This window comes from Conger conger, chromosome 5 (genome assembly GCF_963514075.1).
Source record: "Conger conger chromosome 5, fConCon1.1, whole genome shotgun sequence".
In the NCBI taxonomy this organism is placed as follows: Eukaryota; Metazoa; Chordata; class Actinopteri; order Anguilliformes; family Congridae; genus Conger; species Conger conger.
The window spans coordinates 45,497,250-45,602,096 of NC_083764.1; the positions used below are offsets into that span (position 1 = coordinate 45,497,250).

The 104,847-nt window shown below is 44.3% G+C and overlaps 3 protein-coding genes across 3 annotated transcripts in view; 2 read left to right on the top strand and 1 right to left on the bottom strand.

Annotated features, from left to right (window-relative positions):
• Positions 1–4,275: 4,275 nt before the first annotated feature.
• lamc1 (laminin, gamma 1) lies at positions 4,276–72,061 on the top strand. Its single transcript, XM_061242050.1, has 28 exons — positions 4,276–4,840; positions 37,989–38,293; positions 43,604–43,734; positions 45,372–45,538; positions 46,959–47,144; positions 47,546–47,663; positions 48,060–48,158; positions 56,421–56,557; positions 57,083–57,205; positions 57,760–57,949; positions 58,528–58,640; positions 59,592–59,813; positions 61,581–61,769; positions 62,258–62,503; positions 62,860–63,013; positions 63,246–63,388; positions 63,530–63,708; positions 63,897–64,053; positions 64,407–64,612; positions 65,215–65,294; positions 65,578–65,715; positions 65,874–66,018; positions 66,222–66,371; positions 66,643–66,757; positions 67,886–68,085; positions 68,426–68,584; positions 69,108–69,207; positions 69,470–72,061. Exons 1-28 carry the CDS (start codon positions 4,468–4,470, stop codon positions 69,724–69,726), a joined length of 4,782 nt encoding a protein of 1,593 aa, XP_061098034.1. The 5' UTR covers positions 4,276–4,467; the 3' UTR covers positions 69,727–72,061.
• A 6,374-nt stretch (positions 72,062–78,435) lies between these two features.
• Positions 78,436–93,650, top strand: lamc2 (laminin, gamma 2). Its single transcript, XM_061243747.1, has 22 exons — positions 78,436–78,701; positions 81,552–81,722; positions 82,288–82,408; positions 82,978–83,075; positions 83,336–83,467; positions 83,850–84,039; positions 84,472–84,584; positions 85,194–85,412; positions 85,843–86,019; positions 86,173–86,406; positions 86,764–86,900; positions 87,485–87,641; positions 88,078–88,283; positions 88,548–88,627; positions 89,261–89,398; positions 90,101–90,245; positions 90,450–90,596; positions 91,123–91,237; positions 91,355–91,551; positions 91,732–91,890; positions 92,257–92,356; positions 92,637–93,650. Exons 1-22 carry the CDS (start codon positions 78,617–78,619, stop codon positions 92,888–92,890), a joined length of 3,375 nt encoding a protein of 1,124 aa, XP_061099731.1. The 5' UTR covers positions 78,436–78,616; the 3' UTR covers positions 92,891–93,650.
• A 1,758-nt stretch (positions 93,651–95,408) lies between these two features.
• Positions 95,409–104,847, bottom strand: part of nmnat2 (nicotinamide nucleotide adenylyltransferase 2) — a 22,701-nt gene continuing 13,262 nt past the window's right edge. Inside the window, exons 2-11 of the mRNA XM_061243696.1 lie at positions 103,810–103,898; positions 103,056–103,123; positions 100,529–100,607; positions 100,221–100,344; positions 99,753–99,833; positions 98,307–98,351; positions 97,504–97,580; positions 96,546–96,647; positions 96,146–96,213; positions 95,409–95,726 (exon numbers count right to left, since the gene is read on the bottom strand). Coding sequence (XP_061099680.1) covers positions 95,624–95,726; positions 96,146–96,213; positions 96,546–96,647; positions 97,504–97,580; positions 98,307–98,351; positions 99,753–99,833; positions 100,221–100,344; positions 100,529–100,607; positions 103,056–103,123; positions 103,810–103,898 — 836 coding nt within the window. The 3' untranslated portion in view covers positions 95,409–95,623. The remainder of the gene's footprint in view (positions 95,727–96,145; positions 96,214–96,545; positions 96,648–97,503; positions 97,581–98,306; positions 98,352–99,752; positions 99,834–100,220; positions 100,345–100,528; positions 100,608–103,055; positions 103,124–103,809; positions 103,899–104,847) is intronic.

Sequence of the window (104,847 nt, forward strand, 5' to 3'; positions counted from 1 at the left end):
CTTTTATCCAAAGGAACTAACAGTTGATTAGACTAACAGGGGACAATCCCCCCTGGAGCAATGTGGGGTTAAGGGCCTTGCTCAGGGTCCAACTGCTGCACGGATCTTATTGTGGCTACACCCGGGCTTGAACCACCAACCTGGTCCCAGTCAAGTGCATTAGCCACGACACTACATACTTTGTGTCAGCCTCCCTGCTTTCGCCATCAGGCCCCTCCAGCTCAACCAGAATGCCGCGGTTTGCCTGATCAACAACCTCCCAAAGAATTATTGCGATACCCCATTCCCCCCTTATAATTTCCCTCCTTTGGCTACCTGTTGCAGCTTGCCTCAAATGCTAAATCTTGGGCTAGCCAACCAGGCTGCTAAGAGGACTGCTCTGGTCTACCTTCAGGAGACCATCAAAGCTTACACACCCCTTTGTTCTGCTACCTCAACAGGGCTGGCTCCTCCCCCTCCTCCCCCTACACTTCCAGGTCATGCCTGCGGTGTCATAGCCCCCTGGTGGTGAAATAAGTCAAAACAACAGAAACACTTACCACCTTCTGCTGCAGACATAATTTAAAGACATTGTTAAATTATGATATTGTGCACGTCTTGTTGGAAGTGCAGGTAGCAGCCAAGTAAACTACATATATAAAAATATAACCAGACGTGATCTATAACCAGCTACAACTTGGTAGAACCAATCACATTGTAGCAAAATAATCTCCAGCCTTTTGAGGTGAAGGTAAGATTTTCACTGGGTAATGTAAAGTGCAAACAGTAAATTTAATTGAGCAAACTACCTATGGGTATGAATTGTGCTTAGCCTGTTTACAAGTGACTGTAATGGTAGCATTTAGTCATTCTAATATTGATGCTGCACAGCTCACAACCTGTTCCAATTCCCAAAACAAAATGAAGTTGTAGATATACCTGTCCTCTTGGGCATTTAACCCTCAAGCGACCAACATATTTTGCACACACTAATGACCAACTGGGGTCAGATATGACCCAAATTTCAAACTAATGAAAAAGAAGCCCCAATAAATTAAAATATTTTTTGGAAAATTAAAATGTCATTAGGCTAACACATGTAAAAGACATTTCATTCAGAATCAGAATCAGAATCAGAATCAGAATCACTTTATTCGCCATGTAGTTTTTACGTACAAGGAATTTGCTGTGGTATGTGGGTGCATGCAGACAACATCAATAATACCAAAAAAATAGAAACATAGATATAAAAGAAGGTGGAATGTGATGTAGGATGTAAATAAAAAATAAAAATAAAAATAAATATTTACAATACAACATGATGCTGAAGCGAGGTATGTGAAGTACCTCGCAAAGTGCAAGATATAAAATATAAAGTTTATGGGGGCGGGATAAAAGTCTGTGACAATGGGGGGTCCCGGGCCTTGTTGATGAGTGCGTTGATGTAACGTGTCTGTAACGGTTGTAACGGTTCTGTGACAGTGAGGGGTCCCCCGGGCCTTGTTGATGAGGCCAGCTGCAGATGGGAAGAAGCTGTTTCTGTGGCGAGAGGTTTTGGTCCTGATGGACCGCAGCCTCCTGCTAGAGGGGAGTGTTTCTAATCGTCTGTGTCCGGGGTGAGAAGGGTCGGCCACAATCCTTCCTGCACGCCTCAGGGTTCTGGAGGCGTACAGGTCCTGAAGAGATGGCAGATTGCAGCCAATCACCTTCTCTGCAGAGCGGATGATACGCTGCAGTCTGCCCTTGTCCTTGGCAGTGGCAGCAGCATACCAGATGGTGATGGAGGAGGTGAGGATGGACTCAATCATGGCAGTGTAGAAGTGCACCATCATAGTCTTTGGCAGGTTGAACTTCTTCAACTGCCGCAGGAAGAACATCCTCTGCTGGGCTTTTTTGGTGAGGGAGCTGATGTTCAGCTCCCACTTGAGGTTCTGGGAGATGATGGTTCCCAGAAAGCGGCAGGACTCCACAATGTTGACAGGGGAGTCTCTCAAGGTGATGGGGGCGGGTGGGGCTGGGTTCTTTCTAAAGTCTACAACTATCTCTACTGTCTTTACAGCGTTGAGGTCCAAGTTGTTCTGACCGCACCAGGTCACCAGATGGTCAATCTCCCACCTGTAGGCGGACTCATCCCCACCAGAGATGAGTCCAATAAGGGTGCTGTCATCCGCAAACTTCAGGAGCTTGACAGACTGGTGACTGGAAGTGCAGCTGTTGGTGTACAGGGAGAAGAGCAGAGGGGAAAGAACGCAGCCTTGGGGGGAACCGGTGCCATTCTCATAAAAAGCTAAATATTATTGTATATATTTATATTATTACAACTACAGTGCATCGAGAAATCATTCATGTCACCCACATTTGGCTTTATATAGGGGAATAATACACTATAACACAAGTAACCCTTGTGAAGTCAATATATAATGTTAAATGTATCCTTGTTTTGAATGTGGTATGACACTAATTCAGGGGAGCCAGTGATGGTATTCACAAGCTCTGTATTTGCTGCTGTATAAACTGTTCTCATCTTTTTTCCCACTCTATTGTGCCATATGCAGAAATACCAAATTTGTAACTTTACAGTAAATGTTTATAACTTGACTGTAAAGTATAAAATATGATTTCAAATATACCCTCTGACATATTCATTAAGCACATGTATGCATAATGGAATGTGTTCTTTTTGACTGGGGTCATATATGACCCCCAAAGGATATATCATCATCTAATCATCACATCACTCCAAATTAAGACAGAAACCAGAAAAAATGGTATGTATTTATTGAGGACATCTTGTCTTGGAAGGATCAAATCTATTACTATTAAGATATCAATAAACGTATTTGTCTGGGGTCAGATATGGTCGCTTGAGGGTTAAATCACATCCCTTTCCTCTTTTATATGACTGGGTTCTGTAGTCATAAGTGGATTGAATATTCTGAACATGCTAAATATATCTGAGAGATTCCACATTGGTATAAATAAAAATTGAGAGCTCTGGTGCGCTTCGCTACACGACAAGATGAGAGGAAGAGCAAATGGAAACAGCGATAGGATTAAAAATTCCAACAACACTTGGAGTTGAATGGCGTGGTTTTATTTCACTGCGCTTCATCAATATATTGACTACTTTTTGTGAAAAAATCAAGCTGTTGATTCTGCGGGGGAAGGTCACAGCACAGCTCCACGAAGATTTGGTGAAATGGAAATTGGGGGTTACCTGTTCATTCTTCAGTCCCACCTTCTTCAGGGCAAATCTCCCTCCTTTGTTCGCACCTGATGACCTCCCGCTAAGAGTGGAATTTAGTTAAATGTGATGAAAACTTGGCAGCCAATCTCCAATCGCTGTGATTATGTTCGCTAATTTAACTTCTATTTAGATGTAAGCTTCTAGTTCCGTACTTAAAAGCTTTTCTTTCCGTGCCTTGTAATTTAACAGCAGTTTAAAATATTATCCAATGGATTACCGAATCTACTTTCACATAAATTAATGAACTGCATGTTTTAAATATGTTTGTAAATAAATATAACACACATTATATTTATACTTTATATATTTTTATAATGCACATTTTTACTATAAGAATGAAACGATGTCCACTGAATTTTCTTAAGATTCAAGCTTTACTTCAGGCTAGTTATGGAGGCTACTCAAACAATCAGCAGTACACAAACATGTTACCCCCAAAACATAGGTCTATGGTTGAAAAAAATAATTCATGAATTCACGCTCAAGCTGTACGGGGAAATATTATCTGAACACACGGAACAGGCTGAGTTGTAACATTATACAATATCCATGGATAAGTTGCCATTGGGACAAATACATTAAGAAAATTATGTTTAAAACATTATTAGGCTACACACAGTCTACATTGCCTACACGCAACACGCAATGTAGCGTAATCATTTTTTAGATTTGGCTCAGGCATTTGCAATTTCAGACGCATATCATTCACGTTAATAAATAGGTATTTTACTTTTTTTATCCAATTATCCCCATAACTTACCCCGATAAGCTATGGTCATGTTTAACCTTTGCGTTCAAAGCTATTTCAGGCTACGCAATCTTTAAAAATTATGGAAATGATGACCGCCGTCGCAGAATGAAAATGTATTGATCGCTGAAGTGCAGACCTATAGTACCGTCTATTTGCCTGTGCAATGCAGGCAGGCATCAAAGCCCTCTCGGCCGGAAGCAGACGCACTGGATTTTTTTAACATTCCTTTGACTTGCGCACTGGGGAGCCAAGAGGGTGTAGTCGGACTCCCAGATTTTTTCTTGCAAACTTTTTCATGGCGCTGGACGCATAGCACTGATTCGGCGTTGGAAGGCTGGAAAGAACGAAAGAGGGAGGGAGAAAGAGGAAGGTTTTTTTGTTTTTCTCCATGATTTTATTTATTTTTTATTGAACTGAGTTAGGTAGCTGCAATAAAAAAAGTTTGGAAGTGCGACAGTCTACGGAAAACGTTCCTAAGATTTTACTCACAATGCATCGGTTTATTCGTGTTTTAACTACATTGACTTGTTTGGTTGCGTGCAGCAATGGTGCAATGGATGAATGTACAGACGATTCGAACCGTCCTCAGCGCTGTATGCCTGAGTTTGTCAACGCTGCCTTCAACGTTACCGTCGTGGCGACCAACACTTGTGGCTCTCCACCAGAAGAGTACTGCGTACAAACCGGGGTAACGGGAGTCACCAAGTCCTGCCACATCTGCGATGCAAGGGACCCCAGGCAACACCACAGCGCGGTCTACCTCACTGATTACAACAACCAAGCGGATACCACTTGGTGGCAAAGCCAAACAATGTTAGCGGGCATCCAGTATCCCAACTCGATCAACTTGACCCTTCATCTTGGTAAGAACCACTGTTGTCTTCCAGTAGTTAGCGAGTTGGCTACTTTCATTTCAGGATTAAGTTATACGCACTACTTTATGTTGCTCAACGAGATTGCAGTTTAGGGGGAAATTACTAGGCTAATTTAAAGTTATGCGATTTTTCTGGTGCCCCTGTATTCGTTTGCCTATCAGCTCAAGTGCTCAATCGCAAATAAGGTAGCCTACGGCTGCGAGCCCTCGAGCCAGCTTTTCCTCAGGAATTTTCATTCACTGTAACATGCGTGTTGTAGCTAGTTAGTTACAACTAGTTGGGATGCTTGTGTTGTGGAGCATAGCCTACGTGTGTAGCTGGTGGTATATAGATACCGTTTTTTAATATATCGTTCGTTCATCTTTATTTCAACAATACGATTTGCTCAATCTAGGTGCCAAAGTTGACAAACTAGGCTACCTCGTTAAAATCAGTGGCTTTCCGAGGCCTGTGCAAATGGCGGATCATTGACCAGGCAACTACTGCAAGGTAGTTCTGTTTAAGTAAGTTAGTGTCAAAGAAAAAACTCGGACTATTCCGCATTATCACTCAAATGTAACTCAGTTTTACACCAAAGGACATTGTACTAGCCAAATGTCATTGTGAGTGCATTAATTGCTACGTTGATCAGAACCTCCTACTAAAGCTTGTACAGGCTACACCATAGTTTTCAATTAATTGTCTGATGTTAAGACCGTTAACACCTAGCATTTTTTAAGGCTATACTGAAAACTGCAACTTTTGTAATTGTTCAAACCACCGCTAACTAACTCGCATGAAGGATGTAGAGTAGGAATATTAGCATTAACGTCTAAGCATAGATCACTGATTATTCACCCCTGAGGTACCGTGAAGTTTTGCGCTCATACATGGTGAATTTTAATGGTGTTACGCGAGTGCAAAATTGGACACTTTACACACTGCTGCTGGGGCCACATTCTATATTGGGGAGACCGATCGATCACTGGCGAGACTAATTTTAATAACAGTTTAATGTGCACCCAGCGCTCACGCATTAGCAGCTAACCTAGCCTACTCTTAACAAACATTCCCCTCAGATTGCGGTCACATTCGCTTCTGTCCGAGCAGATTTCTTTAGACCACCTCGGTGTTTTGGAAGAAATCTTGTCTGCGCTCTAGTCACAATGTTGAATAGGCTAACCTAAGTCCACTATTAACAATCATGAATTGGATTTCTTTGGTATTTATTTAGTTGTGCCCTCTGGACGAACATTGACGATAACTTTATTTTACATCTTCAAGTCGTAAAACCACAGATTTACGCGGACCTATGTTTTCTGCAAAACAGCTTCAGCGTATTTTAACATTATAATAGATGGGCAAATGTGTGTCCATAACGCACAATTTTAAGTTTTCACCTTTCATTCTTATGAAACTCAAGATGGCGTCCTAAGTCTCCGCTGCTGAAGGTTATCTTTAAAGCACCAAATAACGCTCACTTATTCATCTCACTTCCCAAAGCTAAGGAATACGCGCTAGCTAATCTGAATGTTGAGATTTCCTGATGCTGCTCATCTAAATGTTTCCAGCTGCTTGACTAGAGTTTCCAATGACGGTAAAATGGAAGCCAAGTTTGCAACATGACAATGATGACTCTTGTTATAAAGAACACTAATTATTGTTGTCATATTGGAAAGTTCACACAGTAGCTAGCGGCATGATGCACTCTATGGCCTGTCTAAAGCCCTTGTTTTTAGACTGGAGCGGTATGTTGTTTTCTGGCACTGTTTTTTGGTTTCATATGGGGTTAACTTGTACATGGATTCACATTTTTTTTTGTAGTTTTTTTATTTCAGAATATTTTTCCACATCCAACAAAAATAACATTGTAACAAACAAAACTGTTTCACTGACCCAGTTGACTTATTAACTGGTAGCAAAGGTGGGAAATTGTCAACAAAGATAAAATAAAAAGCATAAAAAAATATTTTTTGTTTCTGCCTGATTGGTAGCAGAACTGACTGTTATAACATGATTTTTAAAAGTTAAAAGTTGAAAGTGACTGATATGTCATGGGGCCCAAGTGGAACACTTACTCTTTCCTCACAAGGGGCTTGCAACCATGTTGTGTATCCACCATCTTGTTTGCAGGGCCCTGCATTGAGCACAGGATCTTGGTTCTATTTACAGAATGTTTACTTGAACTGGAAGCACACACCAGCCATTTGGGTGGTTAGGAAGGCACAGAGACTTGCGGTTTAGAGGCACATCTAGAATGTCATTTCTCTGGTGAAAGTTTGGGGTCAAGTAGAAAACATTGTTTATGAGATTGCATTTTCACATCATTATTGTAATGCACTTAAGCTGGGCTGGTATGGGCATTCAAGTGAAGCTTGTTAACTTAAAGATTCTGTGCAATCAAAATAATCTTTTTATAGTGAAGAGAACAAAAGAATACTTAGCATTTAGAAAATGCTCTTATCCAGAGCAACTAAGAATGTAAGCACAAGTGCAAAGATCAGGGATCAAAGGGCAATAATTCCCTGGAGGGGGATGTATAGTCCCAAGAGAGCTGGTGTACGCAATAGTGCAGCCTTGATTGACAACTTGTCAACTAACCTATTGAACATCTAACTAAGTGATACAAACGGAAACGGTACCAAAGAACCATAGTCTCTGAATGCTTAAATGCTAACAAATACTGAGATATTTTTAGTTCAGATTTTAAATATTTTTCTACCATATAAGTAAGAAAATGGAGGCAATGGATATTATCTAATTCGCTTTGTTTTATGTTGAATTAATGAGTGGGGAATTATGTAGTGTGGTATTGTCTTAAGGCATGCTCCTTCATGGTGGGACTTTTTGTGACTTTGCCCATCCTTGGCTCAGGTGTTACTGAAGTCATGTTTGAGTGAGTTCTGAGAAACATTCTTGAGGACTAATGTCATAACAAATATTGTTTTGCCATGTAGTACATATATATCACAGTATATAAAAAAAAAAGTTCATTTTGTTTGTGAGGCTATATTTTTGCCAACTTTTATCACCTGATCTGGCATTTGGTTTCTTCATGTTGCATAGCTAGTTGGAACATGCTTTAAATCAAATTGTATTTAAATGAGAATTTGAATCAATGTGTACTGTTGTTCTCAGCAGATACAGGTCTCGATGGAATGCAGTCTAGCTGAACAACTTCTTCAGTCAAACAGTCCAAAAGGAAAGCAGATGCTGAAGTCTGTAAATGCCATCTTTTATTTCCACTTGGGCCACACTCTTTATGTGAGGACCTTTCTCCATGGATAATGTCTTTGAGAACCCGGAGAGGGATGCAGTCACTGTAGCAACAGCTTGGAGATGCTGTGGCAATTAATTGGGCAAGTGTACCAGGCAATGTTGGAATTAAATTCTGACTCCAGTCTGATTGACTATCTGCATTATGACAATGATGTACGCGTCGTCTTTTGGAGGACTGGAGAAGGGTTGGGTAAAGAGGGTTTCGACTGAGTACCAGCACACCTGCAGGGTTTTTCTCAAGTTTTCAGTACTGCATGTTTCTCAGCACCCGGTGATTTTCAGTCTGATGGAAGGTGCCTGAAAACACTGTTCCAAAACAATTTGAAGTGTGTTAGGGCTTCATAGTTTCCTGTGAAAAGTTGTCATTGGCTATACTGACTCTTATAACTGAGGTTTCTCTAACTCCCGAGGGAACAACACAGCCTTGAATTACACCCCTTCAGGGCAAATGTAGCTTGCTACTAAGACGGGGCTAGGGGATTTCAGACAGCCTATGGGTGGGGTTCAAAAATAGATTTTAAAAAAAGACAAGGCGACAAGAATAGAATATTATTAAAGCACAGTTTTCCCACTTGTTTCCTCCAGATTGTAAATGTAGAATTGCAACACGCGTTAAAATCTTCTTACTGGACGTGCTTGTGAATGGTGCCGCATTTCTACTTTAAATCTGGCACAGGCTGATACAGTATCTAGAAAAGTAGTTCAAATATTTCCACACACATATATATCATTGGTTGGGGGAGGGGTGCATGTTGTATAAATAAAGAGAATATTTGCATTAACTTTTGGACCCTTAATTTTTTAGGACCTGTCCATGTGATCGTTTTCCATTTGCTTCACAGAAGTCTGCGATTACTTCCAACTGTTGACTCAACCAGAAGTAGTTCTATCATGGGGCTGGTTTTCACTTAGCCATCTGTGTTGTTCATTAATCTGCGATCTTGTCCTCTATCCTTTCTACTCCTTAATTGTCATACAATGCATGACTGTTTTATTCTCGATTTAGTAGTTGCACAAAGAAGGCATTGGTTGTTTGGAAAAACCGGAGCGGTTTCCTTAAATTTACATTGGCCAACTTGACCCTGAAGCAATGCATTTTTATGAGCCTCACTAACTGCTCATTGTTGTGTGACTGCACCAGCACTGTAGAAATGGTGTGCTTCTGCTTCAAAGCAGCTTCTTGAGTGGAGCCACTTGAATGCCTGGCTATTGTAGAGATTTTGAAGCGTTGACTCAAACTCCACAGTTGCATGCAAATTGCACACTTGGCAATTCATGCCGTACAGTTTCTACCCATGGCTAGTCTACGTAGCTACTTTGCTACTTGGCTACTTTCACAAAAACATGTCTTCTTGGTCGTAATTTCTGTTGTGGCTAAACCTCGCTGGCTACGTTCAAATCAAATCAAATCAAATCAAATCAAATCAAATCAAATCAAACCAAACCAAGTCATGTAATTTCATGCCACAGCAGGTTAGCACTCATATGCCATAGACTGAAGACTCTCCTAGACTGCAAACATTGACCTTGAGTATTTAAATGCAGTTAGAGGGCTTGCATTTCAATTTAATGTGTGGGAATGATTAATTATGAAAAAAATTTTGCAGCTTGAATTGTAGGATTTTTCCACTTTATACTGAACCAATGTGTGGAAATGTCAAAAATATACATGATCCTCGCAATGCTGTGCTGAAATTCCTCCAGCAAACGGGCTCTTCTCATACAGTTGGGAAGCGGAGCCCAGCGCAGTTGCTTTGGGCTTTGGAGTGTTTGTTTATCCCTGGGAAGTAATGAAACTGCAGGCCTCTCAAAGCTTCCGTTTCTGCACTGGCGATACCACAGTGTGGGAATGAAAACCTCCGCAAAGCAAACACGCCTTCCCCTCAAGCATCCAATCTGAGCCTGCAGGGACCCATCTCAGTCAGGGCCAAGGTACAAACTCTGGCTATTCTGAGGTCTCTCTGAGCCAAGCCTAAGGTAAACGCAGCTGAGGCAGACTTATCTATGTCAATGGAATGGCCAGCCTCGTAGATAAGTAACCAAATGACTACTTCAGCCCAACCCAGTGTCAGCACCTAAAATGGATTGTAGTCTGGCTGGGCATCATCGTTTATGTTTAGGGAGATGGTTATATTATTACAACACTGGTACTGTGTACTGTGGTATTACTAGTAGTGGTATTAGTAAGGTTTTAGAGTGGCACTTTGAGTTTGTGAACTCATGAGATATCATAAGCAGGATGATTCTGTGTAGGAAACTGCATCTGAGCCCATAACCAGTCTGGATCGTCTGAAGCGCAATGGCCGCATGTAATCCGCACCCAATCAGCAGTCATTGTGCCAGAATGGTTGCTTGATCATGCAGGCTTTGTGTTTCCATGTAATCTCAGAGGAAATTGCCAATTTGTCCACGTAGTTTGAGACGATTTTGTGCTTTCCTGTAGTGGAGTTGAATTGCAATCCCAAGTCTCAACTGCCAGTACCAATAGGCTAATGGAATAACCATTGATAAATCTGCCCTATTGTGTGTTTCTTACTGACTTCAGAAAAGTACTTTTGCTACTTCAGTTTGATGTGAATCTGAGGAATGAGGGATAGGCTTTGTGCCAGTTGTGAAGTATCATATTCTGTACCTTTTTCGGAATGTAGGGCAGCTGGCCGTGCCCCGTTTTCGGAATGGTATATTCCTGTGTGAAACTGACAGTTATTTAAACCTGTCCAGCTGTGCTGAACCCAAACCACACTCCCACACATTCCCACATTCCCCTGCTTTTCTGCTGGCTGCTGGAACTTGTGCATGTCAAGTTGTACCTTTGGGTCATCCAGCTGTTATCCCGTCTCTCCACGATTTCATCTGTTGAAATACGAGGAGAACAGTTTTTCACTCGTCGTAAGCCAACAACACATTTGACGACATTGTGCATGAATGACTATAATAATATTTTTATGTTTTTATTATTATCTTTACTAACATTGCAGTGCTTTTTTGCTAAATATGTGCCAAGAAGGGTTTGAAATTAGATTTGTATGTAAGTTTATTTGATCCATGTAAGGTTCTTCCCAGGCCATTGCTGTTTGTGAATGAAGTTAAGGATCAACTTAACGCAAATGCTTATTCAAAATAACCGGTGATGAACAGGGAGCTGTTTTCTCAGACACGGTAGGTTGAGTGGGACTTGAAGCTTGGAGGGGGTTGTTGGATGATAGAGGACGCGGGAGGGGGGGGGTGTGTAACAGCAGGCAGGGTGGGAAGGAGGGGGAGCCTCACGGTGAAGGTGGCCTGTAGCTTGCAGCTGGTTTGATTTGCAGTGGAGGGGGGGGGGGGGGGGGGGTCTCCTGTAGTCCCCAGCTAGCTTTAGCTCTAAGCTTTTGTTTTGATGTTTTTGGCTGGGTTTTCAGGGCTTTTATCTGCAAAGCAGCACACTTCCTAGATGGGCTGGTTTGGAGAGGAAGCGGACATGTTCGGACCTGCCTCCGCAGACATCATTTATTCCAGCGCGGTTCGAAATGTACGGGTCTAGGAGGGAGGACAGATTTACGGCTCTTTATTTTTAAGTATACAGGGGAACAGATGTGGGCTTCAATTGTCCAATCCTTTAATACTGCTCAGTGTCTGGGAACACTGATGCATACTGAACCACTTTGACTCAGTCGAGACCTTACCTTTCTGGCTTGATGCTTCAGTTCTCCAGATTAGTGCTGGTAAAGTATTGCCTGTTAATGCTCTAGGGCTGTCCCGATCATTAACTCTATAGGAATGATTAACAAAACTGAGAAAGTAAAATTTTGCTGTTTTGCTGTTTGATGCACTGAAATCTGCATGACTGTGAAAATGTGCTCTGATCTGTGACTGTCAAGAGGTCTCTCCTCACCACACAGTTTTGCACTGCATCCACTTTGTGTTAGCCAATGTTTACTCTTGATTTAGTAATATTTGTAGAGCAGTTCCACACTGTTATTCACCTTTGATGTTGATTGGAGTTGGTAGCAGAAGGTATAAAGGGTAATGTTGTTTTTGATTGCTTGAATTTGGGCAGTGCCGTAGTTAAATTGGACCTTTGATTCGGGACGACTGCAGCACATAACTGCTTAAATCAAATTCATGCCAATGCCTTTATAAGGTATTATTTCAACGCCTTGGTCATGATCATGACCAACACATGCTACACCTGACTTTCAAAAAGGACTTTCTGACCGAGACCTTAGCAAATTTAGTGTTAAATAATGAGATTTTATCTGAAAGTGTCCGCTGTGCGCCTTGGGCCCCATGCTCTTTCTGTAAGGTGAATGAAAAGGGAAAAGTCTTGAGCCTCACCCCTTAAGAGTATATCTCTCCGTGAAGAATGTGAACAATGGAGCAATCCTGTCCCCCTGGGCATGTTTGGGCTCTGGAATTCGGTGGAATCCCTGCATAAGACTGAGCTCTGAAATGATACGCATGTAGACACGCACAAATCTAGACGCATGCGTATCTACACGCACACTTACACGTATGCTTGTATAGCTGCATAAACCGATAAATGAAAGGTACGCAATGACATGTGAAGTGGATGAATTTCTGAATATGAAAAGCGGTGAATAGAAATCAGGCAAGTCTAAAAGTAATAGATTTAATGGATAAGGTACATGTCTGTTACATGAATTAACTGACAGTTGTATTTGATGTATTTAAAGAAGAGGCAGGCGTTATTTACGAACTCTTATTCACTTGTTGCTTTACTACTTATGTGCTGAAAAACATTGTATGGTTCTTTAGACAATGACAAAAGGTGGCCATGGTGGCATCTAGGTTGTCAAAGACACTTGGCATAAATTTTCATTCGGATGTAGGTTACAATCATTACATTCAGGATTTTTTCTCTCCGGTCTGTTTGTTAGCATGGGGATTTTTACTGGAATACTGATTTAAGATATTGTGTGATATTTTGTGATTATTTACTTGAGATGTAAAAATTTGTGATTGCTTGAATTTGGGCAGAGGTGGTTAAATTGGACCTTTGGATAGTGATGACTGCAGGATATACATTTTCCAATGAAATTTAATTCAAAGCATTATAAGGTATTTATTTCAGCGCATTGGTCGCCATTACATTATTGGCATTGTTCAATATGGGATACACCTGCCCTTCGAATGAAGTGCAGGAAGTGCTAGAGGGGAGTCTGCAGCATTTTAATATATAAAGATATAAATGATAAATATTATCCAAATATTATATATTATGATAAATGTTTGCTGCAGTTTTCTTCCTGCCTGAATTGTATTTGGAAGTGTGTTTTATAACATGAAGGTCTAGAAAGTGCAGCAGGATGTGATATTGAGACTAGGTTCTGACTAAAAATGTGAACCTGGAAAGATATCAAGGCTGTGGTTCTGACCTACATGCACAGACTAACCCTTGAGTTTAGTGGTGTCCTGCTGTGGAGCAGACCTCTGCTTTTCGCTAAACTGTGTGAAGGAGGGGATTATGGGTAATCTTTGTCTGGTGTTTGTGTCGAGGCTAAGGCTCCAAGGTTAAATTTATGAATCTCGATCTGTTTTTGATTTAGTCCATGTGTCTTCCACATTCGGGTAAGATATGGGTGCCATTGCTTATTTTACACGTCAGGAGGAAGGTTCCTCTCCTAGAACACACGTTGTCAGTTAATTGGACACGGCTTGTTTGAAAAGCCAAATGGCGTTAAATTAATAGCGTATGCAAAGCGTCTGTAAGGAATTGACTGCCAACTCCAAACAGAAAAGCCTGCCTTTTATTTAAGGAATTCAGAGAGCCCCTGTGGACGGTTTTGATGACATTGCAGACTAAATAGTGGAATAACCTGTTGAATGTGAGGTGAAGGTTTCAGAGTGTGGGAGAGGCTAGTGGAACCCAGATTAGTTCCCAAGGCCTTTGGCCCTGATGGCAGAAGGACCTTGTCATTTCTCAATAGGGGCCAGCTGCTACAAATTACGCCGGCAGCAAAGGAAGAACGGCAGCCTGTTAACACCCAGTGTTAAAGAGCTGAAAGGGATGATCTCAGCGTGGGAAGCATGCATTTGCACAGGATGCAGTCACTAGTGTTACTCATCTACAATACAATACAACCAAGCGGCTGTTTCTCTGCCTTACTTTCTGGTGCGCACAGCGCACCAGTTGTGAGGTGTAAAATGTAGGAAGCCCCAAAGAATCAGCTGAGTGTTGCGAGTGGGGCCCCTCTCACCCAGAAAGCTTGTTTGTCTGTTTGTCGAACGTGAAGGATTGGGGACCGGAGAACGTAAGAATACCCGTGAACGAATCTTGGCCCACCATTTGCCACGGGACTACCCAGAAGCACTCGCTCAGATTTGTCCCTATTGTAACCAAACCACCCCACCTCCTAAACACTGTGTTTACCTTTCTGGGCTAATTGCTGGCAGTAAAGCAGATGAAAGGCAAAAGAAGCAGAGCCTGTTGTGCTAACCTGGGAAAGAAGAGGAAGAAGGCACTGACAGGTGAGGTAGCTGTTTTGTTCTGGTGGGTTGCACCCGTAAACTCCCACAAGCAAACATCAGTCTCGTATCTTTGGTTGCAGGGGTAAATGTGTTTGTCGGGGTCATGCGGTTAAAGAAATTGCTTTGTTTCATGCTTCAACATCTGAGTTTCCTTTTCCTTTCAACCATTTTGTGTGAGTTTTAAAAATACAAAAAAAAGCTTACAGTTCAACTGAAACACAGAATTGTAGAATCCTGTGTGTATCATTGCTGCTGTGGTATAAACCCGGCCTGTACCATTGCAGCGCTGGTATAAACCAGACTGGTATTGCTGCTGTTGTGTTGATATAAACCAGGCTGGGATTGGACAGTACTGTTGTGGTGTAGGCCAGACCTGTATCTGTGCTGTTGTGCTATAAGCCATAAGCTGTGTTGGTATGGTTGTGGTGTAAACCAGGCTGGTATTGGTATGTGGGTGGTTTAGATTAGGCCTGTATTATTTCTGTTGTTGTAAACTAGGCTCTCGGTGGAAGAAATGGCCAGTACCGTGGTGGTGTTGCTCTAATCAGGCTGCTTCACCCTCCGTTGTGAATCTGGTTCTCTTTATCCAGTTAGATTACTGGTCCTGATCCTGGATCGAGCTTTTAAACACCTGCTTTCCCACAGCCTCAGCCAAATCTCCTCACAGGGAGTAACAAAGCTCGTTACGCTGTAAAGCTCGAAGTATATGTTGCAGATTGTAGTACAGGCAATGTATTTACCCAAGTAACATTGCCCATAAGAGCTGAATAAAATTGATTCACTGCACAGTTTCACTGATCTGCGGCAACAGCTCTTACCATCGCTCAGATCTGCAAACGCACAGCAGAAACTTGTTAAGGCCCAGCAACATTCAGCAGTTCATATCTGTTGATTTATGATTGCCAGCCAGGGATTGGCCCCTTTTTTTAAAAATCTTTATACTCTTCTCTGAGTGTAGAGATCTGAACACCTCACTGTTCAGCATAGTGAAATGTATACAGCTACAACTAGTAATGTCTGCAGCAGCTTTAATACATTCTAAAGTTTCTAAAGTTTATTTTATTTAATTTTTTTAATATATATAAATATTTTTAATTCCCAAGATTCATTTTCGTACTTAAGTTCTTTTGTATTTTAAAATGGTTTATTTGCATGTAGTCTTCAAACATATTCCTCGTAAGAACTACCCGAGCTGTTTCCCATTTGCATGGCTGTTCAGGTCACATTACACCAGGGCAGACTGCATGGCTACTGTAGTTCAGCTCAAATCTCCATTAAATTTTACTGTGTAAACTCTGTCCTTGAATCATGCTTTTGCGGTGGTGTGTAAATGCAGGTGTTTTTACACTAAGGGGCAAAGCTTAATCGCATCACGTTTTGGAGCCGATTTTGAAATTCTTATGTTTACTCATGACTTCCCTCCGCTGAAAAGCAAACCCCCCCCCCCCCCCGAACATTCTCTTCCTTAGAAGAAAAGTCTTCTGTGGAAAATGTATTTAAAAAAGCTTGCAGTGCAGTGAAGACGCACTCATGAAATACCTGCCCCAAGGCACAGGCAGTGTGGACTCCGGAGGTTTCTCCGAGCCTGCGATGGAGGGTTATTTCCCAACCCACTGAGTGAAATGCAATCTGTGGAGCAGCTTTCCGCAAGACTTTCCAGCTTCAAAAGCGCTGCAGAATCGTTTAACTGCTGTGATTTAAATGGGTTACCCTGCCAACCGTGGACTGGAAACCTTTTACCTCCGTTTAAACACAACTCTGCACCTTTTTCCTAAAACCGCCAAAAGGACCGTCATTGGACAGCATGTAGGACTGTAGCACAGTGGCTGCCTTGTGGTGACATCTCACCAGACTCTGTAGTATTTGCCTTGCTGTTCGTTGAAGAGAGGTGGAGGGTCTGTATTCTGTAGGTGTGTGTGTATGTACGGCTCTGGATTGGAACAGTTCTGCAGTTTTCCTGTAGGCCTATCCGTTTAATGATATAATTGGATCTGGATGAGTCTGTAGCCTCACTGCGTGACGGACAACCTAACCTGCCTCAGTAATGCATGACATGCTGCTGAGCTAAGGGAACAGAAAAAGCTCAGTGTGGCGCCTGGCTTTGGGAAGATGGGGCCACATTAATGTTATTTCTGTTTGCATGAATGGGTGCCGGGGTTTAGGTGGCCCATGCGTTTGAGCGGGGTCTCGGAGCTGCTAAGAATAGGCCGCTTTAATAAGGGCCGGGTCTCTTAGCCGCGGAAAGGGTCCGGCGCGAGATCACATGGCCGCTGACAGCCTTCGCGGCCACAGTTATATTCTCTCCGGCCATAAAAAAGACTTAAAAATAGGCTGCGATGGATTACTATAGCATTACTGCAGGAGCTCTCTGCAGTACTTTTACAGTCAAAGTGCCGTTAACCTGGAGGCTCTGCGTGACTGGGTACTGAGTAACGAGCATTAAACCGCACCATTCAGGACGGCCTTCAAAGCTGCGAGAAGCCCAGGGCCTGTCGTGTGCGGGGAAGATCTCGTGTTTATGGCTTTAGAAGGCCTCTATCTCGCTGTAACTTAACAGAATCGTCAGAGGCTATCTGACCTGGGACAGTTTGACAGTCGTTTACATTCCATTTGGTGAAAAATGTAACGATTTAAAGATGGGTGCTGTTGTGAATCTCCTCCAGGTCTCTTAATGTATCCCAAGTGTTGTGTGTGATGTGTCCGAACTCTTAACGGTTTGTATTGGTTTTAAAGGAAACTGTAATGCTGTGTAGTAGTTTGATGTGTCGTGGGCTCATGGTTTGCAGTGGTCTTTACTGACATATCATGGTATGTAATAGTGATAGTCATTGTTGTGTTGCAGTGGTGTGTAATGAGCACTGTCTCCATCAGACCTTGTGCTCAGTGGCACTTCCACTTCTGCGTCTCTGGCTTCACTATCAGTCACTTAAGCTTCCGGCAAATAAAAGCCAAGCTGTCGTGTAATGAGACTCCCAGCTGCGGCTTCTTTTGTCTGTCTGGCCAAACATTCTCTTCCTCTGGAAGCACCAGGGAAATGCATCGCTGTGTCGTGACATTCCTGTACTTCCACACTCACACTGTAGAGTACACCCAAAATACTCCTGTAGTTCTGTGCACACACTGTAGAATATAGCCAACATACTCCCCTTCCACGCATGCAAGCACACACCCCCAAATGCACACAGTCAGCCTTGGGTTAGGTTTCCTGTGTTGTTCCCTAGGACTACTGCTGCTTTTCTAATCACCCTGACTTGATGGTTTATTCTGGCTTTAGTCTGGTTTAGTCTATCCTTGAATCATGCTTTTGCGGTGGTGTGTAAATGCTGGTGTTTTCACTTTACGCTCAGGGGCAAAGCTTAATCGCATCACGTTTTGGAGCCGATTTTGAAATTCTCATGTTTACTCATCACTTCCCTCTGCTGAAAAGCGATTCCCATTGGTGGGTGATCCTGGCTTAAGATCGGTTACACTGTTCCCATTGGTGAGTTATCCTGGCTTTTGGCTGGTTACACTGTTCCCATTGGTGGGTTATCTTGGCTTCAGGCCTTTTTCTCCCAGGGTGTGTTATTGTGGTGTGAGATGCCAGTCAGCTCCTTACAATCTTGCATTTCCCTGCTATGGGAGTAATACTGCAGATAAAATATGTGGGCAATATTCACCTCAAGCTTTCACAAAAACAAGAATTCTGAAATGATTTCCCTTCAGTGCTGGGTTAAGTGTTGGTCTCTGGTTTGTTGTGGTCAGTCTTGAAATTGTTGTCCTTCCCTCTCTCCACAGTTTGCTTTTGACCGTTTTTTAATGCGTTTTATAAACTGCAGATTTTAATTTGAATTGTGTTGGCACTTGGACTGTTTGTCACTGCTGAGCTGTGGGGTTCTGTGGGACATTGTCTTGTCGGGCAGAAGTTTGCTCTGTTGTCACCAGCTGTACTGTACTCAGAGATGTGGGGACATTGTGCTGTGGTCCTGGGTTAAGGAGAGGCCTGTTCCTCGGACCTGTTCTTGCTGCTTTAATCACACGGTACGCCATCATCGCAAAGGCTCTCATTGTTCTACGGATGAAAGGCCAGCTAAGGAAGACATTCAAATGAAGACCTTATTAAAGCAAAAATGCAGTCGGAGAGGAATTTGTGTAGTGGCGGTGCTTTAAAGTGGTAACCCTTTGAGTAAAGGCACACAGTGCGTCTGACGGCCCTGTGATTAGATCTGGGTCCCGCCCCGCCCCCTCCCACCTCACTAAAGTCTTTGTTCTCTCTCCCCCCTCACTCTACCTCTCTCTCTCTTCTCTACCTCTTTCTACTGATCTCTCTCTCTCCCTCTCTCACATACTCTATCTCTTCCACACACTCTCAATATCTCCCTCCCTCTAGGTCTCCCTCTCCCTTTACCGTCCCTGCTCCAAAGCCCTGCTTAAAGATTTGCTCCATAACGGCAAATCACCAGACTATTCCCATGGTGTTACAGATTCACACCGGTCATTGGAAGGGCTAACTATGACCTGTTGGGTCTCCATTCATCAGCGTTCACTTTGAAGTTGGATCTTCACATTTTCTGCCCTCTGAGCTAATTGGAAGGCTGATGGAAGGTTGGGCAGGAGCTCTGCAATCCTAAATCTGTGCCCTCCAGCAGTACCTTCAAGCCTTCAGGCCCTGCTCTGCATGTTATTACACATGAAATGCTGGCATCTGGCCATTAGTACAAGTGAGAAGGGCTAGTCTGTGCCCGCTGTTAGATACAGGAAGTGCTACACTCCCACGGTAGGCAGCCCGACCCAGGCCTGACCCATTACCCAGAACCCCCCTCTCTCCCTGTAATAGGCCTTTGGGTGCCCCTGTCCCTATAATCCTGCTTATTAACTCTTATCAGCACAGCCTAATGCTTCGTGGTGGACTTAGGTTTCATGTTTTTTTTGCTTTTGGGTTCGCATATGCTTCAATGATGTCATAACATTTTATTTAGTCTTATCAGTTATGTAGTAAATCTGAGCTCTAGATTTTCTGTGGTTCTGTGGTTTTGGCATGACCCATCGTGGTCATATGTTGAAAACATGATTCTGTTGAAAAATGAATGCTGAAACATTCCAGGTAGGACTTTAAAGCCTTATTTGTCATCAAATCTCTGCTATGGAATGCAATAAGCTACTTTTACGTGAAACCCGGAGTTGCGTACCAGCAAAGACCAGAATGTGGTTCTAGCAGCATAAGAGTGACTATTACGCAATCAGTAGGTACTTTAATGGTGCCCGTTACAAATGGGTCATCACACTTATCTTCATGGTGAACATTTTTTGGGGAAACCGAAATAATTCCCCATTGAGCCAAAGTGAGGAATGCTGTTAAATGATTCCCTGACTCCTCTTCACAGATGATGGTTGAGCTTATGTAAAATGGTGGGGTTCAGAGACATTTTGTTTGGGCTTTGCAGGGTGTAGATCCTTGGCCCAGCCCTACAGACCCTACAGAAACCCAGCTGTTTAAATGAAAGGGGTTTGGGGGAAGGGGGGGAGGGGGGGCGTTGTTTGTTCCACAAATAAGACAGGAGAGGATTATCTGCCCAGACACAAGCAGCAGCAGGAACAGTGAGCGCAGGAAAGTGCTAATTTTAAAGTGCAGATGGATTTAGGGCAGTGTTGGAGTGCTTCTGGAAACAACCCTGAACTGCCATCCCGCAGGGGGAGTGGCATCTCACTGATAGATGGGTCAGTCCTCCACCCCCAAAATCTATTCTGGGTGTACGTGATTTTGGGAACAAGATGATGTCTTCTGTGTACAATGCTGTCATTGAATGTAAAAGTGTCTTGAGAGAAGGGCTGGCTTTTATTAGGGAGGTAAAGGTTACCCCTACAAGCACAGGTGTAGGACTTGTTGCTTTAACATGGGCCACAGCAACTTGTAATTATTCCTTGGAACACGTGAATGCAGAAAATATAAAGTGGCGACAGTTTATTATACCTTACAGGAGCTGAACACCTGGAGTAAGGCCAGCTATCCTGTATGCACTGCTGCTGGCAACAGGAACTGCCTGGATCAGACACTCAGGCAATCTAGCAGAGTGTTGTCTTTCAGGTGTCTGGTGCCCCCCCCCCCCCCCCACATCACCCACACAACTCTCTCTCTCACACACACATTCACATACCATGCGTGAATGGGTCGAAAGCCTGGGTCCTGTCAGGGTTCACTTGGTTACACAGGGAAGCTGTGATGCTTCATTCATGTTTTACAGCGACTTGTGTAGTGGATCCATGAACTGCCCAGTAAAGTGTGATGCACTGGCTGCAGCTAGATGGAAAGGAAGAGAAACTGAACAAATTGTTTTCATGCAAATTGCTCTCACATTTACACTTGCACACAGAATACACACACTCGAACACACTCATGCACACATTCTTCTCATGCAGATCAAACATGCAGACCATGGTCTATTTATGGGAAAAACGTCGACCCACAATGGTGACCCCCTTGGTTACGATTCGCTTTGAACAGTTTGTACATGGAAGCATGTTGCCTTGCTCCTTCTAGGAAACAAAGTAGGAACGTTTTGACGGACTTACCATGTGCTGCACTTTGAGGAACAGTGCCCAGTCAAGTTCTCTCAGTAACCGGTATATGCATGTTTGAACATACATTCACCATGCACGACAAGGTAAGTACAGTTGCTCAATAGTGCAGATAGACCATTTCCTTTACACTTCATGGCTCCAACTTTGAATGTAGCAGATGAAAAATCTAGTTAACAAAATACTTTTGGTTTAATTTCTACATTTGTACAATTATGGTTGTTGATTGTTATTACGAACCATGTTTTATTTTTTGTTTGGCTGTTACCTGGCGGACTTTGTGAAACATGAAACCAGCGTCTCCTCTTCCTACCATCAATAGATTTAGACTAAACAAACCCTCGTATAAAAGCCAGAGAGATAAAACTCCATGCATACAAGGTGCAAATTCTGCTGACATGAAAGGGACGAAGCCTTGGGTGAGACCCGTTTGTGATGTTTGTTTTCTATTAGCAGGGGAGAGATGTCTCTGCATTTTTCGGTTTGATGGGGAGCTTGAAATGAGCCCCTGTCCCATCTGTTTATCCCCAGGATCTGAGCCTCAGCAGTTATCTCATTCATTCTGTGTGCTGGATGATATCTTGTCTTCTCCAGGACTCCTGGGACGTTGTCTAGGTTTCTTTCCCTTAGTATTTCCTTTACAGAGATCAGCAGCTTGTCTATAGGAGCTGCGCACATCTACGGACCCAAACCATATATAGACATTATCGGGTCTCTAAATGTGACGTCCCTGTGTGTTCCATATAGAAAGTTCTCATAAGGGGCAGGTGTAGGCCTGTAAGGGGCAGGTATAGGCCATTATGGACTGGTTTGGATCTGTAGAGGGTGGCTAAGGGCCTGTAGGGGCTAGTATAGGCTCATAAAGGGCCTCTAAGGGGCAGAGGCAGGCCTCTTAGTGCCCATAGTGCTCAGTTCCTTCAGCCAGTCAGTTATGAAAATGCTAAAATATGTGGCATCTTTGGAATGTGTTAAGGCTGCAGCATAGATTTCTGTCACTAAATACGCCCATGTTTATGTCCTAGACTCGACTTTGTGTCGCTGTTGAGGCAAAACATTTTAAAAGTTAAAAGCGCTTGATCTGCGTCCCAGCCTGAGGAAGTTCTGACCTTCAGAGGGACTGCAGAGGACGTGATTGGCCCTGGGGAGTGGTAGCCTGCTTTTAGTCTGTATTCATGTCTATTTATTCCCTGAAGGAGCTGAGCTGTTACACCACTGACTTGCACATTGGTCCTCTGGAAAGCGGGGAGCAAGGCCGGTCATGGTGGAAGTCCTGTTTTGGACAGGATTTCCTGTGCTGCCTACAGCCAGGGACATGCAGACACTTGTCTCCCGAGTGTGGAAAGATCCTCTTGTGGTCTGTGAAAAATAGGGTAAAAAGAGCCCCTTTCAAAGGGGCCTTGCATGCATGTATGACTGCAGCAGTAAACGGCTAATTATGGGGAAGGCAGCATATGAGGACAGGTTTATAGATTGTGGGTGAAATAGGATGCACACAGACTCTTTGGCATAGTCTCTGATCTTCATGTACCACATGCAGCTGCAAAGGTGTTGAGCACAACAGCTAAGAACAAAGATGGCTAGATACAGTATGTTTTTCAACTGAATTATAATGTATATATATTGGACATACAATGGAATGTGTATAAAGTCACTGTTAAAGTCTGGGAACTGATATGTCCTGACCACCCACAATGGCTACTGTCATGGTTGGAGACATTGAGATGTAAGATGGAGGCCTGTTCTGTGAATGGAGAGTATAGGCATCTTCAGGGCTGGCCCCCTCCCCCTCCCCACCCCCTGACAGGGACTGTTTGTGCAGCTGCTGTAGGCAGGGACTCTACTTTAAACTGCCTGCGTGACTCTATCGTCATTGAAGTACCCCTCTGGGAAGTGGGTTTTCTTCCCTGTGAATCACATGGCCGTCTTAACCCAGCAAAATGTTCCCAAAGTCTGGCCTCAGCTGGAGCTTCCGGAACCCAGATCACTGTGAACTGGAAGAGACCCACAGGCCAGGAGTCTTGGATGAATCAAGTCTAAGTTCAACATGCTGGCATGAGGTGTTTCCTCTGGAGTTTCAGCTCACCCCTGTTTCAGCATTCATTTTAGTGCAGGTGCACGCACAGGACACAGGAGACCAGACAAGTAATGTCTTTCAGTTGGATACCTACCATCTCTTCAGTGATTTTAAGCTGCTCTTCTTCCTACTCTTTCTGGTAAAAAGAAAAGTGTTAGTAGTGGTGTCCTCATCCCACGCACTGCTGTAGCCAGGCACTGACAATGCATGCATCTTTATCTCCTGCTTTCACAGCAGAATTCACTCCGGATTCTCCAGGGCCTGGAGGAGCACGTAGGTTTTTTTTCTATGAGCAGGGGCCTGGATTCAATCAACATTTGTCCTTCAGTTTGACTTACGAGCAGGCTTGACACTCTACAAGCACCAAATGCGGGTGAAAATTGTGTTTGGCAGTTCAATAAGTTGTTCTAAGCTGGTCAGTAACCGTTTATAAAACCGTAACTTAATGTTTGTTTTAAATGTTTTCACGGCTGAGACGATGTAGGAATGATGATATGACCCTCACTGTCCACCATACCCACTCACAGATCTAACAGGCCTGTGATATGCCGTTTGGCATTGTGGTTTCTGTCTGAATTTTTCAACAGTTGAACTTTTGTGAGAGATGGCATAATAATGGCATATCAGAAATATGATTGAGTTGTAGCACACTGACATCATCAGATGTTGGAGGCCTACTTTTATGGATGCAGTGTTTCCCCCTAGGTTTGGAAGTCATCTGTGGCAGTACAATGACTCGTAGGTAGCTGTAGTAACGACAGTCATTTTACACATTTTTTTCGGTGAATTTGCCATCGCAAACTAGGTGGTGGGAGAAACATTTTCCTTACCCATTATAAAGCAATAAAGGATAAGTAACATTTTGTTCCTTTGGCGATACTGGCGATTTCTGTGATCATGCATGTGTCATGCCTGTGTCTCCAAACATGCCTCTCTTCTGCTGCGGCTGTGCTGATATTGTGGTGGTACGCCGTAGATGTGTTGTGGCAACCCTAGGCTGGTAGAGATTGGGGTGTTATGATACATCAGTCCAGATTGATGCATCTGTTCAAAGGAAATTATCTGATACAATGTGCAAAAATCGATCGATTACATTAATGGCATTTTTGTATGACAATGGCAATCTTATCCAGAGCGATGTACAGTTGATTAGACTAAGCAGGAGACAATCCTCCCCTGGAGCACTGCAGGGTGAAGGGCCTTGCTCAAGGCCCCAACGGCTGTGCGGATCTTATTGTGGCTACACCGGGGATCGAACCACCGACCTTGCGGGTCCCAGTCATGTACCTAATCATGAATCATAGCAAAATGTTTATTTAAATCTCCAGTCTTAAAGCAGTTTCTTCTTTGGCACAGCTGCCAACATTTTTTGTTTCTGGCTCACTCATGCTAGTGCATTTTTACCTTGTGTGTTAAGCATGATATCAAGAGGTTTTTGCGCTCTCAACCCCATTCTGCTCGTACTTGCAGGTTGTAGTAGGATTTGGTAGTTGGATCATATGCACTCACTGACAATTTATTAGGACAACTATACTAATATTGCTTAGGGCCTCCTTTTGCTCTCAAAACGGCCTCAATTCTTTGTGGCATGGATTCCACATGATGTTGAAAACATTCCTTTGAGATTTTGTTCCATCTTGACATTTTTGCATCTCGCAATTTCTGCAGATTTCTCAGCTGCACCATCATGTTAAGAATCTCCTGTTCTACCACATCCCAAAGGTGTTATTTTGGATTCAGATTCAATAACTGGGGAGGCCACTGAAGAAAATTAAACTCATTCTCCTGTTCATGAAACCAGTTTGAGACAACATTTGCTTTGTGACATGGTGCATTATCATGCTGGAAGTAGCCATTAGTAGATGGTACATTGTGGCCATGAAGGGATGCACATGGTCAGCAACAATACTGAAATATGCTGTGGCATTCAAGCAATGATTGATTGGTAATAACAGGCCCAAACTGTTCCAAGAAAACATTCCCCACACCTTTACACCACTGCCACCACCCTGGACTGTTGACACAAGGCAGGATTCCATGAGTCCATGGATTCATGCTGTTGGCGCATTTTCGTCTGCAGAACTGCTGATCCCTGGTTGTTTTTGGTTTTTTCCACCATTCTGAGTGAACTCATGTGAAAATCCCAGGAGATCCTCAGTTACAGAAATACTCAAACCAGCCCATCTGGCTCCAACAATTATGCCACTGAGATCACATTTTCCCCCCCATTCTGATGGTTGTGAACATTAGCTGAAGCTCCTGATCTGTATCTGCATAATTTTATGCATTGCACTGCTGCCACACAATTGGCTGATTAGATTATCACATGAATTATTTGGTGGACAGGTGTTCCTAATAAAGTGTTCTGTCTGTCTGTCTCTGTCAATGTCTGTGTTTGCATGTCAGTGTTTCTGTTTGTGTAAATGGTCCAAATGCCAGGGAAAATTCTTTTACACCAAGAAATTAAGTGTGAATTGCTCGAAAGGCAAGAAAGTATGTTTCTAGAGAACCTTAGCTGACTGAAAGAATTTGTGTTCTGTGCCACCATTCATTTAACCATTGAAAACATGATGAGAATTTCAAATACTTCGAAGACATGTATTGCTTATTGCAGATAGCTGAAATGCTGGTTATGTAGTAAAGAGGTTTGGAATGCTTCTTAACTGTGGAATTTGTTGAGCCTGCTCTAATCTCTTCTTCCATTGGAGTCCCGCCTGTTTATATTAACATGAGGGATTGCACTGTATTTTGGCTGCTCTTGGATTATTTTCAATGACCAGAATTACTTTTCAGAATTCCGCTTTTTTATTTATGCAGAAAAAGAACCAAAATGCAGGGAAAAATAAATGGCACTTTATAAATGTGTGTATTCTGCAGATATGCTGATTTATTTATTTTTGAAAAAAAGATGCAATGGGTGGTGACCCAGACTTGAACCACAACAAAATAATTGTTCCTCTCTTTGCTTCAGTCCTGTTTTGGTGTCTGACATTTGTTGTTTATTTGTCATAATATTTATACAGCCGTTGGCAGCATGGTGAGATCGGAAGAGAAAGCACTTGATTTGAATGAAGTCAAATTATGTCACGCTTCAGCTAGCTTGCTGAACATGAGTAAAGGAAAACCAAAATCTTTCCTAGGGCCTTTTAATAATATTAGCCTGTGTGGCAAAATGCGTTTTGATCAGAATGGCAAGACACTATTTGTATCTTAATTCATACTCCTAATCCCTCTTTTCATCCTGCTTCTGTTACAAGTATCATAAGAAAATTATGAATGACATGTATTGTGTTTTTGTGATTTGGCATATTATGGCAAAAAATTTAAATATCAGAAGGAAATTGTATTTCTGTAAAACTCAGATTTTTGAATGTCTTTCATTCCAAAGATGCAGCAAGCCATTGGCCAGTGCAACCACTGATTTGAATGATTTAGGCTCGAAAATAGCTTGGATTACTTCAGTGTGGGACTGACAGTAGATGGATAATAGTATTTAAGATAGTAGCATTTTGTATTCATTTCAAAGCCAAACAATTCAGAACTTAATCATGTTTCAGAGGATACGTCTATATTTAGCCTTCAACCAGCATATTTCCCTGCATTCGAGAAAAACCTTGTGTTATGACTAGTTGTTTTTAACTGCACATTTAATCTCAGGAATGTATGTTTGATGTGGCTAGATTCTATGCATAAATGTGAAAGGGGACAGTATAAGTAAGTTCAGTGTTTCAAGTTTGCTAAATAGCTGAAAATGAACAATCCTAATCCCACTGTAAGAATGTAGTTGACCGAACTGTGACAGAATCACTTCCAAATCACAAGTGGGCTGGGAATTTAGAGGGAAATTAATCATGTATTTCTGTGTGAACAGTGCAGGTTCAGTATCAGATAACTTGAATGAAATGGGAACGGGTTTCAGCCAACGGAAGAAACGGCAGTCTAACTAGAGGTGCTGAAGCCGAATGTCCTCCTTAAGTGTGTCCTAATTCACTGTTATCATATTCTCCATTGTGACGCAAATTAGAAGGCAGTGTTGGCATGTATGTTTCTTACACTCAGTGACATTAGTGAAGAGTGCAGGTGTCATGGCGTCCCTGTGCAGTGGTGCGATTGGCAGAATGTGTGTCCGCTTTTTTTGGGGCATTTTTGGCGGGATTCGTGTGGAGTTTGGCGGGATTTGTGCGTGGTTAGTGAGTTTGCATCCTGAGTAAAGTGTACTTTTTATGTGCTGTGGTATCACAAGCCAGAAGACCACTAAACTGCATAATAGGCTAAGATGGTCTTTAGCTTCAAGGTGATATTGATCCGTGCGGTCTATTTGGCGATTCTCTTGGGGAAAACACCAACTCATCTGCATGACTTACCCTGCATGTCAGATGTGCTCCTTTGAAATTTGATCAGTGTACTTAAAGCATGGCCCGTGAACGAGAGCATCCCATATATGCACGCAACTCTGAGCTTTAAAGAGGGCTGTTTTAGTACGAGTGATGCTCAAAAATAACCTAAAGACCTAAAGCCGTTAAAGAGATCCATCTGGTCTTTTCAGAAATGTATCGATTTATTGCGTTGTCAGATTTTCGTGTGCGTGTGCGTGTGCGTGTGCGTGTGCGTGTGCGTGTGCGTGTGCGTGTGCGTGTGCGTGTGCGTGATGTCTTTTGAAAGGTCTCTGTCAATCACAATTGTGAGCAGCAGTGTTTATGTGGAGTAATTGGCTGACGTTTGTCACTCAGTCTGTATTGGGCCGGAAACACTTCATTCCAGATTAACGGTTGGGGCAGTTTGCCCAGAGATTAGCCCTGCAGTCAAAAGGACTCCATTCAGTGCTGGCAGGCTGAACTGCCCCATACACGATAGACTCCAGAAAATTCCTGGCATTCCCCAGCTCAAAACAATTGTAAGAAAAAAAATGAGTGAATTTGCTTTGCTTTGCTCTGGGAAAGCTGCATGGAACGGAATGATGGATAAGCTTGTTTCTGAATACGCATTTGACACTAAACTTTCAGAGTGCATTCCATGCCTTTTCCATTGCCTGCCTGACATATCTGGTATACACTCATTTAAGCCCCCTTTTACTGTTCTGTGTTTGCAGGAAGAATTCACTTAAAAAACGAAGATAATACAACCAGCTTTCACATTTCAAATGGTTTAAAATTTCCAACTGCAAATATCTTCTGATGTCTCATGTACAACTTTGCTTCTGAGTTTGACTATCAATTAAAAATAGATAAATAAAATAAAGTGAAATGGCTTTGAGTATGACACTTCTTTTACACCATCAACGGCACATCAAATACACTGCCTCTTTGGCAGGTGTATGCTGCATCATCTTATTGGCCATATAACCCTTGTTTACCAGCCAACACCGCAAATTAAATTAAGCTATTTTTGGTCAATACTGACATGGCCCTGATATTGTTTTGCTGTATGTGCTAGTCAAGCTCATTGGTGTCTCACAAAGTATGCATTTAACAAAATGGGAGGAATTTGACCTTTAACTTAAGTGTCTATTGTTCAAAAGCTATTGTTGTATTCAGCTAATCTTGCAATTCCTGAAACTCTTCTTTCAAGAAGTTTTGTTTATATGCCAGACAGTATTGAACTGAGTAATGACACAATAGCATGGTATCAAAACCTAAGTGCTGGCTGAGACTCACTACACTCCCAGTACAAGGTGAGACTCCAGATTCAGAATGTTCTGGTGGAGTCAGTGCCGTCTCCTCTGGGTGTTGGCATTCCAGATCCATGTTGTGCGGGTGCCATGTTATGTTGCCGGCTGGTATGAAATGCTGGCAGCCTGTTTGCTTTGGCTTCAAGGTCCATAAATAGATCTGGCAATACTTCAGTCTTTTGTTTGATTACAAATAAATAGTGCTTAAGAGATGTCGTGCCGATCCAGTCAGCTGTGACGTAACAGCAAGCCAGAAACTGCGCTCAGAGACATGAGTGGGCTATATATTACTGTAGAACACAAGCACCTTTAGCCAATAGTCTGAATGACCAAGCGTGGAATGTGGTTTCTGTGCTTACTGTCCATTAATTTTGAGGACTTAATCAAATTTCATGTTACGATACAGGGTACAATCTCTGTATAAAAATGGAGCAAATAAAAAGGTTGCTTCACTCGGTAGGCTTTTTTTTTTTTTGGCTTTTACTTCAAGGGAGTGACGATGGGGTTGAATATTTCTAGGGTCAAATATTGGGGTTGGCATGTGTGAGTCTAGAGTTGAATGTTGATGATGATGGTGTTGATGATGATGTATCTTGTCTGGGAGTGCTTAGTTCTGCTCATTTTCAGCGGTTGGAGTGTAGCACACGTTGGTACTGCCGGTTGTGGGAGGAAGGGCCCAGCAGATGTTTGGCATTTCTCTCAAGCAGATGGACATAACTATGTACAGAGAAGTGGTCATGCCCACACATCAAAAGTCAAAGCCGTCATTGTTCATCCGTCATGTGAAGAATGCGGTGATGTCATCAGAGAAAATTTAATTGGACAGTGACTATGACTGGGGCCTCCCTCCAGGGTCAGCCACTAGCACCCCACACACTCACACGCAAACAGCCCACTCACACTACATACTAAGGCCCCATAACCGATGCTAATGCACACGATAAGGCACACATGCAGATGCCACAGGCAGGCTAATGATCACATAAACACACACTAATGCCCTATAACCTATGCTGACAAACAGGCTAATGCATACATACCACAGACAAGCTACTGCTCATCTTGCCTACACAAATCGGTCCCTTGCGTGGGTTGACATCATGCATATAAATATGCATTCACTTACGCACCTTAACGCATGTACTAGTGCGCAAACTGCTCTAACTGACCTTATGCGTGAACCCTGCGCATGGACGCTCTAAGAAGCACAAACCCTCCACACGCACTTGCACAAAACGGACACACTAACACACAGACAAACACACTAACCCCCTGGGCGGTGTCGAGTGGGCGTGACGAGGAATGTAGCTCCAGGCGCTGACCAAAACAAAGTCTCTTGTGTTTCGGAGTTCAGAGAGGCAGGGGGAAGTGTGACCGGTTCACCGCGCGGAGACACAAGGACTTGGGTGATGGTCTTGCTCGACACCACTGCTTTCGGGTATTGTGCTGGTGTCACAGCAGTGTTCTGGGGCAGCGGGATGGTTTCACAGCTGTCGAGGCAATGCGTTTTATGTAGTTTCACTAGCGGGAGAGACCGTGCCATGGTAAACGATGCCTTGTGAAAAGGGCATTTTTTTCCTTTGAGTGACGCAAGTGAAACTGGCAGAGACTTTTGAACTGCTGAGCCACTGTTGTTTTCCCATTGATTGGACTGACGTATGGCTCTGTGTTGGCGTACATCTTTATGTACAGCGTATAATGCATAACTGACTTGAATAACAGAAGCTATGCTGGGCCAGGTCCAGCGTTACACACTACATGTGGGGCTGTGAGACCAGGCAAATGAATGAAGAGCTTGTGCAAGGAGCTCCGTCACAAACACGCACAGGAGCAATGCGAGCACTAGTGTAGTAGCATATCTCTGTCCCATTCGTTTTGTCTCAGGGGCTGTGTAAGCCCTGGCCAGTGTAATAGTAGTTTTGGGCGGTGTGGCTAATGGTATCGTAGTCAGGCATGCTGATGAAGTTTTGGCAGTGTGGAGGTCTCCCTGGCCCCTGCAAGTTAAGCCTGATTTATGATCAGCTCTACTGGGAGCTTTAACACAGCTGTCTCCTCTCCTCTCCTTCATTACAGAGAAAAGCATAAAGCTGCATTATCATGAGTGTGTTACTGCTGGCAGCCCTCTAAATCAGTCTTAGTACTGCACTTGTCCCTCTAAATCACTCTTAGTTCTGCACTCGTTCCTCAAAATCACTTAGCACTGCACTCCTTCCTCTAAATCACTTAGCACTGCACTCCTCCCTCTAAATCACTGAGTACTGTACTTGTCCATATAAATCTCTTGGTACTGCACTTATCCTTCTAAATCACTCTTAGTACTGCTCTCATCCCTCTAAATCACTTAGTACTGAACTCATCCCTCTAAATCACTTAATACTGAACTCTTCCCTCTAAATCACTCTACACCAATCCTACTAAATCACTCTTAACTGTGCTCATTCTTTGAAATCACTCTACACTCATTGCAATAAATTACTAACTGCCCTCATCCTTCTAAATCATTCTTAGTAGTGCACTCCCTCAGAATCACTGTTTGTACTACACTCATCCATCTAAAATCACTCATAATAAAGTACTACACAAATCATTCTTTCTGAATTTATCCCTCTGCAGTAACAGTGCAGCTATGGTCCTACTGTACTCTTTACAAATTGGATCAAGAGTTGCTGGTACAACTGGCAGTTTGTGGTTTAGTTCTAAAACCCGAGATTGCTCTTGGAAGCCACGTTACATGACATAGCGGGCAGTCGGTCTGTAAGAAACCACTATGTGGTGCACTGACATTTTGTGGGTTACAGTTGGGGGACTCTGGGGCTGTCGTTTAAGAAAATGTTGGTTTCCATTCTCTGTAAAGCAAAAGCACAATTTTGTGTTCAATGTCCTAATCAGCTTGTTTTGGAAAGCTTGGCCAGCTTCTCATGCTGGGGGAAAATGTGCAAGGGCTCACAGGTGTAAATATTACTCTGACAGCTGGCCCTTTGGGTCTTTGCATGGAAATGTGTGGAGGCTTCAAGCCTGATGTGAAGAGGCTGAGCTGTTCTGCTGCACAGATGTAGCAAAATTCCTCCACCCTCTTATCCAGTGGAGTATGCACTTGGCTACGTTTACACAGCAGTTGGCGGATCCAGTTTTTTTGGCCAAATGTCCACACAAAAAAAAAAAAAAAGATATATATATATATATATTTTTTAATTTTAATTTATTTTTTAGAGTTAACCAATTGTGGTATGATCATCTGAAATTATCTGGTAGTGCCCTGGGGAAATTACCAATATAAAAAAAACAATGATAGCCATCTTGCCTTTCTGCTGCATTTTGAGATAACCAAATAATGGTTAGATGTTTCCTATAAGAATGTAAATTTTTATTTTTATCAGAAGTTAGTTTTGAATTTATTTCCCATATTGTAGCATTTTAGATATACCTAAGTATTTATGTTCGGTAAAAAAGAAAATTCAAAAATAATTTGTGCTGTTTCCGCCTTAAAAAAATATGATTGCTATTGAACATGGGAAAAGAGCAGATTAAAGTTGCAGTGAATGTACCGGTATAAGAGTAGGCTTTGTGTTTTCACTGTCCTAACTGCAGCCACTCATACAGACAGCTTGGTGAAGTAGACTCTGCTACCCCTGGCTGAATGTTCTGTGTCTTCTCTCTCACACATGTTGGGAACCAATGACTCACTGTCTGTCTGGCTTGGTTGAATGGTCTCATTTCACCACACAGACATGGGTGTAAACCAAGTCTGATTAATCTTGTTTCGAATCGATCATGCCGATTCACAACACAATGTGTGGAGGCACCATTTAAGTGCCTGACGAGCTTGCTGGTCTAATTTGTGTCCTCCTCTCTAACATTAGCATGGAGAGAGATTTGGTCATTTACTGGGCCCAGGGCTTTACTGACTCCGAGTCTGTGCCTCCCTCCGGCTATGGCTGCTCTGCGGCAGGGTTTGCGCTGTTCTTCCAGGGTAACCTCAGCGCCTCCCTCTCCACCACGCCGCCCGAGGCCCCTCCACTGGGTCAGCGGTGCTGGAAACATTCTCAAAACCGACGAGCCGAGGCCTGTTCCGGCCTGCACGTGCTTCTATTTACACACCCGCTCCGACCGTCTCCGGTCCTGCTGCTTAAACCTGAGAGGTGCCGGCGGAGGAAACCTCCTTTGGACTCGACCAACTACCCCCGGGGGCGAAAGAAACTGTGAAAGCAATTCGAGTACTTCCTGGAATAAAACATTCATTCGAGTTGAAACCATAGCAGGCTGTCGAAAGCATTACAGACATTTGCCAGACATTCTTGTCCAGTGTGACTCTTTTCGACATTTGTAGATCACATGCAGATGTTTGTTGTTTCTAAGTAGTGAAGCCCCGTAGAATAGGGACACTTATTGAAACCAGATGGGGAGGGATTTTGCCTGTCTTCAGATGGTTTTCTTTTCTCACTCCCACATAAGAGATGTTAGATTACTTCCTATATTCACATTAGCATTTCACTGGAAGGAAGTGTTGGAGAAAGCCAGCCCACCCAAACTGGCCTGGCCCTCTTAGGAAAACTTGCAAGTGTGTGGATAACTCTAGAGCTGCCCATTCCCACTGCCTCTGCTGTTCATCAATGTTCAGTTACCCTCTTGTAGACCTGCTTTCTCTGACGGCCTTACTGTTTACTGCAGTAGAGCTGCTCCGTGTGGCCTTTCTTAGAGTAGAGGTGAAGGGTGGTTGTTCTGGTTATTTCTCCTGAGAAACACAAATTCAGTAGCAGCACTCCCAGAATCCTCTATGGTGACTCTCTCGCTGCTATTTCAGGGCATTGTGGGAAATCCCCCAGGCTTTCATTTTCCCGTCACGTGTGCCATTCCTCCGTGTAACATCTGTTTCGAAGCGGTTTACTCTGAGAACGGACTGAAAATCGCACATAGTAAACGCCAACCCGTGAAAAGTCATGTACAAGCATTTAGAGAAGCGAGTGTAGTATCTTCTCTGTTATTTTTCTGTGCTATCTTGGTTGATTCGTCTCAGGGTCCTCTTGCGTGACTGAACAATAACACGCTACTCAATCTGTTCAAGCCCCTACATCCAGGTCAGCAGGGTAGCGTGATAATGAAGGTCACATGCTTAAACTCCTGTCCTTTTAAAGTCATTTTTCAAAAATTGTAGAATATTACAAATATTTATCAAAGGGTCTCCCACTTAATGAAGAAATGCAATTGTATTATTAATGTAACTATTTTGCCTAAAAGATGAGAATATATATCTCTGGTGTAAGTTCAGGGGCAGTGCAGTGAAACTTGAAACTATGGATTTGAGGTGCCGCCTGTCAGCAGTTTTGCTATCAGTCTCAGTCTTGAGACGGATGCAGTTTCCACACACTTTTGTTTGAGCTGTAAAAATATTTCTCCTGTAAATAAAGCAGTTGTTCTTGTAGGAGTGACAGGAATTCCTGAGCCTCTCAAAAATGCACTCGCGCACAGTCTCGCTGTCTCACACGCGCACACACACGCGCACACACTCTCTTCTGTTTCACAGATTATAGAAGTGCTTTACCTTCGGCACGGCCCTCATGGTAAATATCCCACGTATGCCCTTGCTCTTAAACGCGGGTTTATGATTAACTGGGCCGGTTGGGTAAAGTTAGCACACAATGCAGCGGTAATCGCAGGTATGTGTTCCGTGCCCCAGTGACCCACACCCCACCCTTCCCCTCTGACTCCTCTTAGCCCCCTAGCTATGCTCAGTTGGGAAATGCCTAAGAATAATAAGAATAAGGACCGGTGAGACCGCCATGCTGCAAGGTGTATGTGCGTTTTATATATATATATATATATACATACACACACAGTGATCACTTTATTAGGTAAACCTGTACACCAGCTTGTTAATGCAAATATTTAATCAGCCAATCATATGGCAGCAACTAAATGCATGAAAGCATGCAGATGTGGTCAAGAGGTTCAGCAGTTTTTCAAACCAAATGTCAGACCACATTTCTTCCCAATTCTATGTGACTGACCTGGAATGATTGTTGGTTCTGGTTTGAGTAACTCAGAAACTGCTGATTGTCACTTACAACAGTCTCTAGAGTTTGATGCGTAAAACAAAAAACATCCAGTGAGCAGCAGTTCTGTGGGCAGTTGTCAATGAGAGAGGTCCAAGGAGAAGGGCGAGAATGGTCAGTCACATCACAACAATGGTATGCAGAAGGGTATCTCTGAACACACAAGGCATCAAACCTCTAAGTGAATACGCTAAAGTCTAAATAAGCCTAATAAATGCCTAATAAAGTTCTCCCTGAGTGTGTGTATACAGGGAAGTCTAAGTATTTGGACAGTGGCGCAATTTTAAATTGCTGTAATTCCCACACAGTTCAATCCATTTGAATGTAAGTACCTTCAAATTAAAGCAGACGGTCCACACGCGTAGGCTCTTTAAAATGGTGTCACTGTCCAAATACTTGCGGACCTCACTGAATGTGCGCGCATACATGGCCTAACCTTTCTGCTGGGTGTTACTCTGGTTTCCTCTGGTCATTGGCTGTGCAGTAGGAAGCAGAGGGATTTAATTGGCTGTGCAGTAGGAGGCAGAGGGATTTAATTGGCTGTGCAGTAGGAAGCGGAGGGGTTTCATTGCTAAACCGCACAGGGCAGTGTGGCGGTAAGCATGCTGTGAGCAGCGAGGTTTGATGGGAGTCTCTACCTGTCGCCATCCTCTCCGCTGTGCGTGTTTACACAGCTGTGCCCACAGGCCCCAGGAAGCCCTTTGTGCCTTTGTTGACGGTCTGCTTTATGACCTGCGTGTCGTCTGTGTCTCTCTCGGTCACTCCTTTACGTTTCTGCACCGAAGCCGCTCTACCACCTGCTGTCCCGTTCAATGAGCTGGTGTTGACGCTCAGCTGGGGGTGGGGGGGCGGTGGGGGGTTGATGGTGCTGGAAGGGTGACTATAGTGGTTGAGCTTGATGTGTGCGTTTGTGTGTTTTTTTTCTCTGTGCATCGTGTGAGAATGTTAATTGTAAATGGAAATTGGGGCTCAGGTGGGTGGCCCTTTCTGTTTACAGAGGCTTTTGGTTTAATCAGGCCCGGTGGCCATAAAATGAGTGTTATCTTGAGAAGATCTAGTCCACAATCAATTTACTATCTCCTCGTTCTACAGAAAGGGGTATGCCGGTGTTCTCATTTGTAAGAATGTTGAATACATTCGAAAAGTGCTGGTGGTCTTTGTAAGGGTGGAGGGGGCATTTCAGCAGTGCTGGTCTCATTTGTCAGGGTGCAGGATGAGGGGCGTTTACTGGTGGTATGACTCATTTCTGCCATTTGGCTATGGAAGGGGCTATTCTGGGACAAGTGGAAACTCCTCCATTTCTGAGTGGAGAAGTTATTGAGAAATTATAGAAATGAAACGTGGAAGGAGGCAAAAACTAGCACTGGTCTTTCAGCGAGAACAGCGGTGTTCGCACACCTGTTAATTTCTGAGAGGCAGAGGCAAATGGAAAACAAAATTATGGGCTGTGAATCACAACGCTCTCTAAATTACATCCGTTTCTTATTCTGGCATATTCAAACATCCATCAATCCTAACTAGGGTTGCTTTCGGAAGCAATAAAAATTTATGTTCATTTGCAAGCCTCCCTGTATTTAGATGTTCATGACAATGTGGGTTTTTTTTTTTTGTGGTTTTCCCCCTCCTTGTCCCTCTTGTGTCTATTGATTTGGAAAAAGGACACCACTCACTTTTTCTGAATGTTCTGAATTTGTTATTCCAGGGCGTCCTACATTAACTTTGTACTTTACCAAGCCTTTTATGTGTGCTCTACTAAATATAACTTATCGATTCTCTGGCCAAACTGAACCTTGGTCCTTAGAGCTCAGCATTTGTTTGTTTGAGACCATGACTATGTTGACTGCATATGCTGCATGCTGGGAAATAAGGTGAATAATTCCTTTTATGACATCCCTACACTTCCTGTGTCCTGTGCTGCAGTCATTACGCAAGGTCACGGCCCCTTTGTGCGCACACACACACACACACACACACTTTCACACACACACACACACACACTCACACACACACACACACACGGCTTCTATATTTGCGCATGGCCTCGATGCACACAAATTACCAGCCTCTGTGCAAGTATGCACAAACACACGCACATAGACACACATTTAGTCACATACAAACACACACACGCTGGCATGCCCGCATGCGCACATACCTGCAGACATGCGCACGCACTACACACACACACACACACACGCACACGCACGGCTTCTATATATGCGCATGGCCTCGATGCACACAAATTACCAGCCTCTATGTGCAAGTATGCACAAACACACGCACATAGACACACATTTAGTCACATACAAACACACACACGCTGGCATGCCCGCATGCGCACATACCTGCAGACATGCGCACGCACTACACACACACACACACACACACACACACACACACACACACACAGCCTCTTCTCACATTTCATGGGCTCAGACATGACTCTTTTTCCAGAGCCCTCCCTGCCCCCATCTCGGCGTTGAAAGACGGTGACATTGTTTCTGCATTTGGAGCGCGCAAATGTTTCCCCCGGTGCTCCCTCTGCCTGTTGCGGCGTGTTGGGTGTGTTTGCACAAGCCTGCTCTCATTAGAGCCCCTCAGTTCCCCTCAGTTTCCTGACAGACCGGGGGGGGGGGGGGGGGGGGGGGGGTTGACGACTGCTGAAATCCCTCCAGATTACAGCCTTAGCATAATGTGTTGTTATATTATGTTGTTAAAACCTTCTCAAAGCATTGTGGCTCCAAACAGGAAATTAAATGAGAATAAAAGAGCAAGGAGTAGAACTGACAGCTGTCCTTTCAGCATGTTTATATGAGAGAGCCACAGGACAGCAGGCTCCTTGCCGTGTGTGTGTGTGTGTGTGTGTGTGTGTGTGTGTGTGTGTGTGTGTGTGTGTGTGTGTGTGTGTGTGTGTGTGTGTGTGTGTGTGTGTGTGTGTGTGTGTGTGTGTGTGTGTGTGTGTGTGTGTGTGTGTGTGGCTGCGGCTGCGGCTGCGGCTGCGTGGCTCCGTGTGTAGCTGCGTGTCCACAGAGAACTGACCTGCGCCTCTTCGCCCATTTCCAGGAAAGTCCTTTGACATCACCTACGTGCGCCTGAAGTTCCACACCAGCCGGCCAGAAAGCTTTGCCATCTACAAGCGCACGCGCGAGGACGGGCCCTGGCAGCCCTACCAGTACTACAGCGGCTCCTGCGACAAGACCTACCAGAAGCAGAACCGCGGGTTCATCCGCACCGGAGAGGACGAGCAGCAGGCGCTCTGCACCGACGAGTTCAGCGACATCTCCCCCCTCACTGGAGGCAACGTGGCCTTCTCCACCCTGGAGGGCCGGCCCAGCGCCTACAACTTCGACAGCAGCCCTGTACTGCAGGCAAGGACTCTCTCTCTCTCTCTCTCTCTCTCTCTCTCTCTCTCTCTCTCTCTCTCTCTCTCTCTCTCTCTCTCTCTCTCTCTCTTCCTCCTCCTCCTCCTCCTCCGCCTCTCTCTCTCTCCTCCTCCGCCTCTCTCTCTCTCTCTCTCTCCTCCTCCGCCTCTCTCTCTCTCTCTCCTCCTCTGCCTCTCTCTCTCTCTACTCCTCTGCCTCTCTCTACTCCCCTCTCTCTCTCTCACTCTCTACTCCTCTGCCTCTCTCTACTCCTCTGCCTCTTTCTCACTCTCTACTCATCTGCCTCTCTCACTCTCTCGACACCTCTCTCTTTCTCGCTCTCTATTCCTCTGCCTCTCCCATTCTCTCTCTGCTTTCTCTCTCGCTCACTCACTCTCTGGCTCTTTCACTCTTCCTTCTGTAAAAGTTTTCTGTTAGCTTCAATCTGAATGAAGCCATTGTCAGAATTTTGATTGTAGTCCTGCCGGCTAATTCTTCAAACCGAGAACCATATGGTTGCATAGTGCAATGGTTTCAAACCACATTAGAGAATCGCTCCGTGCGTCGCCACCTCAGGACTTCATGAGCCATATGTTCCCCTACTGTGGGCTGCTTATGTTTTGATATGGTTATTTTCTGTTTGCTGGCTGACCTCTGCACTGAACAGGAAGTGGGAAAGCTTTTAAAACCCACTTGTTCTGCTCAAACAGCCCACAGGGTGCTCCTGAGGTTCAGTATCAGGGCCCAAGTTTTACACTCCGATTATTGAAATCAAAAGTTGACCTCCACTTTATTGAAATTTAATTAAATTGAAATTAAGTAAAACATAGAGCTAAAAGTGGTAGTTCTCATTTCGGAGTTTTTCATGTTACAGTTTTAGTGTGTTTTTACGAGCAATGTGTTTAAGTATGATATACTTTTCCTTGCTTTAGACCACAAACCACTTAATGGCCCTATACTAGCCATTCAAACCCCAACTGGCTATAAGACACTTCTGTAAGTACAGGTTTCAGCTGCACAGCACAGTAAAATATCCTTCATCACAGAAACACTCCCTGGGCCGATTTGAAAATGCACTAAAACTGGTAATAATATCATAAAGCTCCTAGAAAGTGAACTATCCCTTTGACATGTCCCAGGGATACTTGGCATACTCTTTTGTACAATGCTATCAGTCGACACTGGGGAATGGAATTGTCTAGTGGAATGTGTATGAGCCTACAGTGAAATGTGGTGTTATGTTTTCACTGGATTTGTACAGTGAAATGTGGTATGTGTGTTCACTTGATTTGTACTGTAGAATGGGGTGTGATTGTTAACTGGATTTGTGTAGTGGAATGAGGTGTGAATGTATACTGGATTTGTACTTGGAATATGGTGTGTGTTCACTGGATTTGTACAGTGGAATATGGTGTGAGTGTTCACTGGATTTGTACTGTAGAATTGGGTGTGAGTTTTCACTCGAGTTGTGCAGTGGAATGAGGTGTGAATGTATACTGGATTTGTACTTGGAATATGGTGTGTGTTCACTGGATTTGTACAGTGGAATGGTGTGTGTTCACTGGAATTGTACTGTAGAATGGAATGTGAGTGTTCACTGGATTTGTCGAGCAGAATGCGGTGTGAATGTATCCTGGATTTGTACATTGGAATAGGGTGTGTGTTCACTGGATTTGTGCAGTTAAATGAGGTGTGAATGTGCAGTTGAATGGGGTGCGAGTGTTCACTGGATTTGTGCAGTTGAATGAGGTGTGAGTGTTCACTGGATTTGTACAGTGGAATAGTATGCTGTCGACATGCAGCATTTGAGGTAAATGAGGCTGCCTCCCCTATATCGATATCATGTGTGCCATGACTAAGTCACCAGCTGCTCGAGGTTTAGATCCAGACATGTTTTCTCACAAATAATCCAGGGGGAAAAAATCCAAGGGATCGTATGAAAATTTGGCAAACAACTCGACAGACCTAAGTAAACATGCCAGATTTCATCCCATTGAAACACTTTTTCCATAATTCCTGTAACCCTCCATCTGCGGTTTCCTTCACATTTTGAAGCACGTGCAGCAGCGTCTGTGTACACCAGGAAGGCTCACCGTCTCCGGTTTAAGTGTTTGGATTTACTGCGGTCGCTTGGGGTTGAGTTCATTTTTTTCTTTTTCTGAACAGCATTGTAACACGAGGACATATTTGTGTACCGCACGGCCAGGGCTGCATTCAGTCTCCAGCTCTGCCCGGTACACTGTAATTACACCCTTATCCAAAATAGAAAATATTCACCTGCTCACCCACACAGTCTACACAAAAGAGTTCCCTTTTGGGTTCTGCCTTACAGCCTAATCTACAGGAGAGAGCTTGTGCGAGGCTTAGAAGATGTTACGCCGTGATAGCCTTTAGCCTAGCGCTCAGAAGCGAACGGATATCGCCGTGCGAGTCCGGCTCGGAATGCGGTCCGGGAGCCGGACCTCGGCTGACCCGCGACAGTTGCGCGACATGGTAACAGCGCCCCTCCGGAGGGCTCGTTATAGGGGCCGCATTTTTTACCCGGAATAAACCGCGGCTCAGTTGCTTCCACATTTCGGCTGCCGGCGTCGCCGCGGAAGCTGCTGAAGCTCTCCCGTTTCCGCAAGCGATACGGGCCGAGGATCGCGGCGGAAATGGGGCGGCCGTTTCCCTCAGACCCTCCGCTGTAAGAAGTTTTAGGCGCTTTAGCGCCTCTCTGATACTGCCGGTGACCTGTGCTGCAGTGAAGTTACCTTACGGAGTCAGGCTGGTGTGACACCAGAACTGCCGTGTCTTTTTCTCTCAGAAGGGGCAGTTTGTGAGCAGAGTTTGTGTTGCCTGAAGTTGCTGTGAAGCCCTTTCCTAACAGGCTGCGGTTAAGCGTGTCGCACTCTACAGATTTAGCCCTGTGTCCAGGAATTTCCATTGCTGTTCTCATGTGGCATTTGGCTATTTATACCAAAGCGCACATCTCTGTCCGGAATGTGTCCCGTTTAACAGCATCAGGCAGACCTGTCCCACTGCACAAGTCTCTTAGTCAAGAGCTGCACACCTTACTCGCAGATTCACAGATTACTCCTGTGAATGAGACACACACACACACACACACCTGCAGGATTCTGCTTGCACCCTGTTTGCCTATACAGGGTTCTACCCCCATCTTTCTCCTGAAAATCTGTCACGCATACACACACACACAATGGGTAGTATTCACACCCTGCTCCTCTGCCATACCATTTAAGCTAGCTACTTACCCACAATCACTGCAGCAGGTATTTGACTGCAGATTACTGATGTAGGCAGTGGAACTCGATGTTCTCTGGATAAGAGATTCTGTTAATTGCCAATGAAATAAACGTATGACTGTAAATGCACATTTGCAAGAGGAATCTTGAGGCACATTCCCCTCTCCATTAAAGATAAAGTGTCCCACACTGCTTCAGCGCATTGGCCTGCATTCCTCTGAAACCTGCACTGCAGATGCACTTCAGGAGCGATGATGACTTGCCCAGGGGTCACAGGTCACATAATTCTGCGAGGGGCCATTTCACACTGCTGCAGGAGGTCAGATACGACCAGGATCCAGCTGCACAGTTGGGGTTCGGTTCTCCTGCGGGCGGTCAAGTCGACCGCAGCCCTCTGACCCTGGAGCCAGGTGGACGCTCGGTCGGGGGGGGGGAGAATCACATGAGTCACCGAGCGTGATGGTTGGCCCTGATGATGTCACTGCCCAAAGCGCTGCTCAGAAGGTTGGCCCTCTTCCTTTTGTCTCAGGGCTTTTAATAGCTACCTCCCCCCCCCCCCCCCATCCCGGGCGTGTACGGGCTGGCCCCCAGCAGCAGGGGGAGGCCTCCGGCAGGAGAAGGGTGCCTGTGTGCGTGTGCCTGCCTGCATGTGTGCTGGCACTTTGAAGAAGACAAAGAAGAAGAACAAACCCTACCTGGGTTTCTCAGTACCTGCAAAGACAGTGTTCAGGACAGGGTGCCCTCGGGGGGGAGGCCAGAAGAACAATAAACTGGGACTGCTTGGCTCCAGTAATATCTGTTGCATGCTGTAATGTCTATGGTACATGCTGGAATGTCTGGTGTTCCGTAACATCTGTGGTACATGCAGTAATTTATATTTGGTGCGTCCAGATGAAGAACTGGAGGTGGTTTCTGTTTGCCAGAATCCATGGATTCCTGCTGAATGGTGTGTGAAACCAATTAATCGAGGCTGCCATGTTTGACTATGGGGCTTTTTGGCACCAAAGCATGTGCACTGATTACCTAAACAGAAAGGAATGAAAAAAATCTTATCTTCTATGCCATTCAGAAAAAAAAAAAAAAAAAAACAATTTTAGAATTTTTAGAAAGTATTGTGTATTCGCCAAGGTAATGTCATAGTTTTGCGTCTACTTAAATGAGGAAATTAGTTTTTGGCACCAGAGGCTTTAGTAAGCTACAATACCTCTGTTAACCACTGAAGTTTGCCAGCTTCTGGCAGAATGTCAATCCCTGGTTTCCTGGTCCAGATCCAGTCGGCCACACGTCATAAGTATGTAGACGGAGCCTTGCGAGGGGGAAAGCCGTTGTTCTGAATAGTGAGCCATTGTAGTTCAAATAAACCAAACGGGACTCAAATGTGGTTACAGAGAGGACTAACAATCCAATTGGCCAATCGCCTGAGGGTATCCTTCCCAGTTATCTTTTATAATTATGAAATTCTAGAAAGGTAGTCTAGTTAACTAAACTAGACCCAAGTAGTTTATTATGATCATTCGCTTTCACTTTCAACGTCTCATTGCAGAAGGAGTGTTAAGCAACTATCATTTTATGGGCTGGTGGCATTAGGAGTTAGCCACGGGTTTCTTGGCAGTTAAATAAAAGTGCTAAACAAGGACTTAACGGACCGCTTCATTGTTTTTCTATGGAAACTACCAAACATTACTCCTCTGGGGTTGAGCCTGGAGTGACCTTTTTGTGAGCGTGTCTATATATGGTAGTTATTTCCCATGTGCGTACCTATCTGTGGTGCTTACAGTAATATCTTTAACTTACAGAAGTATCGTAATATATATGATGCAAACGGTAATATCTGTGGTGCGAACATTGTGTTGTCAGCCAGCGACTCCCCTGTGATGACTGTTAATGAGCACATATGTAATTTCTCACAGAATATTGTGTGACGCGTAACATTGAAAGTGTTTTCAGACTGAACATGTTCAAAATGTGTAACCTGACCGCTTTCATGTTTTATGTGAATCTAATGTGTAACATTGTGGTTGTTTTCAGTGTGCATGTGTAACATTTTAACTGCTTTTGCTCTGTCACTTAGGAATGGGTGACGGCCACAGACATTAGGGTGACTCTGAACAGGCTCAACACTTTCGGAGATGAGGTTTTCAATGACCCCAAGGTCCTAAAATCCTACTACTACGCCATCTCGGACTTTGCTGTGGGGGGAAGGTAGGTTACCTATGAGTCTCTGAAACACATCAGTCTTAATCTCTAATGCCACCCTGCTACTCTGAAACTCGATTTCGTCTAACACAACACAATTTGAACTAATTCATGTTCATATTCTGTTTGTTATATATATACAGTACATAAAAGTGATTGTGTTTAAGTGTGCTTTACCAGAAAGGTATTTCCCTCTGTCTTTCCCTTTACTCTTCTCATCTCATTCCTTGCTAAAATTTGAATTAATTTTCTTAAGCCATTTCCCCATTTTTGGAGTAAAAATGTCCTTGGATTTTGACACTTGTGTGAATGCTTTGGTGGAAGCCCTGAGTGCTTTTGAGCTGAGACGTGTTGTAAAGTTCTCCGTGCCGTTCACAATTGCCTCACACGTCTTTGTCTTAACATTCCCGTGAATGACAGCCGTCCGGCCCAGCGGACAGAGTGTTTGTTTAGTGCCCGTTCTGTCTGTGGAGACCGCCGTTCCATCACTCGGAAAGACCCGCTGTACATGGTGGAACATGCCGGAATTCCTGTACCCTTTAAATCTTCCTGTGTGCTGGATCCACCAAGTGGAGATGAGTTGCTCAAGTTAACAGGGCTGTGAAGTTAACAGAGTTTAGAGGAGCAAATGCAAGGAGTTTGAGTAAAAGCAGAGGAGTTGAGGAGTGGGGAGGGAGTAGAGTAAAAGCAGAGGGGTTGGGAGGGAGTGGAGTAAAAGCAGTGAGGGATATTGAGTCGGCACAGAGCAGTGGAGCAGTAGGGAGGGGGTCTGATAAAAGCAGAGTTGAGGAGCAGGGAGTTTGAGGAGGCTTGCGCCTCCCCGTTGGCCCGCTCACCTTGCAGTGCGTGTGGAAAGAGCAGCGCGTCTCCGCCACACAGCCGCATTCCTGCCATTCCTGCCCCGAGGGGGCGGGGCCAGGGAGGGCGGGCCGTCCGCTTCGACGGCGCGGTGCTGAGCCTCGCGCTCCGTCTCCACGGCGACCGGCTGGAATCCTGCTGGCGGGGTGGGGGGCGGGGTTGGATAGGTGAAGGACCTCGGTTTCCTCACTTTTTCCACACGGCGGTGCCAAGCCGGGCGTCTCTCGCTGTGCCGCGGCCTTCGGCTCATCCGCGGAGAACGAGCTCCCGCCTTCCCGCGAACGCTCGGAGGCTTTCAAAGCAACATGCTGAGCCAGTGTCTCCCACACAATGAGAGAGAGAGAGGGCGACTTTCACAATGAGCCAGTCTCTCCCACACGGACACAGAAAGGCCCTGTGTTCCAGCTGTGAGTGGGTAGGGGGGGGGGGGGGGGGGTTAGTCACATCAAAGCACCTAGACAGGAAATGTTGCGTCTTTCAAGGGGGGGGGGCTATCGTTTTAAACATCCTGCTCCTGAAGGACAAAGCGGACCTGTTTAAATCTAACAAAAAGGCCACGATTCAACAAATGAGGCGATTATATTCCATTATTTAAAGACGCCAGCGTATGTACTTTCCTCCTGTCCTCGAGAGCTTGTATACGCATGCTTAATGATGCGCAAACGGTGTTTGACCGAATCTAAACCTTTCCAGGCCCCGCGTCCCATTTCGAAGGAGGCCTGTGTTTAGCTTAGCGCGGTTTGGCGTCCGCTAACGGCGTCGGCCCCGTGGCGCTTCTCTTCCAGGTGCAAGTGCAACGGCCACGCCAGCGACTGCGTGAAGAACAGCCAGAGCCGGCTGGTCTGCCGCTGCAAGCACAACACGGAGGGGGACGACTGCGGCGTGTGCAAGCCCTTCTACAACGACCGCCCGTGGAGGAGGGCCACCGCCTTGAACGCCAACGAGTGCCTGCGTGAGTCAGCGCCGCTAATGCTAACGTGCTACGCCGCCGCCGCGGTGCTTTGCACTTCGACAGGGATGGATTGGGCTTTTGCTTTAATGCTGAGCCGTGCATTTGCACTACTGTGATAAAGCATTACTCATCAGGTCTCAAGGAATGCCTTACACGACTAATGTAATGAGATCATTTTACATGGCTGCCTGCAAGCTCTTCCTGCTGAATTAAACTTTAGCAAAAGCAGTTTACCCAGTCATTAACCCCAGTCTAAATAAAATATTTTCTGTACCGGTGTGGATTCTGGCTGGTCGGCCCATAGCACCGCACAACTAGCCTTAGTATCTCCGAGATGGAGTGGTTTGCCCTGTATATATCTGCATGGTCCCGGGTAGGGAGTTTTGCACTGTAATATCTGTGTATGGGTATCATGTTTTACTCACCAGGATGCCACTGTGTTTCACACGTGTTATCACAATTATTGAGAAGGACTGTGAGACTCCTATTATTACTCCAACAGACCTATTCTGAAGCAAATGTAATATATTACTCCGATTCCTTCAGTGAAAGCTACACAGCAGATTTGTCTTAAGCCTTTGTTTCAAGCCAAGGCCCATGTGCTCTTCTGCTGGCTTTCACAGGCTATGGAAGAAAACTGGTCAAGGCTGGCCTACCATTTGAAATGTGCCTGTGCTTTTGAGTACAGGATGAGGCTGTGCTTAAATTACATTTTATTTGTGAGATATGTCATGCAAACCTTTTCAAGCCTTTTATTTGTTGGGAATTAAAAAAAGAGGTACAAACACTGACTAAGTCAGTGGCCATGAGATTGGAAAAGATTTAGATTTTGTGGACCGAAAAGTTTAATTTCATAGTTGAGATGCTGCTTATCCTCCAAGACCCGCCTTAAGGTAGCCCTGCAATTCATTAATCTGGCTGTCGGCTGTTACATGGATCATTTGTTACCCTCCCTAAATATGGCCATCCTCTTGAGAGGGATACTTCTCTAGTAAGCTGGGAGAGAAATGCTAGATGTTTTAATTGGAGGCTTGTGAGAGTCAAATTCTTTTTTGTGTGGAGACGGACTGGTTTTTAAGCAAAAGGACTGGCAGTTGTGACTGGTTTTGTCTCCATGGTGCTGCGGTTCTTTGCCGCATTCTCCGGCAGATCGCGTGTCCTCTCCGCATCTGCTCTGGGAGCCTCTCGCCTTACGTCACCTTGGGGAAATTTGTGACTAATTGACCCAGTGCCACAAAGTCCACACTGAAGATTTCACACACCCCCACAGCAATGTCTGCCTTTCAGCTGTTCTGTCCCAACTGCCCTCAACTATTTGGGGTCGGGGGAGGGGGGGAGGAAGAGGGTTTTACTGAACCGTGTGAGCTCAGCTGGGCTGTGCAGAGTGAGGAAGTTGAAGAGTGTACCTCCGTTCCTCCAGCCTGTAGCTGCAATGGCAAGACCTCGGAGTGCTACTTCGACTCGGAGCTCTACCGGGCCACCGGCCACGGGGGCCACTGCCGCAACTGCGCCGACAACACCGACGGGCCCAACTGTGAGCGCTGCCTGGACAACTACTACCGCGACAACACCAACCGCTGCCAGCCCTGCAGCTGCAGCCCTGTGGGTGAGTCCCAGGGCCCGGTCCCAGGGCCACGCCCGCAGCACTGTGTGCCTTTCACCGCTCCATTAACTTTCATTATCCACTGAAAGTAATTGCATCTTAGAGCTGTGTGAGTGCTTGTGCGAGTGCTTGTGCGAGTGCTTGTGCGAGTGCTTGTGCGAGTGCTTGTGCGAGTGCTTGTGCGAGTGCTTGTGCGAGTGCTTGTGCGAGTGCCTGTGCGAGTGCCTGCGCGAGTGCCTGTGCGAGTGCCTGTGCGAGTGCTTGTGCGAGTGCCTGTGCGAGTGCCTGTGCGAGTGCCTGTGCGAGTGCCTGTGCGAGTGCCTGTGCGAGTGCCTGTGCGAGTGCCTGTGCGAGTGCCTGTGCGAGTGCCTGTGCGAGTGCTTACGCTGATGCTCTCTCTGCAGGCTCTGTCAGTACTCAGTGTGATAGCAGCGGCCGGTGCAGCTGCAAGCCGGGGGTGGTGGGAGACAAGTGCGATCGCTGCCAGCCCGGATACCACAGCCTCTCTGAAGCCGGCTGCAGGTAAGCCACGCTCGTCCTGCTTTTAGCCACCAATCACACGCTTCTATCCCACCAGTGAGAGCTGCAGAACTTTTGTCCTACCAATCACAGAGCAGTACATGAATGTTTTACCAATCAGAACGCATGCTGCTGTAATGTCAAGTCAATACTTAACCTCAGCAGATAATATTTCCACAAGGTGATTTTACCAAGAGGTTTTGGTCTTCAAGTTCAGTAGTCTACTGGGTAGTGTGTGCCACGTGTATTGACGCTGTGTCATGTAAAGGTGTGTGAGCGTGGGCATATGGTGCCAGTGTCTCATGTAAAAGTGTGTGTGGGTGTTGCTAGTGTATGAGGTAAAGGTGTGTGTGGGTATTGTCAGTGCCTCAAGTGTATATTATCTTGGTTCCTGTGCAGGCCGTGTTCTTGCAGTCCCTCTGGCAGCACGCAGGAGTGTGATGTGCAGTCAGGGCGCTGCCAGTGCAAGGACCACGTGGAGGGCTTCAGCTGCGACAGGTACTGTGCCCCTGTATCACCTGCCCAAACCACACATCCTCCTGTCCTGTGTTCATCACACCTGCCCAAACCACACACACCCCTACTGTCCTGTGTTCATCTCACCTGCCCAAACCACACATCCTACTGTCCTGTGTTCATCACACCTGCCCAAACCACACACACCCCTACTCGCCTATATTTATCGCACCTGTCTGAAGCCACACCCCCTCTTCACCTGTGTTTATCACACCTGCCCAAAACCACACCCCCTCCTCGCCTGTATTCATTTTACCTGCCCAAAACCACACCCCCTCCTCACATGTATTCATTTTACCTGCCCAAAACCACACCCCCTCCTCACATGTATTCATTTTACCTGCCCAAAACAGGTGCAAACTGATCCAGTAGTAAGCCAGAAGAACTTGAGATTCTTGGTAGATAATGAGTTTTAATCAAATTAAACGAGACTACAAAATTGAAGAATCACTTTATGATCAAAATGGTTATTTCATAGAGTATAATACGTGCTACATCTACAGTTTCATAAAAGTTTTAATAGATCTCATAAAGGTTGCATATCATATAACCGTATCCTGTGTATGAAGTGCAGTGCCTTTAGGTTCTGTAAGTTGTCTGTGGCACAAAGGGCCACACACTCTCCTTTCTTTGCAGTAAACGACACATTATCTCATACAGGTTGGTATGAAGGGAGGGCAGAGACGGCTCAAGGTCTCAAATCACTGGGTTATCTCCACAGCCGACCAGAGGCCTTCAGCCATGTGGCACCGACCTGAGGCCTTCAGCTCTGCATCTCAAACACAGGATTGCATAAATACTTTAAAAACTAAACCTTGTGTCATAACAACAGATCAAAATATGCATAATATGTATTCATGAATTGGTTAATTATTACTTCCATTAATAATTGGATTAGTTTACTAAACCTCAATCAGCACTAATTAATTATATAACTTTCCATGTCTTATATAATTGGCAATACAATTTTCCGCTTCACCTGTCCCCCTGTTGTGCTGTCGTAAGGCACGCACTTGTATACAGCTTACGACTCGAGAACTGAAGCATCCACGCTGGCCTGCACTTTAAACTGGAGCTGTTTTCAAAACATAACCTTCTAAACGCCGGGCAGATGGACTGAGCATTTTGCGATGATTTCTAGGCACATATGACACATTCTGCCCAGGATCGTTTGCGTCAAACTGGGCTAGAACCACAGTTATGCGTGTGATTTAGGCCAGTCACCACAAGATGCGCCGATGTCCTTAAAGGACATGCGTTTAAGGGTAGATCGTGCAAGTAAAGGGCTGAGATATAAGTGTGGCTGATTATCTATTCCGTTGAATTCCGCAATGAATTGTGCGTGAAATTTCTCCGTCTCTAAAGAGCAGGCGTAAAATAAGGCGCCAGACAGAAACACAGATCTAGAATTTGAAGATGCACTGGAATAGTCTTTGCAACAAGAATCACACTATTTCAACCCCCAGAGCAAGAAATCTTCAAACAGATTATTAATAGTAAATATTAATTAATGATTGCAGTCGAGCAATTAAGGCTGGGTGTTTGTCACAGATTCTATTATAAACACCCAGTCATACGAATAATTACACTTCGTAAATAAGCCTTCTTAAATAAGACGTTAATTTCACACATACTGCGACTGCACCAACACGCCCTCGTCAGGCTGCATTTTGCGCTGCGAGCTTTGTGTATGTAAACCTTGCCCTAAGTTTATGGTTAGTGGTAGCCAGTTACAACCGATTTCTTAAAAGACAGTATAACACAATTAAGTAGAATAAATGTGACCAGTAGTATGAAAACTATCATCAATATCGGAACAATTGGTTTAAGTACATTTCAAAAAGGTCCTAACGAGTCTTAAAACCAAACCAGAGCTGAATACGGCATGTTCTTCATATAATTTCTCAATTTGGTTGTAAATCGAATCAGCCAATTCCTGGGTCGCTTGCTCAGCATTATCAGGTATGAAAGTACAGCATTCGGCTCCAAGCACTTTGCATGTCGCTCCCTCAGCTGCCTGTTGGTAATCTAGAGCCATTCTATTTTGAATCACTACTTTGCTCATTGCAACCTTTTCACTAGTTATGCCTTGGACTAATTTGAGTATTTAATTAGCCACTGCTTCCAGAGATAAAGTCTCAATTTCGTCGAGAGCTTAAATGAATGCCATAAGGTGGTATTAAACATAAAAAAACGTGTCTGTTCCTTTGAGTCATCTTTTTTTGTCTCATGTTATGTTTAAAGGTACAACAGATAATTTTGGACTTCTAAGGGTCAAGAGAGGAATAGCAGCAACAAACACCTTCAAACCACAACACTCTTTATCCCTCCCCCTTCTCTGTAGCTGAAACGCCATTGGCTGTGGCTATTAGAAGCAATTTTCAACCAATGAACTTGAATTATTGTACAGTTCTACAATGTTTTGGTAGTGTCGGGCCATCAACTGTATATTTTGAAACCCGAATTTAAGGACTATAAACACAGGCAGAGGGTGAATCAACATGTCAGTGAGCCTTTTTCAATGATAGGAAGGGATTTACAATGGTCTTGTAACAATGTTTTATTACAAAAATCTTACCTATTGTACCTTTAACTCAAGTTACTAGTCCCGCTTTAGAGGCAAATTCCATGTTAGTCATCATTCTTATTGGTGGAATTATGTAAGCCAAAAAACATGTTCCTGTCCAACCTAAAGGAAGGAGAGGGTGCACTCCCTCCACAAAGTAAGTACAATTAGGGGCTGTTAATGCAGCATAATTCCAGTCAGTCTCGTCTGGAGTTACACATAAGTGGTGTTTATTGGACACTCAGAGGATCCTACATCACAAATCACATTATTGTTGGTACTTGTTCTCCTGGGAAAGTGTGTTCGGCACTGCGGATACACAGATACGCTGATAGTGTCAGGATTGAATTGAGTAATATTCAGAAAAAACATTTTCCTTCTGCTAATGCGGGAGTGCAGTTCTTTTGAGAACAGTTTAGTTGGACCGAGTTCAAAGTATTCTGCTGCGGAACATATTGTATCACAGCTTTGCAGATAACTGGATTTAAGAGAGGATCATTTTTTAGTATATCGAATGTGTGCAATTTGTTCCACCGAACTGAATATACATACTGTACATGAAACCTCCATTGACAACTGTCTGTTTCACTTAAACTGTGCCAAACGGTTCAGCACGATTTGTAGGCAAATGACGATCATTATATTGGCTATTCACAATAAGATTTTTGGTCGGCTGAGTTAGGGGAGCAATATTTACCGTTATGAATGCGGTCTCTAGTCACAGTATCATTTGTCCCTTTTCTAAGATCTGTGTTTACAGCTATTTCCACCTGTCCCGAGAACGGAAGGGGGTAAACATACAAAGGAGCCTCAAGTGTAGAAACTAGAGAATGGTAGCAAACCCAGACATAGTGCTGTGACATAGTAGGCAGTCCTGGCATGTATGACATTCAACAGCAAAGACACAGAGTTCTCAGAAGTGCCGGAAGGAAAATAAATATGCAGAAACAAGAGGAACATCATAATTAATGTTAACTTGTTATTTACTAAATAATCTTTTTCATCAATTGACAATCTATATTTTAAATCTAAGAGTAAGTCACAATGAATTATACGTGCGATAATATACAAGTTATACTTATTTCTTGATTGTAGTGTCTACATGTAATTTACTCGGGTTTGTGTCTTCAGCATTGTCACACACTTCTGTCTAGTTGAACTCTTTGCGAGTCGTAGACCGGCTCTTGTATTCTGAGGAGAGGTTACTAGCACAGCACTCGGATATACTTGCTGTTAATGATTCTCTTTCGGATCACCACGTGGTCTGACAGCAGTCTCCCAACAACACCCACAGGCGCAGGTCAAGGATATAGAGGTCATTGGACTTGTCAGGTCGTCCTTGAACCTGGAAAAAAAACTGTCAGGGCTGAAGACTTGGACACAGAAATATTTGCATCGACGTCATCGATGGTTTTGGCACATTTGGGGATATGTTTTGCTTGACATAGATGATGCCACCTCGTTTGACCTGGGGAAAACTCATCAAAGCAGAGGTTGGGGTTGTTAGGAGAACTGTAAAAGGTCCATCATATTTTGTATGTGGAAAGGATACATTTCCTTCCTTCTTAATCGTTACCTGTTCACCAATGTTTATTTTTGGAAGAAGATTCAAATTCTATGCCTTATTTGTCAAATCTTCAATATTTCGATTTACAAATCGCTATAAAGTGCTTGTCCTCTAAGTTTTCGCTAAGTAGTAAAGTAACCTTGTATGGTCTTATAACGCTCCCGTATGGCCGACTGGGGTCAAAGGAGCATCAAAAGGTCACCTCACAGGTCTACCAAAGTTTAATTCATCAGGATTCCCTCCTGTTCTTCTACTAGGCATGCTTCTCATCACCATTAAGACTGTAGGTAGTTGTGCTGCCCATCCTCCACCATACTGCTCTAGCATTGTTCTTCAAGAGGTTTTCAAACTCTTATTCTGTGATTTGATAGCACCACTACTCTATATGGAATGTGACATTTTTGTTTAACACCTAATTGCTTCTTTCATTACTTTACCCGTAGAATGTGAATTTGTTTGCTGTCGATTTGTATAACGAATGCCCCCTCCAAGGAAAAACATCCTTCACTAGCAACCTTTTCTGCAGTAGCTTTTTTGCTTCTACCCATTTAGTAAGTAGATCTACCAAAACCATGACATAAGTACACTCACTGAGCACTTTATTAGGAACATTTGTAACACCTACTTACTCATGCGATTATCTAATTAGCCAATTGCGTGGCAGCAGTGCAATGCATAAAATCACGCAGATCCGGGTCAGGAGCTTCAGTTAATGTTCACATCAACCATCAGAATGGGGAAAAACTGATCTGTCATTTCAACCGACGGGCTGGTTTGAGTATTTCAGGAGTTGCTGATTTTCACGCAGAACAGTCTCTATAGTTCTCAGGGAATGATGCAAAACAAAAAACATCCACTGAGCGGCAGGCCAAACTGCTTTGTTTATTAGAGGTCTGAGGAGATGGCCAGACTGGTCAAAGCTGACAGTAACGCAAATAACCACACATTATAACGGTGGTATGCAGAAGAGCATCTCAGAACACACAATGTATGGATAGGCTCGAAGTGGATTGACTACTGTAGCAGAATATAAATACCGAATGAAGTGCCCACTGAGTGTATATCCTGCACTATTTGATAGGGGTCCAATAAAATCTTATCTGCAAATTTTGCCATGGGCCTTTCCGCATGTCCGATTGGAATTTCACTCCGACTGTTTGGTTTAATTTTTAAACAACTAAGACATCTCATGACCGTTTCTTTGCAATCTTTTTCCATATTAGGTCAAACCAAGTTTGTTCCAACAAAGCCAGGGTCTTTCCATTAGTTCTCAACACAACTCATGTTAGTTGTTAACAGCAAGCAAGCAACTCAGAGGTACAACTAATATGACTAGCGTTTTCAAATGCGATTTAAATTGAGGATTATTTATGCATTTGCTCGGATTTACTCACACTTTATATTATCTATTATCTTTATATTAAAGACAGACAAATACATCGATTTGCCAGCAATACATATTGCATTTACTTCCTTGAATGATCAGTTCAAGTGCCCATCACTCAGATCGCCGCTGAGTGTAATTAAGTAAAAATGACGTACCACCGGATTTTCTAAAAACAAGGCATCAGGCCACCGAACCTTCGAAAGCAGCGCTACTCAACTCCACGTCCTGTGGGCTGCAGTGTCTGCAGGCATTTGCTTCAACCGTGTGCTACCCCACCTGATTCCACAAATTAGCTTACCTGAACCTAGCAGGTAAAATAATTACTGCACACTGTGGCCCGCAGGATGTGGAGTTTAGTCGTGCTGCTCTTCAGACTAGGTCAGACTTTAAAACAAATAATTTCGCTATTGGAGTGCTATCTCGGTAGAATTTCTGGTGCAGACTGATCCAGTAATAAGCCAGAAGCACTCTGGGGGAGGGAGGGGGGAAGACTCCTGCTAGAGAAAAGTCACTTCATGAACAAAGTTATTTCATAGAGTGCCTTGTCTGTGGCACAAAGGGCCACACACTCTCCTTTCTTTGCAGTAAACGACACATTATCTCATACAGGTTGGTATGAAGGGAGGGCAGAGACGGCTCATGGTCTCAAATCACTGGGTTATCTCCACAGCTGACCAGAGGCCTTCAGCCATGTGGCAACGACCTGAGGCCTTCAGCTCTGCATCTCAGAAATCACAGGAGTACATAAATACTTTAAAACTAAACCTTGTGTCATAACAACAGATCAAGATATGCATAATATGTATTTAAACTTCATCATGAATTTGTTAATTAGTTTATTAATAATTGGGTTAGTCTCATACATCGGTTTACGAAACATCAATCAACACTATCAGATTAATTATATAACTTTCCATGTCTTATATAATTGGCTGTACAATTTTCCTCTTCACCAAAACCACACCCCCTCCTCAGCTGTATTCATTATACCTGCCCAAAACCTCACCCCTCCTTCCTTGTATTCATCAGACCCACCGAAAACTACACCCCTCCTCCCCTGTATTGATCAGGCCCATCCAAAGTCACACCCGCTCTGCGTACCTGCGCGAACGACAGCACTCTGGTCTAGTGTTTGCCCATACCGTGGAGTGAAAATAAACAGCGGCAGAGGGACTACGGTTACTTTGGGAGCAATTAATATTCACAGCGAGCTGTTAAACTAAGGCTGCTTTGGGAAGATATATTATTCACAGCCAGCAGTTAAACCTAGGCTGCTTTAGCGGGATTTATTATACGCAACCAACCGTTTAAATAGGGTTGCTTTGAGGAAGATTTATTCTACGCAACCAGCAGTTAGTTAAGCTAAGCTTAGCCCGTGGGGCTTTTGGAAAGAGCAGCTGATCAGTGGTGTGTGGGATCTTAGTGCTCCGTGGCCAGGCCACGGCGGAGGTGTTTCTGCAGAGGAATGCCGTGTGTGTCGGCGCGTGTGTGAAACAGGATTAGGCGCTTGGTCGTCTGCGCCCGAAGAGAAAATAGCTCTGACAGAGCAACGCGGCGTGGCCATCTATGGCGTTCCCACGGACACCACTCATACCGACCGCTTTAGCCCACTGACCCATTAACCCCTTCTCTTCTCATCAGACACGCCCAGCGACCCATTAGCCCCCCCCCCCCCCCCCGCCACACATTTCTCACTCGCCTATTAACTGCCGGACACGCCCACCGATCGATAAACCCATCTCCCCTCTCTGATTGGCCAAGGCCAGCATACAGGGGGCGGCCTGTAGCGTAGCGGTTAAGGTACATGACTGGGACCAACAAGGCCAGTGGTTCGATCCCCCTTGTAGCCACAATGAGATTCGCACAGCTGTTGGGCCCTTGAGCAAGGCCCTTAACCCCACAGTGCTCCAGGGTGGATTGTCCCCTGCTTAGTCTAATCAACTGTCGCTTTGAATAAAAAGCGTCAGATAAATAACATAACATGCATGTCATGTAATGTAAATGACTGAAGGTGATGTCATAGACATTGGAACATCAGTCTTTCCCGTTTCATTAAGCAGTGATTTGCGCTGAGCTTCCCGTTCTCCAGTTTTCCTTATTTCAGGATAGTTCCCGTGAAGTTGTCCGGATACTGGAGTTGTCCTTATTACTGTATTGTCCTAGCTGTTGAGCTCCTTATCGTGCTAGTCCTAGTAGGTAACCGCCTTGAAACGTGTTGGGGCTCTTCCCTTTCTGTGCTGAGATTAGCCCTTTTAGTCCAATATGAAGTGGCTCCACCCAAATACCAAGGAGTTTTGGCTCCTGTGGAAATTTTTAAAGTCGAAAATGTTGTTTGGTTTTAATTGGGGCTCAAAACAATAGTATAGCAGTGATTTTGATTGGTTGTAAAGGTATATACTCTTGGGATTTGAAGGTAGTTACGCTTGACTGCGATATGGCACTCTTGGGATTGAAATAAAATGTAGAAATGTTTGTGTTTCTCAACTTGTTCTGTTGAAGACCATGATGCCTTGACACGTCTATATTAACAGGAATATGGCTCTATAAGGTGAACTGGTATTCACAAAGGTCTTTGTTCTGGTTAAATATGTGTTCTTCAGATTGCGTGTATTTTGAAGGATTTATGACGTCTGACTCACAGTTAAGTCTGAACAACTTCAGACAACATTTTTTTTTTGTGACGGTGCTTAACTGATGTGGGTGTGTGTGTGTCTGTGTTTTCAGGTGTAAGCTGGGCTACTTCAACTTGGACCCCCTGAATCCTCAGGGCTGCACCCCCTGCTTCTGTTTCCAGCACTCGTCCGTGTGCGACGTCGCCGACGGCTACAGCATCCACACTGTCACCTCTGCCTTCAGCCGGGGTGAGTCGGCGCTTCTCACGTCTCTGGTCTATTTACAACGGCTGCACTTAGAATGTTTTTCCTCAGCCCGGCTTCTAACCTGAACGCAGTAATGTTGAGTCTTCTAACCTGAACACAGTAATGTTGAGTCTTCTAACCTGAACACTGTGATGTTGAGACTTCTAACCTGAACACAGTGATTTTGAGACTTCTAACCTGAACACAGTGATGTTGAGGCTTCTAACCCGAACACCGTAATATTGAGGCATTTAACATGAACACAGCAATGGTGAGGCACATAGCCTAACCTGAACACAGTAATATTGATGCATTTAATATGAACACAGTAATGTTGAGGCACATAACCTAACCTGAAAACGATAATAAGGTAATAATGAGGCTTATAACCTGTATGGTCACAGTTAGCATGTTGTCTAGCTAGGGCTTGTACCGCTCCTGATTTAATTGTAAAAGTATCGCTTTGTCCGGTGAGTGGAGTCTGTGTTTAGGAAGCAGGGTTGTGACCTTTGACCTTTGACCCTGCAGATGAGGAGGAGTGGAAGGGTCAGCAGAGGGACGGCTCCAGCGTTCCGGTGCAGTGGTCCTCCGCCAGGAAGGAGATTTCCCTGATCTCAGACGACTACTTCCCCATGTACTTCCTGGCTCCAGGTACACATCCACAAGAGCCCCTCTCAGAGTTCAGGGGGCAAAAAACGAAATTTCTATGGTTTCATTTTGACTTTATTTAATTATTATATTAGCTTGCAGTTATTTAGCTGCTTTTCATTCAAAGCGACTTAGTTGATTCGACTAAGCAGGGGCCTATCCCCCTCAATCAATGTGAGGTTAAGGATCTTGCTCAGGGGCCCAACAGCTGAACTGATCTTATTGTGGCTTCACTGTGGCTTGAATCACCAACCTTCCAGGTCCCAGTCAAGCACCTTAGCCACTAGGCTATACTGCACTGCCTCTGTCTGGTCGTCTATAAATAACTATAACTAAAAATAAACTCAAATTTTGAAATCGGTTTGTAATAATGTGTAATGTGCATCATTGTCTTTGGATTTCCTGGCTAGTGGGAATGTTGTGCTTTGTGGTGTATGCTCTGTGTGTGTGTAATGGTGTGTAATGTGCATCATTGTCTTTGGATTTCCTGGACATGTTGTGCTTTGTGTTGTATGCTCTGTGTGTGTAACGGTGTGTAATTCGCTTCGCCATCGCAGATAAGTTTCTGGGGAACCAGCTCCTGAGTTACGGGCAGAACCTGACGCTGAATTTCCGCGTGGACCGTCGCGACACGCGGCTCTCGGCGGAGGACGTGATCCTGGAGGGCTCTGGCCTTCGCGTGGCAGTGCCGCTCATCGCCCAGGGCAACGCCTACCCCAGTGAGAACATGCAGACATACGTGTTCAGGTACTTCTTGTGACCTCGCGCTCGACACTGCATTTTGCAAGGCCCTCAACCCTGCATTGCTCCAGGGGAGGATTGTCTCCTGCTTAGTCTAATCAACTGTATGTCGCTCTGGATAAGAGCGTCTGCCAAATGCCTGTAATGTAATGTAATGTAAATACAGTTAATCTCTGCACTACTGTAAACATTACCAATAATGAACATGACTAGGACCGGCAACGAGTCATCGGCATGTCGGCGGAGACTTCTGAGAGGGATAGCGAACCTGCTTCTGCCATTGTCCTGAGTAGGGAGCCATTGTAGATGATTGCAGGTTTAGCATTTTAATAAATAATAATGTCAGCAAATTGCATTCAGTTGTTATAAAGACCAGCAGAGGCATTGCTGTACCCTCTCTTGCCGACCAGATCTATGGACACTTTGCACATGTTAGGTGGAATGAAAATGAAACCAAGCGATATGCATGCACATGGTAGAGCAGAGTTGTGATTGGTGCGCACCGTTTAGATTGCTTTGCTACGATTGGGCCTTGAACGCGCACAGTGTAGAACAGCGTTGTGATTGGTCTTGCTGTTCCTCAGGCTGCATGATACTACAGACTACCCCTGGAGGCCCAGTCTGTCCCACTCTGAGTTCCAGAAGCTTCTCCACAACCTGACCTCAATCAAGATCCGTGGCACCTACAGCGAAAGGAGTAAGCCCAAAACTATCAACAGTCTGCCTAAAGCACCCACTGTTCTGGGTCTGTGGTGTGTTAGTGGGAGATATTAATAGACACAGCTCTAAGATGTATCACTAGGGTGCATTAATATTGAGACAGCTGTAACAGTGTGGGGTATTGCATATGAGAGGTCCTGGTCAGGAATAAATACGGTGTTTAGTGACCCGTCTCACGGTCTGGAGGGCTGTGGTGGCTGCTTCTGTTTTTGGGCCTTGACTAAGCTCAGAGATCACAAAGTGTAGTCATAATAATGCTTTGGGTTATGGCTAAACGGGTACATGGCGACACAACAGCAGGTCTCTCTCTTTGTGCTACTTGTCTGTGATCTCTAGCAGTAGCACTCTAGCTGTCTCTGTGAGAGCAGACTGACAGCAATATTAATCTTTGAGATTGAGAGTAGTGCAGTGACACCAGTATTAATCTTTCTGTGAGAACACGACTCTTGAGAGCAGTACTCTCTGTGAGAGCTAAATTGATATTTCTCTGTAAGAGTAGTACTGTGAGCGCAGAATTGGTCTTTCTCTATGCGAGCAGTACTCTGAGAGCAGTTTCAATTGTTCTCTGATGAACTCTCTATGAATACTGCTCTCACAGACTACAGCTCTCTGACAAGAGTATTAACCTTTCTCTGTGAGAGTGCTTTGTCCGAGCAGTATTGATCTTTCTCTGAGTGCTATACTCTGAGGACAGTATTGATCTTTCTCTGAGTGCTATACTCTGAGGACAGTATTGATCTTTCTCTATGAGAGGGCTGTACTCTGTGTGAGCAGTATTGATCTTTCTCTATGAGAGTGCTGTACACTGTGAGGAAAGTATTGATCTTTCTCTATGAGAGTGCTATACACTGTGAGGAAAGTATTGATCTTTCTCTATGAGAGTGGTAGAGAAGCAGTGGTTCCTGATCTAGCACTTCCTGTCACACAGGCGCTGGTTACCTGGACAACGTATCCCTCATGAGCGCTCGTCGTGGTCCTGGCACGCCCGCACGCTGGGTGGAGAGGTGCACCTGCCCTCAAGGTTACGTGGGGCAGTTCTGCGAGCAGTGTGCTCTGGGATACAGGAGGAACCGGCCTGACCTCGGCCCCTTCAGCGCCTGCGAATCCTGCAACTGCAACGGGCACAGTGACACCTGCGACCCCGAGTCAGGTGAGTCGTTGCCACGCAACACTTGCAACCGTCAAACTTTTAAAATCCAGACATGCGCTCGAGACGGCGAACGCCAGCTAACATTCAGCAGCATATTCAGACTGTTTTTCTGTTCGCCAGGAATGTTAGCTAACGTAAGCTAACCGTTTGAAAATGTGCACGGCAAGCATAAATGGCTGGCAACCGGGATGACGCTGAGAGAACGAAAGTTGACGCTCATTTGGCTGTTAATAATACACATTAATCAAAGTAATATTTGTTCTTGCCTTAAAAATATCCCTGGTAAGCAGCTAATCAGCTAGCTAGCATTGTTAGACCTAAGTCGCTTCCATTTCGATTAAAAAGATGTAGTGGCCAACTAAATGGAATGTTTATTTAAAATCGTATCCGTTTGGCCGCAACATTCGCTGTCTTGAGTACACGACAGTACTACACCTCCGTGTGAAATGTCGTCACCTCTCCCCCTGTATCTTTGAATAGATACTGCACAGAAATGTACCCGCTGCTGAATAGGGAAACGACGGAGGAAAGTGGGAAACCGTATTCATGGATGGAAAAGGAGCGCAGTGCTGTTATTCACCTCAGAAATTTCCGCGAAAAAAACCTTTTAAAGTTTCTCCATTGCTCTGAGCAAAGTACGCTTTTCAGAGAGCGAGTATTGCGCAGAAATCAGAGATTTCATGAACTTATTAAAATAAATATTTCAAAGCCTAACATAATTCTGAAGGCATTATACTTGGTTCCTGCATGCGCATATTTTGGTTAATTCTGCAGTTAAATAGGATTTTGATTAATCACATATAAATTGCCTCCTGAGAAAATAATAACATGAAGATTATGGATGTAGTGGCAGATGTTTCTAAGTAAACAAAATGAATGATTCAAGTGTTTTGTTTGGAATGACTCATGAATAACATCTGGATTGTGTTCCTGTTTATACACTGGTCTACTTGGCTCTTGAGGTCCCCTTGATAGTGTTTCGCAAACACAAATATTTCTGCGCTTTTTCAGTCTTATTTCCTCTAAATCACAATGCAGTGCTGTCACTCATCTGCTCTGACAACTCGAGCTGTAATTAGGCGTTTTAATTAGTCGGAAAATGTCCCAAAAATGATGTTTTCAATTGCACAAGCTTAATGCAAAATTCATTTTGGCATTAACTGTCAATTTACCATATGAATAGTAATGTTGTGAAATGGATATGTATATAGTAAAAAAAAAAAAAGAAATTCTAGTGCAGTTTCATGCTCTGGCTGAGCTATCATTTTCTCTTTATGCGTCATTCCCTGAAATGGTATCAAACCTCACAGCCAAGCTCTGTGGTACAGAGGAACGGAAAGCAATAGTCAGGCAGAGCCAAAGGCCAATTATTTGTTATGACTGTATTCATTTTAAATGTCGCATTTTGGTAATGCTTGTGAAGGCCTGTAGAAAGTCTAAAGTACAAATTATGTCAGATAGTCAGGTTTATTTCTCATCGGTTATATCCTTGTATTTATTTTGATTGGAAATCAAATGTATATATCCATCATTTCCCTCTGTAATGCACGTTGCAACTATGTATGAAAGGTGCTAAACAAATAATATTTTCATATAGCAGACAATGTTGGCTAGGAAAGTGCGTTTCTGCCATATAATACCCCTGCAGAATGTACATTTAAAATGTGGCACATTAACCTTGGCCAGATCTTGTTGTGGCTTGTCTGTCGCTGCCCTCTGGTGGCTGAAAGCGGTATAACACATGCGGCTGTTGCTTGCGACCTGCAGGGATGTGCGACTGTAAGCACAATACCGCCGGGATCAGCTGTGAGAAGTGCAAGGATGGCTACTATGGTGACGCCACGGCAGGAACCTCCTCGGACTGCAAACCCTGCCCCTGTCCCGACGGCTCCACCTGCGCTGTGGTTCCCAAGACCAGAGAGGTGGTCTGCACCAACTGCCCCACGGGCACCACAGGTAAAACTGCCCCTCTGCCTCCTGTAATATTACCACCAACTGCCCCACTGCCTCCTGTATTACTGTTACCAACTCCCCCACAGGTATTAGAGTATTTTAGAAGTGTGGAGTAGGAATTCTGTCTCAGTGATTATCAGATGTGTTGGGTAGCCTTTAAATCATTTTCTGTGTATGTTGGCTATGCCTGTCTTCAAATGTGAATGTGAGTGTGTATGCATTTGTTAGCAAATTAAAATTATTCATAGTCTACTTCATAGTCACTGTGCTTAGTTGTCTTAAACTCAATGTATTTTTGGGGCTGACTTTGCCAACAATATTCCTGCAAGCAAGACTTTTAATGTGACCTGCAGGGTTTGTCCAAATTTCTTCCTGCAAATGTTTTTGTGGCAAAATTAAAGCGAAAAAAGTCCCTTTAACATCTTAAAATTCTTTGAGAAGTGGGAATATCTCTACGCGAGTTGGAATACTGAACGCGTCCCGTGTCGCAGGGAAGCGCTGTGAGCTGTGTGATGACGGCTTTTTCGGGGACCCCCTGGGCGAGAGCGGCCCCGTCAGGACCTGCCGCGCCTGCAAGTGCAGCGACAACATCGACCACAACGCCGTGGGCAACTGCGACAGAGAGACGGGCGAGTGCCTGAAGTGCATCCACAACACCGTGGGCTTCTTCTGCGACCGCTGCAAGGAGGGCTTCTACGGCAACGCACTGGCCGCCAACGTCAGCGACAAGTGCAAACGTGAGACGCGTTTAAGCGCTCCCATTCGCCGCTGCTAACGTGCTTCGTCCTCTTTGAGTCGGGATGAAACTCGCCCTCTGTGTCTCTCTCAATTTCACTCTGTTTCTCTCTCGATGTCACTTTCTATGTCTCTGACTCAATGTAATTATCTATGTGTCTCTGTCCATGTCACTCTCTGTCTCCCTCTCATGGTCACTTTCTCTCTCTCTCTCTCTCTCTCTCAATGTCACTATCTCTCCCTCAATGTCACGTTCTATGTTTCTGTCTCAATGTAATTATTTATATTATCTATGACTCTCTCTCTCAATGTCACTCTGTCTCACTCCTCCTCTAACTCTCTCCCCCTCTCTCTGCAGCGTGCTCCTGCTCTCCGTTCGGCACAGTGAACAGGCAGACCAGCTGCCTGCAGGTGACCGGGCAGTGCCAGTGTCTGCCCCACGTCACCAACCGCGACTGCAGCGCCTGCCTGCCCGGCTTCTACAACCTGCAGAGCGGGCGCGGCTGTGAGCGGTGAGGCCTCTTCTCGAGCGGGGACCCGGGGGTGGAGGGGGGGGGGGGGGTTCTGTGAGCACGGGGGGAAACGCTCATCTTCAGCTATCCGCTTATTTTCCGTCTATCACTGAGGCCGCACCGGGTCTGTGCACTCTGGATGAGAGCGTCTGCCCGTTATGTAATGTACCGTAACGGTTTTGTGTGGATGTGGTGCAGCACCATTTAAACCCCCTCGCTCTCCTGCCTGTAGATGCAACTGCAACGCCATTGGCTCCGCCAACGGACAGTGCGACATCCGAAGCGGCCAGTGCGAATGCCAGCCGGGAGTCACGGGCCAGCACTGCGAACGCTGCGAGGTCAACTTCTTTGGCTTCGGATCCTCCGGCTGCAAACGTGAGATTGGCGCTGTACCAACGTCCTGTCTGACTCCACCGCTCCATACCCCCAACACCACTCCTCCTGACCTAGTGCACTCGATAAATGATCTCTGTACTGTATGGCGCGATGTCTGACTGCCACTTCCTGTTTCCGCAGCATGTGACTGCGACCCTGAGGGCTCCCAGACGGCCCAGTGTAAGGAGGACGGGCATTGTGAGTGTCGGCCCGGCTTCATTGGGTCCCGCTGCGACATGTGTGAGGAGAACTACTTCTACAACCGCTCCCGCCCTGGCTGCCAGCAGTGCCCCTCCTGTTACTCTCTCGTTAGGGATAAGGTAATGCTCACTCTCCTGTTACTCTCCCGTGAGGGATAAGTTGAGGCTCACTCTCCTGTTACTCTCATGAGGGATAAATGGGGGGTCCCAATTGATAGAAGTGACTTTTTACACAGGCTTAGTTGAGTAGTTGCAGTCAATGCGCCATGTTCGAGTTGCTGTGGTGACTCCACATCGTATCCGTTCAGGTGAACCAGCAGAGGCAGAAGCTGCATGACCTCCAGAACTTGATTGACAATCTGGGCTCCAGCCAGGAGACAGTGAGTGACAAGGCCTTTGAGGCCCGACTGAAGGAGGCGGAGAAAGCCATCATGGACCTGTTGCGGGAGGCCCAAACAAGCAAAGGTTAGAGCAGCACACTCGTACACTGGATACTTCTACCATCCTACCAAACGCATCATATCAGATCACTGCAACACTCATACAGCATATCGACATACCCACCACACACCATGTCAATGTACCTACTGAACCTTTATTTTATTGAATATTAAGCCATTGGTATTGACATATTTTGTATGTATTTTTTCTGTTCAGACATGCTCTGAGCCGTGGTCATGTTTTCCATGCATTTGTCATGAGCATTCCTGTTTTTGACGTGTGTATCGTGTCTCGTTGATGACTGCATTCGTCCGTGATGGTCTGGTCCCGTTTTTTGCATTTGTTTTTGACTCTGTCAATAATCTTGTGACCTCTAGAGATGGACAAAGGTCTGCTGGACCGATTGAATGGCATCAACAACACCCTCACCACTCAGTGGAACCGCCTGCAGAACATCCGCAACACGGTGGATAAAACCAACGAGCTGGCCGACAAGTCCCGCAACCGCGTGCGCGATGCCGAGGACCTCATCGACCGCGCTCGGGACGAGCTGCAGAAGGCCAAGGACGCCATCGGCAAAGTGGTGAGCTGTGCTACGATAATGCCGCTCTTAATGCTACAATGATGTTATGAAATTGGAAAGCGGCTAATCGTAACTCCATAAAATGGGCCTACCAGCATAACTTGCCCGTAACTTGCCTAATATTGCGCTGATTATTAACCTGAATGTGTTGTCATGGTATTGCGAAACCATGACTTTTGCACGGCTGTTTGTTGACATTTGTAAGTAGACTAGCAGCTATTTAGAGTATTGAAATTCAACGAATAAGCAGACCAGCTACCCCAGCCAACCATTTCAGGCACAGGCTATAATAATGATAATGTTAATGCTACAATTATGCTACGATAATGCTGTAGAAGAGTTTTTGTAATTATAATCATTATAATGCTGGAATAATATTGTTGAAATAAAACTGCAACGTTTCTGTAGTAATGCTACCGTTCGGAAGTACAAAGTGTAAGACGTTAAACGGGCATTTTTAAGGTTCTTTCTCCCCTGTTTTGACGCCGTTCTGTCGCACCAGTGAGTGTTCAGGGCCCTAAGTTTTCTGAATAATTAAGTGCAGATGTGTGGTGGTTTTTACATGCTTAGTGTGTGATTTTCTCTGTAATCTGTCTATGCAGGACATTAAACCACCCACAAGCACCGGGGATCCCAACAACATGACACTTTTGGCAGAAGAGGCGAGAAAATTAGCCGACAAGTAAGAGCAAGGCTTTAGTTTTTCTAAACTGCTTAAATGTTTCGTGTTGATGAATGACCATAGGGCCAGGGTTTCACTAGAGGTGAAGTGGAAAGACTTGAGGTCAAGCATGTTTGTCTGCACTCTGCTAAAATTGACAGATGATGTCCCAGTAGTGCAATGAGCCTAAAGATCCAATTGGGGATTGCAAATGAGGAGATGGGATGGAAGTTGTTTTCTAAAAGTGTTAGAATTTGTTGTTGCTGCGTGGATTAATCTCTGAGCGTGTCACTCACACACTCAGGCATAAGATGGATGCAGATCAAATTGAGAAGATTGCTAAGGATGCCAACGACACCTCTACCAAGGCTCTCAACCTCCTGAAGACCACTCTGGATGGAGAGACCAAGACCAACAGTGACATCGATGATCTCACCAAGAAGTTAGTCACTTCAGTCACTTAGTCAAATCTTTACTGTGTCAGTACTGATGTAGTAGAACAACAATGGCCCCTGTAGCCTGTATCATACCCGTAAACCATGTCATTCCCCTAAAGCTTACACAATGTGGGTATTTTACCTCCTGGTTTTACCTTGTCAGGTTCAATGACGCGAAGGACCTGGCAACGAACCTGGGGAAGCAAGCCAACAAGGTCCACACAGAAGCAGAGGAGGCAGGGAATAAGGCCCTGCAGATCTACGCCAACCTCACCGGCCTGCCTCCCGTCGACACTAAAACCCTGGAGGTGAGGACAACTCTACCTGCCGCACAACATCTACCACATCGCTCACTATATAGAGTATGGGGTTCCCCAGTGTTGCAACTGACACTGTTAAATTACTTTGTGCGATGTCAGCTTGTGCAGCCCACGTAAGGTGCTGTGTGAACGGATCCATGATACTGCCCATCTGAACTGTGATCTGATTGGTGCCCCTCTGTCGCTTTCAGGATGAGGCCAATAAGATAAAGAAGGAGGCGTCGGAGCTGGATAACCTGATCGATAAGACGGAGAAGGAGTACATGGACCTGCGTGATGATCTGAAGGGCAAGGAGGCTGAGGTCCGGAAACTTCTGGAGAAGGGGAAGACTGAACAGCAGGTGGGTTTCTGAACTCTAACTACTGTATAGGGTTCTCTTTACAGTGTTGGGTTCTCTCTGCTGTGCTGGGTTCTCTTTATTCTGTTATGTTTTTTCTTTACTGTATCAAGTTCTCTCTACCTGCTCTCACTCGATATACTATGCAGGCCAGAATACCAACTTATGTTGCACTAGTGAAAGCTATCGGGTTGATGCCAACTAACCTTTTCTCTCTTTTCCCACTCCTCCACTCTTTCTCCTGCTCTCTCCTTCCATCTCTATCCCCCCCCAGACTGCGGATCAGTTGCTCGCCCGAGCGGACGCTGCAAAAGCCATTGCTGATGAGGCCGCTGAGAAAGGGAGGTCCACCTATCAGAACGCGCAGGACATTCTGGGGAAGCTGAGAGGTGAGAGTCCTGTTCGGGGTCATGGTTTGAAAGGTAGCAGCACTGAGACTCATACAGGTCTGAGAAATGGTAAATGGTTGGCATTTATATAGCGCCTTTATCCAAAGCGCTGTACAATTGATGCTTCTCATTCACCCATTCATACACACACTCACACACCAACGGCGATTGGCTGCCATGCAAGGTGCTGACCAGCTCGTCAGGAGCATTTTGGGGGTTAGGTGTCTTGCTCAGGGACACTTCGACACAGCCCGGGCGGAGGATCGAACCGGCAACCCTCTGACTGCCAGACAACTGCTCTTACAGCCTGAGCCATATCGCCCCATTAATGAGATGGGAGCGCTGATGTGGCTTGTACGGTTTGAAAGGTAAAGCAGCACTGAGGCTCATACAGGTCTGAGAGATGAGCACTGCTGTACCTCGTACGGTTTGAAAGGTAGCAGCACTGAGGCTCATACAGGTCTGAGAGATGAGCACTGCTGTACCTCGTACGGATTGAAAGGTAAAGCAGCACTGAGGCTCATACAGGTCTGAGAGATGAGCACTGCTGTACCTCGTACGGTTTGAAAGGTAGCAGTACTGAGGCTCATACAGGTCTGAGAGATGAGCACTGCTGTACCTCGTACGGATTGAAAGGTAAAGCAGCACTGAGGCTCATACAGGTCTGAGAGATGAGCACTGCTGTACCTCGTACGGTTTGAAAGGTAGCAGTACTGAGGCTCATACAGGTCTGAGAGATGAGCACTGCTGTACCTCGTACGGATTGAAAGGTAAAGCAGCACTGAGGCTCATACAGGTCTGAGAGATGAGCACTGCTGTACCTCGTACGGTTTGAAAGGTAGCAGTACTGAGGCTCATACAGGTCTGAGAGATGAGCACTGCTGTACCTCGTACGGATTGAAAGGTAAAGCAGCACTGAGGCTCATACAGGTCTGAGAGATGAGCACTGCTGTACCTCGTACGGTTTGAAAGGTGAAGTCCGCACTGAGGCTTATCTGGGTGAGAATCAGTCTTCCAGTTTATTGTATATTATGTATATTATGCCCATTAGAGATGGTAGACTACACTAAAATAAGGGAAATGGTTGACATATTACATAATACCTCTGCATTTGTTGCTCCTGCTCAGATTTCCACAACCGAGTGGACGACAACAAAACCGCGGCCGAGGAAGCCATGAAGAAGATCCCAGAGATCAACGCCACCATCATAGCTGCCAACGACAAGACGAAGCTGGCCGAGGCGGCACTGGGCAACGCCGCGTCCGACGCGCGGGAGGCCAAGAAGAAGGCCGAGGACGCCGAGAAGATCGCCGGCGACGTGCAGACGGTATCCCATGATTCACTTCACAGCAAGTCATTCATGCAGAATATCCTCTGCATCTTGTATGAACATACGCAGACACTATGTACATGGTGTGCGAAGTACCATTTCAGTTATTTAGTTTTCTGTCGAGTCATGGTTCTTGTAGTCTTTAGGGGTAAAGTCTAATCCGTCCAATCGGCCATAAAAGTGTTTTCATGAAGTAATGCGGTGAAGCTGTTGGTTTAGTTTTGTGTACTGCACTTGTAAACAAGTAAGCTGAAGTTTGTATACCGTGCTGGAAACCTTTTGCAAATATGGTTTTGTGTACTGTACTGAAAGTACTAAATTGATGTTTGTGTGCTAGAGTGCCGCCAACACAAAGAAGGACGCAGAGAAGGCATTTGAGGACACGATGAAACTGGATGGGGAGGTTAACGGGATGATGGATCAGTTGACTGCAGCGGAGAAAGAACTGGCCAAGAAGAAGCAGGAGGCTGATAATGATATGATGATGGCAAACATGGTGAGTGCGACCACCAACACAGGAAGTGCTTCTCAACGAACCCGATTTAACCCAGGAAGTACTCTGCTCTGACCTAGGCTTTACGCAGCGTATACTCTGCTGTGACCATGCGAAATGCAGGAAGTACACTGCTATGAACCGCCTGTACTCTGGTCTGAAACCAGATGTTAGACTGGATGTTTTTCAAAACAAGTACTTAAGAAACGTAGGTTTCCACTGGACATAGTCGGCTAAAATGAACTATATCCTATACAGGAAATTATAGCCAAATTAGCAGTTTATATATCGTGTGGGGAATGGCATGATCCCAGCATAGTGCAAGCTTGTGGTTGATGGAGGGCAGAGTGTTCTCGTGATGGTTTCTGTCACACACTGATGATTCACACTGTGGTCGTGGATTTGCTGTTCCCCCATGATGTTACTAATAGTGTTGTGTTGATGCCATCATGCTGGTATTTGCATGCTAATGTCACATGATGTTGAATGCAGATGCTATCACTGATGGTGTCTATGTGTTCTGTAGGCATCAGACGCAGCTAAAGAAGCGGAGGGAAATGCCCGCAAAGCCAAGCATGCTGTCAAGGATGTTTTGAAGGCCATCAATGACCTGCTCAACCAACTTGGTACGTGCGCCTTGCGTGACCGCTTGAGTGGAATTGCATGTACCTGTATATGTTGGCTTGGCATTGTAGCTTAAATATCATATACCCAGTGAATTTATATGTATTGAAAGCCGTTCTCCATAAGCTGTAGCTAAATTAATGTAAAATAATGTGTATATTTTACCAACCTGCACTCTTTCTGGCTTGACATTTAAGTAGTCCCTGGCTGACTGTGGTTTTATGCGTTTAAATTCTGTGATTCACGGTTGGTCTGTGACTTCAGGTAACATTGACAAAGTCGACCTGAGTAAGTTGGACCAGATCGACGGGTCGCTGAATCGGGCCAAAGAACAGATGAGGAACAGCGATCTGGACAGCAAGCTGAACAAGCTCAACCAGGTGGCAGACAGTCAGGCGGACATGATCAAACTCTACGAAGAGCAGATCCACCAGATCAAGGCCGACATTGGCAACCTGAACGACATCAAGAAGACGCTACCGCCCGGCTGCTACAACACCGCCTCTCTGGAGCGGCCTTAACCCCCTCCCTCATCTCCTCGTCCCTCCCCTAAACCTCTCCTCCTTCTCTCCCTCCATCTCTACACTCCTCCTTACCCTACATCTAACACTCTGGCAGAATGCCACTTTTTACCAAAACGGTCGTTTTTTGTTTTTTGTTTTTTTTTGTTTTTTGTTTTTATCGTTTTCGTTTTGTAAGAGAAAAAGCCACCAACGTTAGGGTGAATGGGACAGCGGGGACACAAAAGGAAAGGACTGCAGGATGAAGGGAAAGTAGCAAGGTATTTACCCCACAGGACTGCACCACAACCTGCACCTGCACCTTTACCAATCCACACAGGCCCCTTCCCCACCCCTCCTGTCCGGAGGAAAATAAGCTACACCAGCACGTTGGCCAGACACACAAGTCACCCTTGGGCTTTGCTTCATCATATCGGTATTATCCCATTATGGTTGGTACACCAACAATTCAGAAACCAAGCAGTGAAGGACTCCTGTTTTTTTTATTTTTTATTATTATTATTATTAATAATATTAATATCTAATCACTCCGTAGGGTCGTGCCCTGCATCACTTCGGCTATGCCCACCCCAGCACAGTATTCAATGCAATGAGTTCTATACCGTATGTACACACACAGGAACTTGTCAGTGATTATCCTGTATATATATATATATACACACACACACGCACGAACGTGTCTGTGTCTGTACCGTACGTATAGACGAATGAGCCTGTCAGTCTACGGACCGTGTCTGTCTACACACACCTCGAAAGCGTTTGAGAGCCAAGGTAAAGTCTTATCGGAGAGAAGGGGCAGGCGTTACGACGGGGTGACATTAGCCATGAAACATCTTAAAACTGGGTTTTTTTTAATCCTACAGAATCTTTTTTTTTTCTTTCGTTTGTTTGTTTTTCCTGACGCTGCTGTTTTAATCCAGGTGTATTGCAAGTCACACATTAACATTTTATTTTTTGAAAGCGCAGAACTCGACACACATACACACACTATGCAACTTTGTACATTTTGCGTAGACTATACCTGATACACTGGTGCTAATTATTATTTCAAATGTTATATTTTTGTGTGAATGTTTTTTTATGATATAGAGTGAGGTAATGTTATTGTCATGTAAATGTAAATATGCTTAAATGATTCAGGACTGACTGAAATCATAAAGAAATATGATTAGGAAAATAAAAAATCCCACCAGCCTCCTCTAATAGGTCCTGTCACAAAAAAAGCAACAGAAACCTCCACATAATATATAAATATATAGAATATTTCTGTGGTATTACCTGCTTGCTTGTATACATGGCTCTGTGTTGCTACATAGCTCTGCCGTATGTTTTATTTTTCCGTGAGGGGTTACAAATTAACTGCAAATGTACTTTTCCGATAAGATCCTCTCCCCTGCCATTTCAGAGGAGACCGGAGTGAAAGTACTTCCACGTTTGAAGCCACTTGTGATAAGCCAGGCATTTCATTTTACCGCGTATAAAATGAACATCCGTACAAGCAGCCATTTAACAATTTAACAGTATTCTGTGCCTTTATACTTGGACATAATCTCTCCACATAATTCGTATAATATTAATATACTGTTCCTGTCAAGGACACCTAATCTATATTTCACCTGCAGTGCCTTCATCGTTAGTAATTTAACAAATGCACACACACACACACGCACACGCACACATACACACACGCGCACAAGCACTCGTGTGTACACACACACACACGCACACACACACAATAAATAAGCATTGTTGGGCCTCTATACTGTACCCTTATACAAATGTTACATTTGGAAGGAACACCATACTATACGACTACGTGCATGTGTAGGTCTCTACCCACAATGCTCTTGGGCAGTTAAAGGGCATAGCGTCCATAGGATTCGTCCATGGCCTTTGTCGCGTTTCTCGTGTTTCGCTGATCCCACTCCTGCTGAAAACACTAGGTCCCTGTGCGATTGGGAGAACATGCCATGTAGCAGAAGTGGTGCAGGGGGAACCTGGATGAGCAGGGGGGCCAGCTCAGACAACCCCCTCCTCCCCTTAATACCGGCTGTGCAACACATACACTCCTATGTATAAAACAGTATTTCTTATTTATAAAGTCTCAAGTATGTGTAATCCTCCTAGATACATGTGTGTTGCACAGACTTGTGAACATATGGCTATAGAGGGCACTGCTACATTGTTTTTTTTGTTTGTTTTTTTTGTTTTTGTTTTTGTTTTAATCCCAACACGCGTTTTACCAGATCACAGTGTCATTATAAAGGCCTGATAAACTCTTGTTTATTACATATTGCCTGTAAATCAAATTGTACCATTAAAATATTAAATGTTATTGGGGCTCTGTGTTAATCATTTTCACGTTATGCGTGCTGAGTATCTCGACTTTCTCTGTATCGATCGCTCACTTGCTGTCTTGCTCGTGATTGATGCCTCATGTTGGATAGGCTACATTCATTAATTTTGTTTTCACATTTTGATCTCATTCACATACACAAACGTGTAACACTGGCAATGGTTCACTCATACACTAACTGTTAATGCTAAAATTGCTGAATTGCTCAGATTTGGGTTCCTTGCCCATTGTTTGGTTCGCATTACTGCTTGCTAATGTCGGTTTCAATATTACAGTAATGTTCAATTATACAGAGGAATACATCTTTATTAAAAGCTTGCCCTTTGAGTATTTTAGTTTTGAGGTTACATTTGTCAGGAAAGGAGATGAGTTGTCACTTGTCACATGTCTTAAGGTTAACACTCTGTCTAAGTCACACAAGTGGTCACATGTTGTGTGCAAGGAGCGTCAAAGAACAGCCATTGAGAGACATCATGAAGCTCTTCCTCCGCAGAGATGAGATGGCACTGGGCTTGTGGTGACAGTGATTTATTCCTGTGTCAGGGAATACTGGGCCTTTCTTTGGGTTGCTGCTGCCTTTTGGCCTTCAGGGAAGATGCAGAATGATCCTCTTGTTCTCATTCCGATCTTTCTGTCATGCTTTGTGACATGGTTAACTTCTTTGCATTCTGGGAAGACTGGCGCTTTCTGAAATTTGGGTTGCAGTCATTTTTCTATTTATGGTACAGACTTTTGTTGTTTGCCTCACAACTTCTGACAGTGAAATCCAGACATGAATAAGACGGCCTTTTCAATGGTCGCAAAGCCATTACTTAAAATAGAATTTAAAATGTGAGATTATGCATTTTTTCCATTTATTCAGATGGGGTAAAAGTAGAGGGTTACAGATAGAGATATGACTAGGGGGGAGGGTGGTTGTATATGAATGTAGTAATGGCTATCCTATAGCCTGCACTACTCATGTTCTAAAAGATGCACAATGAAATATATTATCCTTTTCATGGATATTAAAGGTACTGAGATTCCCAGTCTGGTGAGTTTGTTTCAAATAATGGATATCATAAAGACGGAGATCATTTCGCCCTTGGCCAGGTCTCTCTTGTAAAATGCCTGGTTAAATAAAAGCCTAATAAAAAAACTAAGAAAAACTGCTTTATTCTACACTGTCTGAATCCCCCAGATGCCACGGTATGTGGCGTTTAATGAGGGCTGTATTGTTTAAGGTTACAGATGTAAACTCGGACCTGGAAGGCTCAAGCCCTGGTGTAGCCACAGCTGTTGGGCCCGCGAGCAAGGCACTTAATCCTGCATAGCTCCCCTGTCACTGGCTGCCCACTGCTCCTAAGTAACTAGGATGGGTCAAATGCACCGGACAAATTGCCCCACCCGGTTAAATAAAGTAGGTCTTATCTTATGCCCGGTTAATGTGTAAGCCTCAGCACTGCGGGCGTCTCTAAGCTGAGCGCAGAACAGGGCCTTCACACAACTGTGAGCCCAGAGCACTGCTGCTTCATGCTGCCGGGGAACTCCAAACTATTCTGCAGGGTCTGGGCTCCCTTACCCTGGGGGAAAGGGGGCAGTCTGTCAGTTCACTGGAAGAGTTGGGCAGCGAGAGAGACTGTGTGTGTGCGTGTGTCTGTGAAAAAGGAATGTCGGCCCTGAAGCAGAGGCAAGGTGAGACATGCCCAGGGAGGGGCACTTTGGGCGTGTGTGTGTACGTATATGCATGTGTGTTTGTGTTCCCCGCGGTACCCCCCCCCCCCCCCCTCTCTCCGCCCTGCCCCGCCCCGCAGTCTCATCACAGTGTGGTGCTCTGGCCTGTTTGCACACTGTGGGTGCGGCAGTGATTGCCGGTTGGCTGGGAAACACCGCACTGATCTCACTGCCCTCTGGCACTGTCGTTCTCTGTTACTCACCGCCCTGGGACACATTTTTCTCTGCGGTTAGTCTGGATCGACTGGAACACTTGTACACACAGGTATGTGTCTGACCCCTGGGTGTGGTTTTACGTAGACACAGTAGAACAACCAATAAAACTGCCAAATCTACCAAAACACAAACCGATTAAACCAGATGTCTTGGAAAATGGGAAACCGAAATTCCACACTATTTCTGAAGCACTGAAGCAATAAAGCTTATTCACATTTGCTTGACCAGAATGTTGTCAGAATAGTAAAATGAGCGCGTAGAAACGCAGGTTTAAATTGCTGTGATTTTACCTGAGAAGATGGCTAGGTGGCTTGTAATGTCAATGCAGGATTAAGGCAGATGATTAAAGTTATATAATATAATTGGTGGCGCAATTCTGTTGTTAAAAGGAGGCAGAAGTTTTCCACTTTTCTCTGGCCAGGAAGTGAGTAAGAGTGAATAGCGATTATTGGGAGTGCCCCACCCAGATTTCTACGTGGACACTTCATCTAAAATTTTACTTCCGAAAATGTTTTTTTCTTATAGAGCTTACCTAATTCTATCATTTCAAAATCTGGAAAATAACCACGTCTACCATAACTATGTATCACCAGCTTTTTGTATTATAAACAGTTGTCTTTCACAACAATAAGTAAGTGTATTTAAACATTTTAATACATCCCAATAATCCCATTACAAATCAGACCCCCCCCCCCCCCCCCCTTGAAAAATGTGAATAATACATCATATTGTTATAGTGCTTCATTTTTCATTTCATATCAGACTTTCCCCTTTATTAAATTAAGCTGTCAAATCATAACAATACAAATTTAGAAAATAAGGAAATCTGCAACATTCATGTAGCCATCCGGACTATGATACGTATCGGACTGCATTTACACCCTTAATGAGCAGTATAAAATAAACAATACAGGCAACAAGCTACATATATTATGTCCTCAAGAAATGGGAAAACTATTCTTTTACAAATGCAGCTGGTTTGAGAAAAGTATTTTTCCCAAAAACATGATCACACCCCTATTTTCAGTATTTTCTTCTGTATACTCCTTTTCTATGCTTGTATACATATTCAGGGAATGTTTAAAGGTCCTTCAGATCCTTCAGTCTGCACTTGTCGACTGCCTTCTTTAATTCACACCACAAACATTCAACTGGTTGCAAGTTTTGTAGTCATTTAGCTGTCTCTTGGTTGATTTTAACAAGAGCCACAGGACCGGTTGATGCAACATAACCCATACCATCAAAGAAGTGCTCAATCCCTGGTCTACACAATACTTTATTTTGCACATTCAGGAAATAGTTTTGAAATTTCTTCAGGAATCTACCTCGCCAGATTGGATAACTTCATTTATTTCTTTATCATTTTATTTCTTTATTCTGTTGCATTTTCTGGGACAGGGGTCGTTAGCTATCTCTCAGAACACTGTTTCATGTAATGCTTACATTTAGCTTGAGTATTCTTATACTTAGACCCATTCGGTCTCAGGGCATATCCATGGCACAGTATATCCCACAACCTGACCACAGTTTGTGGACACTGTTCTCCATTAGCATCCGTTACAAAGTGGTTGTCATGTGAAGTCCCTCTTACATTGTTGCGGTTCAGGGATGAGGCAGAGACCCTGGGTAAGGCAGATGCGGAGCAGAGGTCTCAACAGAAATGGGAATCACCAATAATCATTATTAAAGTACAGATTACAGATAATGAGCAGGTTACAGAACTTGTAATTTACCTGATAAAAGGTTTGGAGAACCTGCATGTTTCTGCTACACATTATATACTATTCAAGTCACTTCAATATAATTTGCTAGGTATATGGTATTGGGATGTGAGACTATGTGCCTTAATAATTCACTGTTTATATTACCAGCCTGTGCTGGTATAGGCACAATATCCCTTTATTCATTTCCACATATAATGGATGAATCATCTGTGGACTCTTTGCACACCTAAACAGTGGAAGCTATGCAGACTAATGATTGGAGCTTTAGATATCGGCTCGCACAATCATTGGTGCGTTCTAGTGTCATGCATTCCTGTGTCATCTCTAAGAGACAGATCACTTTCTATCCACCAGAGGTGTTTTCTTATTTTGAAAAATGTTGCTATTGGCGACGTTGGTCAGGAGAAACAATTATGGTCAGCTAAAAACCAAAAATACTCAGTCTACACCAAAAAATACTTCTTGAAATAAAGAAAGCCTATTTGTGCTATTTACAATAATTACTTATTCACTGAAGTAGATTTAAAACCATGTGATGCATTTGCTGAAATAATAAATATACGCATATATAACAAGTCTGCTCAAGAAACACATGAGGTGTTTAATTTGTAACGACTATATGTTATAGTAATTAGAAAAATGTAAGTTAGATAACTTTTAAACTTTTAAAGCCATTTCATATCAAATAAAAATTTGGACATTTTTTAATGTACTGTAGCTAGTAATTATAGTCTCCATTGAGATAGATATTGCTAAGAGACACTTTTCGTACTCCCGTGGCTGGCTATGGAAAGCAAACTGCTATCCTGCCTACCAAGACTACTCACTCCTGTGTCCAGTGTCAGGGCATGTGGGGTGTAGTACAATGAAAACTAAAACCTATTCAGCAAGTGCACACCGGAACGGAGGAATATCTAAAAGCCATCCAGTAGTCATGCCCATTCAAGCGTTTCCAAGGGAGGGGTTGTTCTTGTCCCAACACACACACAAAAAAAAACACTTCTTGTTGATCAGATGTCTGTAATCTGTCTGCAGTCTGCCTGTGCCTGCTGGTTGTGGAGAATGGGCTACTCCTGTACAGCTAATCTGATAGCGTGGAACATGCTGTGCTTTCGAGCATTGATGAGACTGGCTTACAAATAAGGCTGAGGATTCCTATTTATTAAAACATCCCTGCCCATTTCTGCCAACTTCACCAAATAAAGTCCAATAGCTACCCCAGTATGGCAATGGGAACACTTGACTGTAGGAGACCGATGCCTTAAATCACTGTGTACATGAAATATCCCATGGAGTTCCCCCAGAGTTGAAGCAAAAACCTGGTCCTAGCCTGCCGCCTAACCACCCCCAGTATAAAAGTCAAAATCGCTGATGTGTGGAGAGCTTTCTGATGCCAAATGCCTGATGTGCAATTGTGCATCGGCCAAATGGGTGCTACACACTGACTGAGAACAGGGCAAAGTGCTTTTAAATCATCCGATAACGCAATCCATTATGATCATTATTAGATATTGTCCTATCCTGCAATTTCCAGTTTTCCCCCCGCAAATGCCCGAATCTCATGTATGAAATACATCGCTTTATGTTCCAAGTCTCAGCCTGAAAAAAAATTATTATCTTTTAAATCTCTTCACGGCGGCACAGTTGGTGCAGTGGGTAGCACTGCCGCCTCACAGCAAGGAGGTCCTGGGTTCGAATCCCCGTCGGCCGGGGCCTCTCTGTGGGGAGTTGGCATGTTCTCCCCGTGTCTGCGTGGGTTTCCTCCGGGTACTCTGGTTTCCTCCCACAGTCTGAAGACATGCAGGTTAGGTTGATTGGAGAGTCTAAATTGCCTGTAGGTATGAGTGTGTGAGGGAATGGTGTGTCTGCCCTGTGATGGACTGGCGACCTGTCCAGGGTGTATTCCTGCCTTTTGGCCAATGTATGTTGGGATAGGCTCCAGCCCCACTGCGACCCTGTTCAGGATAATGGATGGATGGATGAAATCTCTTCATTATTCCCAGCCAACGGTGGCATACTACAATGTACAGTGGCCTGCGGGTCATTTATGAAACCCCTTTGTATTTAACATGACATTTTAATGTAGCCATGGATTCAGGAGGTGATGTCGGCTATTCCCTGAATTGCATAATAGCAAATCCTCCCGTGAGCCGTCAATCAAGAGCCTAAGCTCTATATGGGACAGCTAAGGTAAAAGGAGGACATGCTCCTAAATTAAAACAACGAGTAGCCAAGGCTACGACGGCCAGCTTTTAACTTGTAGGCCTAATGGTATTGATGTAATAGCTTCACGTTTAATGTCTTTGCATTGTCACCCTCAATTTATTAATTAATTAATTTAGTCAACTATGCTTATTTAGACATTATGGAACTTCAAACGGTCCTAACATCAGCACTTTTTCTCCACATTAATATAGCAGCATAACATAGCTGTGTTAAATTTCTTGCACTCCACGGGCAAATAAAGCTTCAAACGCGATTTGCCAATATCTGTCCCACGCCAGCAGTCGTAATGCTTGCAAATACAGCGGCTGTCTTTGTCTTCCTTCTTTGAAATGCGAGGAATTGGTTGCTTATTAAGTGATTTTGGCTGACAGCGCTTCCTGCACGCCGGCGGGCAGGGTTCGGCTCTTAATCACATGTGAGTAAATGTACGATTGGAGAAATGCGTCGCGTGTGTCAGAGGTTAGTCACGCAGGAGAACATATAAACTGCAAGGTGTCAAACAGGCGGGGCATCAGGTGAACCCGAAAAGAACCAGGAATATAACTGGACTACAGAACTGGACAGAGATTCATTCAAAGATTGTTTGATACTGATAAAGCGCTTCTTTAAACTGCTGGACGGTTATCAAATTTGTTTTTTTCGACGGCATATCTTCATGAACATGTGGACTCCACGGACATGTTTATGTGGAATTTCTATCCTATGGCTTTTATCCGCTGAGGCGACATATCGATATGACAGTGAGTATGAGACTTTCTGGATTTTAATTCCTGGAATTTAGGATTGCGTGCAACACATAGTACATAAATATTTTTACAATTATTATTATATTTACCGCAGCCTTATGGCTCATTGGAGATACTCAGGTCATGGTCCACATTCGGGCAGAATGCAAAACATTAACTGCTCATTTGTAGTAATAATGTATCCATCTCATTCACCCAAAATAAATCTTAACGTCAACTTTGTTATTTCCATTGTAAAGTAGTTTACTTATTAATGTGTTTAGTCTTAAGACGTCCTTTATCCTACAAAGCCTACAAAAGATATTTTAAAAGTCAAATTCAATGACGAAAAACTTGTAGCCTATGCTATGCAGCCAAGGAGTATGAGGAGTAGGCTAGTTGGTGCTAATCGTTGGTGGTCAAAGTGACAGAACTGTTGGCTACTTACATCAGCATCCAAGCTTACAGAAAAACAGAAGTTACCAACTTGTGCTCACCCCTGATGAATTCGTTTTGTTAGCAAGTCGTGATAATTAAGTAAAACACTTATATAGTCTACACAGAAGAGACTGCGGAAGTGTTGGATTCCAATTGACCTTACTTTATATTTTTTAAATTAACCACATATATTTGGATCGGTGTTTGTTCAGCGGGCGAGGCTTAAAACCTGGTTTGAACTCGATATTTCAGCCCCTGCCCATTTGCTGTCGTGTCACAAACCCGTCGGAATAAAGGAGATATACGAGATAAAAACTCTGGGCTATAAAGTTTGCCTTGCAGTAAGTGCCTCCCTATAGCTTTGTGGGTAACCGGTCGATATGTTACAGTCCAGCTCCATGCCATTGTGCGTAATCAATAGGGACTCTTCGGTTCTTCTTGTATTTAACTTGTATACTCAGTAGTAGTCATTAAGCTGTTTGGGACGCGGCATATTTCGTCTATTCCGAAGTATGCATATTATTACAGGTCAAGTCATGCCAAATCCACAGGCATACCATGACTTCATTATAAGCTGACTGCATTGTATTAAATCACTGTTGATTCACCTTTTGTGGGGGTTTTAGATAAGATGGATGCACAGCAGTGAAATGTGTCGGAAGAAAGCTGTCTGCAAGCTTTGTCTCCACATGCCCCACCGGCGTGTTTTTGTACTAAATCAAAACTCTTCCATTACTCAACTGGATCGTCATTTCGCATATTTACAGGTTGCATGTTGCAGTTGTTCATTCAGATAGCCAAGGTGGGACTCTTTTAAACCAAACCATTTCACTAGTATTATTTTGTATACATGTATCTTTTCTTTGGACGTTGTATAATGATTGTAGATAGTTGTACATATACATGTATGCATACACACTGTTCTGTCTTTCCAATAGTAAAAAGTAAATACAATACAATTCTCTAAATAACTTGATATTTTTCATGTTAGTGTGGTCCTATATTGTATTGCCTTTATACTGTTTGTAGGACCAGCATCCAGGTACATTTGACAGTTGAGCGTGTTTCTTTTTGTAACTTTCCAATAGTAAACCACCTCATTTACTGGCATGAGATCAGGTAATAGAGGAAAAAGTGCATTCCATACTGTATACCATGATGGAATCCAGTATGTGTTTTATGTGCGTGTTATTATTGGCGGAAACACAAACCCTCGGATCCTTCCAGTGCAAACACAGTGATTTCCTCTGAATTTCAGGAAAATTGAGAGATCAGATGGCTCGATTTGTCTATTCATAACATTATGCTTTCTTATGTTCTTAATCTCCCAGTGCATCTGTCTGTCTTACTATTCCGAGGTTACTGTTGCTACTTTCTAAATATAAGATGTGGGCAGGGATATTAGATCACCCTCATGACAGACTGGATTGCCTCCGCATTAAGCGCTGTTGGTTTAGCATTAGCATGTGGTTTATGACAGACAGGCTGCTGGCTGACAGCAGTCTGCAGAACAGTAGAAGACTCCCAGCAGACATCAGTAATAGTTAAAAGAGAGTCTGTCAGTGCTGAGATCTAAGCACGGCCGGAAATGGAAACGAGCTGATTTGAGCGTTGTATTGTGTTCAGGGAATGGAACATAGTCTTACACATTACATTGCATTGCATTTATTTGGCAACCGCTTTTATCCAAAGCGACATACAATAAGTGCGTACCCTATTTTATTGAATGAGAAAGACTCTGACTCTTGTGGAAAGCTATAATTGCTCACCATTAGGTTTAATGTTTACTTGTTTCAAACAGAGACAAAAGCTTTACTGAATATGGAGATAAAAGGGGGTGGGGTCTTCTGCACTTATTATTAGCGTATTAGTGTAATTAAAAAATCTCTGGGGGACTAATTCCCAAATGTTTCACCTTACAGTCCTCTTCAGATTCAGGGGCCAATGGAGAAGGTTAAATCCTCATAAAACAAGGGGAGGACATTGCCATTGTTTTACACAAGGCCTTTGCTTAATATCATTTTTAACCATTTTATGTATTATGAAGGCCCTGTACTGTTTTTGCTATCATACTTTCCTCCAGTGATTTGTATGCTTTTATCTTTCTTTTGCTTGCATGTTCAATTTTTATATATTTTATTCTGATCCCCTATTTATGTATTTTAACTGTGAAATACTTTGTGATGCAACATTGTCTTGCCTGTATTATCTATATGGTCACGCTATGACTCGGAACCGTACTGTCCTCTAGGGTCCTCATCACACTTTTCCCTGTGTTCGATCTGCACTTTTAGCTGATGCTCTGGATAAGATGTAATGTAAAAGTCAACATGCTAAGATTATTTAAAAAATATGTGTTTGTTGTTTTGTCAAAACGTTTCCACGGGTCAACAGACGCCTCATGTGTTCATGCTCCTTGTGTTTCAGACACTTGCCAGTGCAATGGGAGGTCTCAGTACTGTACTGTAGATGCACAGGGCGTAGTCTGTCTGAACTGCCAGGGCAACACAGAGGGACGGCAGTGTGAAAGATGTAAAGCAGCCTTTTACCACCAGAGGGCAGGAGAGAGCTGCCTACCTTGCGACTGTAGCCCAACAGGTGAGTTGAACAAGTGGCTCAGTGGAACCTGTGGAAGCATTTCTGCTAGGTATCGCTTCTCAGTGTTCAGGATGACTGCAAACACAGCAGAAACTCAACTTCTCTGTTACCGTCCTGCACTATTAAAAAGGCAGTGTATAAAATACTGACAAGTGATTGGATATTTTGCATTTCCATGTGTAACAGATCAACACTTGGCTTTTTTTTTTACATCAATAAAACAATGATTTTCCTGCAAATTGCATGTTAGAAACCACTGGATAGGTTTTTTGGTCAAATGCATGTGAACTTAGATTTACCCATGAAACTGGTGATAACAACCCTCAATGATACAATTTCTGTAACCTGTTTATGTCTCTTGAGGTCAGCTATGGCTCATTTAGACCTTTTTACAAATAAGTATATGATACGCATCACTGTTTTCAAGGGAATTACTTTGGTATCCTGAAATGTTTCCAACCAGGAAAGTCAAAATATTAGTGGAATATCTCTTCAGCAATGTTACTGGCATTTTGTTTTATGTCGTTTTTTTTTTAACTGATGCAATGCCTTTCTCTGAGTCCAGGTGCGGTTGGGGACGAGTGTGACAGTCAGGGACGCTGCAGGTGTAAACCAGGTGTCCAGGGGGAAAAGTGTGATCGCTGCCCCAGTGGAATGCTCCTCACTAAGGATGGCTGCACCCAGAGGTGTGAATGACCCCCACCCTGCCCCTGACCCTTCCCACCCCACCCCTGACCCTTCCCACCCCACCCCTGACCCTTCCCACCACTATGTCTACCCGTCCTGTGTCACTCTAGCAGATCTGAATCTGGAAATGGCATTGTTCCTGCCTTATGTAACTGTAGAAATGGCATTGTTTCTGTCTCTAGCAACTCCGTATAAATGGGATTGTTCCTGTCTCAGTTAACTCTGTCGACATGGAATTGTTCCTGTCTCTAGAAACTCTGAAGAAAAGGGATTGTTTCTGTCTCAACCAACCCTGTAGAAATGGAATTGTTCCTGTCTCTAGCAACCATGTAGAAATGGAATTGTTCCTGTCTCTAGCAACTGTGTAGAAATGGAATTGTTCCTGTCTCTAGCAACTCTGTAGAAATGGGATTGTGTCTGTCTCTAGCAACTGTGTAGAAATGGGATTGTGTCTGTCTCTAGCAACTCTGTAGAAATGGAATTGTTCTTATCTCCAGCAACTGTATAGAAGTGGGATTGTTCCTCTCTCTAGAAACTGTGTAGAAATGGGATTGTTTCTGTCTCACAGCAGGGACCAGTCTGAATGCTTTTGCTATGGACACACGGCTGAATGTAGCCTGGCAAAGGGCTACTCTATCTACAACATCTCCTCCACCTTCAGCAATGGTAAATAAACTCATCCCCACCAGCCACACCTCTCACACACAATGAACCCCACTCTCCTCCAGACCTGGGTCAAATACGTAATTGTTTTGGATTCGATTGATCTTGCCTGGTGCAATGGATCCAACCAAGAGGATCACAAGACCTGCACACAGAGCTATACCCAAATTTCTATGAATGTGAATCTTCTGAATGATGGGTTGTATGCTGTGATTGAGCCAGATGTTGGGTTCTGTGCTCTGATTGGTTGTTTTTCTCCTTAGGGGATGAGGCATGGACAGCTGCAGAAGCCAATGGAGTGACTCCTCCTCGGCTTCACTTCCGCTGGTCACCCTCGCACGGTGACCTCGAGGTTATCTCCACGGAAAGTGTTCCTGTCTACCTGTCTGCTCCAGGTAAGCTGCAAGGCCAAATGTTGATGAACTAGAAAGAGGTGCTAAAAAACCACAACAAGAATCTTTGTCAGCCTCAAACACAACCCAGGACCAGGTTAGCAAATACAAACTATTATATAAAAGCTCCTGCTTCACCTTATGCCTAACAACACAGCAGACCATCTTGTGCCGTATTGCTTAAATACAAATACAATACCAAGTACACATACAATACAATATCTAAGACACGTGCAGTACCAAAAGGACATACAAGACCAATTACAAATACAATGTAATTGCTAAAGACAGGTGCTGTGCAAACGCAGAGAAGGCAGTGTAGGCGCTAGCGGGAGCCCCCATTGCACAGCGTAACCCCGTCTCTCTCCCTCTCTCGTCTCCTCAGCTGCGTTTTTAGGGAATCAGGTGCTGAGCTACGGACAGAGCCTGTCCTTCTCCTTGCGGCTGGACCGGGGCGTACGGAGACCTTCAACCTCGGATGTGGTGCTGGAGGGAGCGGGGCTGAGGGTGTCTGCTTCCCTCGGCAACCTGCGGACTGTGCTTCCTGCTGGCCAGAGGACCATCTATACCTTCAGGTACTGTACCAAACCCACGTATACCTTAGCGTACTGAGCCCGACAAATCTATGTCAGGCTGTACCGATACAGTCAGGCCTGTATCAAACCGAATTACACCTTCAGGTAGGGTACGAAATCCAATTACACCTTTGGGTATAAGACAAAACACTCCTATAACTTTAGATATTGTACAAAACCCTACACATACCTTCTGGTACTGAACCAAATGCACCCATATCTCTAGTTACTGTGCTTTACACTGGTGTTAATTACATAACTGGAGGATACAGTGTTGCAGACTCATTTGAGGCCCTCTTAATGTCTGTAGACTAGAGAGGCAGTTTGGACAGTGAGACTAATGACCTGTCCTCTCTCTCACTTTCTCTTTCTCCTTCTGTCTCTCTCTCTCTCTCTTTCTCTTTCTCTTTCTCTTTCTCTTTCTCTCTGTAGGCTGGATGAGCGGGCAGGCTCTAAGTGGCAGCCCCAGCTAAGCAGCATGCAATTCCAGAAGCTTCTTCAGAACCTCACAGCCATCAAGATCCGTGGCACATTTGGAGAAAATGGTGAGCTGGGATCTTAACAGTTTCCCTGAGAAGTCCAGGGTGTTCTATTGTATAGTACTCCACCACTTACAGTAGGTTCAGCGATTACAATGTAATTAACTAAATAAATAGATTTCTTTTCATTTCTGATTTAATGCGTTGATACTGTAGCAAGGCGGCACAGATGGTGCAGTGGGTAGCACTGCCGCCTCACAGCAAGGAGGTCCTGGGTTCGAATCCCCGTTGGCCGGGGCCTCTCTGTGTGGAGTTTGCATGTTCTCCCCGTGTCTGCGTGGGTTTCCTCCGGGTACTCCGGTTTTCTCCCACAGTCCAAAGACATGCAGGTTAGGTTGATTGGAGAGTCTAAATTGCCCATAGGTATGAGTGTGTGAGTGAAGGTGTGTGCGCCCTGCGATGGACTGGCGACCTGTCCAGAGTGTATTCCTGCCTTTCGCCCAATGTATGCTGGGATAGGCTCCAGCCCCCCTGCGACCCTGTTCAGGATAAGCGGGTTAGGATAATGAATGAATCAATACTGTGGCAAGAAAAGGGAAGGATTTTATGCTCAAGGTGACTGGTACACCCTATTTCAGATGATTAATTGTTCATTCACTTTATTGTGTCCATCAGGTCGTGGTTACCTGGACAATGTACATCTAGTGTCAGCGCGCATAGGTCCTGGCGCCCCCGCAGGATGGGTAGGGAACTGCACCTGTCCCACTGGTTATGAGGGCCAATTCTGTGAGCGCTGTGGCGTGGGGTACACCAGACAGAGCCCTGCCCATGGCCCCTTCAGCCCCTGTACAGCCTGCCAGTGTCCAGGTGGCAGCAGCTGTGACTCCCAAACAGGTGACTCAAATTTCACCAGGAATACCCTAAGAACCTTATAGCACCACATAACCTCACAGCCTTACTCATGACCTCACAGACTTATAAAACACCTCAAAGTCTGGCACATGACCTCATAGACGTTTGCATAATCTCACAGTCTGGCTTATGACCTCACAGATTTACACATGAACTCACAGTCTGGCACATGACCTCACAGACTTATGCATGATCTCACATTCTGGCACATGACCTCACAGACTTATGCATGATCTCACAGTCTGACACATGATCTCACACATGTATGCATGAACTCACAGTCTGACACATGATCTCACACACGATGCATGAACTCACAGTCTGGCACATGACCCCACAGTCGTCCACATAGCCCCACAGCCTGATACATAATTTCTACTAGGCTGTATTCTGATTGCGTGTTGTGTTGCAGGCGACTGTTACTCAGGTGATGAGAATTCTGCGGCAAACTCCTGCTCCGCTGGATATTACTCCGACCCAGCAAAGCCCCACATCTGCCGCGCTTGTCCCTGCCCCCAGGGGGCGAGCTGCTCAGTGATGCCGGGGTCTCTGGAGGTGAAATGTGACAGCTGCTCGCCCGGAGTCACAGGTGAGTGTGTTTCAGATGTGCTGGAGTCATAGATAACTGTGTGTGAGACCAACTTGCCATGAGAGTCTGGACATTTAAGAAGCTGCAATGGGGGATGATAACAGTAATTCATGAAAGTAGTACCAATCACTCATGCATGCATTTTTCCTACAGGGCCTCTGTGCAATATTTGTGAGAATGGTTTCTACGGTGACCCCAAGGGGGAATATGGGCCACCCCAAGCGTGTAAACCTTGCAGGTGTGGAGGACCCTTGAACCCCAATGTCCTTGTCAAATGTGACCGCGTGACCGGCTTCTGTCCCAAGTGCATAGACCACACCACTGGCTTCTTCTGCGAGCGCTGTGAAGATGGCTTCTACCGCACTGACCTCGCCCAGGCCTGCAAACGTAAGATCCGCCCCCTAACGCAGTTTACAGCCTACATGTTGCACCCAAATGCAGTTTACCTTCTCTATCTGCCCGACCCTCTATGGATTACCCAGTCTATCTACCCTACTCTCCACAGATTACCCAGTCTATCTACCCTACTCTCCACAGATTACCCAGTCTATCTACCCTACTCTCCACAGATTACCCCATATATCTGCCTCTCCTCATCACCTCTCTCATACAGCTTACCTATGCTTCAGCCCAATGAATCTGAATGCTATAACCTTCCTGAACACATGCACGGAATCAGACAGGTGAATGGTGTTTTAGCAGTGTAATCTCAGCTAACACTGTGCCCCCTGTTTCCCACCCCAGCATGCAGCTGCAACGTGCAAGGATCCTTGTCCAAAAAGTGCAGCGATAGCGGTCAGTGTTTGTGCGGAGAGGGTTCGGAGGGGCTGAAGTGTGACCGTTCTTCTTGTCCATCCTGCTTTGACCCGGTCAAGAGCCAGGTAAGCAGGACCACTTACAGCATACCTGTCTGTGTTTTCAACAGTAGTCTAATGTTAGAAGCTCAGGGCGGCCTGTAGCATAGTGGTTACGGTACATGTCTGGAACCCGCAATATTGCTGGTTTGATTCCCGGTGTAGCCACTATAAGCCATTGGGCCCTTGAGCAAGGCCCTTAACCCTGCATTGCTCCAGGGGAGGACTGTCTGCTTAGTCTAAAATTAACTGTAAGTCGCTTTGGATAAAAGCGTCAGCCAAATGACATGTAACGTAATGTAACTAACTGACAAGTATGAGCTTTGGGAAATACTACTGTGAGTTGACTTAATGTGTATTCTGATTTGTTTGAGTTATTGGTGGACAGACCTGGGTCAAATAAGTAATATTTTGGATTCAAATGCTTTTGGGTGCAATTGAACCAACCAGCTTGCACTTTTTGAGAGTATTTCATGGGTTGCAATACACGAGACAAGCTGAGTAAAGCGTGGAAAAAGTATTTGAATATGAAACAGTTATGTAATGGACCCAGGTCAGTTGGTAGAGGCTGGTTTTATATGTTCTGACGGAGGCGGTGTTGTGCTCTGCAGGTGGCGGCATACCGGCTCCGGCTGAAGGAGATGGAGGCCTTGTTCGCAGGGATGGAGAGTGGCAAGGTGCCTGTAACTGATTCTCAGGTGGAGAACACGCTCAGAAAGGCTGAGAAACTGGTGGCCGACCTGCAGAAGAGCGCCGACAAGCTCTCCGGTATGTATATCCGTTTTATTAACACTCAAAACGTTCAGTCACTCTAACACTCGAACAGACTTTGTTGCACCACACTTTGTCACCAAAGCATAAATGAGCTTTTAAAGACCTCAGTCCCTCTCATAGATGCCAGTCACTCTTAAACAGTTCAGTCACTCTCACAAAGCTCAGTCACTCTTACAATCCTGATTCACCTCTGGTTACTGATTGTTCAGGTTCTCCTTCATTTTGTATGGACCTCCATTGCCCTCTAGTGACCATCTAAATCTATGTCACTGGGCTTTCTCTCTGAGCGTGTGATCTGTAATGGTCAGACCTTAAGTACATGGTGCTGCTCATGGAATTGAGATCTTGCAGCGTCTATACCACCGCATCTACTACAGTTAACACCTGTTAACTGCATCTTTTCATTGCTGCTGTGTTGTGTTTTACTCAGACACGGAGAGTCAGCTGCAGGGGTGGGTAACAGGCATCAGCAAGAAGCTGTTTGGTGAAGAGAAAAACCTCCAGTCTGTCTCTGATACTGTGGACGGCATCAAAGAGCATGACCAGGGCTTCAAGAAACAGCTATCCAGCATCCGGTGGATAATCACCGACATCCGTGACAACCTAAGCGCTGCCAAACGGAACCTCAGACTGGTTGTGAGTTTCCACTTTGCACTAATCTCCATGTTTCTCTGTACACAGGATAGATCCCGTCTGTCTTGAGCATGGTTTCCTTAGCTATTTCACTGCAGATGCATGTAGCTGTTATAGACGTATTTGTGTAAGTTTCGACCGTGCAAAGGAAGATGCGCTTACTGTTACTTTTGCAATATAAATCCTCGGCCTGTGTATCAGCGGAATATTTGATTCTTGATTTTTACCATCATGTGCCAACGGTACCTCTTTAACGTTGTGTTTTAGGATCTCCCCTTGGGCGATTCAGACGGGACCAACCACGCCCTCTCAGGCCTAGTGGACAAGGCCACAGACCTGGCCAACACGTGAGTGAAGAGCCTGCCTTTACACTTTTTCATGAGGGCATCCCTCTCTTTGCACTCCCCTACCCCTGGGGAATGTGGGGATCACACTGCTCTAATCGTCACTATTTAAGGGCCACTGTGGTAAATGAGTAACAGTGCAGGGGTACGGTGGCAGCAAGATAGCTCATTAAATCTTGACAGCCCTGGTGTCGACTGCTGTTGGCAGCCTTGCAGGGAGGTGCATAATTGGCCGTAGCGCTGCCAGTGGAGGGAGCACGCTGGTGACCTCCGCTGGTTGATTTCAGTACTGCAGTCTGCCTGCACCAGCTGTACATGAAATGTGCCCTGCAAGAGAGCAGGTAGTCCTGCAGACTGAAAAGCAGGAGAGGCTGGCATCATTTCACTCCATCATAACTATATTAACATTCCACAATGCATAATGTGTAAAATTAATTGGATATGATGTGTCTGTGCGTGTGTGTGTGTGCGTTCGCACTTGTTTGCATTGCATTAGAGATAGTGGAGACTGATATCATCAAATGTGTGTGTGCATTGCATTAGAAATGGTGCAGATTGATAATAATGAAGTGTGTATGTGTTGCAGTGGAGATGGATGAGATTGATATATTGTGTGTGCTTGTGTGTGTGTTGCAGGCACCAGGGAGAAGCGAAGCAGGTGGAGGGGTTTGCCAATACTGCCCTGAAAGAGGCGGAGAAGGCCCTTGCCCTCATGCGCTCCGCCATCACAGGGGAAAACAAGGTCACCGAGCTGATCAATGACCTGAAAACCAAGTGAGACCCTCTTCTACCCGCAGATCAAACCATTCCTCACCTACTGTTTAACATGCCTTTTACACCAGCCATCGTTATTATGAGTTTCACACCATCCATCCATCCATCCATTATCTGAACCCGCTTATCCTGATCAGGGTCGCAGGGGGGCTGGAGCCTATCCCAGCATACATTGGGCGAAAGGCAGGAATACACCCTGGACAGGTCGCCAGTCTATCGCAGGGCACACACACCATTCACTCACACACTCATACCTACGGGCAATTTAGACTCTCCAATCAGCCTATCCTGCATGTCTTTGGACTGTGGGAGGAAACCGGAGTACCCGGAGTAAACCCACCCAGACACGGGGAGAACATGCAAACTCCGCACAGAGAGGCCCCGGCCGACGGGGATTCGAACCCAGGACCTCCTTGCTGTGAGGCAGCAGTGCTACCCACTGCACCATCCGTGCCGCCACAGTTTCACACCAGCTATCTTTATTATTTTAGTTTTACACTGACCATCATTCATTATTATATGAGTTTTACACCAGCTATCATTATTATATGAGTTTTACACCAGCCATCATTTTTATAACCTTCATTCCAGTCCCCACCCCATTATTTTGTTTACAACCTTCCTCACATTCGTCTCAGCTAACAATGAGCCAAGTTTTTGGTATAAATGAATTTGCGGGCATGACCATGCTATCCTCGGCAGATATGACCGCAGTTCTGCTCGGGTGAAGGCCTTGGAGGATCAGGGTAAGCGGGTGAGCTCCTCAGCGGGAGATGAGAGCCGAGTGGCAGCCGACGCCCTGAAGCAGATTGCCTCACTGGCAAAGAACCTTCCCAACCCTCTGAAGGTAAAATACAGACTGTACTGTGCTCTGAACTATACAGTACAATATTACAGTAGTATTGTAATGCATTCTGTCTGTTTCTGTGTGCTGGTGTGTGTGTTCACATATACTTGTGTGTGCATGTGCTTGTGTGTGTGCATATGAGTGTGTGTTAGGTGCTAGGTAAAGCTAAGTTAGGTGCTAGTTACAGTGTTGCTGTTCTTACAGGAGATGGGCAATGTGGCCGCAGTACTGGATGCCCTTAAAGACAGTGCTGAGAAGAACCTGACCGAGTTGCAGGATCTCAATAGGGACGTTCAGGTGAATAAGGCCAAGGTGGAGGGCCTGCTGGCCAAGGGAGAAGAAGGTCGGAAGGTGAGTTCCTAGCTGTCTTTAAATACTATTGCCTGCTTCAGCATGGTCCTATCTGATTTTACTGGCCCCTATCTGATTCTACCCGTTCCTACACACTCCAACCTGATCCTATTTTCTCCAACCTGTTCTAACCTGTTCATACCTGCTCTTACCTGCTTCTACCTGCTCCAACCTGTTCATATCTGCTGCTACCTGCTCCAACCTTCTCCAACCTGCACCTACCTGCTCCAACCTGTTCAGACCTGCTACGACCTCATCCTACCTGATTTTACCTGCTCCTACCTTCTCCTTCCTGATCACATCTGCCCTAACACACTCCTGCCTGACCCTATCTGCTCCAACCTGTTCTAAACTGCTTCAACCTGATCCTTTTTCACTTTTCCTGAATTGCTTTCAGTAGAAAAACATAAAATCAAATATACATACATACATACAAATGTTCTCATACAGATCAATGTTTGAGATGACTCATGAGTCATCACAGGGAGATGGTTGAAGTTGAAGTAATGCTTGACTGTCTCCATAGAAACAAGATCTGCTCCTTGCACGAGTGAATGCAGCAAAGGCCGGTGTTGACGAGTCACTGAAGGACATCAACGCAAACATTGACGGGCTGAACCAAGTCCTGGACAATCTCAAAGGTATAGGAACTATGTTTCTGAGTGAAACAGTCAGACACCTCCTTCCTCACAGTTTCACCGTTTTACTTGCACTTCCTCTTATCGTTATGCTAACCGTTGCCGCTATGTGATCTGAAGGGTTTGATACGCAGATCGACGCAAACAAGGATTTGGCGGACAAGGCCATTAGCAAGCTCCCGGCGATCAATGCCACCATCCAGGAAGCCGTGGGCAAAAACGCTCAGACCCAGGGTGTCCTCGACAGCGTGGCTGGAGACTACAAACAGGCCCTGGACTCCGTCAAGGAGCTAGACAATGCTCTGCAAGGGATGAAGGTGTGCTTATTAACACAGGAACCCAGTGAAAACATGAATGCAGCCATACAGTGCATATATTCCCAACTGTTACAGTGCTGTATGGTTTATTTTCCCAGTTGTACACTAATGTTTGTCAGACATATTAGAGCACCATTTGCACCTGGTGATGGAGTGTGAATTGTGTTCCTGTGTCTCCAGGGGGTGCCCGGCACTTTGACAGCCTCTGACACTTTGCTGAAAGGTGCCACCACACTCAAAGATAATCTGAAGGGTCTGAAGGATCAGGCTTTGGACACGATGGGGAAGCTAACGGCCAAGAAGGACGACGTTGATCAGCAGAACGAGAGAGCGAAGGAGGTTTGCACTGCTATATTATTCCATTACAGCCACTGAGAAGATCAATCTGTCCCTGAGGCAATACATCATGTGAACACATTCCTTAGACCTTGTCCACCTACTGGAACACTAATTACATTGCAATTAAAATGTCACATTTACCCAGGACTGGAGTTACACAAACAAACAGTCATTTGTATTTGTACATGAAATCGCCGTCAAATTTCTGAACAGCACCAGGACATGTCTCCAAATTGCCTTTTGCATGTTTGGATAGTGTGATCAGTGTTGAAGTGCCACACAGATGAGGCCATGGGGGTAAAGGGGTGCAGCACTAAAGGGCACTCCTCTAAAATACTGACCCTTTACCCTTTTTTTTGTTCCCAGGCTTTGGCAGATGCTCATGAAGCTTATGGCAATGCCAAGAACACCAAAGATGCAGTGGGAGATACAATGAAGGCCATAAAGGACCTCCTCGGTTTGTTTGGTATGTCTGCATGTAGTAATTCTACTCTTATAATTAGCTGTGCATGCATGATAACTACACGTGCTCATCTTATGGCTGGCTGAGTACAATGAATGTCCAGCTCTAAACAGACGGCTCTGGTGTTTCACTGCATAACATGGAGTCTGGATCTAAACAGGTGTTTCACTGTTCAGTATGGAGTTTGACTGGATGGATTGAATGGATTATCCTGCTGTTTCATGGTATAATATGTAGTCTGTCTCTAAAATGGACTGTCCTGTGGATTCGTCACTGTGTGCAGGCCAGTCAGCAAGCGTTGATGAGAATAAGTTGAAGGAGCTGGAGGAATCAGTGACAAACATGCGCAACACAGTCACAAAGAAGCTGAAGCCACAGCTGCAGGACCTGGAGGAGAAGGAGGCCAGACAGAAGGGGCTGATCGCCCAAATGGACAGTGACATCGACCGCATCCTGAAGGACATCAAGAACGTGCAAGATATCGTCAAAATCATCCCCAAAGGCTGCGTCAACCTGCTGCCTGTGGAGAGACCATGAGACCCTAAGCACAGACCCTTACCCAGACTCATCCCCAAACTACTGCAAACAGCCAAACTCTAAGCACAGACCCATCTCAAACTACTGTCCTTCAGGAGACCCTCACCACTCACCCTCTCTTCGCATGGGGTCAAACTCGCGCACCAAGGGCACGAGGTTAAACTGTTGGAGTTCAGAGAGTTTAGACCCACGTAAATGTCTGTGTCCAGCTGACCTCACCTCCATCTTGCCCTTAAAGGTGACTGTTTACTAGTCAGCAATGTTCCGACAATGTTAAATACATTATACTATATCATGTAAACCTTTGTGGCTTTGACAGCACACCTGGGGATATTCCACAAAGCCAAGCTGTATGCCTTATTTATTTATTGAGCACAGTATTCTGTACAGCCAATTCACTTAAATTTGTGCTTCTGAGATGACACATTGTGTGACTATCTGGCTAATAAATTGGTACTTTAGATGGCTACTACTTCTTTGAGATTTGGTTTGTTTACTTTCCAAAAATAGCATTATTCACCTAGTAGTAAAAACATTAATTTAGAAAAAATGTTGGCTTTAAAGATCCCATGCACTTTGTTCAAATGTTACCAACATGTTTGATATTTCTTTTGTTTTGTCTGTGAATATATTTATCCGTTATGATGAGTGTAAACAGCATTCTATTTATTGTTTTTTGTACCTGTATTTTGTTCTATTTTGTGATAATGTGGAGGTGCATTTCTTAAAAGTATAATAAAAACTCACAATGATGCATTTATCCATATTTCAGGTTGACTTCTGTGAGCAGAAGGTACAACTCACACTGTTATCTCTTCATCCACCATTCTTATATAAATGTTTTCTAATGTACAGATTTTTTATTTAAAAAATGACACAAAAAACCCCAAAGATATTCTATATTCCATTTACTGTAGAACCGAACAGGTTGGAGCACCAGTAAAGAAAATGCACAAATTCAAGTTTTTAGAACTTTTATTAATCTAAATGTTGTCATCACACTAGAATGGCCTTGTTCAATGGTTACAACCTATAACTGACAAACAAAAACAAAGCATAATTAAACAAACAAAAAGAGGTATTTGAAAATATCAGTTCCAAAATGAAACTGGCATATTGGAGTAAAGGAAGAGTTCAAATCTGCTGTGTGTGGAAAGTTCCTCTCAGTGGCTATGTTTCCATTATAGAAGAATTTGAAGAAAGACTTGTGGCTGTGGCTGTTTTACACACAGCTAAAGCTATTTCAGTGTTCCATGGTAAATTCACAATCCTAATGGAAACATAGCTCATATGTAGTTGGTGTCTGAACACCTTTGACTTCTCTGATATTGAAGTGACATTGGTCTGAGTGGTTTGCACTACGCTTTGTTTTGATTGTCAGATGGCTGCCTCATTTATTGTACTATGATACAGTTACACAAATCCATCAATACACAATCCAGCCTTTAATGAAAATCCCAAAGCGCAAAGAAGTTGACATTTTCACCAGTAAATCCTCCTCTAAGATTACTTTTTTGGCAGTTATTTAACTTCCAAAACAAATGTGGTGCTCTTCAGACTCAGGTCAGAATTCTTTTGGGGGAAAAATGCTTAAATACTGGAGTCTTTAAAATCTAATTTAAAATGTTTTTCTTTTCTGACATCAAACTGCGCTGTGTGACTTCTTAAGCTTGCTTCAAAAAATTTTATTCTCAAGTAATCATTTCCACAATCATTTCTAAATTTTGAACATTCAAAATCTTCTGTTTTACAATTCAGACAAAAGACACTGTCAAGAGATAAAATCATTCTTCTTTGTATACTTTCATCTTTCTCCTGTCTGAACATGTAATCTGGCAAAGTTGTCCACTGCTCTAAATGAAAACCCTGTTAAATATTTTGTAAACATTTCATACTGACTATACCAAGACTCCTTATAGCCACTTCTTTTGACTGTATAATTTCTGTGACATCCCAGTCTAAACTGTGGACCAGTGTGTCCTACAGGCATACGGGTAGTGATGGGGAGAAGACGTGTAGACTGTGAAACTGTTGTGTAATTCAGCTATGAGCAGCAAGACTGAGAATTAGAGTTCAGCCTAAGGCAAAGAGATGGCGGTTAATATCTGTCATATTACTACTCTGCACACAAAATGAATATATCTGAAATAATAAATATTATCTTTGTGAGAGAGAAGTGTTGGCGAGTGGTATCTGGATCCAGAAGCGAGGGGATGGGCTTCAGCGCGTTTTATTTGATGGCGAACAGACAGAAGTGTCAGAGCGGTCCTCTCCGCCCAGCTGTTCCACGCTAAACTACATTCACTGTGAACTACAATCTACATTACAAGTAAGCAGTCATGCCCAAATCAAAAGGTCAAAGCATGCAAGTGAAGTGAACAGCCAAGGCTGTCGGTGCATCGTTCCAGGCGTGTCCCTCACGCCGACACCAACCCTCAACACATCCAAATCCACAACCCCGCCCACCCCTCGACCCCAGCCCCCGGGCCAAACCCCCCCCCGGCCCCACCCCGCCCACAGCGCGGTCGGGCGTGGCACTCTCCGGCACAGTCCGGCACACCAGCAGACCCATGAGTCACTATGATACGGTTAGGAGAGACAGAGACACACGGCTCCCGTACATGGAGAAGAAGAGCAGGAATAGGAAGAGTATAAGTTTCACACAGAAAACGAAGAGAGTAAAGGGGGGTGGTGGGTTCTTCCCACCCCCCTCCCCGGCCAGCCCTGGACGCTCTATCCAGAGGTGTTGATATAGAGCTGGCTCTGCAGGATGTAGTCGATAACGGGCTGACCCAGGTAGTCCACCACGTGGCCGTCTCCGTGCTGCAGGGCCAGTCTGCAGGACAAAAGGAGAAGCACACATTTAGGAACCTTCCAGAGTCCCCCCCAAGAGACGGCAGTGCAGCCCGCAACATCAACACAAAGGGATACTGCAGAAATATACGTGGACCATTCCTAGCAGCTCCCAGCTTCAGTTTGTGCAGTTTGGTCAACAGAGGTCTATAGAGAAAAATTGAAGAGTCTTGGGACACAGTGAATTTAAGTAAAGGGATGGAGATGGTACAAGCAAACATCTTCAATCATCAGTACACCGTCAGCTCCTGTCCTTTGTTAATTTACACAAAATATTTATCATAATTCTCATAATAGATTAATCATGTAGTCTTTAACATGTCTTGAAATACAAGCGTTAATAAAGCAAACAAGGTACACCTTGGTATTGGTGATGAAGCTGGCAGACATGGATTCACAAACCTGCTCTTGGTAGAACTGACGATAGACATGGGGTGGTTCATGTCATCTTTGACCACAATGATGTTATCCTGAAAAAGAAAAAGCTTTTGTCTAAAACAACCAGTATTCTGCTTGCTGTTGCCATCCATTCATAAGGCACTTTAAAACACAACAAAACCTTCTAGAGATACTGTAAAATACAGGGAAAACAAAACAGTGCAAATCGACTGAACATGAAATGAAGCGAAAGATTCCTAAATGTTGGCTCCTTATGTCACCCAGTTCAGTTTTGTTTTAAACACTTTGACTTGTGAACAATACAGTCCTAAACATACACTGAGTTCTGAACAAGAGTGTTTCATACGCACACTGAGCTATGTGTATAATATATATATTTAAGCCTTTTAATATTTGTATTTACCTTGTACTTGCGGAGCACTGAGGAATGGTTCATTATCCTCTCTGTATCAGCTCCGTCACGAGGCACCACCACAATCCCAAAATCCCCCACGATCACCTCCATCTAAGAAACATTGAGAAACATTCCATACTGCTTGAAATACTGTATTTCAACAGGACATTTGCTTACATTTTGTAAAACATATTCCCTCCACTTTGGAAATCCTAATCCTCTTTCTAGGGCAGTCCTGTTACAAAGAAAAATCTCAGCCACCACCTCTTTTGAATGTGGGGTTAGTCACAACCTTATTCACCGGAGAGGTGAGTGTGGTACTGGTATTTTGGGCATGGTTGGTCAGGCTACTAATTCTGTGCATAAGAGCATTTTTGTCCTGATGCATAATTAGTGCCTAACATCGCCCCCCGGGCTCTTGGACCATTGGAACACTCCAACCAGACCCCCACCTTGTGGTTGTGGACTGCTGTGGCCCAGCTTTTCTCCTGGGTCCTGGTTCATGCCCACACTATAATGCATCCTGGAGCGACAGATTCGCCCCCCTCCTCTCTGAACTGCATACTCTACCTCCATCCTGTGGAGTTGATTACCTGCTAGCTTAATACCTGAACTGTTACCATCTTAATGTATAGGCCAGCGGAGGATGGGCATCCCCCTATAGCCAAGTATAGTCTCAACATTTCTTCCCATCGGGGAGTTTTTCTCGCCACTGGTTTCTCTCCTACTCGGAAGTCATTTACCTCATATGCTATTTGGGGCCCAGCAACATTTTTAGAACCCTCAAGCATTTACAGTGAATCAGTTTCGAATTTTGAAGAGAGAGGGAGAGTTAAGGATGTGGAGAGTTTGGAGGAAACAGATAATTAGCTTTGTAAAACTAAAGGATAGAGAGAGGGAGAGGGAGGGTTAAAGCTTAGAGAGGTGAAAAAGATGAGAATCTGGAAAGGGAGAGGAGGAGACTCACGTCACTGTTTTTCCAGAGGCCAGGGATGCAGAAAGATTCCAGCAGATCACTGCCACACAGGAGGAGAATGCGCAGTTCTGCAAAATACACCAGCAACATGCCCTTTTACTGCACAACTCTGTGCTACACACACACACACACACACACACACGCTACACACACCAGCAACATGCCCTTTTACTGCACAACTCTGTGCTACACACACACACACACACACGCGCTACACACACCAGCAACATGCCCTTTTACTGCACAACTCTGTGCTACACACACACACACACACACACACACACACACACACACACGCTACACACACTAGCAACATGCCCTTTTACTGCACAACTCTGTGCTACACACACACACACACACACACGCTACACACACTAGCAACATGCCCTTTTACTGCACATCTCTGTGCTACACACACACACACATGTGCTACACACACCAGCAACATGCTATTTTACTGCACAACTCTGCGCTACACACACACACACACACACACGAGCTACATGCTATTTTACTTTACAACTCTGTGCAACACACATACACACACAACAGCAACATGCTATTTTACTGCACAACTCTGCTAATTTTTTATTGTGTAGACACATAGAACAGCTGTTTTATAGTTTCAACATAGCAAAACAAAGACCACTAACACGCTAAATGCAAAATGCCTGAATCAGTAACCTTTGCTTTGTTGTAACATATCGTCTCATATATTATTCAGTACACATCTGCTTTAAGTGCTCATCGAGTGATCAAAAAAGATATCAAGCGACCAAGTCATATTAGCATACCGATTTCTTCATATCGCATGGCAGTGCCCAGGTTAGCATTTTCATCTGTTCCAGACAAACACAAATAGAAAAAGGAGTGATTTAGAGTTTCAGAATTCTCATTCACATGATGATCCAAGGCCTCCTCACCACCATGTAAAATGACTGCACAGCCCATTAAGTATTCCACACATGAATAATGTACCACATTACCGCCGTTATCCAATTCTGGTTGGTATCAAGCGCAGGCAGATGCACACTAACATGACTATGATGGGCATTGTGCATTATAGTTATGCTTTCTCAATAGTTGTGTGTACACAGATTTATATCCTCAAACCATAATAGGCCTAATTATGATATAGCCCAGCACCATAGCATCTGAGACAGCTATTGATCAAATAATGGACATCATAAAATAATCCATCATAAGGCAGCACTATCATAGACAGAAACAATTTGATAATTGAATACACAATGCATGCACTTCTGGCATTAGATGAGGGGTCTTCAAACTAGTTAATATATGACTGGGGGATAAGATATTTTGTATCAAATGGCTAAATAAGAATATGTGAACATAACAATATTCAAGAATATGTGAACATAACAATATTCACGCAGTGATGACTTTATTAGGTACACCTGCACACCAGCGAAACTGACAGGAAGGTGAGAGTAACACAAATAACCATACAGTAAAACAGGGGTATGCAGAAGAGCATCTCTGAACATAGAGTGTCAAATCTTTAAGTGGATAAGCTACAGCAGAAGAAGACTTAATATGTCGATGTAGCCGACTTAATAAGTGTTCACTGAATGTATAACGATGATAACAGGCCATTCAGACCACATAGGCTCACCTTTCCAGCAAGTACACACAAATTACATTATATACAGGTGAGTACAGTTCACTCACTCACTCACACACTCACTCACTCACTCTTTTATACTCACTCACTTGCTCACTCGCTCACTCACTCGCTCACTCACTTGCTCACTCACTCACTCGCTCACTCACTCTCTCACAATCACTCTCTCTCTCACTCACTCACTCACTCACTCACTCACACACTCGCTCACTCACTCACACACTTGCTCACTCACACTCACTCACACACACTCACACATTCACTCACACACTCACACACTCACTTGCTCACTCAGTCACTCACTCACTCAGTCGCTCACTCACTTGTTCACTTGCTCACTCACTCACTCACTTACTCTCTCTCTCTCACTCTCACTCTCTCTCTCACTCACTCACTCACTCACTTGCTCACTCGCTCACTCACTCGCTCATTCACTCACTCACTCGCTCACTCACTCACACACTCACTCACACACTCACTCACTCACTCACTTGCTCACTCACACACTCACTCGCTCACTCACTTGCTCACTTGCTCACTCACTCACTCGCTTACTCACTCACTCACTCAGTCTATTCCCGGTGTTTTGACGTACCCACAAAGGTGAAGCGGTCACTGTGGGGACGAACGCAGCAGATCTTTCCCAAGCTCTCACTCATCTTCCCCCAAAGCTTCACTGCAGAACAGGAGAGATGTACAGTACAGTATAGCACGTTTGTGAACAAAAAAACTACTAAAAACAGTCTACAAACTGGACCTTGTGAGTTCCAGGTTGTAGGTTTGGGTATCATTTTGAAAAACAGTTTCCCCATAAATCCTGGGGTAAGAATTCAAAAGTATAAAGCCTACTAAGAATGCGTGGCCATTACCTAATGTGAATTAGCCTGTATACGTTCATCCCATTACCACCAGTTTGATTAAGTTAAAGTCTTTGTACGTAACCTGTGCTATAATGTCTCAAAATTCAACTGTGATTAAAATGGATAAAAAATGGATGAAAGTTAACTGCCATTGGCTTTCTGCTCAGCTGCTAGTGTGGCATGTACAGAGTGCCATCTCTTGCCTGCAGTGGGCTTGTTGTTGATGTTGTTGTTTTCGTAGATGGGTCGGGTCTGGTTCTGAGGCTGTCCAATCACTGGAGTTGTGGATGGCGAGTTAACGTTGGAGAGAATACACCCTGTCACCCTCTAGGAAAACAGAGAAACACTCATCAAATTTAATTTTGGCCAAACACTGAACCATTAAGCCCTAATAAAGCTGTCACCGCAATCTTACCATACGGCTGATGGAATACAAAGTCTGTCGAACATGGGCATTTGAGACATCTAGAGTCTTAAAACAGTCGTTCGTTTTTTGGTGGGGCTCTTGTACCTTCATGAGGTCACGGTGGTGTTCCAGTACACTGCAGGTGGTCTGCCAGGTGTCCTGGTAACACTCCCAAGGATCCACCCTAAAACAGGATTACCCATTACAGCAGATGACTCTACATTACCCATTGCATCACATCACTACTCATTCGATCAGAGGTGAGATCTATTTTGTATTTTTAAGCACAAATAGAAACTCCTCCCTGAAGTTCCAGAACAAATTCCAGTCCCCCAAGTTCCAGTCTGTACCAGTGCAACATAATTTGGGCTTGCAACTCAAAGGTTATGGCTCGTATTCCTAGCTGGGGGGCTTTCCATTGTACCCTCGAGCAGGATACATAGCCTGAATGAATTCAGTAAAACATCCAGCGGTATAATTGGATTGTATGTCCGAGGAACATAGCAATAATCTGTGTAGGCCCCTATGGATAAGCATGTCTGCTAAATTCCAAAATTTTATCTAATGCAGCAGAGGGCCATACTAGCGTAACTGGTGCAGGCAGTTTGCAGGTACCCAGTCCGCCAGGGGAGTAAACAAGCAGTAGCGTGACATCCTACCCAGCCTCTTGATCTTTACATCCTATAATTTAATATGTCCCACAAGGAAGAGCCTTAATACAACAAAAGACCGGTACATGACTGTAATCTGCAGCCGGAGCAATTCTTAAACACCACGACTGCTGCTCTAAAGTCAAGATTATATCTTATTCATGAGGATGAATGATACATACATTTACATGATAAATATGTAGGTGGCATTCAGGAAGAGGGGAAAACACATCACAACTGCTGACTGTTGAAGAGGTGCATCAGAAATTAGGTTAGGCTACTTTAAAATGCTATTTTACCCACTATTTACATGATGTTTGTCCTAAAAGGCAGTAAGAGATCAATCAGTATATGTATTCCTGAGAAAAACTTGTGTATATGGACAATTTTCATGATGGACTAATGCCAGCAAATATCCCTGATACACAAGTGCAGACAAGCTTCTCTGGAATTTCTTATTCAGCTTGGTTATAAACGAAACCATCCCAGATTTGCTGTTTTTGCAGAAATGTCTGATATTATGAATGTCAGTTCTGAGATTTCTATGCGGATTTTAGAGAAAGGTAGAGCTCGAAAAACACCCCAGGCAAGCTTGGCAAAAAGATAGGATTGTTTTCAGTTGGCTGGGAATGAAGTCTAGGGAGTACAAAATGTACCAATAATCAATTACAGAGAACAAGGAATTTGGGGGAAATGTCACTTCAATACAATGGTCTTAAATAGCTCAATTCTTTGGCTAGGAGATCACATTGATTAACAGAGCAGGGGGTATAGGTGATCAAAAATGAAAAACCCAGAAAGGCAGTGTCTATATTGACATTTACTGAATCCACCAGGCCACAGGGGTCTGGTATGATTGATGAGCTGTCTGAATGTAAGCAAGGAATGATCAAAAAGAATTCTCTGTAAAATGTGGTCACAGCATGCAGCTATGCTTAAAACCGACCTTCAGCCATACATAGCCTGCTACTACAGTACACTGCAGGAGTCAACTGACATTCAGCAGGACATAGTCTTCTTCTACACTGCAGAGACTGCAGCATTTCAGAGAATATCAGCAACACAAAGACCCATAAACGCAAGAATAAATAAAGCTAAATGAAGTAATGGAGGAAAGCCACCAGAGATTCCTGGTTCCTTCACACTCCATGATGTAATTTCCTTTGTGAATTTGTGAAGCTCTGTGCAGTCTGGGGAATAACACTGCTTGGTTACACAAGGTGATGATGTCACCAACATGCACATTTATGCTTCACATTTTGTTGAGACTGGGATCAAAAGGTACTTCAATGGTAGAAACAATGGCTAAAATTGACCTTTGGCTCTGAATCCAATCCATATGTGACATGATACACAAACAAAGACTAGCTGGGAAAACATACCTGTGCTACTTAGCAATATGAAATAAGTAAACAAAATTAAACAAACCACTCATCTATTTCTTCTGTTATTATTCCTTTTACAGGCACTGAAGCCAAGACCTCAGGTATTGTAGATGCACGATCATATGGGAATAGATTATCTCTTGTGTACCTTCCTCCTAGTTCCAGACTTTAATGGTAAAAAACTAGATTATTTTTTTTATTTTTTTTGTTTATTTCATTATGCTATGGAATCAAGTGCCTACTGTATCTAGATTATGGTCATTGTCCATGGAATTAAACATTTACATATAGCAGTTAATACTGCTACAGGTATAGCATTCAAATGCAGCTTTCCCCCAACATGTAATCAAAAGGCTATTGGTCATTACTACTCCATTAGCCATTTATATATAGCATCTTGCTGAACACTGTGTTCAACAGAATGATCATATTCTGTACTCTTTTTTTTTTTTTGAATACCTGGAAAGGTAGACCCCGCTCCCCACCCCAATTGCAGATTCATACCTGGAATGCTCTGGCTACACTGCCAGGTAACACAGAAAACTGGCACACTGGTCTGATCCAATCAGAGTTCACGCTTAAGCCTGGCACACTTACCTGATCCAATCAGAAGACTGCACTGCAAGTTGACACATAGTGAGACGATGTCTGCTGGGGACCAGACCCTGAAAAAAGAAAAAGAGAGAGAGAGCAATTTCAGCCATTGGCAAGGTATCTTTGATCATCTATAATTTAAATATGAATCCACTCTTGTGCATCTATAACTGCACTATATTGTCATATACTTCAAAAAATATGAAAACGGTTTGTCTGTCACAGAGCAATGTAAGTGTTACCCATTTTTCACACAGCAATTGTTTCCAATCCTGCTGCCCGGATGTGACCCGGTAGGGTTACAAGTACCAAATTTCACATCAAATTCAAGTTCGATGTGAAAGAAATCTCTACTTCTGAGCTCTCACTGAGCACCTCTTTCTGTCCTTCTTTCTATCTAGCCATGTTTTCCCCAGAAAAGTAAAAGCCTTTGAAGTAGAGAGGGCAACTTCCTGTGACTGTAGATTCATTTCTTCCCTCTATATGAAATATTCATTTTTTCTCCTTTGTACTGGGAGAAAAGTGGGGCAAGCTTTGCATGCATTTCAGAAATGGGCCTCAGGAGCATAGCATAGAACTGGCAACAGTTTACATAACCAGCCCTGAGCCAACACTGACAAACTGCAGACACACACAACCAGCTGTGCAGCTCTGACACACTACATACTGTATAACACATTGACAATAAATGCACATGCAGCCATTAGGTGAGGTTAGCGTAGCTCAGTGGACAGTGTTGAGGTGAGTAATCTCTTACCGGTTTTCCATAGGAGTCATGGACAGGTGAAATAATGCCTCCAATCACAATGAACCTCCCCGTCTTGTGCAGATATTCTCTGGCTTTTTCTGCAAGATCAGTTACTACATGTGAGATGTACTGTATAGAAAGCACATGTCAGATACACAGCTACCACTGGTGAGTTCTATAGTTATCACAAGAGATAAGATCAAAATTTGCAGACAGCATGAAATTCAAATAAGAAAGAAGAAATGAATCCCAAATAACATACACAGCACCCCCAAAATAATTAATTGAGCTGCATTGAGAAGACTTGAGGATAAAATGGAAGAATTATGGATGTAAAGCTCCACACTGCTGCATCATGCTGCTTCTCCAACTGCTGCATTGTAACTATATACACTGAGGATTCAGAGGCACTGATAGGCCTATTATGTTTCTTAAGTGATTAACAAGCCTGTTGAATTCCTATAGCCCATAGAGTCATCAATGCCAGATGATAGAATGCCAACAAAATGGATGCTCTATTTACAATATTCATTTCTGGGAACAAACTGCTTTTTAAATATAAGCATGAAGAGAAGCAGTAGAATGTAAACGTCTCTTTTTAACATCAAAACATCAGTAAACGCAAGTTTGATTTACAATCGCCACATAAATTCAGGCTGTGACAGACAAGCATTATAATGAGGTAACAGCCATTTCCATATGAGTTTTCAAGGCTGTTGGCAGCTCTACACTGTTGGTAATTCTCAATGGAACGGGATTTGGGGAAACTGTGTCGACACAGTAAATATAGTGTTTAGCTGAACACTAAATACTCATTCAAGCATCATATGCACTGCATTTCCCCCAAACCAAACCCCATGCAAATTTGCAGCAACAATAATATATGTAACTGTGCATATGTCATGAAGTTGCAGGGGTTTCCTGAAGGCAAATGTAATTAATGTTTTATTAATTTATTCTTGTAATGCCTGCAAGTTGTTTCCTTTTTATTGCCAATATTGACAAAATTTGTTTTATAGAACATGTTTATTTACTGATCAGTTTTTG

Coding starts and splice junctions, on each gene's coding strand:
- lamc1 (XM_061242050.1), top strand. CDS start 4,468: ATGCATCGGTTTATTCGTGTTTTAACTACATTGACTTGTTTGGTTGCG. Junction 64,054..64,406: donor GGAGGCCCAAACAAGCAAAG/GTTAGAGCAGCA, acceptor TGTGACCTCTAG/AGATGGACAAAGGTCTGCTG. Junction 66,372..66,642: donor AGGGGAAGACTGAACAGCAG/GTGGGTTTCTGA, acceptor ATCCCCCCCCAG/ACTGCGGATCAGTTGCTCGC.
- lamc2 (XM_061243747.1), top strand. CDS start 78,617: ATGAACATGTGGACTCCACGGACATGTTTATGTGGAATTTCTATCCTA. Junction 82,409..82,977: donor AAGGATGGCTGCACCCAGAG/GTGTGAATGACC, acceptor TCTGTCTCACAG/CAGGGACCAGTCTGAATGCT. Junction 89,399..90,100: donor ATCAATGACCTGAAAACCAA/GTGAGACCCTCT, acceptor TATCCTCGGCAG/ATATGACCGCAGTTCTGCTC.